The sequence below is a fragment of the Lissotriton helveticus genome, chromosome 4_1 (genome assembly GCF_964261635.1).
Source record: "Lissotriton helveticus chromosome 4_1, aLisHel1.1, whole genome shotgun sequence".
Classification (NCBI taxonomy): Eukaryota; Metazoa; Chordata; class Amphibia; order Caudata; family Salamandridae; genus Lissotriton; species Lissotriton helveticus.
This window is the reverse complement of record NC_136063.1, coordinates 1,620,116,174-1,620,252,428: the sequence shown is the minus strand read 5'-3', so window position 1 is coordinate 1,620,252,428 and position 136,255 is coordinate 1,620,116,174. Positions and strand designations below refer to the sequence as shown.

The following is a 136,255-nucleotide window of genomic DNA, read 5'->3' as shown; positions in this document are numbered from 1 at the left end:
CTTCCTCTAATGTCGTCTGCCTCTTCCGATCACCGATTCACCTATTAAGTAAAGACTTTGAACTTCTGACTAATTACAGGGAACTTTCAAGCCGTTGGTGGAAGAAAACTTTTAAAGCAAATGTATGCTTTTCCTTTCTACCTACGGGCACACGGGGAGGGGGGGCGGGTACGGACAGCGGGAGGGGGCGGGCGGGACGGCGCATGGACAGCGGGAGGGGGGGGCGGGAACGGACAGCGGGAGGGGGGGGGGGAGGAACGCACTCACCTGGACTTCTTCCGGCGGCCGTGGTCGGCATAATGACGGACACAAACACCCACAAAAAAAAACGAAACTCCGCCCACCGCATGATTGTTTTTAATTCATGTTCTGAAACTGTCACTTCTAACTATTGCTAATATATGCACTGATACAACCTAATATACTAAAGTTAAACGCGCTGACTTGTTAAAGGAATACACTTTTAAAGCTCTTTATCATTTTTTCCAGGGTTTTTGATGCAGTTTGTGCGCCAAATACGTTGATGGCTCGAGTTGTGTTCTGGCTCTTAAAGCCAAGTCCGAGCCCTGGCTCGGTTCGCCCTATGTGCTCTCATTATTAATCTGCGGACTTGTAGTAATAAGTACTGGTGCGTACACATGTACCGAACTGGTCTATGGGGCCCATAGCAGAGCAGGATGGATGATTCCACACTGGTGAATGCTGGGAGGGACTCTAGCTCTTATGGGGGGAGGGGGGGGGGACAAGCTGTAATCGCCGTTGGATGAGGAGCACACGAAATGTAGACATGAAGTAGCAGATCTCATTTGTGGTTAAATGTCGTCTGTCACAATCATAAAGAGCTTCCGGGTCAAGCTGTGCTGAGTGTGTACATGTGCAAAACTCGGAGGTGACTGAAATGTATTGGCTTCTCATGCATTATCGCCGAATGTAGCATCATTGGTGTGTTGTGATGTCACAACTATGGATAAAGGACTGTATCGCATGATGATATGATGGTATTGTGTCCGTGTGGCTGCGCCTTCTCTTTTGCTTCTAAGCGCCCGCTGATTGACAGAGAGGTCGCACAATCACTCAGCGAGCAGGATACCGGTGAAACGTACTCACCCCTCACTTCCTGCACAGCGGCAGTCTCGAGCTCACCATGACATGACTAGATGACGTATCAGGACTTCGTGCACCACACGAAACTATTCCCATAGAAGTTATTTCCTACAAACGCACACCTTGCAACCAAAGCTGCAACCGCCTGCAGTCACTCCTGACAGGGCCGCGTTGTACACGCCCTAAATAACATAACAAAGGCATAGCATAGCACCTACTCTGTAGGTACTAAGACACAATTCAATCAGTGTGGCGCACCTTACATAAATGACTGTGTAATATCATTATGGGGGTGCAGTGCTCCAGAAGCAGAGGGCTTGGGCGAGGTCACCCCGGCTTCAAGCAGCGATTATTCCATTAAGTCCAGACCGCAGGCCCATCTGCGCCATCAGGCCTGGGTGTGTGATTCCATGGCTGTCTGCGGGGGGGGGGGTTATCGGGGGGGAGGGGCTGCATTAGCACTCGGTGTGTGATTCCATGAGGGGAGCTTCCAGGTCACTTGTCTGCATTACAGTAATGGCTGCTGAGCCTGGCTGGGTGTGTTGGTAGCTGAGACCTCCTCCCCCAAACACAACTTACAATACAATATCAGGCCTGTGAGTTCTTTGGCCAGGGGTGTCTTCCCTGCACGGTACACTTGTGCCATTACTATGTCCCATTCTGTGTCTTATTTTGTATTTCCCGCTTCGTGTCTTTCATTCCGTACCGGTGTCTAGCAATCTAATGATCTCTTCTCTTTATCGCTCTCTCCCTCTTCCTCCCTATCTCTCCCTCGATATTTCTCAGTCACTTTCACTCTTATCCCGTCCAAACCCCGTGTCTGGCTCGGGCGCTCTAGTTATTGCTTCTTCTCTCTCTCTCTGCCTACCTTTCGCCCATCTCAGCCTCTTTGCATCTCTCTCTGGATCCCTCTCTTCCCCGTCTACTGCTTCCTTCTCCGTCTCTCTCTGTCACGGTCCCAAGCTAACTTGGTCTAGTTCCCTCCTCCGCCCTCCTTCTTTCATGCCTCTCCGGTCATCTCTGGCCTTCTACTCCCTGTATCTTGCTATTTGTTTCTCTCCTTTCCCATCTCGCTCTAATTACCACTCACTCTGTTTGTCTCTCTTACTCTGCCCCGTCTTATTACTCCGTTCTCCCCCTTTCTTTGCTGCTCTCCCGAGCTCCCCTTCATTTTTGTCTCCCTTGTCCCTCTCGCTGGTATTGTTCCCTCATTCTCTCCCGTTCTCTGCCTGTCTTGCTGTGTATCGTTTCCTTCCTGTTTGCTTGCATCCATCTCTCTGCCTTTCTGACTCTCTCGCAGTGCCTGTCGCCTCCCCTGCTCCCGTCTCTGTTTTCCTGTCTCTCGGAGCTGCCACCGAGTCCTCCCTCAGCCTTCATTCATTCACTCCGCTCTCTGCTTCTTTCAATTACATCATTCCCGTTTCTCTCTTTGTTTACCCCCCCAACCCTCGCCCATGGCCCCTCCCTCCCCGAGCAATGGACCTAGATGACTATGAGAGGGTTGAGCCCTGGGGGAGCCTCATCCTATTAGAGGGGGACGAGGGGGGGGGGAGTCTGGGTATGTGGTACAAGGCCTGGGGCAGTATGCAAGTCCCGCCTGCGGGTTTCAGAGGGCGGAATCACCGTCTGAAGAGCCGGTGGCAGAGAGAGCAGGAGGCGAAATAAACTGTATGAGGAGACAGAGCACGAGTTGCAGGTCCGGCTCTCTGAATGAGCCGGAAGGTGGGGAGCAGAAGGCAGGATCATTGCACGAGGGGTCAGCAGGAGTGGCCTTACTGTTGAGCACCTACGGGCACACGGGGAGGGGGGGGCGGGAACGGACAGCGGGAGGGGGGGGGGGCGGGAACGGACAGCCACAGAAGAGCAGCGAGGGCGCAGCACTCCACTTCGGCCAAAGGCTTTTCCAAAATGAGGAAAACATCACGGGACAAAAAAAAAAAAAAAAAAAGTACACGCCCACAGCCACATGACATCAGAAGTGGGTGGAGAGGGAAAAAAATGCAGGAACGCCCACGAATCTGGTCCGGCCATGACGGACAGATCTCTGTTCCAATGGCTAGCCTCCATTTATGGAGCTAGCCAATGGAAAAGAGGGCGTATTCAAGTGTCCCTTACTGTGAAGACTACAGATTTCTCTGGAGGCGGAGCTAAAAGCTCCGTGCTCCAGCGAAACCTAAAAAAGAACAGATAATGGAATGCTGAACAAATCAAACATTCACCAATGGTCACAGAACTGGGTTACATCCATCGTTCTTTTGTTCACCATGCCATTCCAGTTAGGACCCAGCCATATGCAAATCAGTCTTCACCCTGCTCCCCGTAGGAAAAGTCCAGCCTGAACTGCCAGGCCAGGTCCTCTCTGGACCAAAAACAAGCAACATTTGCCCAGATGTGGGTCCCTTGCTCACTGTGCCACTGGATTCAAGCTCGCCTGGCTGATATGGGGTGATACCCCGAAACCGGTTCAGTTTGCTTATTTCCAGTCTAGGAAGGCTACAATCACAGCCTGGGTGACACAGTGGAGGTAAAGCCCTTGGCTTTCTTTCACTGAAGTGAACATCTCTCCCCATGGACATGTCATATCCTGCCCTCCCAGAGACGCCGAAGCAAGAAGCTTGTACTGGCATACTCATGATTTCGGGGCTGTCCAACTATTATTTGCTGCTCTAGGTTCTGGAGACTGGATTCTCTCAGAACAAGTGAAACCCAGGTCACGTCCCCTTCCTCAAAAGGGTTAGATCCCCATTCTAGATTGAAAAACTGGACCAAAGGCTCTGCAAGACCTGCATATCTTCCTATAGTAGCCTGCTTTACAGGGAATCATTACTTCTTGTATCTATCTGATTTCTTAATCATACTATCAAGCTGATCCCCAAATAATTTCCGACCCCGAAAAGGCTCTTGGTAAGTAAGTTTTTCTGAGAGGCATCTGCCTTCCATAGTCTCATCCATAATTTGTGGTGACCATCCACTGTTGAACCTGGAGCAGAAAAAGCTGGAGTAAGAGCATCGTAGGGGGAAGTCTGACATAAATTTCACTTGCAGTTCAATGATTGCCAATGCAGGACATACTTCTGCACCTTGATCCAAATGTTTTGATAGCATCTGAAAGTGATTAATCAGAGTGTGTACTCTATAGCTAGCACATGCTGCCACCCTCATAGTACAATTTGAGGCAGCATAGGCACTCTTTATTGCCAAATCCACCCTTTTATCAACAGGATCCAACAGAGTAGCATGTTTAGAAATAATGGAACATTGTTTGGCAAGACCTGCATAAGCGAATCCACTCTTACCATGGAAGGGTATTTATTCATTTGAAAAATCCTGCAATAGGTAACTGACATATAAAATAAAAATAGGAAAACTGTTTACTCACCTCCTTCCACGCATATTCCAATACCGTTTCAAAAGCATTGTGAAAACAAGAGTCAGGTTCCTTCTTGTGATAGTGTGAAAAAAACTCTTAAGTCTCATCTGGCATCCGGAATGCCACATTACGTCTTATGTGTTTTAAAATCTCCTTCTGCTCTGCGCCTTTTATAAATCTGCTTCGGACATCCTCCTCAACATCAAAGTCATCAGGCTCCCCTCTTGTTTTTTCGGAGAAGGTGCAGTCACTCCAAATTTAAAAGCAGCAACTGCTTCTTGAATCATTACCTGCAAGCCAGGCATAGTATAAACAGCAAAAGCTAGTTCCTCTTATCCTGGGAAGTAAAATAGTGAAGTACGACTACATTCAACCAGTAGGTGCACTAAATCTGGAGAACTTAATGGACCCACCGCCATCCTGTATCCTGAAAAGCAATGCCAAAAGAAACAACCAACCAGCCTGTCTCCTTTTTTGATGATCCCATGCTTCCTGATTGTCTCCCCCAGTAACCAGGACAAACAATCACAGGGGCATATTATCAAGAACGGGCGTTACATTATCGCCGCTTTTATCGGCAGGAAACTGCCGATAAAGCGGCGATAATGTGCTTGATAATATGCTCTATGAATTCCAATTGAAGCCCATGTTAGATGTCTTCACATCTAACATGGGCTTCGATTGGAATTCATAGAGCATATTATCAAGCACATTATGGCCGCTTTATCGGCAGTTTCCTGCCGATAAAAGCAGCGATAATGTAACGGCCGTTCTTGATAATATGCCCCACAGTGCGAGACCATCAGCGTTCACCAGGACGAAAAGGCAGGTAAGCTGCCTCACAGTTTCACACAGTTCATAAAAAATCCGGGTGCTCCAATATGCCACTCTAAAGGGCATCAGCACAACAGACACCACAGTCTCAAGGTGTAATAAAGAACCACCAACCATTTATTTGGCTATGCTTACATGAAGTCTTGCTTGCACCAATTGGGAGTGCTCAGCAGAAACTCTTATTTATGTTTTTACTGTTTTATGTAGCACAAACTCGACCTAAAGCTATTGGAGGGCTTCACTTGAGCACCAGTTACATTACACAAGGACACATTCATTTTAAGTAGGCATGGGGAGATTAAGTTATTTACCCAGAATCACAGGTTGTTGAGCTGGCACAGATTCGAACCTGGTTCCCAGTTTTAAAGTATGTAGCTCTGGCCCTTACACTACATCCTCTGTCCTACTTTTGATGCCGCTAACCAGAACCTTCGAAATCTATATAAAAGAATATATATAATAATTCTTGCATGCACTTGGTGACTCCCCAGAGAAGAAACTAAACTGGATGCGAGGTTGGCTGTATTGCCTTTTAAGGTCGAACATCGACAGTGCTTGCGCTGTCTCTTCCAGACATGTTGGATATCCTTTGGGGGCTTACAGCCTGCCCATTGCTCTTCCTTTGTTTCTTTCAGTGTGCTTTAAAAATCCCTGCTTCCAAGTGGTTAATCTTTCATATTTGTCCCTCCGTTTCATTGGTTGTTCACGCCCATGGAGCAGTGTCTCATTACTTGGAGCCTTCCACTTGTATTATCTTAGTTACTGCCTCAGGAACTTTTTTTTCCCTTTGAAAGAACACTTCACACAAGCATTTGTGTTTTGAGCAGCGACAAACTTTTCTGTTAACAGGGCTGTTAATCTTGGTCTTAGCTCATTACATTTTCTGTTCATTTAAATACCGAAATTAAATATCAGAGGCTGTTTCCATGAGTGCACCTTTTTTCCTTCTGACTATCTTTTGACCATCTGCCCCAGCTAATTACAGCTTTTGATACCAAGAGTTTTTATTGCACCAAACTTTACGTAAGTTGTTAAAAGTTGTGTCTCATCTGGTGTGATATTGCATTGTCAATGTTTCGCCTGGGTCCTTTTTTTTATGTTAAAGATGTTACATGTTTTGAAAGTGTACCAACTGGTCGCGCTTGACTAAATGCACACCTGTGTGTAATATTAGCAGGTTTAGGTTTATGCATTACTTCTGAAAAGGATTTTAACATCCTAGCACTGGAATGAAAATATACTGTTTTGGGGATGTACCATTAAGCGAGGGCACACACTTATTAATTATTCTGCCCTCCCATTTACCACCCCCACCCAATTGCCGAAGACAATAGCTCAGGCAAGACTTACTGGCTTTGCCAATGCTCGTTATACCACACAACAGGAAATGTATTAGAGGCCATGTTGCAGGGATGGAAAACTAGTATATTAAATGCTTTGCAATTCTTCTGGTGAAGGGAGCTATTACACACTGTTAGGACTGTGATGAGGAAGAAGGATGAGGCAGTAACTAAGCAAATAAAATACATCATTTGAAGCTTAAAGGTGGCAGCCCAATGGGTTGTATAACACTGTAAGCCACTCACAGCTCTTTGGTCAAAAGAGTGCTCAAAGCCAAGATTTTAGTCACATATTCAAGAGGAGCAAAAAAAAGAAGGTCCACAAAGTGCAGTAATGTGGGTTGCGAATATGTAAAAAGAATCAACAGAACATGCGTTTGAGAACTACGCCTTTATGGTGTCAGGTAAGGCGCATTTTACATTTGCACACTTTTGACAAGCTCTCAGTATCTCATCATATTTACTACCTTCTCCACAACCTGTCCCATTAACATATATTAATGTACAGTCACAGAGCACCAGCTAGCACACCCAATATTTGTGAAGCAGCTCCGTTTAGTCTGTACCTTTACTTTCTTGGGAATTAGGAAGCCACATTTCTCTCTGGAGTTGCCTCTGTGACTAACAGAAAACAGTGTACAAGTTTCCAGCTTTTAAAAAAACAAACCACGGGGGACGGCAATTCTCGATGAATGCATTCCACAGCCCAAAAGGCTGCAGCGTCTATATGCATGTACACATTGCAAACTGTTCCTGTGCTGCCAATTGGCACATGGAGGGATATATCTTGAGCCAATCCTACACTGTTAGACGTTATAGAGCACAGAAAGTATTTATTTCTACATTATGCGGGCTTGCTGGGCTGCGGGGCTCTTGGCGTCTCTTGGGGGACAAATTACAGTTCACCCAGCTCAACACAGAGCCTTCAGCTAATCTCTTGCTGTTTCAACATGACCGGTAAGCCAGGCTGGCTAGCTTCACAGATGTTGCAAGTCAAATCACAGAGCCTAAAATGCAACCATTAAGTGGCATCCATGTACAGTAGTATGAAGAAATATGAAATTAAGAAAAAAACAAAGCTAAAGCAAGGCCCGGATTAACTATCCTTTAGCACAGGTGCTTGCATAATGCAAAGCAGTACAAACTGCAGCGTTGATCACTTATCTGCTGTTGAAGTAATTTAATGCTGCAAGGTGACGTAAGCACAGAGTCGAAATTGCTCTGTGCGGCACAGTGCTAACCCCTTGATATTTTCTGCAAAGGGGGCATTTCACAGGCAGGGCAGCACAACAAAACCACGCCCCAAAGAAGTTCATGCAAACTGGATAAATTAAACTAGTTTGACCAGACTTTTGCGTTAAATCCTAACATCAAATGAAACCATATGGAAGGAAACCAGGGGCAAGTAGATTATTGTGTGATATTCCTACATACACATGCAAATTCAGCAAATCACACATCTTATGTGGCTTACCCTTTTGCGTTTGTCCTTGCACTGAAATGTGTACTTTAAATGTGTACCAGGAGTACAAATTTCAAACTAGCTGCAGTTGGCTTGCTTTGCAGTATATTTACCATTCCATAAACGTTTTTTGTGTGCGAGCTGTTAAGACCATCAATGGTACAGAGAAACTTCCAAATAAAGGTTGACCCCTGCAATAAAAAATAAATAAAAAAAGAACAGTGCATAGTGTAACATCATCATACTACATGTGCAAGGACCCTAAAGGTTCTGGCCTGGACTTTAGAGAGGACATGTGTAATATGTTGGGAAGATGTTAGGGTGTGGTTAATAAAGAGTATAATATAATGTGGCAGTGTGTGCTGAAAAGAGGTGTTGGACTAAACTCTTGTGTGGTGTCATCTATCCACGTGCTCTCAGGCAGGGGGAGATGCTAAATCTGGTGTCAAGTAGAAGATAGGTGCCCCGAAGAAAAGACTGATCTCCCTGAGAATTTGCAACAGTACAGCAAACTGCTTGTGCATGCCAAGTGTGCTTCAAATTGAAACAAAACAGTCTGCGACTGTTACATGGGGAGTAAAAGCCCTGCTCCAGCCCATACCCGTCCAAAGAAGAAAGCGAAGGCCCTGCAAAGCAGCACATTCAAAACACCCACCATAACTGCCAGTGAAGCAGTCAATGGAGATGCTGCTTTATTCAACATGCAGTGATTACTCAAAGCAGAAAAATAACGCCAATGACAACCCGGTACGAAAAGCAGAGAATCTACTCATCATCACCAACATGAAAAACACTCTACAACCTTGGATCACACGTGGTGACCCAAGTCCAGGCACAAGCGTGGTGCTTGCAGAAGTTGCATATGCTGAAGAGTGCAGTGAAGATGCGTTATCAATGGCAGAAAAGGAGAGCAGTAAATACAATACAGCCGTGTTCCTGGAGCTGCCTCAACCTTTCGAGACATCTAAGAAACAGAACATTGGTGCCAGCTGTGCTGCCTGGATGGAAATAGTTGATTACTTTATTATAGATGCACTAGAAGAAGACCAAAAGAAAGTCATCAAATACTTAAAAAATCTTGCTGATGATGCTGTGACAGAAGTACTAAAGAAAATTGCACAAACTGATGCAAAATCATACCAAAAGGTAAAAGAAGCGTTGAAGGCCAAGTTCTGTACAATTCCAAATATAGACTATAAAAGATGTATCTTCAGCTAAGCACGATAGGTTGGTGAAACAATGGATGTGTTTGTTGAAAGACTGGATATGCTAATTAGGTACTGTAGGTTCTGCAATTTCACAAACGAATAAGCCATGCACCTCCGAATCGTCGATGGCTGCCTTTCCGATTCGTTTAGAAGGCGCATGTTGAGATAAACACAAAGTTCAGAGATACTATTAATAGCTGCGAGAGCAGAAGAAAGAGCAGACTGACCAGCTGCTAATATGGAAGCGGGGATGGCCCCACATTCAATTGTTCCTGACTGTGAAAAGCAAGCATAGGCAAAGACAGGATACAAGTAAGCCGACATCTTCAAATAAAGTCAAAACTATACTTTCGATGTGGATTTTCTTATCCCAGTGAAAGTCTAGCCATTGGCCAGATATGCAAAGGTTGTGGAAAAGAAAATGATTTCATAACTGTGTGCTGAGCTAAGAAAAAATCAAGTGCGTCATGATGAAAAGACAAGCTGGACACAAGAAAGTTCCAGATGCACCCTCACCACACCCACAAGGCCAAAAAGCAACTTCAGCTATGACAAGTGAAAACAAGGCTAAATAAATCGTCGACAAGCTTATCATACAAAGGCTCTTCAACATCACTATTAAGTACTGATGAAGAAGAACTAAAGTGCGCCGAGCGCATATAGGGTTACCTACTCATAAACAAGCACTGACAAAGTCAATAGGTCTCGCCTTTACAAGAGCTTTTGGCTTTGGCAATGTGTTTTTGTTTAGCATGTGGCTGCTATTTAGCATCGCTAAAAATTATAGGCATGGAGTGTCCTAGAGTGGAGGGTGGGGAGAGGAGTAGAGTGTCGTGGACTGGATTTGTTGGAATGGACTGTGAGAAGTTGGCCTGGTATATGCTGTCCACTAATTAAAGTGGGCACCTTGCACCAGTCCAAACAACCCTTATGATGTATGAGGTTAAAGATAACCTATAGAAAGCTATCCTAGTGGTAGCTGTGAAGAGCAGCCATCAGGCTTAATCTTGAAGGAATGTAAAGCAGCTTGTTTACCAGAATATCACCTCCTATATTGACTAAATGAAAGGAGAACCACACAGTAGTTAAAAAAAAAATATGTACTTGTTAATAGAACACTCTATTGTATCCTCTACACGAGGATAAAACACAAAGCACACAATACAAGATCAATAGAACAATTGCAAGTAGCACAATACACAGTGGGCTCCAGGAGACCAAACCATATACTAAAATAGTGGTATAACAATCACAACTTGGATCAAGACACAGTCAAGAGCACGTAGAATCACTGGGACCCCAAGGAACCACCCAAGATAAGTAGATAGGGACCCCACGGAGGACAGGTGCAGTGTGCTAACACGACTGTGGGCTCTGTACAATTCTATGGGGAAGTCGTGGTTACAGTTTTTAAGTTTAAGGATCTTTCTAGGAGGACTTCGAGCAAACCCTTTTGAACTTCAGAGGTTGGAGAGCCACCCCATCCGTGGATAACGTAGTACCTGAGTTACCTATCCCAGAGGAGCCGGGTGCATAGGTCTGCAGTGGTGTCGGTAACCACCGTCATTCTCAATGGAGGGCTGTGAAAAAGTACTGCTGCCATGAAGGTTAAAAGGGTCCGGGGGAATCCAAGCCTGGATTCTGGAAGGAAAGAACCTGAAAGCTGAGGGGACAGAGTCCGGGTCAATTCAGAATGAGCAGGGGCTCAGTAGACAAATGCCCACCGATGTCTGGTGCTTCAGGTGTGTAGAAGGGATGCTTGACTCTACAGCCACGAGGACCGGAGGTGACCTGCCCCACGAAGGATGTGGAGTGCTGAGGGGTCGGTGTCCGGCTGGAGCACCAACAAGCCTTGGCAAAAACAACCCATGCAAAAAGGTCAAGCAGGTTACGGTGTGGACCAGCAAAGTCCGGGAGACTCACCAAGCAATAGGCAGTCAGGGCACATCTGGAGCAACCAGGAGAGCCCAACAGAAATCAAGTTGACCCTCAGGGGGCCCACAGGCCGAAGGACCAGGAGTCGCAAGGGAACCTCGAGCAAGAATGCACAGTGCCAGCGCATGGAGCACTCGGTGCGAGGAGGCTGGAGTTCTTTGGTGTAAATACTGATCAGGATCAGGTCTACACTGAGTCCGATGCACAAGCTCGGGTATTGCCAACAAGCATATGCAACTGCAAATGGACGCGGTGCACAGGTTTTCGGGTTATGTAGTCCCCACGAGGGATACTGTCCTCAAGCTTGCTGTGATGGCAGATCGCCCTCAGGGACCTTTGAAAACCCACCTCCTATGTTGCTGAAATTTTCTGAGTCTGCAGGAGCTTAGGAGCAGCAGACCGGTCAGTTGCGTTACGGTGCCTGCAGTTGCAGGGGAGTGACTCCTTCACTCCAAGGGAGATTCTTCAGATGTCCTTAGTGCGCCATAGGTCCTGCATGGAGCCTCTATGGAGCAAGGGCACAGACCAAGCATTGGACGGAGAGGGAGATGAAGTCGGGCCCAGTCGAAGTCCAGAGTGTCCAGAAGGTCGAAGGTCAGTGGGTTCATCTTGTAGAATCTTGTCCACATAAAATCTAAAGTCTTACAGCCAGGTAAGCCCTTCTGTAATACCCACGGGAGAGGGTTGGAAAGATTCGGGGGACCCTCCTAGGTGAGGAGTAGGACAGAGGGGTGGTTACACCCATGTCCTTTGTCCAGTTTCACACCAGAGCAGGAGCCAATAGCTCCCAAAACTGTTTTGAGCTGGACTATGGACAGGGACACCAAATGTGCCCCCAGTGCAGACTTTTAGGCACTCTGAGTGCATCCAGCCAGCCCTAATACACTATCTCCTGTCTGGGAGGTGGTCACACCGCCCTGTGACAGGATGCCCGTTGTGCTGCCTTCCTCTGCTCAAGCTTGGCTCAGCAGCAGAAGATCCGAAATGTGTCTCTGGGTCAAGAAGCCTGGCACTGGATAGACCAGTGACCCCATAAAGCTTGCTTCTGAAGGGTGGATTCACACCTCCCACACCAGTTACCGGTGTGGAGGTATGATTCCATGGCGTTTGATACCAAACACGATATGTTTCTATGCAGCCGTTTTCGAGATAGCATTTAAGGCGAGGTTATAATGCACCTCTACCTATATTGTCCGGCTGAGTCACAGACAACCTGGGAGACTGGTCTCTGAAGGCTGCAGAGGGGCTCTGCTCATGCAGGGGCACCCTCTCACTGAAAACCCAGCATCCTGCCTTCACGATGGATAAGGCCTGCTATGGGGGTGACATACGTTTTAAGTGTAGTGACCTATAGATATAGTGAACCTATATTTAATGTATGTGGTGCAAGCACCATCTTACACAGGTTGCAGTAGCAGACCTGTAGTTCCATTTTGCATTGTCTCTCATGGGTGGCATAATACATGCTTCAGCCCATGGGAGGCCTCTGGGGGTACCTATGCCCTGGGTACATGGGTACCATATACTAGGGACTTATAAGGGTACCCCAGTACCCTATCTGGAGTGTACCAAATTACATGTGTAACAATTTAAAGGAGAAAGCAGATGGACTGGGGTCCTCATTAGAAGGATCCCAGTCAGACTAGTCAAAAACAGTGAAACATCAAGCAAAAAGTGGGGGGAACCATAAGAAGCAGATCCTGCTTTCCAACATGGAGTGTTATAAAATGGAGCAGGGGGAGTAGAGTGTTGTAGAGTTGAGCAGAGCTCGGTGGTAGAGAGTGGAACAGGAAGAAAACTGCAGGTCCATTACTACTTTTTCGACTCATGTTGGTTTATTTGAAATAAGAGACTGAGTTTTGGCATGTCCTCTGCTGCTGAAATATTTCAAGATGGTATTTGCTGAGTAAGTCAACCTGTTTCACATGCTTTCAATTACAGTGATGACATATTGGTCTTTGCAAAAACACAAGAAGAGCACAATAAAGCCCTTCACCAAGTATGTCAATAACTAACTAATGCGGTCTCACTCTGAATGCGACAAAATGTGAATTTCACAAAACCAAACTCAAATTATTAGGGCATATATTCCTTGATGGGGAAATGACTCCAGACCAAGACAAAGTGCAAGTACTGTCATCCACTTGTCCACCAAGTTGTTCCATGCTCCGATCCTTATTAGGCATTGCCAGTAATTGCTCAAGATACATTTGCAACTTTGCTACATTAAGTGCCCCATTAAGAGACTTGGCAAAAGAGAATGTACTGTTGCAATGGTCTCCAGATCGAGACCAGAGTTTCAGAGACATTAAGCATGCAACAGAGAGCACTTCTGAAATGGCCTATTTTTACCCCAACTTACGTATAGAAATAATAGTTGATGCGAGCCCGGGATGGTTAGGGGCCATTCTTGCTCAACACAATGGTTATCCAAATGCTCAGAGGCACATTGTGGCCTATGCCAGTCGGAGCTTGTCTGAGACAGAACGTTCTTACTCGCAGCCGGAGAAGGAGAGTATGGCTGTGGGTGGGCCAGCGAACACTCATCTATTCCTCTATGGAAAGTTATTTACTGTTGTCACAAAACACCATGTGTTAATCACAATTTTTAGAAACCCGAAGTCCAAGATGCCGCGTCGCATTGAGAGGTGGGGATTAAGATTTCAAGATTATGACTAAGATCGCACAGAAAATAACAAAATGTGGCAGATTACTTTTCACGAGCGCTGAGGAATTGTCTCAGTTCGACATCCCAGACAACTGAAGCATATCTCAACTTCTTTGTGAAATCCAGCACACCAGCGGCTCGGTCAGTGGAACAAAGCATTGCTGCCACCAATACGGATAAAGATATTATAGTCAAATAAACCATTGGCACGCAATCGTGGAGAAGAAATACCGGCCCCCATACCGATGATGTTAAATTAAAAAAATTAAAAAATGTACAAGACAAGCTATCAGTAAGCCAAGAAAAATTTATCTTAAGAGGCTCGAGAATCATCATACCTGAAAGCCTAAGACAGTGGGTCATCGAGCTCCATCATTAAGGACACAGAGGTATCGTAGCCACCAAGAGATCCCTGCTATGCAGAGTGTGGTTTCCTCTGCTAGATGAGTGAGTCGAGAAAGAGCTCACGGTGAGTCACATTTGCAATTGCTTGTCTCCTAAAGTAATACAGCACCAGCGAAAATATCTGACCTTCCAACCTGTGGTTGGGAGAGGGTTGAAGTCGACGTTTTTGGGCATTTAGGAAATAGACACCATCTCATGGTAGTCATTGAGGAATATTCAAGTTTTCCTTTGGTGGAAGACCTATCGTCAACAACTCATGACAAAGTCATACAACAACTTGATATCTTTCAAAGATATCCCCGAAATTCTCAAATCCGACAACGGCCTGATGTTCAATGGCAGAGTTCACCCTTAAACACCAAAAGAGTACACCCCCGTGGCCCCAAGCCAACGGTGTAGTTGAGAGATTCATGAGCACCGTCAAGGGATCATTTAACTAGCGCCCATGAAAGGGATAAACTAAACCAAGCTTTATGTCAGGCCGTCTGGGCCTATCGGTCAGCTCTCACTGGTGAGAGTCCATCCGCCTTGCTATTTGGGAGAGCCATCAGAATAAAACTATCTCAATGGACCTCGGATCAATGGACCTCGGAACGATACGTGAGCACCAACAAGGTTCGAGACACCGACGCAACTCAGAAGAGGAAAATGAAAACCGATGCTGACCAGCATCATTATATATTAGAAATAGTCTTTGATGAAGGAGACTGGGTACTGGTTAAACAGAGATGAAGATTGAAAACAGATACTCCTTTTGTCACTGATCCTTTACAGTCGTTGCATATAAGGGACATATGGTGACAGCATATAGTCATGGACAAACCATCACCCAGAACACATTATATTTTATACACCTACAGTGACGTTTGTGGAGTGTTGAAACATGTTGTGAGGTAACTTTGTCAGCAGTCCTGCCCAAGCGCCTGAATCTAAATTTCCGTTCTCTGATCAAGGTGGACCTCGAAAATCTCGGATCCCCGAGCCAGCAGACAAGTGTGAGTGCCTCGCCAACTAATTGAAGAGATGTGATCTTCAATGCTGTTTACTACTTTCTATTTAAAAAAGGGGGGATGTAGCATTGTGATACTATATGCACTAGGACCCTTGTGGTTCTGGGGCGGACTTTAGACAGGAAGTGTGTAACATGTGGGAAGGTGTTAGGGTGTGGTAAATAAAAAGTATGATGTAATGTGGCAGTGTATGCAGAGGAATAAAGATGTGTTGAACTACAGCTTCTGTGCGGTGTCCTTTATCCATGTGCTTCCGGGCTGGGGAAGACACTACAATAGGAAACAGATAAAGAGAAGACAAAATTAACCAAATCTGCCACTATAGACTAGTCCAATGTGGGCCTGGAGAGAGAACGCTTGAATTAGTAAATTCTGCATTACAATAAAACTTAAAAACTGGGATGGACATGGATGTGGGAGAGTCCCATGGAATTATAACATTTACCATACAGGACTATAGCCATATGAAAATATAAAGGATGGCATTAGTGTACAATCAGAGGGATAATTATTTCATTAAAAAAAAAGGTGCTCCAGTTGGCGCAATGCGAATCATAGATTCTCTTTTTTTATATTTTTACCCAACAGAGGGTCATTTCTTTACAACTAGAGATATTCACATTTTTTTTAATATGAATAAAGAACGATTATAAAAGTTTGTTTACAACCATGGCCAGCAACTGGCAAGTTATTCATTGAAGTAGCAAAAAATATTTGTCTTTTCTGCATCTTATTTTGGAGCATACATATTATGGACACCATACGCATGCAGCACTTGAATTGGGATCCACTCACTGTGCCTAGAGCCGACTTTGTCTGACAACTACACAAAGTCATTTCAGTTAAATCCATTTCTATTGGCACAGGTTCAAAGTCTAAACATATCTAAGATATGAAACAGGACCATGATCATCCGTTGACACCTTAAGTAAGTGTGCACACTCTAGGTTAGTTAGGAAGATATATTCAAAACAACAGGGAACAGAAGTGCAGAAACATCAATCGGGACACTTTCAGTTGTGTTTTCTTTCAAGCGCCACACGCTTCATTTAGGTGGTCGAAACGAACAGTTGGCACAAGCCCTTTCCCCTTCAATGCTACAGTACTGTACGGTACTAACACTTTCCACAGTTCATTACGTTCACTGTGCCGGTGAATGCTGCAGGCAGACCTAAAACAGCCTCATAACTGCTGCTTTTCAGTCTGAATCAGAGCTGCTGTTCGATTTGGCATATTTGTGCTTCCTTTTCTTTTTCTTCTTTTTACCCCTTTTCTTTTTATCTTTCTTTTTCTTCTTCTTTTTGTGTTTTTCCTTGGAGTCTGAGCTGCTGGAACTGCTGCTTTCATCGGAGGTAGAATCCTCCAGTAATTTCTTCAGCTGTTGTATCCTTCAAAGACAGACAATGTTACTTTGAGACATGCTACAATGAGAGCTTTTCGATGTCGAGAAGAATGTTATAGTAACACATCTTTTAACTAACATCCCTCCCAAATGTTTAAAGCTCTGATAAATAAACTTTTACTTACCTTTTACCATCCATATGTAGCTTCCCAATGTTCAAAAGAAACTGAAAGAGTCTGCGTTTCAGTGAATTGTGCTTTAGCGTAATGTAGGAAGAGCCAATCAAATCACGCTGGTAGCAGAGGATAGACAAAAAGATCTATATGGCAGGCATATGCCAAAATTTACACATGCTGGAAACCTGATGTTCCTACTCGCACTTGCAGGAAAACCCCTCCCAAATCTTAAAAGCATGAAAGGCAGAGTTGGCCCATCTGAGGTCTAAATATAAAACTAGCGGGCTGCACACTGTTTATGTATTAAAACGTCCATCGATGTTCATGTCGCTGGGCAGCATTCTACAATTTGAGGCATAAATAACCACCTTCCGAACAGTTAATCGGAAAAGTCATATTCTGATTAATTCATTACAAGCATCTACTATAATGACGAAAGAGCGATATATATATATATATCTATTAACATAAATAGACCAAATGCCACCATAGGCCCGAGTTAATTAGGAATCATTAAATGAATCAATGAACATAACTGAATGCCACAGCAAGATACAACAACTGTACAGCCAATTACTCGTGAATCGGAGTACTTGCTTTAAAGTTAATACATGGGTTCCACTAGTAAGTCACTCCCAGAATTTCAACAGATGAAGAAATGGGCATCAAGGGTTCAAAAGAATGAGTGCTCTCTTCCAAGAAGACAGAGGGGCTTGGGTGGCAGGGAGTGCTGGAGCGAATCGGAGCACTGCTGTAGAAGCTTGTGAAGCCTTAAGTCAGGAGACCATCGGGGCATGAAGGAGGACCAGCAATTGCTCTGCCACATTTGCTTTAGTTTACCTGTAAGAATAATGTAAGAACTGGAGTAGCTGTTGCCTACATAGCTCAGAGTAATTTTGCAGCTTGTGTGCAGCTTTAGCACATCCCACTTTGGAGTTCTGAGGGTACAGACACCCATCACAGCAAGAGAACCTGTACCATGTTCAGTGATTTCTGAATCATGTACATTTACAGTGTCAGCATTAATATAATTTACCTGCGTTGTGCGGTCAGGATTGGATTAGTCTATACGGCAATCAGGCAGTGCCTGACGAGCCGGTCTGACAGGTCAGTGTGTGGGACGGTTTTCTGTATGTTTCTGTGCCAGTTTGATGCTCTGCGCCATTTTTGGGCCGAAGCCTACCAGACAGTACACATTGGGAACAATCGGAAAGCTACCCTGGGAATGCATTCAGCTCATTGTTTACCATTTGCTTTGTGGTTTGAAACTTATATTTGTACGCTTTCTATTTATTGGCTCTATTTGTTTTAGGCTATCGAGCTCTATCTAGTTCGTCCCTTTCCTTTCACAAACCATAATTACTGTAGTCATCCACCACTGCCCGATTTCTGTAAACGGGCCTTTAAGTATTGCTCTTATCTTGTCACATCTGCTGTGCATTCAAAGACAGGGGTCAGGCTCCGTCTTCCAGGGAGCTTGGTGTTTACTTTTCTTTCCCGGCTTTCAAAGTGAGAGGATTTATGTGAACCATGCAGGCACCAAGAGAGTGCTTGAGGAAAACTGTACAATATTGTATTTTTCTATAACACAAAACAAAATGTAAATGTCTGTAAATGACCTGTGCAGGTATTGAAGGATTAGAAACGCCCAAATAAAACACATTTTTGGTAATTCTGGAGTATGGTAGAAACACATTTTAAAACAATCAAAACAAATCACTCTAGGTGATGACATTTCCACACATTGTTTGTGCGCTGTATACTTTTATCTGTGATACTGTCGGACTGTGCAAATGTAATGGTGATTTCAATTGAAGATGTGTTGTCTGTAATGGAAGTGTACTACCACATCATGCATATGCCACTCTACTCTGCACTTTACTTAAATACACTTAATTAATCTGTTATTATTTAATTTTCTAAGCTGTTGCAGAATATACTCTGCACCACTGTACTGTAAGCCATTCCATCACATTCCGCGCTACGACACAACAATCTATGACACTTCACTCTACTCCAAAAGACCCTACTCCACGCAACACTCTCTATGCCACACTATGCCACTTTACTCCATTCTATTTTGCGACACACCTCTCCACTCTATTATACCCCACTCTGACACTCTATGCCACTCAACTCTACAACACTCTACTCCACTCTATACCATCCCAATCTCCTACACTACTCCACTCTATGACAATCTACACCACTGTACTCAAAGAATCACCCTCTACGCCACTCCACTCGACACCACTCAATGACACTCCGTTCTGACACTCTAATCCACGCCACACCACTACCGAACACTCCACTTTACTCTACAACACTCCACTCCACTCTCCTTTAAACAACTAACTTTTAGCCACGCTGGTGTACAATATGGCTAAAACATATTGGCAAAGCCAATAGATCATGCATAGGTGAGACCTATCAGATTTGCCAATGCTCGTTATTGTTTATTTCCCTGCTTATTACCACAAACATTGCATGCAGCAAGCATGAATGCATACATTCTACCATACCCAGCGAAATACCTATACAGCGTGTCTTTAAAAGTTGAAAACTTTCCGATTTGCAAATGTGGCCACTTTTTAGATATCTGATTCGCTAAACGGGTCCACTTTCATTTTGATGCCAGGGCCTATATTCTGCAACAGCGCAACTCTGTAGGCGGTCCAAAAAGTATTCCCTATCACCTGGGCCTTTGTGTTACCACTGCCGTCTGGAATGTGCCCTGTGCCTGATGTGATTATTGAACGAGCTCACTTGTGACTGGGTCTCACACTTACGCTGCAAAATGTCTGGCAGATTATTGCTGGGAAATGGAACTACAAAGACTAGGATCATTTCCTGAGAGCTGCAAGGGAGAAAATTGATGCAATGATGGGCAAAGGGGGTACTAGTTTCTATTAAGTCGCAGAAACAGGTTCAAAATGGTGAAAGCTGTGCTAAGAACATATTCCAGGTCGTACTTGGTCAAGATAAAATCCTTGCAGAGAGGGTACATTTTTCTTCTGATAAGGGGACTGCATTGCAGGAGTGCACTGCAATGCCTTACGTTGAATCTAACACAAAACCATCTTGCAACTCCAGCTCCCGCCCACTCAAAGATCTTATAGGTATTTGAGACATGCTGTATTCACTCTGTGGGCTTTACGCTCGCCTATAGGCTTGTGATTAGCTGGTTCCATTGTCACTCTCGGAATGTGTCTCTATTTTTGCATTTTTTTTCTTTTGAGGCTGTGTTTTTTTAGTTTGTGTTAGTGCCTTTTTTTCCAAATCTACTTTCAGAAGCAACCTTTTCGGTGTGTTTATCTCAGAACCGGAGAGCTTTGTTTTGTATTTTTTATTACATTTATTTGAATGTAACATTGTTGTTTTTGTTCGATATTGCGGTTGTAGGTAAATGCATTTCTCAAAGCAACGCACACTGATGAGGGTGTAAAGGATCATTGATTACTAGCTTTAAACCAGAGGAAACCGACATCTCACAACCTTGCCGGAAGCTGCACAACCTCTGTGAAATTGAGAATGGAGTTAGAAATGGTGGCACTTTAGCAACAAAAAATTTAGTCTGTTGGAGCGCTCCAAAGGTATTTTACCTGTTGTGAATTATTAAATTAACATAACTAACAAATATCTCTTTGGACAACACGTGTGATTTTGTTTAATACAACAATGCCGTTTCTTTTTTCCCATGACTGTGAAAAACAATAACTTTAAGAAATACATCAGTGCACATGTTCGTATACTTTGATGCAATTTTCAGGGTTTTACAAGCCCTAGGCTCTTTCTGGTATAGCATGCAATCACAGGATTCTAAGAGAACTCATGCAATATAAGTCATGTTTTCCTTTTTGTGTGTTTCGTTTTTATTTACCTTCCACTGCAGCATCGGTTTGTTCCTGAGCCTCTGGTTCAGTTTTTAAAAAGCACACAAACGAAGACAAATGTTTTACATCTCAACTACAAGTTGTTTACTGCAGAGATGCTGATCTTACTTGTTGGCAACTTTTACAACTTAACATTGGATACAAAGAGCCATGAAAACCTGACACAGCCTTTAAATTCTCTAGCTCAGCACAGCAGACCAGTCTCTATCCTGTAGTAGTTCCATATTTGTAACAAAGCGGTGTGAGCGCTATACACTTGCTGTCTAAAAATGATATTTGCTTGTGTTTTAGCTCTTCGTTTCCATCAGAATTAAAACTATATTATAGGATTATGCCTCCAGGTCCTTTCTTTAAAAAAAAAAAAACACATACGCTCAATATTTTGAACTGTAGTAATGGGGACACAGGTACTACCAAACATAATATCTGTCTCATCTTAAAGGTAAGCCAGAACGAACACCCCGCAAACAATAGCAGCATAACTGCCATGTGACACTTTCAACACTCCATTGTCACCACATTCTTATCATCAAGCAGTAACAAGGGCCATACACACACAGACAGGACACCATAGGCTATCCTTAGACGTCAGCTTAAAATGGGGTCAAGATTGGAGCTATTGCGAAGATAAAGGTAATCTGATGGTTGAAATGCATTTTTCCTAAAGTAATTGGTTATAGAGGTTTCATTATTGAAATGTACATAATGTTACTTGAAATTTTGCTTAGAAGGGATTTAGGGAGTGGGTTTTTCTTAATGGTATTGTAGATTCGAACACAGATCTCAAATGACAACTTTAGTGATCAATATAATTATTCTAAGAAATACAACTGAAAGGTAAGCAGAATTGCTGGGATTCAGACTCTTCCAGTAACATAGACGTTCAGCTTAAATATTTGGATATATGGAATTCAGCAAAACGGAGCATGAAGCGCCACCTTTGGCTCCCAGCAAGTTCGAATGCAATTCTGACAGAGTTCGCTCTGGACAAAAAACTAACAACTGCTGGGCAGATATCTCAACAGTACCCAGATGTTTTAAGCAATGTACTAGGAGAGATGTCAATGGGACGATTCTGCAAGTGTTGACTTGAGTAACTAGAAGCCGAAAATTATACAGTAAATTCAAAGCTTCTTTCTCCCACAAACACTATTCAAGTTGAGATTTTGACCAGGATTTGGCTGGCCGGTGGCATTCATCTACTGAATGCAACAGAAACGCTGCTTTACCAGAGTTGAATTTACGGCCAAGGTAGGTCATTTGGACCTGAATAGACAATAGGCAGCAAGGTATTGTGCATGATTATTTTTTTGGAGGGCAATATTGGACGTAATCAATGTTAACATGAGAACACTCAAGTGGCTGCATACAGTGGGACGCAGTGACCAGGAAATCCTAGGGAGATCATATCGTACCACACTGCTACCAAAACCCATCATTTTATTAATTTATCTACTGGTGTTCCTATGTACAATAGCATCCCTGCTGCACAGAAATTTAACAATTAGAAAACGGACATCATAGTAATCCAGAAAGCAGACTGTGCCATGCAACATTGTGGAAGTGACACTCTCCCTGAGAAAGGTCAAAAAGAAGCACAGAATATGTAATTCTAACTTTACTAACTGAGCTTTCAAAAATCTTCCCTTAAACATTCACAGAAATGGAAATATTTGTGAAAGAAAACTTAGGGAACAAAACATTTTTTAGGTGATCACTAAACAGCTGAGAAACAATATCAGTTGCTTCTCATCAGTGTGAGGAAGACAGCGCAGTAGAGAGTAACGCTTGCATTTAATGCCTTTCCAGAAATGACTTTGCCAAGGTCCATTCTCAGGAATAATCACTAGCAGAGCAGAATAGCAGAGCAGATTTATTCTAGTGCACTATCACGATGTAGGCCCATCCCTATCGAGATCCAACTGACCAAAACCTTTTAAATGGCATCCATCCAATGACCTCAGGAAGCTCTAAATAATAAAGAAAACAGACCACACACCTCTCCCTCTTTACAATAGAAAAAAAGACAAGAAAAAAAAGCAAGAAGAATGCAGCAACTCTCTGGTTATGTAAAATAAGTAAAGATAGCTGTGCAGAATTGAATGCAACAACCTACTCAGGAGAAGTTCAAAAACAATACAGTTATAAAAGGAACAGGAAATAACATGAAGGTCAGCTCAATGCATATGAAAGAGCTGAACCTGAACAAGTTAATACATTTAATTTAATGAGACGATATAACTTAGCCCTTCACCTTAAAGGGAAGATAGAACATACTCCTTCACATAAATGATCAGGCTTCCCTCTGGGCCAGTGACCATAATTTCGTTCGTGCAAAGCGGGTCCAAGAGACCTATCAGCCTGTGTCCCGACCTCTTATTCTCTCTCTTTCACACAACGCCTATCATCAAACCATCTTTAATACTTCTTCTGGTAGTTCTTCCTCCTTTCTGAGTGGTCTCTTCCACCGATCACATCCATTCAGCCCCGATTCTTAAGCACAACAGATTAAGCTTAGTACCAGCCAAGTGCTTCATCAAGCAAAGGAAAGGAAATCCTTCATGACACTATTGAGTTTGTTACGCTGTGCTCACAATTACCTTGAGTAGGACTCCATTCCAGTACGGTCTGTCTACGCACACTTTCTTCATCTAATTATGCATCCTGCTGGCTTGGAGTGAAAAAAGCACCATCTTACAAAAAGCAATGGATAGGTTGCAAAGGAAATTTAATCTCCTGTGAGGCAAATTCAACACTATTGTCTGTAACAATTTCCTTAGTTATTCATTCACAAAGATACACATACCTTAAGAACACCAAAATACTCTTCATGTGACAGAACCCCTACAACTCAGAGTGGCTCATTTAAGCAGGGGTCAATAACTAAAATGGACTCAAAACATCCAGGCATAGCTTTGACCACAGTTCAAAAGGCACATCAACAGGTGACAAAGGAGCTGCCTTCACTACCTTGAAAATGTAATTTCCGGCACATTGGATACAATCCCCGATTAGGCCTTCCACCTGCCTTTACATTCTGGGCCACCAATATCACTTTCTCATGCTACCTTTAGTGTGAATTCTCGTCAAACATCCTTCGTGGGCCAGATTAATGATCTTTGCCCATGCTCTATTGGGGTACCAGCCAATCATCACAATATATTCTCTGCAATCTTCAGCTAATTTCTCACATTCCAATTGACTTCTAAAGTTTTAAATAAGTCAGCAAAATTCGACCAACTTCTTGCAACATACTTCATAACCTAAAGAGACCCCTTGTCTCCTTCCAAACCCAAAGCTATTTCTTCGATTCACCTTACTAGTGCTCAGCATCCAAAATTACAGATTTCTCCATGGGGACTGTAGCCCGAAAACAAGCTACCACATGTTTTATTCCAGGTACGTACTGCATACGGGGCAATGAATTGCAATATTCCCTTCACCCACCGGTTAAGCTGGTGCTGTGGAATTGTTGGGGTGAAATTACTTTCAGCACCTCTGCAGGTAAAAATCGGGGCTACAGGTCGGTACTCACATCAAACAGAAATCCTCACAAAAAAATCTGAATGGTGCAAAGAATTCCGTTCATCCGCTCCACTGAGTTAGAATGAAGCAAATGCAATCACCTTCTCTCCATGTACCATTTGGAACAAAACTGCTCCTATCCCTTTCAAGACGGCATCAGTGGTCACTATTGTTTTTATAGCCACATCAAAATATCTTAGGATAGGCATCTTGCTGATCTTTAGTTTTACAGCGCAAAATGCCTTGTCAAACTCACCAGACCAATAGAATCTAGCCCTCTTTTCAACAGCCTAAGGAGGTGTACCATACTGGGAAAAATGAAGATAAACTTGCATTAAACTCAATTTTTGCCAGGACTTTCTTCATCCTTTTATGAAAGCAAGCGGCAGCAGAGGCTTACGCTAATTAATTCTGAGGAATTGAATGGCATCTTGTTGCATGACAAACAATATCAAGGGGCCTAGAATCAGAAATACAAAGAGTATGCAGCTCCTACTCGCAAGAGGGAGAGGAAGAGCCAGGCTCGAGTGGTCTACACTAACGAGGGGAGCGGGAGTGCCCCCTGTTGGAATTTAGGGCCATCTCACACCTGGCTGGGTGTCATGCTTCATCATAGGGTGTGCTCCTCGTCAGGTCGGCGCTGCAATACCTGACGGGCTCCCTTTGAGGGCTCCTTGGCGGAGATCTTTTATTTCAAAACGCAATAAGGTGCTATGGGGGTGAGGGGTCTAAATAGTTTAGATGAGGCATAAATATTTGTCCAGCTCGTCTCTCAGTGGCTCTTTTTCTTTTTTTTAACAAATGTTTATTGGTGTACATGTGCACATAACATAAGGGGAACAAAGTACAGCGATACGTAGGAATAAGAAATACAAATAACCTGTCAGTCCCTGCCTGAAGTGGGCCATGATAAGTACCTATACATTTTAGGTATAAGGAAACAGTAAACGACCAACCGTCCTCCCCCATTTCTCTCAGTGGCTTAATCATGAGATTTGGCAATCTTCTACCTTTATGCCTAACAGGTTTTGGGTTGCTTTAAATAGACGTTTGTGCTTAAAGTATTTAAGAAATCTCAACTTCTCGCTCAAAAAAGTCTGCAAACTTCTTAACAATGTCATCAGCCTCACAGATCAAACCTGATCCGAGGTGATACGAGGATCCCTCTTATGCCTCTCTGCCTGCCCATGTACACTTTCCCAAAAGTCTCTTACTTTGAATATAATGGTCATGACAGTAAAATGTATCAAATAAATCCTACTTCTACCACATCCCCAGTATTGATAAAGTGGAAGCGATGCAGTCTTCTCTTCACAAATTATCTTTTCCCCACTGTCGCTGACAATAGAGTAAACAGCAAATCTAAGCCAGTCAAGACCGTCACAGATGTTCCTCCCACTCGGACACAATAAGCATTTACTATCCACTACCCTATCAACTTTGAGCCACAATTGTCTATGTTATGGCGACTAACTTGCTAAATCAGTTTCTGGATACCATCCGATGCATCCTTTAAATTCTGTCCTTTACCACATTTGAAAACTCACAAAATGTGCTTGTTTACTACATATACACCTGGCAATAGAGGCATAACAGATTACACTGTTGCATAGGGGTCCATGATTCCTACACTCACAACATGTGTTTAGATTTTCTACTGCCATTTGACTTTATGTACTTTACACCAACTTTCTATACTACATGTTTGCTAATCTCCCCCACACTCTTGGGCACATCGTTCCAAACACTATATTCGATGTCCCACTCCTCTTCTCCTTGACCCAATCCAAGGTGTGCTCCATCCCTTTCACAACATCAACAACCTACTTCTGATGGAGTTACTGATCAAACTTGCGCAGGCACAGGACACATTCAGGATTACCTTAAACTTGCTTTTACATTACTCCACATTAGCTAATTCTGCTAGGGAAATATGGACTGGAGTCCTCAAGGATCCAGACACATCAAGAACACTGCAGGCCATGAGGGACAGGCAGGGGTTGTAGATTAGTTTCAAGTCTATATTGGGCACTACAAACAGATATGGGGAAGACACCCTTTAAATGTCAAAACAGTGGCAGGATGACTCATGGGAGCCCCTCACTGACAAACACGGGAAGGTGGCATGCTCCCAGGTTTCAAAGTAATGCTCAATTTAAGATCATATATTTACATTTTTACATTGCACCTACATCACGCTCTAAAAGCTTAATAGTATATATATCCTGAAAGGTCCTCAGTGTGCCAGAAATTTGGGGAAGTATAAGCCTCCTTCCAACGCATGATTTGGTTGTTTAAAATAGTATGTGAATACAGGAAGAAAGTAGCAGACCTGCTACTATCAGTTATGCGTGATATAATACTAAAATCTGTCAAGCACAGCCTGAATGGTTTTATACGAAGGCAAGAAAGGGAAGATGAGGTTCAAAGTGCCATTTCTGGGGACTGTGCTGGCCAAGTGCCAACATTTTCAGTGACTGCACCTCAGACTGCACCTGAGGCATAATCGATGTGTTGGAATGAGCCATAGCAGAGTAATTATATATGAAGTTAAGAAGGGATGAAGGTGCAGCAGCTGATGTCCTAGAATGGGCAGAGTTGATAGGCAGACTAATGGAAAGGTAGGTTCTAGGAGATACCCACTTCCCATCATACAATTCATGCACAAACAAGAGAAGCACACAGGCCTGATCCCTGCAGACCTATGTTGGTGGAAGTTTTCTAGAGAAAAATACATGGAGATGGATGAAGGAAGGGTATAATGTAGGAAGATTAATTTGAGGGTGTGAATTAATGTGTGAAAGGTGCCCTTACATGCTGTTGGGACAGTAAAAACATGTGCCCCTGTACTGAGTGCCCAAATGTACTGTTGTCTGGATCCCTTTTTTTGTCATAGACAAACATGCATCATGCATGTGCACCATGACATAGACCTGTCTTAAGGAATGTTGTCTTCTTGGTCAGGGAGGGCGCTCAAAGCTCCACTCTCATTGTGGTGGAAGGCTGCCGCATTCTTCAGGGGTCAAGCAGGACAAACGCGATGATCGCAGCATACCGTGTAGTGATCAGTAGTAGTGAACAGGACCTTTTTACCCTGCGTGACTGGAGTGGGCATATAGGCTCACTCACTTCCTAAAGGTACCACTGCGGTGTGCTTAACTCACCCTTGGCCTACATCAGGTAGATGTGGAGTGCTGCACAGATCGGGAGGAGTGACTCTGCACAGGTTGTATGTGTGCATAGGAAGGGTACAGTACCAGGACAGAGCAGTACTGTAAAATGCATGCATGGTTATTGCATGTACTGGGTGTATGTTTGCTTGTGAGAAATATATGACATGACCGATATAATGCTGTGAAGCGTGTGCGCAAGGAAAGCATGTGCTGGGTGTATGTGTGCTTGCGTGAAGTACAAAACATGAAGGTTGGAGTGTTGTGCAGCGCGCAAATGATGAGTGTGTATGCTGGCAGTGTGTGTGTTAGTAAATAACACAGTCTGTGTGCACTGAATGCATGCATACATATAATGGTATAATGCTTGGAGGTACTAGCACTGGACAGCAAGTGCGCTGTGAATGTAAACTAAGTAAGTACGCCTGCAATGATACATTATATGGGGGACCCTAAGTTCCATTTTGGAAAGTCCGGGCCTCTGTATGCCAGGAGAGGGCCACTGTAGAGCGAATTGAGCACTGAGCACCGTGTGGGTCTCAATAAGCCCATATGGCCATTTTGAGGTGACCCTGGATGCCAGAGGGGGCCACCGGTAAACCTCCTACTTCAAGCAGTGCCAAGACCTGCAAGTGCCGGGGCGCTGGAAGAGCCCGAGCCTGCATTACCACTTACTGCAGCAACCCCATATTTCAGGAGGGGCTGCCAGTACAAATGCTGCCACATGATGAGGGTCGCAGCCAAAATGATAGACTGAAACAATGATTGGCGGGTTGGACCCGCACTGTGAAGGAATTGTCTCAGACTCACCACTAAAGACTGCCAGAGATGCTGTGGTGTACATCAAAACCTTTTTGGCTCCAGTCAGGAGCTGAAGAAAGGACCCACCCCTACCCCAAATAGGTTAAAATCTAATGTACTACATCTCCACAAGCTGGAAGGTGCTCCTAAAACTAAGACTTCAGCCTGCCCTGCTGGGTGCTGGTGTGTGGGCCAAGAGCAGCCAGCTTCTCCGAGCTGAGAAGAACTCACAGGTGCGTGTTGAAGATATCGCTGAACTCTTTCATGCTGCAAGAGCAAGTAAGACGTGAATTGGGCCAGTAGGCTGTGGGGGACTCGCTGCTAATGATGCTGTAGAGCTATAGGCACTTGACAAAAATCCTAAAAAAAAGGCACAGAGAAACTCTTGAGTAAATCCTAATAGTGAGCATTCCTTGGATGTGGCCATCGGTGAATGGGGAGTAACCCCACATGTTACATGTAGGAGGGTGGGACAGGGATTTGCCTAACAACTACTACAGCCACGACCTCAAGAGGATTGTGTTACTGCTTGTGAATGTTGTATTACTTTGCCTGCGTAGAAGTAGACCTAAAATACTATTATTTCTTATAAAATTGAGTATTTAGCTGGACACCAAGTTATTATTCAGAATGTTTGTGGCCCTCCGATAGGGATCTGGACATATGTATTTTTTATACAAGTGAATACGTATGAATGAGTAGACAGAATGACAACAGTGTTGTGAATTTCTTTCTTTATTTGGATGAAAACACATCCATTAAAGATAGAATAAAACAATCATGAGGTATAAAACTCAATATCAAAAAATAATATGGCACAGAATATTAAGACAGTACAAGTTACTGAAACCTCGAGGATCTAAGGCTATACTCCCCATCACACCGGCAATGACCTTGTAAATACAAATTAATGAGAGATCAATCAGTTCTTGATAACTAGATCTATAAGCCGTCTGCAAAAAACAAATCACAGCATAGAGGGTATAGGGATTTGGTAACAACTGCAAGTACAAAAGCGCCACTTTAGCCTGCATAAACCTCAAACTCTTTAGTAAAGGCTGGATAAATCGTTTTCTTGGCACTGAAAACCGTTTACACAGCCACAGGGGCCTCTATGGGATAGGGGAAAAAATCCAGCCGAAGATGCTAAAAGGTGGTGCAGTTGATTGAATCTAAAACGTGAAATTAAAAATCTGTTGTGGGCGATAAAAAGTGCAAAAAGATATGGCTCCATACCAGACACAGGCTTTACATTACATAATCCCTCACTGTAGTGGCAAATTCATGGTATAAGTCTTTTGTAGTGTTAACATCCCCTGGGGTTAAAGTGTTGTGTGCGACAAAAAGTCCTATGGCCAGGAAGGATTCCTTTATATAGCGTATACAAGGGATTTTGTTACCATGTTCCAAGGCCAGACAGGCGGCTAAGATAAAGCGGTTTAAACCAATGTATCCATATCTTTATCCAGCAAAGTAAGGGTTTAATTGCCACTTGGTCCACCAACTATTCAACGCTTAACTCTTCATGCATGGATCAGTCTGGCGTGCCTGGAGGGGCTAGCAGGATCTGGCGCAAAAACGTATTTTCCACAACCGGTAGCCTATGACAGGGGATGTGCTCTCAAACCTCACTGCCATATAACACTTTGGCAACAGCCTTAGATTTGAACAGTTTTAAAATGACCTCTGGAGCCCATGAACCCAATCTGCATGCAAAGCTGGTAATAGCCTCTGCAGATTTATTTAACTCGCTATACTTCCCATCTAAGAGGGCTCTCCACTGTCGTGGGTCTTCGAATAACATCCCTATGTAGGTGAAAACCAGAACCTTAGTGAGAATATGGGGGCCAGCTTTAAAACTTTTCGATCCGTGCACTGACGACCGACAACTAAAACATACCACTTAGCAAAATTAACAGAGAGGTCCAGCTTGTCCATAAAAGAAACAAAGCCATCTATTAAAATCTGCAGGCCCCGGGCCGTGTGGGCCATGAGCACTGCATCATCGGTGTAGAGTAAAACTGGCAAGACTCTTCTCCCCACTCTAGGGGAGTATGACTGGAGTGCCAATTGGCCGCCTCGAGACCATTAATGTAAAGCAAAAATAAAAATGGAGCCAAAATCCAGCCTTGGTGCACCACCCTCTCTCAGTTAAAATTAATTGTAGGTGCCCCCTCATGTGTGTATCTCACTGCTGCTGTCGTCTGAGCATGTAATGATGTGAGCAAGTGGACAATACTAGGGTCCATTCCCATGGAAATTAAAATGTGCCACAACTTAGTCCGGTTAACTTGATCAAACGCGTGAGTAAGGTCCATGAAGGCTAGATACAAAACACCTGGTTGTATCACTGTGTATTTGTGTTAGAAAGGCGGCCCCTGGGGAGGCAGAAGATGTCTGACTGACCACCCCGAGACCCACCTCTCCTCAAGGAGTTGGCCGAGCGCCGTCGAGAGGCCTCCTGAGCGAGGGCCCTCTCCAAGAATCGTCACAGCAGAGTAATCACACACTACAAAGGGACACCACACAAGAGAGTACTTCTTCGAATCTTTATCTGTATTAATGGTTCGGTTCCTTCAGCAATATATACAACGGATCGAGGGATCCTCAGAGTTTCGGTCACAAGGGGAGAAAGGGTAGCGGGACAGTCTTAAGATCAGTCTAGTACGGGGATACCCTACGCTCAGCTCTCAATCCTCGAGCTGGGGGGTTCCGCCAGGTTGGGCCGCGGCAGTGCCAGCAGGCTCCGAAGATGGTCTCAGCGAGGTGGGGCCGCGGCAGCGCCAGCAGGACTCCAAGATGGTTTCAGCGAGGTTGGGCCACGGCAGCGCCAGCAGGACTCCAAAGATGGTTTCAGCGAGGTTGGGCCGCGGCAGCGCCAGCAGGACTCCAAAGATGGTTTCAGCGAGGTTGGGCCGCGGCAGCGCCAGCAGGACTCCAAAGATGGTTTCAGCGAGGTTGGGCCGCGGCAGTGCCAGCAGGACTCCAAAGATGGTTTCAGCGAGGTTGGGCCGCGGCTGCGCCAGCAGGACTCCAAAGGTTCAGGGTTCCAAGTAGCGAGTTCTTCTCGGGGTCAGCCGCGACAGCGTCAGCAGGGCTCTCGACTCCAGGATACAACTGCTGACCCATCCCAGAGCGGCCCCCGATATAGGGCCGGAGTCCTTTGATGTCCAGACCCTCGCGACTGGGGGTCAGAGGGGCCGGGATGAGAGTGTTCAGACACCCAGCAGGGGGGTGGAGCCAGCGTCCAGGGAGGCCGGAGGGCGATCAAAACCAGGCGTCCGGGGACGGCTGGAGGACCATCGAAACTCCCCTCCTCCTGGATCTGCCAAGTGGCCGCTTTACCACCTGGTTGGATCTTGGTGCCTCGATGTCGGGGCTTCGCTGGGGCTGTGGCCGAGGTCGGGCCGAGGCCACGTGGTCCGGACGTGTAGGGTCCAAGATGGAGTCGGGCCTGAAATGGTGGGCCGGAATCGGGGCCGGATCCGTAGAGTGGGGCGAGCCGGGGTCACCGGGCTCCCGAGGGGGAGAGCCGGGGATCGCCAGGGGTGGCGGCCCTCGTGAAGCTTGGAGGGGATAGCTTTTCAGCCGGGGGATAAGGGTTGATATCGTCCAGGGCCCGCTCGGCGGGAGCAGTGGGACCACGCCACGAGGCCGGGTCCAACACACGTCCCCCCCAGCTGAAAGCGGGGAGAGTCACCCATCTTCTTGGGGGTTCTCCTCGTCGAGGTGGAAGAAGCGGGACAGGCCGTCGGCATTGGCGTGGTCGTTGCCGGGGCGATGTTCCACAGTGAAGTCCATCCCCTGGAGGGAGATGGACCATCGCAGCAATTTTGGGTTTTCCCCTTGCATTTGCATCAACCACCGCAAGGGCCGGTGGTCCGTTTGTACCCGGAAGTGGGAGCCGAAGAGATAGGGTCGGAGTTTCTTGAGGGCCCACACCACGGCGAAGGCCTCTCGTTCAATGGTGCTCCAGCGTTGTTCTCGGGCCAGCAGACACCGGCTGATGAAGGCCACCGGTTGATCAACTCCCTGGTCGTTGAGTTGGGAAAGGACCGCCCCGACACCGTGCTCTGAGGCATCCGTTTGGACCACGAATTCCCGGCTGTAGTCGGGGGCTTGGAGAGAGGGGCGGTACACATCGCTGTCTTCAGAGTTTCAAAGGCGGGTGTCCAGTGCACCTTTTGTGGCTGCTTCTTGGAAGCGAGTTCGGTGAGGGGGCCAACAATGCTCCCATAATCTTTCACAAAGCGCCTGTAATAACCAGTGAGCCCCAGGAAGGCTCGGACTGCTGTTTGGGTGACCGGGGGCTCCCAGGCCATGATGGCGTCGATCTTGGGTCGGAGGGGTGCCACCTGGCCGCTCCCCACTTGGTGTCCCAGATAGGTCACGGAACCTTGGCCTATCTGGCACTTGCTAGCTTTGATTGTCAGTCCGGCCCGTCGGAGGGCCGTCAGGACCTCCCAGAGGTGCTGGAGGTGCTCGGCCCAGTGGACGCTGTACACCGCAATATCGTCCAGGTATGCGGCACTGAACCCTTCTAGCCCCGCCAACACCTTATTCACCAGTCTCTGAAATGTTGCGGGGGCGTTCTTCACCCCGAAGGGCATCACTCTGAATTGGTAGTGGCCATCGGGGTTGAGAAAGCGGAGCGCTCTTGGGCGCCCGGAGTGAGTCCGATTTGCCAATAGCCGGAGGTGAGGTCGAAGGTGCTCAGGTAGCGGGCTGCCCCCAGGCGGTCGATCAGCTCATCGGCCCGGGGAATGGGGTGTGCATCGGTCCGGGTGACGGCGTTCAACCCCCGGTAGTCGACACAAAATCGTAGTTCGGGAGTGGCGCCAGGGGCGGCGGCTTTTGGGACCAGGACGACTGGACTGGCCCATGGACTGTCGGAGGGTTCGATTACCCCCAGGGCCAGCATCTTGGAGACCTCCGACTGGATGCAGTTCCGCACTCGGTCGGGAACTCGGTAGGCCCGGTGTCGCACAGGCGGGCTGTCCCCGGTATCGACGTCGTGGACACACCACTGGGTGACTCCGGGGGTGAGGGAAAACAAGTCTGCGAATTGACCCAACAATTTTCGGCAATCCTGGTGCTGTTCTGGGGTCAGGGCGGAGGAGAGGGTGACCTCCTCGACGGAGCCGTCTTTTTCGGAGGTGCTCAGAGGACTGGTAGGGGCTCGGAGTCGTCTTCGGCCCCGCCATCAGTAGCCATCAGCAGGCTGAGTTCTGTTCGGACAAAGTGCGGTTTGAGCCGGTTGGAGTGGAGGACCCGGAGGGGATTCCTGGGGGTCTCCATGTCCACCAGGTAAGTGACGGGGCTCTTGCGCTCCACCACCTTGAAGGGCCCCGTCCATTTGTCCTGGAGGGCACAAGGTTCGACCGGGGACATGACCCAAACTTGTTGACCCGGCTCGAACTCGATGGAAGAGGCGTTTGTCGTACCAGCGTTTCATTTCCTCCTGGCTGGCCTCGAGGTTGGCTTCTGCAAGTTCCCAGAACTTCCGAGTCCGATTTTGGAGGGTTAGGAGGTACCGGTAGACATCTGGAGGAGTACCTTGGGCGGCGACCTCCCAGCCTTCCTTGACTAGGCTGAGGGGACCCCAGACGGGGTGTCCGTACAATAGTTCGAAGGGACTGAATCCCAGGGACTTCTGAGGGACCTCCCGATAGGCGAAGAGGAGGCAGGGCAGCAGCACGTCCCATTGGCGACGCAAGGGCTCCTCCAGGCCCATGATCATCCCTTTGAGAGTTCTATTGAAACGTTCCACCAACCCATTCCCTTGGGGGTCGTAGGGGGTCGTGAACTTATACGTGACCCCGCACTGGTGCCACAGGGATTTCATGTATCGAGAAATGAAGTTCGTACCCCGGTCACTGACCACTTCTCGGGGGAAGCCTACCCGGGAGAAGATCCCCATTAGCGCCCGGCCCACCACGGGGGCCGTCACAGTCCGGAGAGGGATGGCTTCGGGATAGCGGGTGGCATGGTCCACCAGGACGAGAATAAACCGGTGTCCTTGGGAGGTGCGGGGATCCAGAGGCCCCACAATGTCTATTCCCACCCGCTCGAAGGGGGTGCTGACGACTGGGAAGGGTTGGAGAGAGCCTTGTGCTTCCCTCCACTCTTCCCGCTGGCTTGGCAGGTGGGGCAAGTCTGGCAGTGGTTGTTCACATCGTTTTTCATTTTGGGCCAGTAGAAATGGGTCACCAGGCGGCTGTATGTTTTGTCCTGCCCCATGTGCCCGGAGAGGGGCACGTCGTTTGCCAGGTTCAGAAGGAAGTCTCTGAATCGGAGGGGGACCACCAGCACCCGGCTGGCCCCCAGTTCGGCAATCTTCTGTTCACTGTAGAGGAGATCGTGGTCCCAATAGATCCAATGGGACCCCGAGGTGTCTCCGGCGGCTTGCGTGGCGGCTTGCTGTCGGATTCCTTCGAGGGAGGGACAGGTTTTCTGCTCTTGACGGAACTGTTCCCGCGTGGGGCCACCTTCATGGCGCCACTGGGCTAGTTCCGGGAGGTGGTCAAGTTCAGCAATTTCTTCAGTGGGGGGCCCCAGCGGGTCGGGTTCTGGGTCGCTGTCTTCGGATACGGCGGGTGGTGGAGGTGCGGGCCACTCGGGGTCTTCAGTCGGGGCGACTTCCGTCGGGGTGGCGACCCGGGCGGCCATGGATCGGGTGGTCGCGCAGGCCCACTCGGGGAGGCCTAGCATCCCCAGATGCTCTCTCCGTTCGACGCCGGCCCAGGGGGAACTTTCAAGGTCGTTCCCGAGGAGGCAGTCCACGGGGGCATCGTCCCAGACGGTCACTTTCAGCATGCCTGACACCCCCCCCCCCCATTCGAAGGGAATGCGGGCCATCTGGCACAGGCTTTCGGAATTGTCCGCCGACCGTACGGGGCACAGCACATTAGGCAGGATCTGATATGGGGTTACCAAGTGGCAACGGACAGCCGTCACGCTGGCTCCGGTGTCGCGGATGGCTTTGGTCCGGCGCCCATTAATGGTGACCCACTGGCGGTACTTTTGAGTGTTGCCCGGGATCGGGGCCCGGGGGATCATATCTCTTTCGCCCAGACACACCAGAGACATCGCGGCGGGCTCCCACTCGGCCTGTTCGTGGTCATAGTCCTCTTCCTCGCCCCTTTCTTCTCCTAGGGCGGCGGCGGCGATCTGGCGGTTTGGAGGACCGGTGGGGCCGGGTCGTTGGTTCATCGGGCAGAGGGGGTCATTGGCATAGTGACCGGGCCGCTGGCATCGGTGGCAGGTAACGTTCGGGCGGGGCCCGGTCGTTCTGGGGGGGGGGCCCCCTCTTCTGGCCGCGGGGGATTCGCGGCTCCTGTTCGGGCCTCTTCCGCCGCCTCACGGGCGGTGGTTCCCCGGGGAACCTCGGCCGTAGTCTCCCATCGGGCTCCCGGGGACCCGGGTGCTCACCCATCGATCGGCCTCGATGGCGAGTTTACGGGGCTCGGTCAGTTTGCTGTCGAGGAGATGCTGCCTCAATTCGATAAAACAGTTGTTGGAGAGGTGCTCCCAAACAATGAGGTTGAACAGTTGCTCGTAGGTGGTGACCTGGCTGCCTTTGATCCACCCCTCTAGGGCTCTACTATAGAAGTTCACGTACTCCACCCATGTAGTACCGGGGAGTTTGTTACAGTCACGGAATCGCTGCCGGTACATCTCGGGGGTGAGCCCAAAGCGAGTAAGGAGGGCGGCTTTCATGTGTTCGTAAGAGGTCATCTCTGTGTCGGGGAGCTCTAGCAGGGCGTCTCTCCCGGCACCCCAGTCTTTCTGGGGTATTCGATGAGAGGCCATGGCTACCTCGTAGGCCTTAAACCACTGCTGGATGTCGTCATTTTTGTAATATTCCTTGACGACGTCTTTGGGGATGTGGACCTTCGTGTCCGCAGGAGGAGGTGGGCTCCGGTTCCGGAAGGCGTTGGCCTCCCCAGTTTTGGCCTTGATATCAAGTTCTTTTAAGCCACGCTCGTGCTCGAACGTGAGCTTCTTCTCCTCTAAGTGTCTCTGCCTTCGTTTTTCCTCTAGGTCCCCTTGTAGCCGTAGTTGCTCAAGGGCTATCTTTTTCTCGGCCAGTTGCAGTTCTCCGTCCAGACGGAGTCGGGCGAGCTCCAATTCGTGGAGCCGGCTCCTCTATCGCTCGCGGGCGTCTTCGGGGGAGAGGCCCGTGTCTATGTTCGTAGGTCTTTCCCCTGCTGAGATTGCGTTGGTCTCGGGGTGTATGATCGGACCCGTGTCGTCTTCGCTTTGGGGTGGCGTTGCCCCTGCCTCCACCCATGTTTGTAGGGCTTGTTTGAAATCTTCCTTGGTGCTTAGTCCAGTGGTAGCGATGCCCAGGCCCTTGCAGAATTGTTTCAATTCTTTGTGATTATAATCGTCTAGTCGTTCTTTCTGGAACTCCGCCGTTGGTCCAGTTTCTTTGGTAGTCATTGTTGCGGTGTGTTTGTCAGTAGTGGGTGAGTCACTCTCTGTACGATTTGCGTCGGCTCGGATCGCACCGCTTGCCACCAATGTTAGAAAGGCGGCCCCTGGGGAGGCAGAAGATGTCTGACTGACCACCCCGAGACCCACCTCTCCTCAAGGAGTTGGCCGAGCGCCGTCGAGAGGCCTCCTGAGCGAGGGCCCTCTCCAAGAATCGTCACAGCAGAGTAATCACACACTACAAAGGGACACCACACAAGAGAGTCTTTCTTCGAATCTTTATCTGTATTAATGGTTTGGTTCCTTCAGCAATATATACAACGGATCGAGGGATCCTCAGAGTCTCGGTCACAAGGGGAGAAAGGGTAGCGGGACAGTCTTAAGATCAGTCTAGCACGGGGATACCCTACGCTCAGCTCTCAATCCTCGAGCTGGGGGGTTCCGGCAGGTTGGGCCGCGGCAGTGCCAGCAGGCTCCGAAGATGGTCTCAGCGAGATGGGGCCGCGGCAGCGCCAGCAGGACTCCAAGATGGTTTCAGCGAGGTTGGGCCGCGGCAGCGCCAGCAGGACTCCAAAGATGGTTTCAGCGAGGTTGGGCCGCTGCAGCGCCAGCAGGACTCCAAAGATTGTTTTAGCGAGGTTGGGCCGCGGCAGCGCCAGCAGGACTCCAAAGGTTCAGGGTTCCAAGTAGTGAGTTCTTCTCGGGGTCAGCCGCGACAGCGTCAGCAGGGCTCTCGACTCCAGGATACAACTGCTGACCCATCCCAGAGCGGCCCCAGATATAGGGCCGGAGTCCTTTGATGTCCGGACCCTCGCGCCTGGGGGTCAGAGGGGCCGGGATGAGAGTGTCCAGACACCCAGCAGGGGGGTGGAGCCAGTGTCCAGGGAGGCCGGAGGGCGATCGAAACCAGGCGCCCGGGGACGGCTGGAGGCCCATCGAAACTCCCCTCCTCCTGGATCTGCCAAGTAGCCGCTTTACCACCTGGTTGGATCTTGGTGCCTCGATGTCGGGGCTTCGCTGGGGCTGTGGCCGATGTCGGGCCGAGGCCACGTGGTCCGGACGTGTAGGGTCCAAGATGGAGTCGGGCCTGAAATGGTGGGCCGGAATCGGGGTCGGATCCGTAGAGTGGGGCGAGCAGGGGTCACCGGGCTCCCGAGGGGGAGAGCCGGGGATCGCCAGGGGTGGCGGCCCTCGTGAAGCTTGGAGGGGATAGCTTTTCAGCCGGGGGAGAAGGGTTGATATCGTCCAGGGCCCGCTCGGCGGGAGCAGTGGGACCACGCCACGATGCCGGGTCCAACAATTTGGCTGTCAAAAGATAAAGATTGAGGCATTGGTCAGCAGTAGACATGCCCTTACGGAAGCCAAATTGAAAATTTGATCTAATCTGATTGTCTATGGCTGTCAAGGACCATCTGGATAAAAGGACCTGACCCATAACCTTTCCTACAGCATCAATAAGTGATATCAGGCGGTGAGATTGTGGATTGTCCTGGTCCCCTTTTTTATAAATTGGGATTATTGCAGTGGTGGACCAGGAAGGCAACTTCCCCTTTCAGGCTGCCCGCATTTAGGACTTAGAAGGGGGGCCCAGAACTCAACATTATCACAAAGGGGATCTAGGGGTATTCCATTGTGATCTGGGGCCTTATTCAACAAAAGCAGCTCTATGCTTGAATATACCTCATCCAGAAAAAGCTAATGGGGATTAGATTTGGACTAGGGGGTATATCTACCAATGGCTCTACCAAGAAGCCTGCGGTATAAACATTTTCAAAATGGGAAACCCACTGGTCTGACGTAATATGATGGCACATGGTCGGTCTAGCTGGTTCCGCAAAGCAGGGTCTATTAATGATCTTCCAAAATAAAGCAGAATCCCTCAACGCCCCTGCTTTGGATAGATCCTCCCAGGTCTGCTTTTGTAACTGGCACCTGCGCACTTTCACTGATTCTTTATAAATTTGCCAGCATTGAGTCACTATCTTTCTCTCAGGGCACCTGCTTCAAGGCTGCCTTCAACCTCCTCAACCACGAATTAGTAGCCTGGACATCCCTCGGTGTCTGTTTAGTTAAAAGGCCAGAAACTACCTGGGCGATGAAGGTAAACAAACTTAATATGTCCTCGCTTGGGTACAAGGTTCCAGACAAAGGCCTATCTCAAGCTGACAAGAAGAGAAGAGACTATGATTAAAGGCCCTCCCATCTATACTTGTCAAACACAGGAGACTACCCTGATCCGTTAGAATTAGGGGTGCCTAGGATTTATGAGGGCCCGTTGAGTGGGTGCCCACCCACCTAATTATAAGTATCAGAGGATTATGATCGCTAAATGGGGTATGTTCTATGTTAAAGAAGCCCACACCCAAGGAGGCAGACAGGGTGTGTATAAGTTTATGAGTGAATATGAGATTATGTAGCCCATCTCCATCTATGCTATGCTCCATGTGCAAGTCCTCTAAAACGGGCAGGGCTGTGCGCTACAGGAGTTATAAACAAAAGACGAACACAGGTGACAATTAAAATCCCCCACTAAAATAAGATTCATGTGTCTAAGACCCTCACACTTTAGGGAGTGTAGGGCAGAATTTAGGCCATTAAAGTTGGAAGGGCGACCCTTACCCTTCTTCAGATTATAAAAGTTGATTATACTAAGTGGGGGTTCTTTTCCCATATGCAATTTTATACCCTGGAACACCAGAGAATACCACTTTATAGTCTGCAACTCCTTACATAGTTCCACAAAGGTGATAAGGCCCCCTCTAGCTCTCCCCATGTTTGAGTCTTGTGCTGGTCAAAAAAAAGTCTTATACCCTTCCAAGAAGAAGTTGTTCTTTGTCTCCCAGGTTTCCTGTAGACATATGATATTATATGATCTAATATGTGAAAGGCATCTGTCAACGGAAAACTTGGGAGGACAAACCAGCCACATTCTAGTAAATAAGCTTGAGTTCTCTTTCAGGATTGTGGGCGGTACCTCCTGAGCGGACTACGGGACAGGAAGGCGTATAAGGCCTAACCTGGGAGTTGGAGTTGGACACGGGATACACCTCAGGAGGAGGGTCTAATAAAATCCCAGTTGAGCTTGAGACAGGGAGGAGCATAACTAACTCAGGGCCCGGACACAGGGGGCCTAATTGACAGGGCGGCAAAACATGTTTTGACTCAGATTCACAAAGTCAATCCAGCTCATCCAAACACTCTAAGGGAGCAAACTAATTTCTGAGTTGCAGCTGCCGCCCCATGCCTCCTTCAATAAGCCTGCCTCCCCCCTGCCCCCCAAAAGTACCTCACCCTGATTACTAAGTCATGATCTGTAAAAATAAGCCCAACAGGAGTAATTTAATGCATGAGCTGCTGAGAATAATTTAGATACCCCAAAGAGGATCTTCTGATCTAACTTGGGGTGACGAGTGGAGACGATGAAGCAATCTCCATTGAACATTTCCCTTGATGGGCCTATCCCGGCCACCTTCCAAGCCATCAAAATATCATGAAAACCTAGCAGCAAACCTACAGTGCTGCCCTTGCCAATGCAAGGCTTTATTAATCAAATGAGTGGTAGTTTTTTCTTTGTGGGCGGCTAAACCTGGTACCCCCGCCAGGACCACTGTGTAAGGAGAGCAAGCTGCGGGGAGGTCAATCACTGGCAGCTATAAAACCATGGGAGAATGCCCCTCAGGATGGGGGGCATCTACCCTACCTCGCCTGTTCCTGTCGTGTAACCACAGAAGGTTCCTTTGCCCTCTTAGCCTTCCTCAGCAGTTTTGGAGGTGGAGGATTCGCCACATCAGGAGGAGTAAACTGGCGAGTGGGGTGCATGGGCCTAGAGGCTGCAGACTCATAGGAAGATAACTCAACTAAATACTGGTTTAGGGGCCAGGGGGATGAAGCTGGGGATGGAGCGGCAAAGGAAACCTTAATGAACAAAGGTGAAGTCGATGTAAAACACAGCCCTGAGCTTCCCCATATCAACAGAAAGCCGCCTCTCGGCCCGGTCGCTCTCCTTATTAATTGCTCCCACAGCCTTTGCCAGAAATGTATCAATAATGAGGCGTGGCTGCCCCGCAGGAGTCACAGGCTGTGACTTACTCTTTCCCATTACGCTATGTGAAGCAGCGGCCGAGGCAATAAAACCAGCTGCCCAAGGTGAAAGAGAGAAGGGCAACGGGGATTACCTCGGCTAGCGCACAGGGACCCAGATATCTCACAAACAAACCATTGCTGCTGGCCCATTGATCTGCTTCTCCCCCTCAGGCTGGCAGAATTAGTATGAACAGTACAGAGATCTAGAAACTGACCCGAAGGGTCAGCCAATGGAGAGTACAGGTGAAACCACTCTTGACCGGGCACATGCTGCGGGGGACAAATCGATGTTATGAATGCTCCCACAGTTTGTTAATTCACCCCTGTTATCAGCAACCGTTGTGTCAGTCTTGGAGGCTCCTCACCCCGCCCGGGCAGTAGACAAACAGGGCCTACGGGCAGCAAAGGGTTCCCCAAGGATGCCCACTCGCAGTCTCCAGAGCTCCATGAACCAGAATCCGGAGGAAAGAGGGATGACCCAGCTCGGCCTCCTCCGGTCTATGGCGGGTGCAGACGGGACCGCTCTTGTCCCAGGCATGCGCCCGGTCGCGTCCCATTTTGAGGGAGCCCTTCTGGATTTAAATGTACGCCTCCTGGATCGAGTAGCAAGGACGGCTTCCTGCGGCTTCTGGGCAGCATCATCAGCTGGGGCTTCGAGTCTACCCCTCCTTTACAGCAAACAATGGCTCCAATGTTGTGGGAGCCCTTCTGGACTTAAATGTGCACCTCCTTGTTTGAGCAGCACAGGCGGCTTCCGGACCGCGGCATCAGCTGGGGCTTGGAGTCTGTCCCTCTTTTGCAGCAAACAGTGCCCCATGCAACCCCTGGCTCCAAAATAAGCACTCTGCATGCAAGGCTCTTTAAACAAACCACATACTGTCCCACCTTTTCCTTAGTCAACCACTGTACTGTGCAATGCAAAATTTCCTTTCTGCAGTTTTACATGCATATCATACATATGTTAAATCTCACTCTTCTCATTCACTAGACTTAATTTGTCGAGGCTTTCATAAACATTCCCCCCTTCAATCCTAAGGCTATGTTATAGTACTCCTTTCGGAGAGATCTTTTGACCATCAATCGCAATCAGATGTGAATCACAGTTTTTTCCCTTTACTCCAAGGCAAAGGGGGTTCACTAGCCTCTGAGGACTGAAGAGGGAGACCTACTCATCAACACAACAAACTAAAAAAGGAAAAGATTAACACAATAAGTGAACAAAACAATAGTGGGATGATGCTGTTTTCAGAACACACCTGGTCTGTTTCATGTAATATTTCACTAGCCATCAATCAATCAATCAGGTGTTTGTTAAGCGTTACTACTCGCTCGTCAGGGTCTCAAGGCCCTGGGGGGTGGGGGCTGTCACAGGTTCTAGTTCCTCAAGGAGGGGGTCTGAGGTTTCTTGTGAAGATGGGGAGCGATGTCTGTCTGAGGTGGAGCGGAAGGTCGTTCCAGGCGCTGGCCGCACGGAAGGAGAAGGAGCGGCCTCCGGATCTGGTCTTTCTGGTGCGGGGACCACGGCGTAGGAGAGCTGAGCTGATCGTAGGGTTCTTTGGGGTGTGTGGAATTTGAGCCGGCTATTCAGGTATGCTGGTCTGGTATTGTGGAGGGCCTTGTGTGAGTGGGTTAGCATCTTGAAGGTGACTCTAGCTTCGATGGGGAGCCAGTGGAGTGTGCACAGGTGCTGGGAGATGTGGCAGTGTCTTGGTAGGTTGAGTACCAGTCTTGCAGCGGCGTTTTGAATGTTCTGTAGCTTGCGGATGAGGTTTTGGTGTATTCTGGCATAGAGTGTGTTGCCATAGTCGAGCCTGCTGGTGACCAGAGCATGAGTGACAGTCTTTCTGTGTTCGGGGGGGATCCATTTGAAGGTCTTACGTAGGAGGCGGATGGTGTGGAAGCAGGAGGACGAGACGGAGTTGATCTGGCGGTCCTTTTTTAGCTCCGAGTCAAGGATGATTCCCAGGTTGCGTGATTGGTCCGTGGGGGTGGGCGGGCTTCTGAGGGCCTCCAGTTGTCATTCCAGGCGTCGGGGTTTGGGCCCATGATGAGTACTTCCGTTTTGTTGGTGTTTAGTTGTAGGCAGCTGTTTTTCATCCATTTGGCTATGGCTTCCATGCCTTCTCAAAAGTTTTGTATGGCGGTGTTGGGTTCGTTGGATAGGGAGAGGATGAGTTGGGTGTCGCCTGCGTATGACACAATGTTGAGTCCATAGGTTCTGACGATGGGGGCGAGAGGAGCCAGTAGACGTTGAAGAGCGTAGAGCTGAGGGACGACCCCTGTGGAATTCCGCAGGTGTAGGGTCCGAGAGGAAAAGGAGGAGTCTGACCCGCTGTGTTCTGCCAGACATGATACTTCTTCAAAAGGACAGTTGCAATGCTGGTATATTCACCTACTCACAGCTTAAAGGTTCAGTTAATTGGTTCACATGCTCATATTGTGTAACCTCATAGCAATTAATTTAATAAAATAAACCATTTGTGAACTTGATTTGCCCCCCTTTGCCTGAGCCTGCTCGAAAAAGATCCTGTTGGCAAAATGGTGATTTTCATAGCAAAGTCAAAATCAATTAGCTCATTCAAGATTACACTTAAAGCGTGGCAGTGAAGTTTTCTTTCACTGCCGCCAGGCACTGTAGGCAGTACTTCCTTGATGCGCCTTAAGAAAAACACTACAGCATCTTCCTAGATGATGCACTACACAGCTAGGTATCATCAGGCATTCGGCGGTCATCACAGTGAGCACTGCGGGTTAAGGCACCGGTTGCCCAAAAGATGTGTCCCCTCTTAATGATGATATATGCTGATCTTTGTGTGCCAACGTTTGATATCGGATGCCTTTGATGGCTCTGCAATGTCTCTAGGAATGATGTGCGTTGAGGCAGTTCATGCGTCAGAGTTCCTGAATCTCCGCCAGCTGTCTTCTCTGGACGATGCATACACGCCAGTCATAATTTCAAAATCACTGCCGCTGTTGGGCCGATTTACACAACATAACACAAAATTCTATAGGATCTGATAATGGATGTGAAAAATAAGGTGGAAGTGCCCCCTACCGCGAATCCACACTACGTGGTTGGATTCCCAAATCCACCCACTGAACTATCATAACGCCCATAATTTTCCTAATATCGAGGTGGTTGTTCGGAGAGTTCGGCAGTGAAGTACCCAGTGCTTCCTCAGGCAGCTCAATGCCATTAAGATCCACTCAAAGGAATAATCATCAGCATAACAGAGTAGTTGAGCAGACTCTCTTCTAACACGCAAAGATGCAGGTACAGAAGTACCCGGCACCAACTGACCAGAACCTGTTCATACACTAGCTCCCCAATGACATCAAAACATTTAACTCTACATAACCACAAGAGATTATAAATATTAAAGACAGATGACAACATGTCTCATCATAGCTAAAATGTCAACACTTGTTAAATTCATGAGCAGTTGAACACAGTGGACACGTTTGACATGTCCACTGGAAACAACTAGTGAAGTGGGCAAGAACTGCAAGGCTTATGCCCATCCCAAAACGATAAAGAAAACAGAAGATGAAAACTGGAGGTGAAATAATGCAAGAAACCACAGGCTAATGCTCAACATACTGCAAACAAGCAAGCCAAAAATAAAAAAATAACCTCAAACAGAAAGTAACCTTATATGACAGCAAGAAAAAAGGGAAATCTGACACCATCACACAACTTGTTATTAACAATTGAAAAAATGAGCGAGGTGTGCCAAAATCACCCCCTTGACATCTGCAGAAATTATTTTCCTTAAATGAAATCTGCAAGTCCAGTAGACGAAAACACACCAATGAATTACTCGCTGACAAATACCTTCACATACAGCCAACATATCAATCATCTATAGCTAATGTTATGTGCGAAAAACAAAGTGTTGTAAATGCCTTCATTCAATATGAATCTGTTTTGGTTGATATTACAGAATGACAAAAAATGTAAGAATCGCTCTTTTATACTATTAGGAACTAGAAAAAATAGTGGTAAATGAAATGAGAACTTCAAATGTACAAATGCCTAGTTAACGACTGTCCAAATTATAAATGCAGCCTTTTACTAATCGCTGCACCCAATAAGCTTCTCACCTTCGTTCCTTTTCACGACGCTGGTTCTCCCTTATTAAATCATACATGGGGTCTTCATGTGCCTTAAAGATATCAAAAACAGAGAAAGCAAATTCAGATTATTCCATTAAAATAATAATTTTGACTTGCCTGGTGCTTATATTAACAGAGGAAATGGAGCCATAAGAAGTAAAATAAATAAAGTCAACAGAAGCATCCCAGAGTTTTTCCTGAAATGTACTTTATTGTAGTTGCATTTATACAGCACTTCACGCCCCTGAAAAGGCGCCAAAGCACATTTGCGGATGAGTAGAGAGGCACTCCAAAAGAGTGGTATGAAAGAGTGTATGCCTCTGAAAAGACCTGTGCTCTCATCATGTTTTGTCGCTGTAACTGTGTGTGAAGTTGAAGTGATATGAGATGGCTTTTCCACATTAGGTGTTAGTGTATGGGTGAAATGTGTGAGAGCAGTGTACACGTAAGCCAGAAACTAATCAAACCATTCTACAGCAAGTATGTATCAGTATGTGCATCAGTCAGTGTGTAAAGAAATGTGAAAATAAATGTGGATGTCACACATGCAAAGTTGTTTGTATCAGACAGTTTAAACCATATTGATTAAGGGGCACTGAAATATGTCGTGCTGTAAAGGGTCCAGAGACATGCAATTTTGCATCAACCACAGAATGTGTTCAGTAATTCATGAAGGAATGGCAGAAGAGCAAAACACAGGATTGAGGATTATACAACCAGCCATTGAATATGATCTGGGGAACCCACCCAGAAGCAGCACATAAAAAACATAACCATGAGTAATTATACAACTAGCCATGCAATATAGCATGAAGAGTCCACCCACAAGCTGTGAAGAAGCTCATGGGAATGGATGCATACAATAAGCGAAGGCAAGTTCTGTGGCGTCAGTCAAAGGGAGGCAGGACGTAAGCCACAGGAATGGCTATTATAGGGAAAGCCACAATATATGCCATGATGAGTACACCCTGGCAAGGCAGAGGAGCAACCCAGGGAAAATTACCACCTCCTCCATACTTGGATCGGAAGGGTCCACCCAGGAGCAGCTATAGCCGAATCCATTAGAGACGACATTTAGGAACTCACTGTAAAAAGGTGTCAATCAGCGATCCAGTGGCAACAATGCTTTTGGTTACTGAATAAGAGAGAGAGGGAGGCTGATGGTGTGCTTCAACATAGGATGCAAGAGAGTGAAAGAAGGCAGGGGTCCTCGCCCAAGGTTATATCTTGCCCAAAGAAGGAAGACATCTGTAACTTGGCCATGCTTTATCTGGACACCTGGGCTGAGCGCTCCGGGAGGAGAGATTAAGTAGGTCTGCAAATGTCAATGATAGACAGTGAGAAGTCTCTAGCTTATTTCATCCAGGCGTTGGTCACCAACTGTTTGGCCCAACTCAGTGACTGCGCAAATTGAGAAACAAGAGAAACCTGCTAGCTAGACATTACTCTATGATGTAAAATTACCAATAATTATGTGATTACTTCTGCTCACGCATTTAAGAGTAATTTGGAGTGAAATAAACCTATCATGACAGCACATTTAGTGAGGGGCCGCTGACTTCGTTTGTGTTCTGCTGCATTTAGCACAGTTTCTTAGAGTAAAATGCATCCGTGTGTCCATTTTGGATGCAAGGGGGCATTTTGCACTAAGAAAATAGCACTAAATGCTGGTAGGAAATTGGGGACTAATCGTATGCTAGGAGCACATTTAGTTTGTGTGAGCAGCTGCTCACGCTTGCGATTTGTGTTCTGTTGCATTTAGAGCCATTTTTTAAAGCAAAATGCATCCTTACGTCCATTTTGGATGCGAGGTGGCATTTATGTGCTAAGAAATATTCATAAGCGTAGAATTAATCTTCACGTTTAATTCACCCATCATTTCGTGGAACTCTACATAATTCCATGTGATTATGCTATAAAAAATATTAAATATCACAATACACTACACATCTAAACGTTTGATAAAATGATCGCAAAAGTATTTAGGGACAATAGTGACTGTTTATAATCATATTATATAAAATAATTATTTCGCCTATAGTGGCACAAGCAGCCAACAGTGGTTTAACGGAAGTTGAGCCAAATGCAGACAAGACCTTAGCCTGGGTCAAGATATTTTCAAATGCTTCCACCGGGCTTTGGCATAATCTACACAATCTGGTATCATATCGAAGTGCATGGCAAACTGCAATGATCGCGAGAAATGACAAATGGCTCAGTCAAATTCTTAATGTTAGTAGGACATATGGGTAAAAGTGACCAGCACCCATAACTATGGCATCCAAGAATTGCAAAAATTCAGACATCAGTAAACTATTTACGCAAATAGCTTAAGGTTTCCAGTGTTTTTCTTCTCATTTTCAATACTCGCGTCAGAGTCAATTTTCCAGAGGCTGTTCAACTGTTCTTCAGTTCCTTCTCCAATCTAATAATAAACAAACTCCAAACACTACAGAATGCCGCCGCACGCCTGATAACAGACACACCTAAGTTCGTATCTGTGGCTCAGGACCTGGCACTACTTCATTGGTTGCCAGTGCGGAAACGAATTACCTTTAAGGCACTCTGTGTTGTCTTTAAAGCAGTGCACGATCTGGGCCCGAGCTGCATGAAGGAACTATTCTGCTGGTACAAACCGGCAAGATCTCTCAGATCCGGTCAGCAGGCATTAGTGTCGGTCCCTAGAATCAAGAAAGCTAGATGGGGAGGTAGGAGCTTCTCTCTAGGAGCCGCAGTAGCCTGGAACAACCTTCCCCTCTACATTAGACAATCGCCTGATCTCCTATCCTTCAGAAAGACATTGAAGACATGGCTCTTCACACATTAAAGTACTGACCCACACACACCAGTTCATTCTGCTAGCGCCAGGACACCTCCGGGTAACAGAGCGCTCTAGAAATGTAAAAAATAAATAAAATAAATATTAAGAGGGTGTTCTCCCCATATCCCAATAATTTCCTTCAGACAGGTCCAGAGAGGGAACCAATCCACGGACTTGGTCGCTGAAGATATTCAAATGTGCCCTCCCTATTTTCTGCCTTTTTCTAATTAATTTATTATGCACACCACCACAGCTAGGTAGTATGTTGGTCATTGAAAAGTTTTACCAAAATAAGGGCGAGGAAGGCAGTCTAATAGATAGCTGTGACTTATACACTCTACTGTGCATGCTCAAGCCATCGCCGTTTTTACCGGCTAATAAAGTCAGCTCAGAAAAGGTTACGATATCTATTACCTTGATTTATAGAGCACAATAAAAAGGCAGAAATTAAGGTTTTTATACGCAAACTTAAGAATTTTATAATAGCCTACTTTCAATTCTATCATGTTAATGAGAACTCAGTCACCTCAAACTAAGAACAACTCGTGACACTAATAACTGGGGTACCTTTCTTCTCAGTCTTCACCAGTCTCATTATCAGGTTCGTTTCCTGAAATAAATGGGAACTACCATGTTCAGTTTGATAACACATATTTAGTTTCATAACCAATTCAACACACAGTCAAAACTGAGATTGACAGGGCTTGGGAGTCACGACTCATGGAGCATACCCTCACCACTGAAATAAAGGCACTGGATCGGCAAGACATACAAGCCACAACTAGGGCCTCCAGTAGTAAACTGGCCATCCTGCTTGGCCATCTTTAGTCTCATAGAAGAAGCCATGCTGAGAGCTCCCTGCTGAATAGGAAGAAGTGCTTTTACGATAAGGGGGACAAGGCGCAACTCTCCTGGCACGCGAACTGTGCCCCTAAAGAGCATAAAACACACACAGCAAAGCTTAAACTTCAGGACGGCACACAGGACATCAAGGAACCAGATAAACACAGGCCGTTTCACAGCTTCTATCAAGCACTTTACCGACAGGGCAAAGAATAACCCCTTTATAAAAGGCATAAATGCACACATGCGATTGGACTTCTATTTCCTCCACTCACAGGAACTCCTTGAGGCTCCAATTGCACCTGAAGAAATTCAGAAGGCACTCCAGATGATGCCCATTGGAAAATCCCCGGAGCCTAATGGCCTCCCTGTCACATTCTGTTCCAAATGCTTTTTCTGGACCAACTCACACAGTTATTTAACTCCTCCAGTCACACCACAGTTCTGAACCCCATCATGTGGGGGTTAAAATTGCACACGTCTCCAAGCACAGGAAATACCCCATCAACTGTGCTTCATACTGCCCCATCACTCTATTGAAAACGGATGCCAAGCTTTACACTAAAGAGCCCATTCTCCCAAGCCTCATCGACCTGGACCAAGGGGGCTTCATCCTCAACCCTCAAGGAGTAGACAATGTCAGGAGGCTAGTCCACCTTGATGAAAAGGTCCATATGCTCACACCCCCCACGCAGCTTCTCTCACTGGACACTGAGGCAGGAGGTACTGGCAAGCTTGTGATTGGACTGAGGATGATTGAGAGGATCATGGCGGCCTACACATCTCCCTCCACTTTAATGGACAAAGTACCCCCCGCCCCATAAAGAAAGGGGTACAAACAGTGCTGTACGTTATCCCTACTTCTCTTCACCCGAATGGTAGAGAAGTTGACCATCTAGTTAGAATATTGTTTCAAAGTTCACATTGACAAATCTAAAGTCCTCAATCTCACCATACTGGACTAACTAGTCCCTCCTTGCAGTCCCTGGCAACTTTCTGCTGGGCTCCGCGATCTATCCACTACCTTGGCCTTAATATCACGCCCCACCTCAATGGGGGGACGAAGGCCAACTAGCCTGCCTTTCTACACACTAGTATCAAGGACTCAAGACGATGGAGACCCCTGTACATAATGAATGTACTACCCAGGGTGAACGACTTGTTCCAAAAGCGGCCCACACCCATTCCGAAGGCGGAAATTAGAATCCTCCAAAACAAAGTGCATCTATTTGTCTTGTGTGGTGCAAGGCCTACATCTGCAACAAACCTCTGATGACCCTGCTGTCACTGGGAGGCTTATTGTAAAAGGACAAAGAGACCCAATTCGTAATTGGTCAGGGACCTTTGGGTATTTGAACTTTTTTCTAAAGACAGTGGTCCTCAGACAATAAATAGTTGAAAGACAATAAATATAGACCCAATCAGTACTATATTGTAGAAATCTGTCCCGCCAGACAGATATTTAATGTGCAATCAATTCAATATTTACAAAGAAAAAACAAGAAGCAGTTTTAAGTGGGACACAAGCCTGTATCCAACTTTAGCAAGAAAGACGTACAACAAAGTGAAGGGTTCAGGCAAGGGAAAATGTTTGTTTTCAACACATTTCTCATGGAAGAAACAGAATATACAGTAGACACCATAACACAAAAAGTAGGACATTTTAAACAAGCGTATATGGTGTACAAGGTGTCGACTGCATTTTGATCCCTTAAGAAAATACTGGGATCATCTTCAGGACATTTTAATAAGCATGCCTGTTTACATATGACTTAATTGCTAGAACCGTTGGAGAAATTGAAGGAAGAAAAAGAAAGGAAATTTGGAGTCAATTTACATACAAAGGGAATTTGGTGTACGTCAAGGTGCTCATGAGATTGCCTACAGTGGGATTTCCGGTTTTGATGCATGAGGCTCCTCTATTTAGAAACAAGCACGTGAAAATTAACATACAGTGAAAAATTCTAGAAAAGGTGATGCGAGGAGACAGATAAAAGGGAAAAGGAATGCTGACGATCAGGGTGGAAGCGAGATCTGGCAAGGGTGTTTGAAGGGGTGAAATTAACCTTATTAGTAGCTGTGTGGTATGTGGCAGTTACACGGAAATGAAAGAATTTCCAAAAGCTAGAGAAGCACATTAATGCTATCACATGGGGGACCTGAGAGGTAAGGTGGGATCGGCTTACCCTGGGTCAATGGCCAGTCTCTGTCTTTGGAGGCAAGATAGAGATTGTGGGACCATTTAAATAAAGGTCTGGGTGACGAGGAATGACGTACCGGAAGGCTGAGACCTACAATGGGTAGAATTTATATTAATAAAGGGAGGTATATAGGTTGGAAGTAACAGTGGCGTGCAGGGAGAGCGCGCTTACCGGATAGCGGGATTCCAAGGTGACGATAGTTCAAGTTGGAGCAAGTCGCTTGTGCGGACTAGAGTTAGATTATTGTGCCAGCGCTAAAGGGAAGGAGTAAGGGGGTGGTTAGAGATGAGAGACCAACAAGTGGGAAGAACCACGGTGTATGTGGGGACCAGGCTTACTGTTTAGGGAAGATCCAGAATGTATATTTAGCAATGTAAACCAAGCTGCAGATGCGGTCTCAAGTATGGTTCCGGAACCATGCTGTGGGAAGGAAGTGGAGGGATAGACAAGGATTGGAAGCGTAGCCTGTGATATGAGGGCGAGTAAATAAGGTGAGCGCGCTTACCGTCTCCAGTCTTCAGACTGTCACGGCATTGCCGGTCACAGCAATGACTGAGCTGAGAGTAGGCACTATTTAAGACACTTACAATTGGAAGAACTAATTAGGTGAGCAGGGATATGGAAATGGAGGAGAGGCTCCTGGTTGTCGAAGCAGTGGGCATCTTGGAGTGTGAAGTAATCAAGGTGCAAGGCTAGCCGTAGAAAAGAGACAGAATAAGGCAAGTAAGAGAAGTTTTGTCAGATCTAGTACAAAAAGGAGCAGGACGAACCTTAGTACATTCCAGTAGAGATAAAATCAGCAATACAATTAAAAAGCCCATTAAGACAAGGAAATGGAAAAGAGACTCCTAGTTGTCACAAACAAGGCCACCTTGGAGTGTGCAGGAATAAATAGGCATGGTTAATTGTAATAGAGAGGCAGAGTAAAACAAGCATTTGCAATGCAATACGTCTGGCATTAGGAAAGTTTGAGCTATTGGTATTGTAAATTACAATTTTTTTATTTATGTGTTGGTTTTGAAAATAGCGAAATTAATAGCTTTGTTATTTACAATGCCTATATTTTTAACTTTCGCAAATGTGACACCTCTAGCATTTGTAATGCAATATGAGTTGTATTTACGTGACTTGGATGTATTGATATTACAAATAACAATGGCTTTTAATTTTTTTTTTAATAATTAATACTTAAATAAAAGTTATTGTAATTTATAATGGCAATAGCTTAAACTTTTGTAAATAACTTTTGTGAAGATTATGTTCAGTGTATTTTATTGTGACGAAAATCCAAGAACAGAAGTGAAATATTAACATCTTTTTGTGACATTTGTAATAAAGATTGAAACATTGAGAGAACATATTTGAGCCAGTTGTTGTTGAATGGTTGCACAGATTGATGCTGTGGTGGCGCAGAGTGATGTTGCGGTGGCGAAGAGTGATGCTGTGGCGTTCAGTGATGCTGTGGTAGCGCATAGTGATGCTGTGGTAGCGCATAGTGATGTTGTGGTGCCCCTGAGTGATGCTGTGGTGGTGCTGAGTGATGCGATAGATATAGGGAGGGCGATAGATAGAGGGAGGGCGATAGATAGAGGGAGGGCGATAGATAGAGGGAGGGCGATAGATAGAGTGAGGGCGATAGAGTGTGGGCGATAGATAGAGTGAGGGCGATAGATAGAGTGAGGGCGATAAATAGAGTGAGGGAGATAGATAGAGTGAGAGCGCTATATAGATAGAGTGAGGGCGATAGATAGATAGATAGATAGATAGAGTGAGGGCGATGGATAGAGAGAGGGCGATAGATAGATAGATAGAGTGAGGGCGATGGATAGATAGATAGAGTGAGGGCGATGGATAGAGAGAGGGCGATAGATAGATAGATAGAGTGAGGGCGATCGATAGATAGATAGAGTGAGGGAACTCACTCCTGATGTACAAAGAAAGCGCGGAATAAAAATATTTCCTTGTGAATGCACTGGTCTCTACTTTTACACCAACCAAAGATAATTTGGTAAGGTATGTCGGAATCCTAAAAAGCCCCAGTGCTCTGGGCCGGACATCATTCCCACCAAGACATGAAAGCGAAACTGCTTTCACGTCAATTCTTGAGACAAATGAAATACCATGCTCTAGACAAAACAAGCCAGAAATCCCTCTTTGTAAGAAGATGCTAAGTGGATGAAGGTTTGCTATGGCAACCTCAAGTTCTCACAGATGTTCCAGGCTTCTACGAGCACGTGGGCATGGGCCTCTCATTTGTTTACCCTGACCGTACAACCTTGACAATGTCAACAGATAAAGGATGTCATTGCAGAACTTTTACTTCACTAGCCTGCTCCTCTAGCTTGGGGTGGGTGCGGGCTTGAACAGCATACAATATTCAGGCTGATTCATGAAATGAGGCGCTACCTCTGATGCTCTGTAAGGTGTTTATGAAAGTGTGAGACCTAACAACACGCATCTTTTCATCTTGTTGTGTTTCCATGTAAGGGAGCACGTGGCGCGATCTTACCTTTCTCATCTTTTGATGCTGGTTTTAAACGCCTCAGACTATGTTTTATTAACTTTTTCAAGTGTGGTTTACAGTCAAATATAGCGTGACGCTGCTTAAATGTTTACAGCAGATGTAGTTGGGTTCTCTGAGTTCACACCAGTTCATTTTATAACATATTTGTCGTGCACTAGACATCGAAGCAGACGGGGGTTGGGGCGCTTCGATTGGGGGTTCATGCTTTCTACGAGCTCCCTGTCAGCTCCTGGCTTGGGGTGCTTCGATTTTGGGGGGGGAGGGGGGGGGGTCATGCTTTCCACAGGCTACCTGTCAGCTCCCGGGGTCGAGGTGTCAAGGACCTCAACACCTGGGTCTTACAGTGACCCCAGCACTTGGAAGATCTGTCCCCTACCCGCCCCTTGAGAACCTCACGTGTGAGTAGTTGTGCTTGATTGGTTGGGGCGTCCCCTCCTTGCTGCTCCCCTCAGAGGGCCGGCTGCCTCCATGAAGCTCCCAAGACACATGTGCAGCTGTTCTTTGTTTTAGCTCCTGTGTGTCAGTGCACCATGTAAGCGCACAAGCATACCCTGCTCTCTCTGGAACATTCTCACTCAGCTCTCACTCTCACTCTGCTCTCATCAAAAACTGAGGTACTCCTGATTGGTAAGGAAACACACAAGTGATATGATCACTGGTGGCCCTCCACGTTAGGTCCACCTCCCATCCCTAAGAAGGAAGTAAAAAACTTGGGCGTGATTATGGACTACTCCCTTTCCCTAGAATCCCATGCAAAAAGAGTGGCTGGTGTGTGCTATGGTCGCTCAAACCAATTTTGAGCTTCTTTGAACCACCTGTACGCCAGACAATTGTCCAAGCCCTTGTTTTATCGCATATAGACTACTGCAATGTCTTAATGCTGGGCTCTGATCGAACAGCCATCAACAGACTCCAAAGGGCCCAAAATGCAGCCGCCCGCATTCTGTTCGCCCTACCAAAATACTGTCACACGTCCCATATTCTACGGCGTCTACACTGGCTTCCGGTAACACAACGTATTCAATTTAAGTCCCTTTGCCTACTTCATAAAATCCTTCACTGCTCTGGCCCCCGAGTTCTACGAGGTCTGTGTTCTTCCTATGTCCTTTCACGTGCCCTCCGCTCGGCGGACCTTCATCTTGCCTGCACCATCAAAATCCAAAGGAGCAGAGCTAGTGGCCGCTCCTTCAGGTATTTAGCACCAAAACTGTGGAATTCGATCCCCTCAGAGGTGCGTGCTACAAATAACTACCTGTCATTTAGAAAACTTATCAAAACCTGGTTGTTCCCTTCTACCTAGGGCTCCTAAGTGGCGTTACACGTTTCCCCCTTGGTTTAGAGTTCGCCTTACTTTCAAGCTGTCTGCAAGCACTGGGACACCCCGTCACTGGGGTAGCCATGCGCTCTATAAGCATTTTTAACATTAACATTAACTCGGATGTCACTCTTCACTCGGATGTCACTCTTCACTCGGATGTCACTCTTCACTCTCACTCTGCTGTCACTCTCACTCTGCTGTCACTCTCACTCTGCTGTCACTCTCACTCTGCTGTCACTCTCCCGGAGATATACAGCGATGTCTCACACTCACACAGTTATCTTTCCCTCGCACACACACACACTCTCTCAGGCATACACAGCTGCCTCTCTCCGTTACCCATACACAAACGGAGGCTGCTGTCTCTCTCCCTCACACACACTGTTCCTTTTGTGAAGCGCTCTGACACCTCTGGGTAAAGTCCGCTATAAAAACGCATAAAATAAATACATAAAATAAATAAACGCTGCTGTATCTCCCTCAGACAGACACACCTGCCTCACACACACTGCTGTCTCCCACGGTCTGTGGCTGCGCCGGGCACGGACTGCCAGTCATGTGACCTGCGGGATGGCGCTGAGTCACACAGGCAAACCCTCCAGGACGGCGGCCCTGGGGTCGGACTGGTAAAGTAAATAGACCCGGTACCTAAATAAACGAGGACCATGCAAGTGTTACAATACACGTTCCTAATGGAGAATTTAAAAGTAAAAAAAAATGCATATGAAATGCAATAACGGTAGCGAGTGGCCATGCAGCACTTTGCAGCTGCTTCCTACTTAAACTAGTGAGACCTAACAAGGCAGCGTGACAAAGCTTCAGAGAAGAAACTTCGTTACGACGGCCGTAATGCAGGCTACCATGTCCGGAGGGGCCGTTCCGAAAGCGAACAGGGCGGCAACGGAGAACCCTTCTTTCTAATGGGAAGCCAGCGTTTACCATGAAAGCTGACGCTACCCAATAGAAAGGAGGGGCGGGGCTTAGGCTCCTTTTTTGTTTAGAAGATCTCTCAGAGGGCGGGCCAGCCTTGCTGCCACACCCACGTGAGACCTAACCAGTAAGAGAAGTTACCAGAAATGGCAGAGCTCCTAATAAAAGAGCAAAACGAACCTCAATACATTGCAATAGCGGTAAAATCAGTAGTGGAGTTAAAAAAGCACCTTAGACATTAACAACAGGACAAAACAGGGCAGTTGAAATAATAAATGTCTGTGGTAAAAATCACAAACGCAGGAAACCTCAGAAAAAGTAACACTTAGATTAATGAAGTCCAATCGTCCAGAGTATTGAGGCCTGTGTGGATACTTCCAGTTCTCAATATCCATTTAAGTTCTTCCTAGTTAAGGAGCTGCGCAATGTCTGCGCCCCTTGGTGGTGGCTTTATCACACTAATTATTGTCCACTGTATGTCATCTTCAGTATGGCCTGCTGCTTGAAAATGTTTCACCAGCGGGGCATTTGGAGTGTTGCAGCATATTCTGCTACAGTGCTGGCAGATCCGTATTCTTGCCTTTTGTGTTTGACCAATGTAAATTTTGTTACAGGGACAAAGAATTGCATAAATTACATTGTTGGTATTGCAATTTGAAAAGGTCTCCAATTCAATCTTAATTTTGTAAAATACAAATTCTTTACCCTCAATTGTAAACTGGCAAACAATACAATCACCACATTTGGCATGACCTATTAGCGGCGGGAGGCCCCAGAGCTCATTGTGGGTTCCTGTGCTCTTGGTAGATGGTAGTGCAGTGCATACTATGTGATCTTTGATGTTTTTTGCTTTGGGGAATGCGAACAAGGGGCGTTCTAAGTTAAGTATTCCTGTGTTCAGAACTCCCCAGTGTTTGATGACGCTCTTCCTAGTGGAGTGTGATACCGGTGAGAAAGTGGTCACACAGACCCTGCGGTTTTGGGGAAGTTTTTCTTTGGGTTCCAAAAGTGTATCTCTGGGGCAGTACCAGGCTCTTTTGAGGGAGTTCCGGAATAGCCTCCGTGGGTACTCTAATCGAGCTAGTTTGCTGAGATGCTGCCAACACTTTATACCCTAAATCAGCAGCTAATCCCCTTTTCTCCCAAGGAAGATGAGTCTCCTGCAGACACAAAATATCCGGTTTCAAATAACGAATTTCAGAGGCAATCCTCTTCCTTTTATTTATATTGTTGAGGCCGAAACGTTGAAAGAACAAATTTTAATATTCCTAGCCTTCACAGTTGTTTCCCACCATCTTTGCCTTCTCCACTGACATAATTTATTATTACTTTGGTATAACCCATCCTACCCCCGACTAGTACTCTGATAATAAATCTGTGACTTTTTGTCAATTCTATATAGTCATTTGACCCCAACGTGGATTTTTTTCTCCACTTTAACCCCAGTGCCCCCCTCCACCAACAACCCCCTAACCCCCTAATCACCCTCCCCCCCCCTCCATTCCCTTCCCTTCTCCCTTTACACAGGCTTTAGAACTTATGGTCCTGTGATGCGAGCTTGCTCCCATCCCCCTGTCGTCCCCCTCGGAGTATCATCTATCAAATCTTACACCATGCTCAGTCCCACTGCTCCCCGGTGATAACCCAAGACAAAAAAAAAAAAAAAAGAAATATACAGATATTGCTGACTCTTTGCTATCTGCATTCTATTGACATTCACTATTTATAACTCTTGCAAATTACAATAACTCTCGCAAATTACAATGACGCCAAAAATTCTGGGGCAGCACCGGCAGTTGTGAAGAATCTCGTGCGTTCTTTATGAATAACCTTCAATTTAGCTGGGAACATCAAATACACCTGTACCCCTTTAACTTGAAATTGTGGTATTAGCTGCCGGAGCTGCCATCGTGTTTCAACAGTTTGTTTACACAGATCAGGTCTCACAAAAAATTCACAGTCTAAAGCACAACATTTTTTATCCGGTCGAGCCTTCATGAATATCTCCTCACGGGCTTGAAAACTGTTAAAAGCCGCTAGAATGGCTCTTGGCTTTTGATCACGCTGGTTAACTTTAAATGGGAATCTATGGGCCCGCTCCACCTCCCGATCCCAGTCCCATTTAATAGCATCTGGCATTGCTTTTTTTTAAAGCGTGACAATAAACCCTTGTGTATCAGACCCCTCTTTCCCTTCAGGGATCTGCAAAAATCTCAAATTGTTTCTGCGAGAGCGATTCTCTATGTCCACAAGTTTCCAATTGATGTCCTCCTTAGTGGCCATATGCAAGTCAATAGTCTTCTTTTGTTGAGCTACCTCATCTTCTAGAGACGAAATACGCGATTCTGCCTCCGTTGCCCTTGCTAAAAACTCAGAGTGTGACTTCACCAAGCGTCTTACAGAATTGTGTAACTTCTTACATGAGTTCTGTACTCTCAAACTATCCTCTCGTGTCTCATCTCTATGTTGCATCATCGTCTGATAAATCAGACCCAATGATATATCATCCCACTCTGAGTCAAGAGCAGCTGCTGCACCATTGGAGCCTTCAATTTCATCTTGAGCGCCGTTATCCTTATCTTTTGCACCCAATTGTAGCTTGCGTACAGTACCACTTTCTGGGCCCTCTATCTCCAATAAGTCAGTGTTCATGCTACTATGATCACTACCTTCATCCAGCCTGCCATCCTCCATACTCATACGATTAGCATATAATTCAGCTAAATCCTCAGAAGATTACATTGATCGGTCAGATAAAGAGTAAAAATCGGCTGAATCCGTATCGCCACTAACAGCTGGTGTTGTCCCATCATTGTTTGGCAAATTCACTATTGTAACCAAGTTACCTTCAGTTGGCAATTTGCCTTCCTCCAAGGTTGTCCATAAAGCGTCAGTATCTAACGCAGAAGGTGTCAAGACCTACGAAGGGGCGATGCTTGGATTACTCAGACTCTCCCCAGCGTTCACACTATCGCCATTCATTTCAAATACGGGCGCAGGGGGTGTTACAGCAGCGACAGCTGGGATAGAAACAGTCTTCTGCATGCCCTCCACCCCTACCTCCTGAGCTCCAGAAGTCATTGGAAGAGTCTCAGTCTGCCTAATATACTGCAGTTTATCAACTTCCTTAGTTTTAATAACAGAGAACATCTCAGGTATTTTCATCCTGACAGCCTCCCCCTCTTTGGACCGCACTGCAGCAGCCTTCTCTGTCCCGTGCTCGGTCGCCTTACTTGCCGAGGGTGTCTCCTTCGAGCCATCCAATCCTTCAGTTGTTTCGGCGGTGGCTCCCTACGCACGGCCTCTTCGCCCCTTCGGCACCATCCTCCAAAACGCCGTATTCTGTTGCCGCCGCGGTGGAGTGTCTCGTACGCCGCTGTGACTCTGCGCAGCGCGGGATAATGCGCTCCAGGTGTGTCGGATGACCTGCCTCCAGAGAAACGCCCACCGATCCTTCAACGTACTCCAAGCCTCCAGCGCCGCGGTTGCACGAATGGCGATCATACAGGTCAGTGAAAGAAACGGCGTTGGCTGCGGAGAACTATCCTTTCTCCTTCCAGCCCACGACTCAGCCTTAATTCGCCCTCGGTTCAGCCAGAAGTGGAGGTCACAAATAACAGTAGCCAGCAGTTCGCAACTAATCCGGTATTTTCACCGTGAGCAACCTCGGCCCCGGGAGGTCCGACAGGAGCGGCTTACTCACGCGTCCAGCATGGACGCCATCTTGCCTTCGCAACCTTGATCCTGGGGCTAAAACCTATAGCTCTAGAAGCCATGACACATGTAGACCGTGCATCGAATCGACACATAACTGGAGTAACCAAACCGCTTATATAACTGTCTGGAAGAAGCCCGAACCCCCGCCAGCGGCATCTTGGTTCCACAGACTATGGCAGATACTTACCATGGAACACATTACTCATAACCGCTCGTAATCAGAGTAAAGATTCACTTATCTGTGGTAACCACTGATTGATTACTTGTCCATACTTGAATTTCTATATTTTAACCCACCTAGCATTAGGGCGTTGCATTTCTTTGACTGAGACCTTATTCGTCGACCGTGACACGGGATGTCAGATAGTGAACCTGGACTCTTCCCACTCTTAACTCCTCGACTTGCAAGGCAAAGACATTGACCCTTCCTTCCACTCCCACGGGGTGTTGTGTTGTGTTTTAATGTTGATGTTCTTTCCTACAGCACATACACCACTCTGCCTGGCAAGAATGGGTTTTATTATCAGGTAATAACTTGTATGATTGGCTTGTCCACTTGGGTGTTAAATTTGGAAACTAAGGACAATATTTTTCTCACCACTCTGAATTGTTCAATTTTCTGATTGCCTTTAGTGAAAAAGGGGCATTCACGATCTCCTGTTCTGTGACCATACTGTTTACATCTCCAACCTATAAGAGAAAAAAGAGAAAATATTATAAACTAAAACAATAGAGCTTTAAATCACAGAACTGCAAACATGTAAACTGAGGTACTGATAGAACTTTCTTCTGAATTTGGAACTCAAAATTCTAAGCACAGAACTTTTTTCTAAGCAAACATTCTTGGATTAACCACACTAACAATACGATTTCATCAATTATAAATTTTAACCCTATTAGCAAAATTTGCACAATGTTCAAAGTCTGTTATATAAAATGTCTCAAAATTTAGTGCTACGCAATTTCATGTTATTTTTTTTTTAAACACCCGAGCGCATAACAAAAGGCTCATAAGATACATTGGAGACTGCTTTGCATATAAAATATTTCACCAAGAAACATTTTGTACATGAAACTGTTACTTGACTGTACCGCCTGACTTTTTACTTTAGGTGCGTGTACAGGTAAAAAACCAAGTGATGTAAGATACCAACATTCCACATTTTGCTACAAAAGTGCAATTTTGCAAAACTGTTATGGAATTTCACATAACTTTTCAAAAAAATATTACTCAACTTCACACACCCCTAGAAATTATAAATGTAATTCAACGCAGTCTCTTTGTCTAAATCCTTTAACTACATGGTAGATGTAGGAGAGTAGGGTCTGCTTTCCTATGGTCACCCCATTTTTTGCTTTTTGCTTCACTGGTTTTCGACTTAATGTGGCTGTGGGCCTGCTAATCAGACCCACAGCCCTGCTGTTCTCTCTCTAAATTTCACACCATGGACTTTAGGTACATCACCAATTGGGATTTGGGTCACTCTTATGAGTCCCTGTACAGTGTATCATAGGTACCCAGGGCATAGGTGCACCCAAGGCCTACCAGGGGCTGCAGCATATCTTTTGCCACCCCTAGCTAGCCATCCAAACTGACAACTGGCTGATCACTCAGCTGGGGCAAGGTCGTGTAATCACCCCTTGCTTAGGTATAGTATTCCTACTATACCTACCATTATATATAGACACATATGCACCTATAAGTCACTCCTATGGAAGGCCTTGACAATCCTGAAGGCAGAGTGCTTGGTTTTATGTGAGATGGTGCTCAAGCATGAGCTGAGCCTGTCTGCAGCTTTCGGAACCATGTCCTTATAGCTGTTCTATGATATTGCCATACCATATACTCTTAAGTGCATTATAATCCTCGCGGTTGAATGCTAACTTTGGTTTGGCTTTATCAAAACATGTCGTGTAAGGTGTCATAGGCTTTGGAATACTACCCCCTCGCCAGTTCTGGCGACGGGGGTAGCATTCCACCCTTCTAGAGGGAGAAGACATGTTGTTCCTACTAATCCCGGTTAAAGTTAACCAGAGCCTCAGCATCACAAAATGGATGCTGCTGCCACAGACACAAGTCTGACCTCCTGCTGCTGGGAGTCCTTCCAGCGAGGGAGGCTTGAACAATAGGTTTCCTGTCTTGGGAGGTGCTAGCACCATCCCAGACAGGCTATAGTGTATTGGGGCAGGGAGGGCTGAATGAAATGAGACACTGCCTGGGGCACACAAGGTGTCCCATGCATAGTCCAGTTCAAATTTGGACTGGTGCAAGGTGCTCACTAGAATAGTGAACATCATATACCAGGCCGACTTCTCACAGTAGATATTTTGCCACTAGGATAAGACGCATAACTAATATTTACCCATGGGACAATGACATAATTTGCTGTAATATAAGATGGGGTCTCAATAACGGTGGGCCATTATATATAATATGCATATGTGTGTACTTCCCACTCCAAATGTAATTAGCTCCATTGAGAAATAAAACAAACATCACAAAAGCCAAGACGGATCTTATCAAAACATCCAAAATTCCCAACTTCCATTTGAGATAGCCCATTTTCAAAGAAAACCAATTAATGTCCTCTCACATCCCAAAACGAATCCTTAAATCGCAATGAGCCTCTTCCTCTTTTTTGCCATTTCTCCAATGCGCTCGCGCTGCTCACGTTCATTCTTGCCCATGTCTGGATCTGTCAGGCATCCCACCTGTATGGCGGTAAGAGCTTTCTCCTCACTATCGCACTCACAAAGTAATTGCCTCCTCATCCCGCACCCCAGGCCTATGCCGTCCCCGCGTGCTACTACCTTTAAGGCCTCCCACTCAGTTGCCCTCCTGATGGCCCCACTCCCCAGTTTGTCTCCTGGTAGTCTGTTACCACCTTGGATAGGGCAGCCCTCCCTGCTTTATCCTCGAGCAAGTCCGGCAGAAATCTCCATCTCCTCTGACCTGGTATGGGAGATCCCCACCTCACCAAACAACGTACTGGTGCATGGTCAGACAAAAAACGTGCAACGTGGGTCACCTCAGCGCCCGGGAAAGTAGGTGTACCCGAGACCAGGACCCTATCTAGCCTGTTGTGCGTTCTGTATGCAAGTGAATGGCATGTAAAAAGTGGAAGCGTGGGGTGAGCATCCCTCCAAGCGGGCCCCCAGCTCATGCATAACTTCTGAAAGCTTCTGAGACTTTCTGGGTTTTGTTCCGGCCATGGGGGATATCTATCCAGTTCTGAGTCAAGGACACAGTTAAAGTCACCCACCCATCTAGTGAGCCTCCCAAGAGGACATACCTACCATTTACATCACATTCACTGTATATTTGGGTGAATGGTATGCCCGGGGCCACCCAGATCTTTGTGCCGCTAGCGTATCTAGAGAAAGAGGAGTGGTGTGTTAGGCCTCGCCACATTTTAGTTATTATAGATGCGCCACTATCATCCAGGTGCGATTCCTGGAGGCATGCTATTGAGATTTGATGGGGTTTGAGAAACGTAAACACCCTGTGCCGTTTGGTACAAGTGCCCAACCCTCGCACATAATAAAACTAATATTTAGTGATACCCTAAGGCAAAGGTTCTTAACCTTTTGACTTTTGTGAAACCCCACTTAATCATTATTGAAACCCCAGGAACCTCACTGAATCAGTGCAATCCACGGACCCCCACTGAATAATTAGTGGAAGCTGGGGATCCTGTTCTAAGCATTTGTGTTAATTTGAAACACATAACAATATAGAAAAAAATTCCAACATGCATTCGTGAAACAAATTTCAATGATTTAATATTTAATTTAATTCACAAACCTAAAGTAAAAAAAAAATGGGAAGGTTGGAGCTTTTCTAAATTAAATTGAGCCTAATAATCATCCACACTATATTCTTTCATGCACTTGCACTGCTTCCATGAATCAACCCGAGGATACTAACTTAATTTTTTGCCTCCAATTACAAACTGTCACATTCACAGAATGTTTTAAAATGTTTAATTGTACACTTGCTTCTTTATTTCTATACACTTTATTATTATGTTAATATTATTTCTAAGAAGGTGCGGCTTCCCTGAGCAGACTATGCTGACTCCCTGGAGTCCGTGGTCGACAAGTTAAAACCCACTGCACTTAGGAAAGAGAGAGAGGGAAAGATAGAGAGGGGAGATTTCAGTATGGACATATGAACAGATTTAGTCAGGGATGCAAAGATAGGAAAACTGATTTAAAAAGTAGAGCAGAAGATATGCCACTGCTACAGAGAATGATCTATCGGCTGCAGTTTTGTCAAAACTGTGAATACTTTACATAAGCATATCAATTAGAAAAATCAACATTTGCTCACATTGAGTGATTGCAGGGTGAAATTGCCAAAGGTCTACCTTTGAAATTTTACACAAAGATTAAAGCTTCTAAGACCAGCTGATATATATTTCAAGCATAAAAGGGATAACACTCCAGTCAATTTCTTTCTAACATCAAAATGTAGGCTGTTTAATTAGGAGTTGTTACAAAAGCATAATCTTTCCATGCCCTGTTTTCTGTCTATGGGGATCTTTTCCCAGGGTTAATTCCCAACCCCTCATTGCGGTCTGTCTCCATCTCACCTGAATGTACACTATACTAATATTCTGTACTTGAGCGTATTATTATTGATATTCTAGTTTTAAATGTTTCGCTGAAAAAGTTTCACCGTATTTAACAAACTGAAATTTTTTTTACGTCTTTTATGAGGCATCAATTTATGTATTTATTTTTACTACAACCCTCAAATTACTGCCCCACAAATATTTTTTCAGAATTTTTTTTTCTTAGCTATAGGTCTCTTGAGTATGAATAAAACTGACTGGAACCTATGAACTGTTTTATGTGAAGGGAACGTGATAAAGTCTCTTAAACAAGAGGAACCAGGAGCTTTTTAACTAGGTCCTGCACACATACTCCTAAGTCGTAAATATGAAAAGTAAGCCAGTATGCAGTTCCTAAGTGTGTGGGAGGAATATACCTTTAAATCCTGCATTCTTTTACCCTGCAGGGAATCACCACGCGGTTGTTAGAACGACCACGTTGTTATTCCGCATACCATTACTCCGCAAGTCGTAACAACGACTTGCGGGGGTGGGGGCTGGAAGTTGGAATATAATTTACTATTCCAACTCCAGTCTGTGCGGACACTAGAGAAGGTGTTGGATTTTAAATCCAAAACCCCTCCCCCTCCGCAAGTCGTTGTTCCGACTTGCGGAGTAATGGTATGTGGAATCACAACGCGGTCGTTATAACGACCGCGTTGCGATTCCCTGCGGGGTAAAAGATTTGTTGTAAACGCTTTTTACCGTGTGGGAGTGTTCAGGTCTGTTGCGAAGTGCCTCACAGGGAGGCGTGGCTTGGACGGCAATGTGGCAGCTTGGACGCTGCCCACCGAGGAAGTGAGCAGAAAAACACCGAAGCCCGCCCGAGGTTCCGAACTCCGCAACCCAAACATGGCGCCAGCCCACTGAATGCTGTGTCCGACAACTAACACGGCGAGAAGCAAAGAAACTGGGGCAAAGAAGGTCAGTGTGATAATCGTTACCCCCGCTGCCGCCCCCCATCCCATTACATCCTCGAAACCGAGGCGGGTAACCCGCACCGAAGAAAGGAAAGTGAAACCTTAACTAACATAGGGGGCCACCATCTTAGGAGAGGGGGAGCAGCACCAAACAAAGAAGAGCAGGTAAAGCGGCCGGTACCAAACAAACAGTCCCGCAGTCCGCTGCCGTATGCACAGTATAACCCGCGTAGCATCCCCCTGCACGCCTGAACTCCTGAGAGCCGCGAGTGGCAGCGCATCACGGACCGGCACAGAAACGAAACTAAACAAGCTTGCTGGGGGGCGCCATCTTAAGAGAAGGCGCGAGTCACAACAAAGAACAAAACAAAAAGGTGCGATTGTTTCAGTGCAGGGCGGGCGGACAAAGGCAAATAAGGAAGTGGAGTCAGGGTGCAAACTGAACCGCCACTCATGCTAATTACAGCGAAAGCCACCAACACCACCGCGTGGGTTGCGCGGTACCCGAGGGCGGTAACTGCTGCCAGATAGCATGTGGACCAGCAGAAAACAAAAGCAGAAGTGGGTTAACCTGAACATAGCCCATGGAAACACCAAGCGCTCCAGCACACCATGTACCACGAACAACAGAAAAAATAGGAATAAAGGGCAGTGATCATTAAACACCAGCGCTAAACCCAGAAGTAAACTTATGTGCGCAGAGCGAAGACCCTTGGGCGATCAGCAGTACCATAACCGAAAGCCGAAGAGCACAAGAGTCAGGCTCCACACAAATATGGGGTATTAAACCGTGCTCTAAACAAAAAGATGCCGAGTAAGAAAGGTGGCAACTACAAGAGCAACTAGGTCAGCACAGAGACATCGTGACCAGCAAGAAGGGCAAAAGAACCAGAAGGGGACCAGACATAAAAGAGAAGCAAACAATATATACAAAACACACTACCAAAGCTCCGTTTCGGGAGGACATGCTTGGGAGCAATAAAGAGGCACAAGTCACAACAACCCAGAGGCAAACAAATCGGCCCACTGCACAGGAAGACAGACGTTTTGTTCTAATTCAAACGCAAAGAGGCCTGCCAACCATGAAATGAAAGTGGTTTTTGTATAGCGCGATAGCTACCCTGAGGCGTCCTAGCGCTGCGGACTAGCGGGTGTGATTGAAAGGTGGGACTGAATTTATTTATTGAATCATAGGGTTTTTAGCTTTTTACGAAAGGATAGCAGGTTGGGCTCTGATCGGAGGTGGAGAGGGAGGGAGTTCCAGAGTCCTGCTGAATTAAAGGAGAACGTTCGGCCCCTGCACCTGACTCTCCGAATCTAGGGTACTGTGACACGGAAGGTATAGGCAGATCTAAGCTGCCTGCTAGGGTGGTAGGGGGAAATCAGGCAGTGATTAATAATGGCCCCCTTTTTCCAGAAGGCAGGGTGTGCAATACACATGCTCTTAAATTCGATTATTTTCCTGATTGGAAGCCAGTGGAGATCTCTTAGTTCTGAATTTACAGGGAGGCAAGAGGAATCTGGAAGAGGGTTCGTGCAGCACAGTTCTGGGTGACTTGAAGCTTGTTTAGGGTTGTTTTGGGGGCCCCTAAATAGAGGGCATTTCCAAAGTCCAAACAGGAAAGGATAAGGCCCTGAATCATGATCTGTCTTGCTTTGAACGGAAGGAGGGGGAGGATTTTACGAATGAGCCGTAGTATACCAAAGCAGGTAGCTGCAAGTTTGAAAGCTTTGAAGTGAAAGTTCAATGACTTGTCCAGCCAGATTCCCAGGCTCTTAATTGTATCCTTGGCAATAGGGGCAGGTCCAAGAAAAGGCGGCCACATGGAGTCAATAGAGTGGTGTGGGGAGTTGCCCAGAACCATCAGCTCGGACTTGTCTCCATTCAGTTTGAGACAAGACGAAGTCATCCATGAGGATCTGCTTCTAAACAGCTTCTCATGTCACTGGGCCTGGATTGGGGGAGGTTCAGAGCCACTACTAGCTGAGTATCATCCGCGTAAGAGATGATTTTTAACCCAAATGGGCGAACTATCTCAGCCAGGGGGCTCATGTACACATTGAAAAGTGTAGGGCTCAGGGAGGAGCCCTGTGGCACACCGCAGTTGAGCGGTTTGCTGAGGGAGGTGATTTTGCCTTCCAAGACTTGGAAGGAGCGACCCGACAGAAAGGACTCGAACCATGTAATAGCTTTTGTTGATATTCCTAGATTGATAAGCCTGCACAGCAGGAGGTTATGGTTTACGGTGTCGAAGGCAGCACTGAGGTCCTGGAGTATAATGGCAGTAGTGCCTCCTTGATCCGTAATCATCCTGGCGTCCTCTGTCACAGCGAGGAGAGCGGTCTCCGTCCTGTGCATGGGTCGGAACCCTGTCTGGGAGGAGTCTAGCAGGTGATTAGTTTCGAGAAACTCGGTCAAGGTGTTGTTAACGTGTTTCTCAGTGATTTTGCTTAGCCAGGGCAGTAGAGAGATGGGTCGGTAGTTTCCTGGCAGGGAACGAGGGGAAAATACAACAGCAGCAGAAGAAGAACCAAGGGGACTCCCTCACGGACTTATCCATCAAGCAAGGAACGGATATGAATGCCACACTTGATATGATCCTGAAAAAACTAGTCGATGTACACGACCTAGCCAAATCAACAAAACAAACCACGGACGCAATACAACTAGAACTTGCGGTGGTCAGGGCCGACATCCATGCGGCGAACAACAGACTGTCGGTGGTGGAGCAGAGAGTCAGCGACAGAGGATGGAGACCAACAAACTAACAAGGCCATAGAAGCCCTTACAAGGACCACTGCAACACTACTGAGGCAGACGGCGGAGCTGGATGATTGCAACAGAAGGGGTCGGGAGAAGAAGACAAAGCAGGTTCCTGCATGGCCCTCATAGAGAAGTTGATACCAGATACCCAAACTCACCAACATCAAACTGGACCAACCCTTCGAGCTAGACAAGGCATATAGAGTCCTAGCCTTCAAAGCGTCAAACAGGACGGGCTCGCGCCCAATCATCTGCAAACCACTGTGGTCACACCGTACAGAATCTATCTTTGGAGTAGCAAGGAAAAATCAAAACATGCAATGGGACGGCCACAAGATAATACTCACCCAGGACTTCTCAAAAACCTCAGTGGACATAAAAAAGGGGTTCCTAGCCCAGAGAGACAAACTAAGAAAAGAAAATATCTTGCTCTCATTTGTTGGCGCCACGAAATTCTAAATCACCAACAAGGGAAGAACGCACGTCTTCGAGGAACCTAGAGAGCTGGCCAGATACCTACAAGGTCCGACACAACAGGATAGGGATACTTCGCAACCTGGATCAAGCAAGAGAAGAGCATCGCTGGAGCCAAGAGTGGAGTGAGCAGGTGGGGAGCAGGAGACAAAGCCTCAACCAGGACTGCAACCGCATCTATCTCAGATCAAAAACCCACCTTAGCCCTAAACAAAAACAACGTAGCTACCTCAAGACATTGCGTCAGGACACACTATAAATTTTCCCGCCTGCAGTTCGTTGTAAAGTGGACATACAAGGACAAGCAGGAGACCAAAAGATGAGAGACTATACTCAGATTACATCTATATCCTTTTGCTTTCATTTGCAGTAGCGATAGAACCACGGGGGGCTTTTTAGGGTGGGGGGAGAAAAATGGGGGGGGAGCACTATGCAAGATAAGAAAAGTACAACAGGAAACACTAGTAAAACAAAAGGGCATGAGCAAAACCCCCCACAGGGGGAGAGGGAGAAGAAACTCGACACACACACTGTGGAAAAGTAAATTTTGCCATGTTCTGTGTCCCTACGTGTTCCCCATCTTATGTTATATGTGCATGATTAATATGCATATGTATTCCCTTATGATCGATTAAAGACGCAATTTTAGTTGTGTCCATCTCTAGTATGCCAGTTTTCAGTTCTCGTTAAAGCTACGAGTATTAGGCCTATGTAAAGTTATGTTGCCACGTTTTACAGTGTGCACGTTAATTCATTGAAAAGTCTCCGTTTCTAGGCCTCAAAAGGGCCCGGACACCAGATTCAGCTCCTGTCTCCTGAACCCTCGCTGAGGAGCGATACAGCCCCCACCTGTATCCCTGACCCTTCACTTACTTCCTGCCTCACAGTGCCCGGCTCGGCCTGGCTCTGCCTGCCAGTCTGCCAAGAGTATGTTATGATTCTAGTTATCAGTCCAGCTCTCCTTCTCTGCATTCCTAAGCTACTGAATCGCATCAATAGTTTCCGTCATGGTCTAGCCTTTACGTCTCCATGTAAGAGAAATACTGTATTAATGGTCATTTAATATTCCTCAACACGCACTACATATAGAATGATGCATGCACCAGTCTTAGAGTCTGTTAGCCTTTACCCTGATAACTTTTGGATTCTATCAAGATGTTCTCTAAACATCAGATACTAGATAGTGTTTAGGTACATGTCGCTCTGACACTCCAGACTTTCGTCTCCTCTTCTAGCGCAGAAGTCATAGCCCCCAGTTCCTCCTAGTAACACGTCATTGCCAGCTTGCGCGCACCACTAGGTCAGAGGTCCCGGCTCCTTAGGTAGCCCCCTCCATGTTTCCGCCCCGTTTATGACATATTCTGTTACGTTTACATCACATGTCTATGTATACGCCTCTTGTTCCACCCACTTTATGCCTTATCTTTCGCGCCTGCTATGAACTCCACCCACTGCTACGCCTACTATACTGAATGTAATGCAATTGTTTAACTATAAATATTGTGAACTGTTATTAAAAGTTACCCCTTATGCTCCCAGATCCTGCCCCCCGGCAGCTGCCATCCCATTCCCATGCAGGTTGTCCTGTTCCTGTCCTTTATGCCTGATTAAAACCTGCAAACTCCAGCTACCTCGAATCTTGACTCTTATTTATTGAGCTATCTGTTATTGTATATCTAGTCAAAAATAGAACAGGTATTTAATTATTTATTTACCACATAATGGCGCCCGAATAGGGACTTGCCCTTTCCCCACGCGCCGGAGAAGCCACGCCAGCCCCCTGACCCTCTGCAGCCGTGACGGAACCATACCGTGCACGTGCAGATATTTCTGCTTCAAGTATCCCTCAGGCCCACGGAGGAGACGGAGGTTGCGGTCCAGCATCCAGACGAGGCGGTGGAGGAACGCGGCGAGTCCCGACCAGAGCCCAAGCCGAGAGTCCAAGGTCTGAGGTATCCGGAGGCCCACCCGTAACTGAAGTCCGAAGTTCGTAGTCCGTCGTCGTAGCAGTCCAGTCCAGTCCGAGGCCTTCCGTTCTTGCTGCCCGGTGAGTACAGTTGCTGGGGTAGTATCTAGACAGGGTCAATTAATTTGTCTCTGGTCCGTGGGTTTGGGTACGCAAATCCAACACGAAGTATCCACCTAGGTGGACGCGGGTCCTGACGTGTCTCTTTATGAGACCGGTATGTTTCGTACTGTTTCAGCAGTGCATCTAGTAACTCTAGTAAGTTCTAGTCTCGAGAAATTCATGTGTTTCTGTTCTCAAGTATTCCAGGTAATGTTTCTGTTCGAACTGTTATTTTAAATGTCATTTCAATGTGTTTTTAATGTCGTGGTATGAGTGATCAGTCTCAAGTCATTATTGTGTTCATTGTGTATTGTATTGTGTCCAGATCCCAGTTCACGTCATGCCTCTGTTCTCAAAATTATGTCAGTTAAGAACTAGAAAAGGTCTGCTCGAGGAAGCAGTTCCTGTCCCACCTAGGGACAGTCCAGGTCATTTTATGTATCATAAGCATGGCATAAGTGCCATATTATATCTAGACTTATGGGTCGAGTACACTAAGGAATTAGAAGAGAAATATAGATGGCCTGTATCAGGCACATGGGATGCCGAGTGCATCATGCGAGTAGAAGAAGTATTATGGAAAAAGAAAGCCAGACAGTCACAGAAAGATGCCATCGAGTTATGGCGCAAAGAATCTCATAAAAAAACCGAAAAAGAAATCAGAAAGTCAGAATTAAGTAGAGAATCCTCAGAAAGAGCCCAAGAAAGGGAATTAATCGAAATAGGTGAACGAGTTAAAACCGAACAGTCAGACAGACAGAGGAATGCCCTTATTAAGGGTATGTACCCTCTTCTTGCCGAGGGCTTGCCAGAAGCAACCCCGGAGGCATCCAGTAATTTTCCGCCACCCTTAGTTCCGACCAAGCTACGTCACAAACCGACCGCAGCTGATATTTTTCTCTCGTCCTATTTGGACGACACAGTCCCAGAATATGCAAATCCTGTTCCGCCTGCTCCTGTAAATAATGGAAATCCTGCTCCTCCAGTCACCGGGGCACCTGTTACAGCACCTGTTACGGTACCCCCGGTCCAGCCTACATTACAAGTACCCGCTACACTGGTCACTCTGCCAGCACGAAGAGTATCAGTCGACGATTCCAGTTTAGGGGCCGCGGGAGGAGGTCCTCCGGGAACCCCGCCGCCACACAAACGTGTAACGTCAGTCGAGTTACATGAACGTGCGTTACAGCGCACGCCCAAACATCAGTCTGTTGCAGATATCAGACGAGCTCTTACCGAATGCCGTTATGATCCGGTCCCAGGTGATGATAGTATGGTTATATATTCATTACGTGTAAGACGGGTGACCGAGTATTTGGACACCCTACCGAATATGAAAGAAGATCTAGACAGAATATATCGTTTCATTCGTACAGGAACAGACCCAGAAAGTATTGGCGAAGTCATGTTTCTAAGAAAAGCTGAGATTCAGCTCATGCTATTAAAGTTTCTAATTAATTGTTTAATAAGGGAACAAGATTATCCGAGTAAAGATCCGACCGAAATGAAAGTCCTGACAAGGTGGAGTGATAATATAGCCGAGGGAAGACACAGGACGCTCAGTTGTATAGAGAGTATGTACAAGAAAATTCGTAAGGAAATAATAAGGTTACACGAGAAACGCAAAGCAGCACAAGTAAGCGAGAAGGAAAACGACTCTTCTACTGAAGAGGTAGACGACGAGAATACCGCCAGAATAGCGTATGTAGGTAAAGCTAGACTTCCCGACCGACATTCACGTCTAGAACCCAAGAAAACTGTTCCTCTTCCAGCACCAGAACAAGGTTCTCTAGAGCAAGTATTTCAAGCTACCGATCACATTCTGAAATCACGAATCGGTTATAGTGAACTTAGTACCATGCATGAACAAGAACTAGCCCGATCAGCAGTCCGATGGATTACTGATTCTACCACTTTTCCAGACGAAATAGTGGCACAAATGTTTCTGAAACTGCCCCCAGCCGAGCAGCGACTGGTGGGTATGTATATGATCCAGCACCTCATTACATTGTATGAGGGTCAGCATTCTGATCCAGGTCCGTTACATGATGTCCTGAACGAGTTACTACAGTATAAATGGAGAGGTCTAGGTACCGACTTAATTAGTATCATTCTAGAACAGCGCCACAAATATAGAACGTTTCTGAACCCGCATTTTGTTCACGTCTCACCCCCAGAAAGTAAACCCTTTTACATAGACAGACAGCATCCGTTACGAGAAGTACACCCAGTTAGGACAGCGGGTGGTGAAATGCAACGAGTATTTGTTTACACCCCGATTACAAAGATGGAACTCTTAGAGATGAAAAAGTTAATTCCCTGTCACGATAAAGATCCAGCAGGGTTCCACCGTGAATTAAAAGACATGCTCCGTATGGGAGAATACACGTATCCAGATATAATTAAAATGTTAAAGGTCCTGTTGCCCGCGGGCATATATGAAAAACTCAAGGAGAAAGAATGGGAGGTGGGAGAGAAAAAGATAGATTGGGCAGCTCTAGAAGCTGAAGAAAATACACGTGTACCAGGTACCGGTCAAGGAGATAAATGTAAAGAATTACCTGAACTGTTAATACAAGTTTTGCCAAGATTACTAGCCACGAAAAAGGAAGACTGGGATGCAATCTCAGCCTGTAAACAGAAACCAGACGAAGATACTAGTGATTTTTATTCTAGATTTGAGAAATGTTTTAGCATCAACAGTGGTTTGAAGACGAGTAGTGAGTCATACCCTCATCTTTTTGTTACTAAACTAGTCGAGAATTCAAGTCCACAAGTTAAAAATAGAGTTTTGAAAGTCGAGAGTACCTGGCAAGCTAATACTCCGTCCCAAATGCTCCAGATGCTCCAGTATCACCAGAATAGAATCAGGGAAGAGCAAGAACACGAAAGGAAACGTATGAAAGACACGAAAATGAAAGTATTAGTTGCACAATCTGTTCCACAGGACAGTCAGAAGAGGGGTCCAAATCAAGCCAGTCATCCTGCAGTTCCTGTTAAAGGGACCTGCAATTATTGTAAACAGCCAGGTCATTTTATAAACGAGTGTGCAGTTCTGAAACACAACATAGCCACTGGTAAGACTAAAGAAAGACCACGTCCGCCTAGACAAGAACAAGTTTCACAGACTTCCCAGTTACCACAGAATACACCACAGACAGTTACAGCACCGCAGCCTATAGCTGCAACACAGCATGTTACACAGCAGATGTACCAGTATGCACAGTCCGAGTATCCAGAGTACCAGCCGTATTCATGAAACAGCCTAGAGAGGGAGGTAGGCTTGCCTCTCATCGAGATTCCTGTAGATCAAGAGGGTCCCTATGTTCACAGTCAAGTATTAGGGAAAGACAGAAAGTTTCTGATTGATACAGGGGCAAGTAGGACTACTATCAGTCATGACGAGGTTCCAGGGGCTCCGCTCTCAAGCTCTAGAAATGTTTCCCTTGGATTTTCAGGAAAGCCAATTGTTAACGAGATTTCCAAACCAGTTACTCTAGAAGTAGGTCCATTGTCCCGAACTACTGACCTGCTACTCACGAAATCATGTCCAGAAAATTTGTTAGGCATTAAGACATTAAAAGAATTAGGTGCAGTTATTTGCTGCTCCCCAGAAGGAATACGTTTGTTTTTACGTGACTTTAAGGGTCACTATGTATTACGTGATTTTGATCCAAGATTATTGAATGTTCCGCAGCATCTATGGGCACGAGGTCCAACCGATGTTGGTTTTATGCAAATCACACCCCATCGTGTGACTCTCAAACCAGGTGTAGTGTTACCACGAATCCGACAGTACAGATTGCCACCTGAGGCTGTAGCAGCCTTATCCAAAATTATTGACGAACTTGTTGCTCAAGGAGTGGTTGTAGAAACTGACTCCAATGTATGTAATTCTCCTATCATTCCAGTCATGAAACGTACTGATCCAAATGCACCTCCAGTATATCGATTAGTGATTGACCTTCGAGAGCTTAATAAATGTATCATTCCCCAGTACCCAGTTGTTCCAGATATTTCTTCCCTATTGACAGCCATTGATTCTGAGGCTACATTTTTCACAGTCATAGACCTCAAAACCGCATTTTTCAGTGTCCCCATTCATCCAGACAGTCAGTTTCTTTTCGGATTCTGTTTAAATGGAAGGAGCTATAAATTCACACGAGCTCCTCAAGGTTTCACAGAAAGTCCTAGTATTTACAGTCAAGCACTTAAGAGACAACTAGACAATATTCACATGCCAACTGACACTGCCCTGCTCCAGTATGTCGATGATCTACTGATCACAGCCCGTTCTGAACGTGCCTGCGAGCGTGCGTCACTTACAGTCCTGTATTTCCTAGCCGAGATGGGGCACAAGGTGTCCCCTTCGAAGCTTCAATTCTGTGTCCAGCAAGTGATCTACTTAGGCCACTTACTGTCCAAGAGGGGTAGGCAGTTGACACCTGACCGTATCCAGTTAATAGCGAGTCTTCCTCAGCCCAAGACCCAGAAGGAGGTACGAGCTTTTATCGGCCTCACTTCTTATTGCCGACAATGGATTCCTCAGTATGCATTTCTAGCCAAGCCACTGATACAGTTAACGACACAGGAGGCAGCCGTATCGACTGTCCTCCCTTGGACCCAGGAACATACACTTGCTTTTAATGAGTTAAAGAAAGCTTTATGTCAAGCTCCTGTTCTAGCTACTCCGAACTACAGTAAGCCTTTTACACTTTTTGTCACAGAACGTGATGGTACAGCATTATCTGTTCTCACACAAGATCAAGCAGGACAATACAAGCCCTGTGCTTATTTTTCGAGCACATTAGATCCAGTAGCCCAGGCTCTGCCTGCGTGCCTCAAGTCAGTTGCAGCCACAGCACTAGCTATCAGACAAAGTGATTCCATAGTGTTAGGACATTCCCTGACAGTACAAGTTCCACACTCCGTGGAAGTTCTTTTAAACCGAACCCAGACTCAGCACTTGACCATTGCACGTTTAACAGGTTATGAATTGACACTGTTCCAGCCACACATAGAAATCAGACGCTGCAACGTTCTAAATCCTGCTACACTGTTACCGTCAGTTACTTCAAATCCTGCCACACATGACTGTGTGGAAGTAGTTAACACCATGACAAAGCCAAGACAAGACCTGACAGATATTCCATTACCAGATCCCGACCTGACACTTTATGTGGATGGTTCATGTATGAGAACAAGTACAGGAGAACTAGTAGCCGCGTATGCAGTGACTACTGAGACTGAAGTTATAGAGACACACCGTATTGACACTCTGTCCGCTCAAGCAGCAGAGCTAGTTGCTCTGACCCAAGCCTGCATACGTGCCAAAAACCTGAAAGTTAACATTTACACAGAGTCACGTTATGCATTCGGAGTCGTACACGACTTTGGAGTGCTCTGGCAAGAAAGAGGTTTTATGACTTCTCATGGAACCAAGATTCAGCATGGTCTCCTTATCCAAGCTCTGTTAGATGCAATACATTTACCAACAGCTATCGCTATCATGAAGTGCAAAGCACATACGAAAGTCACTGACATTATTTCCCAAGGTAACGATCTAGCAGATCGAACAGCCAAGTTTACAGCCCAGACTCCAGACATTCCAGTTAACGCAACACTGACACACACTCCAGATCCGACTACATGTATGACAGTTAAGGACCCCACTCAAGATGTCATAGATATCCAGTCACATGCTACTCCCGAGGAAATCAAGAAATGGTCCGAACAAGGAGGGGTCCAGACAGATCAGGGATGGTTGACGAAGGGAAAAGCCACATGGTTTCTCCCCGACTCTATGGTTCAAGTCATTATTAATACCGCACATAGTCCTGCACATTTAGGAGAAAAAGCCATGTTAGACAGTATCCAGAACATTTGGTTCAACAAGCATTTACGAGCTGCAGCCAAGCAGAAAGTCCGTACCTGTATGATATGTTGTCAGTTCAATCCAGGTAAAAGTGTCCCGGTGGAACAAGGGGGATTCCAGCCTCCTGACCACCCTTTTGAGGTCCTCCAAATGGATTACATTCAGATGGAGCGATGTCGAGGTTTTAAGTATGTCCTTGTAGTTGTATGCGCTTTGTCCAGGTGGACAGAGGCATATCCAGTCCCAGATTACACAGCCGCGACCACTGCCAAGCAGCTGGTTCGTGAATTCTTCCCCCGTTATGGACTCCCTAGGGTCGTGTACTCCGATAACGGCCAGCCATTCTCATCAGAATTGATGAAGTATGTTTCCCTTCTGTTAGGGTACCAGTGGAAGTTTCATTGTGTACGCCATCCTGAAGCAGCAGGTCTCGTAGAGAGACATAACCAGACATTAAAAATCCTTCTTGCCAAAGTCTGTAAAGAGAAAGGTGTAGACTGGCTAGTAGCTCTGCCAGTCGCCCTATTTTATATGCGCATGGTCGCACATTCCAGATCAGGTCTGTCCCCTTATGAGGTCGTATTCGGCCGCCCCCCGAACATGTGGGGTACACCTAGACCCCGAAGTATTACAGATGTTTCCAGTAATATGCTGACAGATTACCTAGCTTCCTTGATGTCTGCCCTACACTCTTGTCGTTCACAGGTTGCCGCCGCATTTCCAGACAATACCGAGGTGAAACCACATGAAATCGTTCCAGGATGTTTTGTCCTTGTGAGGAATTTTGATCGTTCGAGTCCGCTGGAGCCTCGCTGGAAGGAGCCGAAGTTAGTCCTTCTGACCACCCGCACGGCCGTGAAGTTGGAAGGCAGAAAAGGCTGGGTGCACCTGTCTCACGTCAAGAAATTTCATGGACTAAGAAACAAGACTTTAAATAACATTTCTGCAGACACTTCCGAGTCTAAAAACAGCCCTATTCTCAAGGACTGTCCCGCTATTGACTTTGATTCAAAGCCCTCCCTGTTAGAGAAAACTCCGCAGCAGGAGTATAAAAATAAGCTCCGGTCTAGTAAAATAAGTCAGCCAGTTTAATTGTCTAAGTCCCTCTCGGGTGAAACGGTTAGACAGGTTTCTGACATGTATGAGATAGACCCCCATAGTGAGAGAGTTAGTCAAAACTCCATCAGATGTATTGTTATTTTATGTTTTCTTCTATTTTTGAGTTTGATGGTTACCTGCACAAGTTATGCATTACATTTATGTTTTTCAATTTCTCATGTAAATAAGTTTTCTAATGCTACAGTAGAACACACATTTAGTGATCTGCCTCCTCACGAGCTATCCTATCGTCTTGCTATGCGCAATAACACATTTATCCGTATGTTACACTATTCACACCAGACCAGCAATGCCACTAATTGTTGGGTGTGTGGTCGACTCCCCCCTTTCCAGACACCGAAGGGAGTTCTGCCACTCTTTCCTTATCCGTTTTCACATAATGGTTCGTGTGGAATATGGTCCATGTTAACGTCATCTTCAAATGATATGTCCCTTCTGAATAGTACATGTTTTCCAGACAAGCAAGGTCTCACCCATAGAACCGGGTTAGACCTAGAAAATGAAGTTTATAATTTAAGTAATTATTCTTCGAATTTTATGGTCCTGAATGTTCAGTCTGATACTACTCCAGATTTACCTGCTATTTCAGTACTACCAGTCAAAGGCGAATTATGTGTCCGAAAAAATGGTTCCGCACATGTAGGACATAGTGATTGTACTACTATTGTCAAGTATAGTGACAGTGGGAAATCTATTTTCAAAGCCTCACGTCATTCTTATTTTGTTTGTGGTCAGACCGCATATGTTCGTCTGCCCCTCGATTGGGATGGAACATGTTACATTGCCTTCCTACTGCCACCAGTTTTCCTAGCCCCATCCGATTATCATAGAAACACACATCTAGTACACGTTAGACATAGAAGGGAGATTGAGTCCCCGATTGTCGATCAAACTGAAACTGCTCTAGAACAGTATACAGACTTCAATAGAGGTTTCTTCTTCTTTATAGGACCTATCCAGAATAGTAAGTTAATCCGTAGGTTAACCAGAACCCTTGAAGCAGTAGTGAATGAGACTACTTCTGCTCTAGGTAACTTAACCGAAGAGCAATCTGCTATGAGATTTGTCGTGCTCCAAAATCGTCTCGTTCTTGACGTCATACTGGCCGATAGAGGAGGAGCATGTAGAGTCATCGGATCTAGTTGCTGCATTTTCATTCCTAATAACGCGCCGTCTGTTTATTCAGCTATAACCAGACTACATAAGATTGCCCATCAGTTACACCAAAATCCAGGCACCTGGACATGGTCCGGTTGGTTCTGGAGTATCCTATCTGCCTGGGGATGGAAAGTATTGTCGTTTCTAGGTATTGCAGTAGCGATCATATTCAGTTGCTGCCTCTGTTTACAATGTGGCCCTGCGATTTGCGGCATTTGTGCTACATCCTGTATTCCAAGTCCTAGTCCTAAGTCCCGTTCCAAGACAATTCGAGACGAGCAAATGATACTGTATGAAATGATAGATGGTATCATGAATATTGATGTTTCCTGATGGAAACGTAGTGACAAGGAGGGAATGTGGAAAAGTAAATTTTGCCATGTTCTGTGTCCCTACGTGTTCCCCATCTTATGTTATATGTGCATGATTAATATGCATATGTATTCCCTTATGATCGATTAAAGACGCAATTTTAGTTGTGTCCATCTCTAGTATGCCAGTTTTCAGTTCTCGTTAAAGCTACGAGTATTAGGCCTATGTAAAGTTATGTTGCCACGTTTTACAGTGTGCACGTTAATTCATTGAAAAGTCTCCGTTTCTAGGCCTCAAAAGGGCCCGGACACCAGATTCAGCTCCTGTCTCCTGAACCCTCGCTGAGGAGCGATACAGCCCCCACCTGTATCCCTGACCCTTCACTTACTTCCTGCCTCACAGTGCCCGGCTCGGCCTGGCTCTGCCTGCCAGTCTGCCAAGAGTATATTATGATTCTAGTTATCAGTCCAGCTCTCCTTCTCTGCATTCCTAAGCTACTGAATCGCATCAATAGTTTCCGTCATGGTCTAGCCTTTACGTCTCCATGTAAGAGAAATACTGTATTAATGGTCATTTAATATTCCTCAACACGCACTACATATAGAATGATGCATGCACCAGTCTTAGAGTCTGTTAGCCTTTACCCTGATAACTTTTGGATTCTATCAAGATGTTCTCTAAACATCAGATACTAGATAGTGTTTAGGTACATGTCGCTCTGACACTCCAGACTTTCGTCTCCTCTTCTAGCACAGAAGTCATAGCCCCCAGTTCCTCCTAGTAACACGTCATTGCCAGCTTGCGCGCACCACTAGGTCAGAGGTCCCGGCTCCTTAGGTAGCCCCCTCCATGTTTCCGCCCCGTTTATGACATATTCTGTTACGTTTACATCACATGTCTATGTATACGCCTCTTGTTCCACCCACTTTATGCCTTATCTTTCGCGACTGCTATGAACTCCACCCACTGCTACGCCTACTATACTGAATGTAATGCAATTGTTTAACTATAAATATTGTGAACTGTTATTAAAAGTTACCCCTTATGCTCCCAGATCCTGCCCCCCGGCAGCTGCCATCCCATTCCCATGCAGGTTGTCCTGTTCCTGTCCTTTATGCCTGATTAAAACCTGCAAACTCCAGCTACCTCGAATCTTGACTCTTATTTATTGAGCTATCTGTTATTGTATATCTAGTCAAAAATAGAACAGGTATTTAATTATTTATTTACACACACACACTATAAGCTATGTCACAGAACAACAGTTCCTCCTTGCTAGCAAACCTGAAGATAGTCTCCCTCAATGTGAAGGGCCTCAACCACCCGGTCAAGAAGTAAAAGATCCTAGACTACCTAGCTAAGACCAAAGGGGACATTATACTGTTACAAGAAACCAAGCTCTCCCTAGAGGACGCAGCAAGAGTCAGGGCAAGATGGATAGGACAGGTAGCCTGTTCACCGGCGAAAGGGAAGAAACGATGAGTGATCACTCTGATAAATAAAAGCTCAAAGATAACCATTGAAGATCAGCAACATGATGAGGCAGGGAGACTACTAATAACACAACTGAAAAGAGGGAACAAAACCATCCAAGCAGTGAACACATACGCCCCAAATATAGATGACACCGCATACTGGGAGGGAGTCTCGAGGAGACTGGAAGCAAGCCCCCAAAACAACATGACGGTGCTGGCAAGTGACTTTAACTTAGCACTAGACTACACCCTGGACAGACAATCGCAGGCCCACGCCCTCCCGCTAGCCTCACACAGCATTCTAAAGAACATATGCAACAGATTTAACCTGAAGGACCCATGGCGACTTCAACACCCTGACACCAGAGACTACACCTTTTACTCCAATCCGCACAACTCCTATAGTAGAATAGACAACATCCTAATCTCGGGCTCACATACCCACTTAATAGAACATTCGGAAATAGCGGCTAGAACAATCTCAGATCCCTCATGCATCAGCCTACAACAGGCGGGGCGACAACGAGAACCTCACCCGCAGGTGGAGGTTTAACAATGAAGTCACAGCAAATCAAGAAGACAAGATCAGAATAGAGCAAGCCCTCAATGACTACATTAGAGATAACAACATGCCAGGCATGGACCCCAAGATTCTGTGGGAAGTGCTTAAAGCGACAGTCAGAAGGATACTAATAGATATCACAGCCAAACGGAATAATAAAACTAAGACACGTAGTCCAACTAGAAAATACATCAAAAGCCTAGAAACAACCCACATCAATGACACCAGGAATTACAACACCTTAAGAGAGTTGCCCCAAAAAAATACGAATACAACAAAATCCAGAGTGAATGGGCTGGTTTGTGGATAAACAAATACAAACAGATTAACCTATGCGAGGCAAACAAAGCAGGGAAAATCTTAGCGTCATACCTGAAGCACAAACAAAGACAACACACCATCTCTTCCATCACTGACTCACACAACAACACGCACACTCAGCACAAGGACATCCTACGTACGTTTGGTGAGTTCTATCAGGAGCTCTACAAAAGGGACAAAACACTAGACCAGGATGGTTGCACCGAATACCTGGACAGACTAAACCTTCCCAAGATAACGAACGAGGAAGCACTGACACTAGTACAGGAGATAAGCGCAGCCGAAATTGAGATGGTAATTAAGTCTCTTAAAGACAATAAGGCGCCGGGTCCAGATGGATACACGGCCTCCTTCTATAAAAGCTTACGAACACACCTACTCCCAACTATGAAAAAAGTCTTCAACCATTGCGAGGGGGAGGGAGTGGTGTCAAAATCCATGACGGAAGCAAACATAATAGTTATCCCCAAAGAAGGCAAGGACACGCAACGGCCCCAAAACTACAGGCCCATCTCACTTATCAACATAGCCTGCAAAATCTATGCCAAAATCCTAGCCTAGGCTCAACATGGTACTCCCTCAACTGATAAGCAACTCACAAGTAGGCTTCCTGAAGACATGTATGTCTCATGATAACACAAGACTCCTGTGCCATGTTCTCTAACAGTCCTCCTAGTCTGATAAGCCGGCGGTGGCAATCACACTAGACGCAGAGAAAGCGTTCCACAGAGTGTTCTGGCACTTCCTATAACAGTGCATGCGGGCGTACAACATGGGAGACAAGTATACGAGGAAGGTGATGGCACTGTACGCAAACCCCAGTGCGCAGATAGCTATAAATGGGGCAGTCTCAGATCAATTCACCCTTCAATGGGGAACAAGACAGGGGTGCCCCGTCCCCCGCGCTGTTTTTACTGGCGCTGGAACCCCTGATCAGAAATATTGTAGCCAATAGAGAAATGTTGGGAGTCACCATCAACAAGGCCATAGAAAAACTTGCAACTTATGCGGATGACATCCTCATAATCACAGAGAATCCCAAATCCTCTATCACTGCCCTCATGAACACCATTGGTAAATACTCAGCCTACTCCGGCGACAAACTAAACAGAGACAAATCGGAATGCATGCCACTTAACGTCCACACCACCAGATAAGTACTAGACAACTCAGGATTAGTCTGGCAACCCGGGTTCATCAAGTATCTAGAGATCCAATTCGGCAAAAACCTCCAAACCACACTAGTCCAAAACGAGAAACAAACCTTAGAAAAGATAAAAAGGCTCCTGGAAACCTGGTCGCCCAAATTCATAACATGGTGGGGGGAGGATAGACACAATAAAGATGATGATCACTCCGGTGATCAACTACCTGGCGGGAATGCTCCCTTGTACACTCACAGGCGAATTCCAGCGGTAAAATGGACAAAATGATAAACAAGTTCCTATGGCAAGACAAACAAGCATTTGCAATGCAATAGGTCTCGCATTTGCGAGAGTTTGAGCTATTGGCATTGTAAACTGCACTGCCTTTTATTTATGTGTTTAGAAAAGCTGCAAGTGGTGCGTAAACACACACTTTGTACTTATAGTTCTTGCTTACAAGAAGCAAGGCTGGCAGTAAAAGAGGTGTAGTTATTGCCAGCAATTCTTGTAAGCAACGCCTGCAAATACAAAGTGTGTGTTTATGCACCGCTTGCGGGTTTTAAAAATACATAAATAAAAAGCATTGGTATTTACAATGCAAATAACTCAAACGCTCGCCAATGCTGTATCTATTGCATTGCAAATGCTTGTTTTCATGTTGCACAACAGCACGGAATGCAGTGCAATAGTGTTTAAAGGAAAACAATTTCTATGACACAGTCAAGACTGGCTGTGTCATAGCGCTTAAAAAAAAAAAAACTCATGTTGCACCGCAGCCTGCTTTGCTGTGCAAAATGTAAAAAAGAATGACAAAGCCAATACCAGGGTTGGTAGGCCAGGGTGCACAACGGGCCGTAACTACCCCAGTGTTGCTCAACAATCCCCGCCGCTATTGTTATAAACACAGTACTCTTCCCCATGCTTGGGCCATCAGGCGCTCACACATTAGCAAAACATTCCTTTGAAATGTTCAACATGCAATACACAGAACTTTTAAATGCATTACTGTGAAGAGCAATCATCCCACCCAATAACCGAGCAAACCCAGAAGCCAGGGGGTAACAACCAACACAAATATTCTTCGTAGACAGATTTACACAGATGCATTCATAAACCCAAAATTAAACCTTCCAACAATAGTTATTCTAAGAACTGAAAGGGGCGGGTCTATGGGCAGCACAGAACGTATTGCTTAGCAAGCTGCTGTGCAGGCAGACACGGACAGGAGATGGCGTCGAGGACACCGAGGAAGACTGGGAGACAAGGACATAAGCACACAATCACAAGGAGACAGACACTTGCATGGGGAAACAACAAGAGAACAAATCCGTACACTGGGCCAGAAAGACCAACAGGGGAAGGGATGGAGGTGAGGGGGACGGTGTTAGGGGGAAACAGACATGGGGATAGAGACATGGGGATAGAGACAAGGGGCAGAGATGCCACGAAAAGGAAAAGGGGAACTGAGGCAGCGACAGACGACCAGACAGGGAGACACTGACACCTGCTACAAAACAAGGCGAGGCCCGGTATGAAAAATAAATTAGTAAACTAGCAAGCTGCGAGGAGATGTACCGGAAGTTCGGGAACGTCACGCCTGTTGTGGGGCGGGACTTCCGTCTTCTGAAGCCCGCGCCCACCGAGTGGCTGGCCCAGAGGAGCACTGGTTACGCGAGGCTCCCATGCCTGAGGGAGAGCCCCACGGAGGCTGCAGAAGTACGGAGTGGCGCCGATGCGGTGAGTGGGGCTTAGTTATACCGGGAAGGCGGAGGCGGGTGTGTCTCTGTATGTGTGCGTGTATGTGCGAACGTGTGTGTGTGCGTGTCTCCGTGTGTGTGCGTGCATGGTGTGTCTCTCTGTGTGCGCTTGGCGATGCGTTGCAGGTGCGAGACCTAAAAAGCGAGGATAAGCCAGAAAAACTAAGACTAGATAAGAAACTAGGAGGTCTAAAACTGGCAGATTTCAGAACATTTCAGACTGCATTTATAACGAGACAGGGAATGTACTGGATCCTGCCTATCCAGGGTTACACGCCGGTCTGGCTCAGGATTGAGAAAGCCATACTAAACAATATCAACCCAATAACACTTCTCACCGCGAATAAACAGACACAAAAGAATAGCCCTATACTTAAAAACACTAGATACGCCCTCCTTAAGGTAGATCAAAAACTGGAAGACAGCGTTAAAAATTCTAACTGGGAATCGCTGTGGGCAACCTCCAGGATAAAATATAGGGGGAAACCCCTAGCCTGAGACTCTTGGAAAAGACTAGGTTTCTCATACCCAGCCTAGTTGGAGGAAGGAGGCAGCCCCTACACCTTCAACATGCTAAAAAAAACGACATAACTTACCAGATATAGAACTCTACAACTTCCTCAAAATCAGAACAGCCCCAACCAAATCAAAAATAGCAAGACACAAACCCTCAATCATCCAGTATATGGAGAATCTGAACAAAGTGTGCCACCAGGTGTCCCACATATACAAACTACTCCGCCCCAGCTCCTCTAAGCTTAACGATAAGTCAACCAACTACTGGGGATCACATCTAGACACCGCACTTAGTGAGCAGGAGAGACACACCCTCTGGTTGTCCCCATCGAAAAACACGATATCCCCAGTGTTAGCTCAGACAAAATTCTGGCTTCTGCACAAGACCTACTGGACCCCAGTGCGCTTAGCGGCTTTGGGGCTGAGGGAAAATGACCGCTGATGGAACTGTGACAGAGAACAGGGGGACCTGGCACACCTCATTTTCCACAGCACAAAGGTAAAAGAAATTTGGAAAAAAATATTTACCTTCATAAATAAAGCCTTAGGCTGCACACTTAAAGAAGAATTTGCCTCACTCACCACCGCATTTATAACATCTGATATTGACACGCAACATGACAGAAACCTCCTAGATCTCTTGCTAACGGCAGCAGTCAAGATAGTATTCACCAAGTGGAAAGACACCTCCAAAGCCACCGTCAGGGGGTGGCTCAACTGGGTGACATACGTGAGAGGAGCCGACATCACAGCCTTATGAAACACACCATGGAGAAAACCCAACAGGGGTATGGGGGCATCCTTGGACAAGTTTCTAGTCCCTTACGAACCCCCATGAAAGTGCTAGCCAGAAACAAGTAAAGGGCCCACCTCCACACCAACCACTAGAGCAGGACACCCCTCCCTCCCCCCCTAAACTCTTCTCTCTTTCCCCCCTTTTTTCTTTCAGAGTAGACAGTTGGACAGGGGGCCAGTCATGCATATATTTTCTTTCACTTCGACCAGCCTGATGGTTATCCCTAGCACAAAGCGCCAATGAATATATGTTATATGTGGGATTGAAGAGATGCAGGGACGTTCAAGCTTATGTGCTCTACGAGTAAACTGTATAACCAGCAGCTAAGCCACATGGGCTGTCACCCCTGTATGAACAAATGCGATGACGATTACATGTTACTTGTCATATGTTATAAGTGTAAAAAAACAATAAAAATATTTTCAAAAAGAAGTCACGCACCGGATTCCTTCGCGTTTCCTACTGCTAGTCCATGTTTTTTTTTTTTTTTACTTTAGGCAATGTTACTTGTTTCTTCTGTGGTATCCCAGCACACACAATAGACCAGTCTCACTGTGTTCCTGTTGGGGGCTTTGTTGTTCTGTAAGTACATTGAGTGATCGTGCTCTTTAAAGACGATCAGCAATTTTGTAGCTGCTTGAAGAGCACCTGGAATGGCTCGCCTGCCCACGCACGGTGAGCAGGCAGCAGCAGGGGCCTGGGACTGTGAGAAGGAAAGAGCCTACCCTCCCTACTACAAGTGCTTAGATGTATCTGCTAGAGGCTGCCAAGCACGCTAGCAAAGGCTTAGAGTATGATGGATGATGTCTGTCCAAATCAATGTATACTTAATGTCAACATTTGCTATTAGGTCAACGGGTGTTTGCAAATCACAGCGTTCACCATTTGCCCCCTTGGCGATGCATACAGACGACATTTAATATATTGTGTAATACTTTATCCTGGTGTGGAGCCATAGGTTCACATTGTGTCATGTCCAGCTGGAGTTCTTGGTTTAGTTTGATTTATTTTAACCATCTGATGGCATGCCGAAATAGCTCACTGACGAGCCGAGCGCTTTGCAGATTGTTTTTATTGTAACAACCATATATTAAACATAAGGTGCTGTACAAAGAAAAAAAGAGAAGTGCCCTCACACACCCCAGAGAATGCTATGTTTCATCAATGGGCCTGCTCACCGTCGGGCCGGCGCTGCAATGCCTGACGGGCACCCGCAAAGGGGCTCTTTGGCGGAGATCTTTTATTGATAAAGCCATTGGGTGTTTGTGGACAGGGTAGTGTCGTGAGTGTGGCGTGTAATTTAAAGGTCTAGGGCTGCCATTTTCAATAGTTCTATTCCTAGGGTGCACTAGCCTAACTAACAAGCATTTGCATAGCAATAGGTCTCGCATTATTAAAGTTTGAGCTATTGCCATTGCTAAATAATGGAACACCAATAGCTCAAACTTTACTAATGTGATACCTATTGCATTGCAAATGCTTGTTTTTAATGGGAGGTAGCAGCCAGATCTGGACTAAACGTGGGTTCTACTAGGTTTGCTTTGAAAGGTTTGTGAATGTTTGTAGATTTTAGAGATTTCTTTTTTTTATAGGTATATCTTAGTATACTTGGCTAGGATATGCCGAGGACAGCTTTAGTCAGGGCTAGACGGATCATTAGGCAAATTAAAGATTTCTGGGAAGCAAAGTTTCTTTACACGTTTCAGTGTGCTTTAGCCCCTAAAATGACACGGCTGCAGTGGGCTAAGCATGCCATTTATTCTCGTTCTTAATAGCACTATTCATCAGCACCACAGCAAGACAGTTTCCTTTCACTCAGTCTTAACTCACTTCCTGACTTTTACCTGTGTTCCTCTGCCATATTAGTCTCCTAGATTCTCAAAAACCAATATATAACCCCCTCCTCTAGCAGCAGGCACAGATTTGGCAGAGAGGGAAAGGACTGACTTGCGCAAATAGATCCCAAAAGTCTCAGCTCTGGACTACGATGAGCCCATACCTAGTGAGCACTCCAACTGAACTTCGACCTCAGAGTGTGCCCCAAGACCTGTACAGCTCACTTACATACCAAAGTTAGCCATTTGTGGCCTTTTAGGGAGTCAGTGGGAGGGAGTCAGTGACCACCACAGACAAAGTAGCTTCTCTTAGTCTTTACCGTAGGAAGTAGAAAGCTCACTAGGCTAACTGCCACTGTGCGAAGGCTGCATTTTTGTGGCATTTCTGCATGCTTAAAAGTAACTCAGAGCTCTGACCAAGCAGTCCTCAGGCATCCTGTTACTACTATATTTGACACCCTAACACTATGGACCACTTTAGTGGCAGGAGAAATGGGTCAGTGATACAAGAGGCGTATTTTACAAACAAACAAAGGGCATTATTAGGTCATCTGGGACATAGGGCATGACTTGGTCCCCGTGAGTTGAATCTTTCCTACTTAAGAGGCCAATAAAAGGAGTATAAATGAGCTGGACAATACCTATACCTTTCTTTGCAGCATTACACCACTACGTGATCATGTATGTATGGCTGCAAGTGTCATATAATAATATTACTGAGTACATGTTCAATGTAAGCGTTGCCATGTGCACAGCTAGAATATTGCACAGGACGGTATGCTGTCATTCCTGCCTTTTGTTAATTCATGATTTTGTAAGCGATGTGATGTCATCATTTGTGTTTAGAATGAATGACAATCAGAACCCGGGGTATATTAGGCTGATAGAATAAATTGTTTTTCACCAAATTCCATTTGTACCTTCTCTGCAGATGACAAAGGCATATTGCAAAAGGTCAAAGGGATCGTTTCTTGTAGAATGTCAGTATAATAACCTGATTATGCTTTTCCATATCCCGAACAGCTCCAGATTTTTCTATTAAGGTAACTGAACAGCGGTAATCATCAATTGTAATGAAATTTCCTGTCTCCAATAATAATACGTGCAAATGTGACCCTTCTTGGGCTGGATTTAAACGAATGATTGCAGTGCCTTTTGGCTCAAATATCACAGCATCTTAAAATGCACCTGAAATACACCATCTGACCATGTTCAAGCGTCCTTTAACTGTCTTGAGAAGTAAAACAGCATTTGGCAAAGGTTCCTTTTGATGTTGCTGTACAGCATCCAAAATATCCGGCGCAGCATGGCAAAAGAAAAAAAAAGTTTTTAAAACTAGGTGTAATGACGCAGTCATGTGATTTTGTAGGCATGTGCATGCGTGCGGACGTGTGCACATGCACCATTACGCATGTTCACAATTTTTTCATTTACTGATCCAAGAAGGATCATTACATTTTAAACAAGGAATAATACCAGCACGCACTTGGAGGATGCGGGCCTGTGTTCCCACTGAGGGCCCGTTCAATGCTAGTTCTTTCCCCACAGGCTTCTCGAGCTCTCCTGCCTAGCCATTTGTCACACCCCTGCTCAATCAGATGTTGCTATTTCTGGGCAGTGTCGTGATCTGTAGGACTCCTGTCCTATTTCTGCTGCTCCTTGTCCATGGAAGGCTGACAACCCGACCCCTGGGGGCAGGAGGGCGGGTATCCCACAGTAATCTCGTTCGAGCGACGGGGGGGCTGCTCATCACTGACAAATGGCGCAGTTAGAATAGGGGTGTGAGGAGGGGGTGTCTCTGTCCCAGGGAGAGAGACAGCATGGGCCTGTTAATTAATTGACGCTGCCAGGATGTCAAGTCATTGGCAACCTTTTCCAACCTAATGAGAGGCAGCCCTGGGAGGGTGGGGGTCGGGGGTCATTGAGAGGAAGGGCCACCCGTTCAAACCTGTTGACAGAGGAGTCAAATGCTTCATCCTGCCACCGCCAATATTTCAGTCTGACAGCACCGAAGACTTCACTGAGTGAGTGATAAACACTGCTCTCTGACAGTAGCAAATACTCTCTTTGAACAGCACGTAATACTATTTTATGGCAGTGCTGCATTCTTCATGATGGCAGTTACAACAAGTAGTTCAGTAGTAGTTTCAAATACTGCTCTAAAACAGCGCCGAATACTTCATCCTATCAGCCGCAAATTACCCTTCCCGCCAATGCCAAAAATCCATTCTGTATGTGACCAATACCTCACCTCCTCGGTGCCAGATAGCCCACCTTGTAGCGAAAAATACCCTCGCCACTACCACTGTCGGTGGTAAATACGTCTTCCTGCCAGTGCCATTCACTTCATCAAATACCCATTCACGAGCGGGCCAGCCCTCTCTGCCAGCACCAAGTACCCCAGAGCGAATTCAGCGCTCCATCCTAACAACAGCGGATCCTCCTCCACAACAGTGCCAGACATCTGTCCCCGAAACTGCTGAATTCACCCACAACTGGACTGCAACCCAAAAATCAGTCCAGGAAAAAACAAGACGTCAGCGCTTCTTTCCTTCCGTTGCTTCCCTGAGAAATGGACCCACAAATGAACAATCCCGCGGGTGGTGCGCGCGCGCCACAGCAAGGCGTGCTTTCAATTATCGCGCCCGTGTCTGGGCACGATAATTGAAACCACATGGCCTGTTGGTGTCTATTACGCGCACCAAGCGTGTAATAGACACTAATAGGCCGTGGGCGGAGCAACGCGCCCGCCTTTGGCCAATTGTGTGCAGTCTTTTATAAAAAGACGCACGCAAAGGCCAATGGGGTAGCACAAAAGGCATCGCACACGCACGAGCGTGTGCGATTCCTAGGTCCGTGCAAAATCCCCGTTTTTCACCTACTAAATGTCTCGCGCTGCACAGTGCAACGCTAGGCGCGAGACCTAAAAACCAAAAGCCCTGTCTGGTAATAATGGTCCTACAGGGTCTGTGTGGTGCATGAGGTCGACGTATTTCTTGCCTACTGGAGCCCCCAACGGGTCTGGTGGCAATTCATCAGGAACGTGATATGTAGGAGAAGTTAATCTCAACTCTTGCACTACCGCCTGTGGAAACTGCAGAAATTATCGATAGCATAAGCTGAAGCCATTTTGTTTGTTGTATCCATTTTAGTTATCCATGTGTTAGCCATGTGCTTCTCCCGTCTTCGCTGTTGCCTGCCCTTGTATTTCGTGTGAGTCATCAACTATAATTAACTCCTTCAGTACAGGACCAGAGCACTGCACATGCTCAGAAAGGCCTGTAGCTGCTAGAATGCACCTGTCTTAGACTGTAACGGTCAGGCTGTTTTAACTGATGTAAGCAGAAATGTCTCCCCTCCCACTTTGCTGACCAAGACATATTTGTATGCCCATGTTAGTCAATAACGATTCTTGTATGTGCCAGTACTTCCCCTAGGTCCCATGCGGACTATGCAACAAATGTATATAAAAGACCCCTGGTTTCTGTACTCCTTGTACTGCCTCATACAGTGCCTGAGGGTGTTGTATCGATGTAGTCCCACTCATGAGTGATTAATAAACTCTTTGTTTTGATATTCCAGCTTCCGTGCCAATCTCTTCTTTGTAGGTTTAAGAACCGGTGCATCAGCGAGTCCCTAAAAAGGCTTTTTATTCCACATACCAGGCTGGTTCTTGACATTGTATGGCTCATTTTTGAATGTATGCATATTCTAAAAACAAACAAATTAATTAAAAAAAGAAGGAAGGAAATGAAAAATAGGAGAAAATCAAAGAAGGGGCCAGTCAGCCCTGACACTGAAGCACAATTATTTACAGACAGATGTGCAAGGTGATCTGGCAAAAAGCAGTCACTCGGAGGGCAATGAAGACAATGGTTAAAGGAAGCTGATCCACACTGCCCTATGCTGTAGGCAGTTACATATGGAAGCAGAATGTAAATGACACTTAAAAAGAAAAATGGCAGAAGAGGACTGACCCCAAACCTCTGACATTCCCTGTAACAATATACCAGTCACCAGGCTTTAACATGTTTTAATAACAATCCACGTTTAACAGGCCTATTGAATTTAACATGCACTTTTCATAATAAACATCAGTCCTACTGCCTTTTTGTTGTAATGTTTCATAATAGACAAATCGGACATATGGCATCTGGCATAACTTTCCCAAATAAACCAACCAGCCTTCACAAGTGTGACCATGACCAACTTGAGCCTGCTACATTGAACATGAGTTTACCAACAGGCATTTGCAATGCAATAGGTCTCGTATTTAGGCGAGTTTAAGCTATTGGCATTGTAAATGACAATGCCTTTTATTTATGTTTTTAAAACAAAAATAAAATGGCATTGTCATTTGCAATGTCTATAGCTGAAACTCGCGCCAATGTGAGACCTATTGCATTGCAATTGCTTGTTTAGGTAAAAGTGCCTGCCTTTCATCACAAAAGAACCAAGCCTGGTGTGACATGCCTGGCTCTAGCCCTACCTGTGCCCCTCATTTGAACTTTGAGGCTGGGGGGTTCGGTGGGGTTTGGGCTGTGGAACCTGCCAGGGCGGAGCCTGTGCAGTGTTGATGTTTTGGACACCGAGTAATCTTAATTCATGCACATACAGTCACTGCCCTCTCTCCAGACCACAGAGCGATGGTCACTTGTGGGGGTTGTATTTAGGATTTTATAGGAGTATGTGTTTTTGAGGCAGAGAGCGAGTAAGGCAGAAAAACAGAAAAGAGGCCATTTGTAAGTGAAGGAGTCAAAATAAAGCACACGCAGAAGAAAACAGCAAATTAATTAACTAAACAAGCGTGGCCGCTGAAGTGAGGGGCCGCGCAGCAAACTTTAAGACACGCAGGAGACATTGACGATAGATGGTACACAACAGAAACCCGCCCCTTCCCAGCAGGAGCCGACTAACCCTAATTAGCTGCTTCTGATTTCTAGAGAGCCTACTCCTCAGGAATGCTCGAATGCCATTATCAAATAACGCTAGCATATGATTTTCAGCTCCATTATATTTTTAGCTTTACCTCATTTGAGGAACCCTGTCGGTAAAAGCTTAAATATGTACACAGTAAATACACAAACACTTACACTGCATGACTTTGACTTCTCTCCCTAAAGGCATCCACAATCCTTTGGTAGGAGCATGGGCCAGAAAATCCCTGGCATGCTCATTGCCCGGTGCATCTGGTATGCAATCTTCTGGCTTCGTCTCATCCTCCTATGGTAAAACAAAGAACAAACAAGCATTTACAATGCAACGGTTTCGCCTTTACAAAAGTTAGAGCTATTGGCATTGTAAATGACAGCATTTGTATTTATGTGTTGGTTTTGAAAACAGATAAATAAATGGCATTGTCATTTACATTGCCAATAGCTTAATCTCTCGCAAATGCAACACACACACACCCACAGAGAGGCCCCCCACACAGAGCCCCCCCACACACACCCACAATATTTACAGTGGAGTTCATCTGTTTTTCTCTACCGCCATGTGACATAGGCTCCTCACCGGGACACCGTGTGATGCGAGTCGCTATGTGCGTCGCACAGTGGCACCCTGCGAGTTGACAGGCATGGTAATGAATTAACAGCACAAGGTGTCCATTTCAATATAGCTACTGGCACGAGAGCCTGGGGTGAGAGTCTGGGCAAAGGATGAGAGGCGGCAAGAAGGCACACTAGCAGAGCCTGCCAGTAACCACAGGCACAGACAAAGAAGGATGATGGGGGCGCTAAAATAAACCACCACACCACGCACTCCGAGGCAGAGTCTGCTAAGTACCACAGACATGAGGTGCCCAGGGAGAGATTGTGAACACTAGAGCGCGCATGCAGCGAGAACAGAGCATGTAGTGTGCAATGGTCGTGTCACTGTGTGATATCATTTGATGGAAGCTTCACTTCATCCACCTTCAAATTTAATCATTTCTTATCTCCACTGGATAAGTATTTTTAGGATAAAACCCTTCTCTACTCCCTCAGCAAATACTAGGGTGCTGCGTCCCCCTTCTCCCTCTTAGAAAAGCACTTACTCCACAGTCACAAATGTATGTTCAGTCGCAGCGGTGAGTAACTATCTGTACGAGGTATTTGAATACACAAAAACGCCCGAGTTTGTAGATGTTCCTTTCTGCAAGAGGCCAGTTTTAAAATGCTAGCGAGCTCACCTCTAAACCTAAATTTGCAGATGCAGCATTTGCACTATATTGGCGCATATTTCAAATTCAAAGAGCACCTTTTACATGAGCAATTGCACCACACCTGATTCTGTAACACTAAACTGTTCCAAGTGGGCTGTTTTACCATACTTAGGATCTGCCCACAGAGAGCCCCAGCCCATGATTACAGCGCATCCGTGTGCCCTGCTCCCCACAGAGAGTCCCAGTCCATAATTACAGCGCGTCTGTGTGCCCTGCCCCCCACACAGAGTCCCCAGTCCATGGTTACAGCGCGGATGTGTGCCCGTTTGTCTCCTCGAATGCCTATCTGGGATTACAGAGCCCTGCCCTGCTCCCCACACAGAGACCCAGACCATGATTGCAGCGCATCTGTGGGCCTTGCTCCCCACAGAGTCACAATTAATGATTACAGCACATCTGTTTGCCCTGCTCACCACACAGAGTCCCAGTCCATGGTTACAGCATAGCTGTGTGCCCGCTTCTCTCCTCGAATGTCTAACCGGGATTACAGGCATAACCCCTGCCCTGCTCGGCGTCCCTAGACCGGATTACAGGGGGGGAGGGGGCATGTGAACTGATCACTTCACCGGAGCCCCCTCCCCGGGTCCTGCGTCGGATTACGGTTAGGAAAAGTGCCCTGATCCCTAACCCGAATTCATCATTACAGCGGGGACACGTTCCCTGTTTGCTTCATCGAACCCCCCCCCCCCTCCAAGAGATTACAGGGGGGATATGTTCCCTGCTCCCTAACCAGTTTCCCTGCATTACATGTGTTCCCTGTTCCCGACCTCGGGCCGCTGTTCTGGCTCGTACGCAGCGGCCTTGAGGGCGGGGGTGGTCTGTGACCAGCAGATGGTCCGGCTGGAAGTGACATGTAATCCCTCAGGCTGCACTGCAGACCGGGCGAGCCGGCCTCTCAGCAGTGACAGCTCGCCGGATCCTCTCCCGGTACCCGAGAGGTGCCGCGGTGTAATCACTCATGAGGCGGGGTCAGCCGCTGGGATTTAATGTCTTATTTTTATTACAGATACAGCCCCACCTTTCCTCCGCCTCACCTAATGCCTGCTAGAGCGAAGTTTGGGAATTTGCATACATTGAAAAAGCAGCAACCGGGGCTAATAACAGACTGCCAGCAGATTTGTGGCAGATTAAATCACATTTCAAGAGCAGAAAGTGGATTCTGACGTCTCGAATGCAATTTATAAAGGACGCTTATTGCTTGTTTATCATATTGTCGATGAATGTTAGGAGGTGTAGTTGACACCTCTTAAGACCTAATGGCGCGCTTTAGTCTCTTGCCGCCCTTTGCTCGAGGCTGGATGGAGCGTCACTGGGGAATATTCCAAACTAAAGCTTTTGTGGGTGAGACGACAGATGAGGGGATGGGCGGGGGAGCCTTTGGGGAGGAGGGTGCAGCGAGCGGAGCAAGGAAAGAACCCGAGGGGGCGATGAGAGAACGTCAGAGAGTAGTTGAGAGAGAGGGGGGGAGTGTAGGAGGGGCTGGGAGAGGGACAGAGACTCAGAGCGATGTGTTCAGCCAGGGATACATTGAGAGACAGACAGGGGAGTAATGCAGGTCCCTGCGGCGCAGGATGGCCCTCAGCCCTTCAGAGGGAACCCATCAGCCCAAGACCATAGCATATCCGTGAGAGACCCGGGGGCCCTCCTTGTCCTTCCGCGAGGGAGCGCGCCAATGTGTGCTGCGCCACCTCAGGGCCAGCTTTAGGCATGTGCAAGCTGTGCACCTGCACAGGGCCACCAAACCCCAATGGCCACCACGCCAATATATATCCTTAATATATTAATCCTCTGAGGATGGATACATATTTGCGGGGTGGCCCCTGGCAGGGATTTTGCGGCCCCCGGCTCTGTTCCACTTCTAAACACCCTGACCCCCTCCCCTCTTTACTGGACTGCGCGCTCCGCCCCGCCCGGACCCCCTCTTCCGGGCCCCCTACCTACGCTCCCTGCCCAGGGCCACCATGAGCCTAGAGCCGGCCCTGGCCACCTGAGAGAGGTGACGGGGGCTCCGAGGGTGGCGGGAGAGACACTGCGTGATAGATGTGGCCTACTCCGCCTGTGTCACCTTGCCTCTGTGCAGAGTGCATCGTCACGTACCCACTAAAGGCACCATTTGACGTACCAACGATCTTCTGCGATGCCCTCTCGTTTAGGCATTGTGAAAAAATAACTACTCCCCCCCCCGAGAAAACCCATAAACGAATCTTACTGATGGACCTAGCCCCAACCTCATCCTATCACGCTATGTGCTCAGCGCCGTTGCTTCCCCCTCGCATTCAACCCCCCCCCCCCCCGACACGCACAATGCCCCCCACCCCTACGCTCCAGGGGCTAATATTCCCTTCCCGGGTTTACCAGCACAGCCCTATAGACGGGTGGAGGTAGGTGTGTGCAGCACACTGGTAACTGGAAAGGGCTGTCACTGTGCCACAGCTACCTTTAGAAACGCTGTCACACAGCTGTATTTTTAGCAAGACCGGTTTTAGAGAGAGAATAGATTAATAATCAGCCTTGGCAGTAACCGAATTAAAGTTCGTGTCAGCCATCAGAATTATCACAGCAACTTCAGAGACATCTAGGGCGCTACTGTCAGGGAGAGGCTTCCTTTAAATTAAGAACAGTGACACCGATTCAGTGCCTTCAAATCAATGAAAGAGATGTGTTGAGTTCTGGATCTTCAAATAAGCCAGTTGAGTTCCTGCGAAATAATGCGCCCATTCAGCGAGTTTTATCCAGTGAGGCAGATTCAGTGAGATACGAGGAGGCATACCGAGTTTCATACAGTGGAATAGGCGTCTGCGTTTATTGCAGTGAAAATGAGGAAGTCAGTTCCTGGCAATTAGGAAGAGTTAGTGACACTGAGTCACTGAGGCTGACAAGCGACAGTCTGACAGTGAACACGATTGCTTGAAATTCAAGCCGCACCTTACACTCAGTGGGTTCAAAGAGCTGAATCGCGCAGTGTGTCACCCTGCGGCCCACTCGGCCGACAGTCTGACAGTGAACACGATTGCTTGAAATTCAAGCCGCACCTTACACCCAGTGGGTTCAAAGAGCTGAATCGCGCAGTGTCACACCCTGCGCTCCACTCGGCGGCTAGATTCAGTGAGTTTGTGTGAAGGGAATAGTCTCTGTTTTATGCAGTGAGCAGGCTCACTGAATCACAGGCAGTAAGGAAGACCCAGTTTGTGTCAGTTAAATAAAGATTCACTAGGTGCGAGGCAGTGTCATGCACGGTGGCATTGAGCAGCTGCAGGGAGTTATTTTAGGGAAGTAGCCCCCAGTGGTTTCCGGCACACAGGGCTACCCACTGGGTTGGGACATGCCTGGCGAGTTTTCAGTAGTGAAAAGGCGCAGTGAGCCCGTGAGCGGTAGTAGACAGTGAAAGGTGCTGCCTGGTTTCCAGGCACACAGGAATATACCCTGGGTGTGAGGCAACGGGCAGGTTGGGCGAGCTGTACACACAGAGTTTTTTTTTTCTTCTATGAATTCATAACTATTCCCTGGGTTGGACGCAGTGACCGGCTCAGTGAGCTAGTGAACACACCCATCGAGATTTAGGCAGGCACACAGAGGCGTTTGGTTTCGGCTTTATAAAACATGTTTTTATTACTGTTATATATGCTTGCAGTTCTATATAGCATGAACATGGTCCAATTTAGGCAAGCACAAAGTATCCCTTTTTAAGATATGAGAAGATGAATTGATTTGCACAGAATCACAGGAGGGTGAACCGGTGCCGGAACTCTAATGTCCTTTCCCCACTTTTAAAGTCGGCAGCTGTGGCCATTAGTCCCCATCCCTCCCCAAAACAGTCCCTTTTTGGAGAATGAACAGCCTAAGTGATCCTGGAGCAATGAAATAGGTTCGTTCGGCTCCAGGCACGGTGCACGCAAGAGTTGTCAGTATAACACGTACCTGTACGGATCTGGAGTCCTTGTTTGCAGCGCAGGTCACAACACAATCCTCACTCTTATCTTCCAACAAAAAACAACAAGTCAGGTCCCGGGCCGGCAGCCAATCACAGCGCGACCCGGGGAATGACGTCACGGGGGTGTCCCGGCCGGCAGATTCGGGGGCGTGTTTTTCGTGCTCTCCCCTTCCCATTGGCTGGAAGGTAAAATTCCAGCCAATGGGAAGAGGAGAGGGCGGGACTTAAAAAACCACACGGAAACGCTCCCGAATCGCGTTTTCACGGGGAAAGCGTGATTGACAGCCAATCTCTGCCAATGGCTAGCCTCCATTTATGGAGCTAGCCAATGGGAGACAGAGGCGGGACCAAAGCCCCATATCTAGGACATAAGATTTCGCCCTGGGCGGAGCAACTGCTACGCAGTTGCCAGGGCGAAACCTAAAAAGGTGTGCAAAAGAAGTACACTAGGCAATTTACGGAAAGAACTGGAAACAGTGGTAATTCTAAAGACATATAGTACCTCTATTTTTCTTCAACACCCTATAAGGAAAGCTCAAACTTTAAAACCAACATCGGCGAAGTAAACATGTTTGGCCTTGACAAGCTAATATTAAGCTTAACGCCTGAATATTGATTTAATTTCTTTTACTGCAAGCATAGGGCACAAAAATAACAAGCAACAGCACAGCCAATTGGTCTCGGCAATCTGAGAGCTTTTGGTATTGTCAATGATAATGTCTTTACGCCATGTGTTATGGAGTGAAAAGGATGTATGTGGTGTGTAGTGGAATTTTGTTTTGGAATTATATGTTTTTGTAGAATTATGGGGCGTGGAATGGAAATGTGTGGTGATTATTAGTTCCAATTTTAAGAGCAAGGCCGAAACCTCCTGAGGCAATGCTGCATGATGGATCGCCAGAAGAGCTGTGACATGAGCCAATTCTCAGTTTTAAGCAGGCGCGGTGCATCCATTGGGGCGTGGGGGCATAGCCCCCCCGCCCGCAGCTCCCTCGGCGTCTTTGAACTTAAGTAAACTGATTCAGTTTACTTAAGTTCAAAGACCCGAGGGAGAACTGACAATCATGTCAGTCAGCATGACGTCGGACCGCCCGGTTCTGCGGGCGAAGAATAACTGTGCCTTAAGCCTAGCCTGGTGCTGCTGGCAGGGCCAGGATTGGCTGAGGGGGGCTTTAGGCGGCAAAGGACCCGGCGGCGGCCCGGACGGGCCCGGGACCTCACCTCAAGTAGGATTTTGATTTTTTAAAATGTATTTTAATAACAGCACCCCCCTCCCCCCCCCCGCACACCCCACACGACACCCACGCGAGCCGCATCTGTCTTATTTCTGGAGCGGGCGAGGATAACAAAAAGCAGCAAGAAGTGGTGCTGGGTCAAGGAAAAGAAACAAAAGAGACATATTCCTCAGGCCCACTCCTACCCACTCCCTGGAATTTAATTATCAGGGCATTCTTTAAAAAAAAGTCTCCTCACGTCCTCAAAGAAGACAGTCTCGGAGCAAGCCAGTTGAAAGGAACGCGAAGCAATTATTGTTTCCTGTTGTGACCCTAGCACGTGCCCGAGCGGTTGGCAAAAGCGCTCTTGTTACCTGGCCCTCAAGCCGCTGGATAAAGGCAGGTTTTTGTTTTGAACACGGCATTAGACTTAGGGTCCGACCGAAACCAAGAGAAGACTCTCTCTGGGCTGCAGGCAAGGCAGTATATATTTATTTGTACCCAGCGTATTGATGTTCTGGTAGCGATGTACTGCGATGGGGGTGTCCGGGAACAGCAGTGGAGTCGTAAGACAATGGTTGTCGGTGAGACGAAAAGCACACCTGGCAAACGTTTAATACATGGTGAGCTATCAGTGTGCCGTTCTGCGCCACATGCCTTTTAAATGATTTTCTGTCATTTATGTAATTATGTAGCTTGCAGCGGGAACAGTGCGGACAAGCCAGTAAACAACTGGGTACTTATTTGTAGCTTATCGGGTGACATCCAATTTTGGCGCAAGGCTCAGATTATTATTATTATTAATATTTTTTTACCTTACTATGAAAATATTTTACTTTTCAGTAAAGGTAAAGTGAACGAGTATTTGGATATTTAAAACATTAATGATGATATTACATGTGTTCTGGTTTGTTGCACCCTTCTTTCAGATGTGATTGTGAAAGCGTCTTGCCGGCTGATGGAGACATACTTCATGAGGTAAATGTTTGTGACTTGTATAATATAATGAATCGTAGGTCACAAGTGTGCGTCCTGGCATCTCACAAATTGAGAAGTTTATATTGGGTCATGGCAACACCTACAATCTTCCCCCTGCATTAAAAGTACCTCTGATTGTCGACAGAAGCTCCTGGCCGCAATGAAGCAGACTGACACATAGTGTTAGTACAAGTCTGAGACTTGTGATGTCAACAAATAACTCATCACCAACTTTCACGCCTCACCACTTCCAAAAGTCACCAGCCACCACTGGTTTTAAGTTGATCAAGTAAAGGATTTGCTGCAATTCTGAGGTCGACATAGTTTAAAGCATTCCAGACTGAAGTGGAATGAATGACGCTAATGATCTGGCATGAGTGTTAAAAAAATGTACACTGTTGCAAATGTCTCAATTTGTTCTGCAAAGAAGGTAACAGAGCTACACTGAATGCCATCTAAAAAAAATGAAAAGGTGTTGGAAGGCAATGGATAGATTTCCAATAGAATAATTCAAAGAAAGCATTACAGTTCTTGGTCAAATTGATAAGAGTTGTGAAAAGATCTACCAGGCTGACATGTTTTAGTAATCTTTTGAAAACTTCTGTAGGGCATAACCTGGCCACATCTTGAGCGTGGTAAATGCGAATCTGGGAAGGGAATATCAAAGTTATTGGGACCAGTCAGCTGAATGGAGCGTATTGGCTGTAGTCGTACACGCTTTTGATAATATCAATAACGTTCTCTAGTTTGGAAGTTGATAAGAGCATTTGTTAGTTTAGCTCATGGGTGGATCAATACTTTAATACGGAGGAATAGTTCTTTGGGTGGTTCCATTTAAGATACAAGTCCACAAGAACCAAGTTGAGACAGTCATTGCAACAATTTTTGGAATCGCATCTGTATCAGTTTTTAGATGTTGCCAAGCTTCAGCGATGACAAGAAGATCTAGAGTAAAGGAGTAAATTCATGCCTTTGGCTGCAAGGGTATGAGCTGAATATGCATTGAAGAGCGTGCTTTGCAGATATGTGATTGCAATGAGTTTGGATGTGTGGAATTTTGCGAGGAAACAAATGAAGCACTAGAGGGAGCACCTAACTGATTTTGGTTGCAAGGGGTTAGTTCATAGGTTTTCTAGATATGTGTGATTGAAACTACTGGGACACAGAATTATTTGATCTCCGAGTTATAGAGTATCAACAGAATAAAACCTGCAGACAGGATGAAGTGGGATCGAGTTGGTGTGTGGTAAAGAAATAGAGCGGAGGCACACATGATCAACCAGCATTGGTTCTTAAGTACAGGCATTATAAATCGGTTTGTGTAATACAAATCACATACAAGGATTCATAATACTTGTAGAGCTAAAAAAACGGAATTGTATTGAAATGTCACATTAGAGAACATTCTTCAGGAGCACAGCAACTCTATGAACCCGATATTCTAATGGTTGCTATGTGGTCACATTTTAGAGCGGAACAGGCAGAAACACTTTGGGAAATTTTACTAGCTGCTTCTGTTACATTGCCACCGCATATGATTTAAATTGCAATTCCGATCTTCAGATAAGCAATTACTACAATATCCAAAATGCAAGATGTGCAAAGTTTATGGTTCATCTGTACAACCCTGACTACTGAAGTTTTTAAAAGTGGTGAGATTACCCAAGAGTGCAATCTTTTACACACCCCTGTTCTGCTCAGTTATGGACATCCCATCATCTAACAAACCCCACATACGCTAAACATGATGAAATTAAATACGAGTGAATGGGTGGGGTAAAAGGGAGCACTGCTATGACTGTGTGGGTATAAGCTTTAGCATAGGCAGCAGGAAAGCATCACAACTGTAGACTAGGCATCCTACTGACAGATGTCTCAATGTTTGTTTGTATATCTTCCTCGGGCTATGGGCTAGGTTGGCTCTAGACGGTTCTATCTGGGTCACCCTAGACCTGCCCCCAGTGGCTCTTGCGGCCTGTGACAGCACATGACGTCAGATGGTGTAATGTAGGCCCAGACAATCAAAGCAAAGCACTATAAATAGCCGGAGGAGGAGGCTGCCCGTTTTCCTAGCAACAGTGGGACACAAAATGGGAAGGGTAGTGCTATTGCGTGACAAGAACGATTAACACTCCAGTGCACAGAAAATTTGGAACACAGCACCACACTAGAGTAATGCAGCAACCAACTCCCACATGCACACTAAAACTGAGAAAATGCAACATCGCATCACCCAATCACACAGTTACCACATCACACCTCACTGCGGCGCACAAGTACCTGCTATTTAGGCTCACGGAGGCGTTATCTGAGCGAAGAAAAAGTTGAGAAATGCCTTTGGTGATACACGCTAAGATCCATCGCTACTGCGCTGTGTGACACACTCCTATGGCAAAACCACGCTACCTCCGTGACCTGTTGCCCCGCCCTTCCCCATGCGCAGCCAATAATAGAACGAGCGATAGAAAAGTGTGACAGGTTAATTAAAAAACAAACAAAAAAAACGGTGACCAAAGCAAATTAAAAACACCAGCGCTTCTGAGGAGGGCTGGTAAACAAAGATAAACAAAGTCCTTAAATTGGTAATAAAGTGAGGGATAGTGGAAGGATTGAATAGATACCCAAGATATACTATCCTGGCGGTGGGCTGCGGACAAATTAGAAGACTAAAACGTCCTGCAGGACCGAACAGGCGAAATAACCATCCCTGTGGCCCTGAATGTCCAGGCAGAAGTGTTTAGCAAATGTATGCAGGGAAGCCCACGTTGCTGCCTGACATATCTCGGAATGGCACTCCACAAGCTAAATCCATGGATGCAGCCCACTCTCCAGTGGAATGTGCACTTATGCCCTCAGGAGGTTTCTTTTTAGCCAGGATATAGCAGATCTTTATACAGAGAACGCCCCAGCACGAAATGGATTGCTTCTGTACTGCCCAATATCTTTTTTTAGCTCCCACACAGCCAACGAAGAGTTGATCGTCCACCTGAAATGCTATTGTGTGGACAAGGTAGAACGACAGCACTCTTTTTGGGTCCAGACGATCGAGTTTCTACACTTCTGTAGAGGGATAGGTGGGCAGTGTGACCAAATGACCAAAATAGAATGGGGTCACCATTTTAGGTGGGAAAGAGGCCTAGTTGCGAAGCATCACCTTATCTGGAAATATCATAAGATAGGGAAGCTTACATGATAAAGCCTGCAGCTCACTCTGCAGATATTGCCACGAGAAATGCTGTCTTGATGGCAAGCAACCGGAGAGGACAATTATGCAGCGGCTCAAAGAGCGCAGATATGAGGTAAGTGAGAACCAGGTTCAGATCCACTGAGGGGTAACGAAGGGCGTTGGGCGAAACATATGTACAAGCCCTTTCAGGAATCTATTTTAAATAGCAGACTTGAAAAAAGAGGGTTTGTCAGGTAGCGGCAGGAAAGCGGACAGAGCAGAAAGATAACCCATGACAGTGCCCAGACCAGAGCCCTGCTGGGCAAGGTTAAGAATAAAGAGAAGAATAATAAAGAGAAGCACAAAGAGGGTTGATAGACTTTTCTGTATAATATTTATTACATTTTTGCCAATGGCAGGCGTATACAGTTTCGGTGGAGGGTGCGACTGGCTGCCAGAATACCTGTGCAAACTTTGGGAGGGAGGTCAAAAGCTATCAACTGTCGCCACTCAATCTCCACGCAAGGAGGCGGAGAGTTGACAAGTTTGGGTGGAGAACCCTGCCCTGCTGTTGCGACAGAAGATCTTCCTGAAGGGGCAGCCTGCTCGAAGGATCAATGCTCATTTTCAGAAACTCTGAAGAAGTCAATTTTAACCAGATTTTCCAATTCATCACTCATCACCTTTACCATTCATGTATTAATGCATTCCTTCAGTTGCCTGTGCAGTGTACAACCTTGTCAGTGCCTAACAGCGAGGACAAGACAAAGCTAGGAAGTGCTGGTAAACAAAGATAGAAAAAAGTCCTTAAATTGCTAACAAAAAAAAGGATTGTAGCGAGATTGTGCACTCAGTCCCTGCTCTCAGGGAGGACAGAGGAAGAGGCAGGACAAATGTATATCATGGACAAATGGGGAGAAACATTGGGAGAGCGACGATTGAGTCAGTCAATAGCAAACCTATGGGTGGGCTGAAGCCCCTAACGTACATACAACAGGGCACTTTTCTAGAAGGCGCACCATCTAGAGCAGAGACCTAAAAAGGAGAAAAACATGAAGCTAGCTACCTGAATGAGGTGAGACATATGTTTGGTTCCTTGCAGACAAGTGTGTTTAGAACAGTTGCAGAAAGCTTTCTTCAGTTTTAATGCACATCAAGGAAATATAATTTTTATTGCCACAATGAAAATGTACTGTTTTTAGTTACTATAACTTTCGAGATACAGCCTGTGCGCCCTGCCTGCAGAAACTTTATGAAATATAAGTAAGTCACCCCTATAGCAGGCAGTAACGCCCTAAGACAGGGTGCACTCTATTACATGTGAGGGCAAAACTACATGAGCAGATATGACCCAGGACAGTACAGCATGTGCTGGACACTGGTGAAAACAAAGTCTCCAGCTACACAATGGTTTCATTGAAAATAGGGATGTTTGGTATCAAACATCTCGTATTAATAAACCTATACTGATGCCTGTGTTGGATTTATTAATACATGCACCCAGAGGGCATCTTAGAGGTGGCCCCTGAAAACCGACCAGCTGGTGTGCTTACTGACTAGTTTTCACCAGCCTGCCACCAGAGATGGGTTTCTGACCCAAAGGGGTGAAGGCCTTTGCTCTCTGGGGGCCATAAACCAAGCCTGCTTGAGAAGGGCACCCCCACCCACGGGATGACCTGCGGATTAGCATTCTAAGGCAGTCGAGCTTCAAAAAGGCCCACAAGGTATGTGAATCTGGCTGCTCTCACAAGAGAGGAAACCGACCTGCTTTGTCCAGAGTCCTTTGGCACCTGGACAGGCAAGAAAATTAGCTAGGCAAGTCAAGCATGTCAATCCTCAGGCAAGCACCACTCCTGAACTGGGCTACCTGAAGTGGATGCGATTTTTCAGAAGTCCCCATCTTGGCAATGGCAAACGTAAGATTTTTGGGACAGTGTTCTGCTCACTTCCCACAAGAAGTGGTCATATAGAGGGCATAGTGACCCCAGGGGTAAGTAGCCCATAAGCTACTACTCTACACTCCACTGACGCCCCTGAATTCGGTATTTAGGAAAGTACTGGCACCGGGAAATCAGATCCTGACGACCAAAAGAAGAAGGGTCGGGGTGCCACAAAAGCGAGGACTGCAGAAGAAGCATCTGCCGGCCTGGTCTTATCTTCTTGACAATTGCACCAAAGTAGTCTAGTCTTACAAGCTGCGGATTGTACAAACCATGAGATAACTGCCAGAACTTCTCCAAAGACTCAGAAACTCCTGTGGAGCAGTACAGCTGCTTCCCTGCATTCTGCAGACACCACAAAGAAGACTACGAGACTCCTGAACTGCAAACACCGGGTGCCGCAAAGCACTACTGCATCCACGCTTCCTAGCCTGAGCTGAAGTGGGCCAACGGTGCCAGCGTGGCCCCCTCGACCTCCAGAGACAAATCTCACCTTGGACTTGCCCAGTATGGACTTCCAGAACACAGCCTGCAGCCTCTGTGTGCAGGTCCTCTCTACTGTGACTGCTCCTGGAGAGGTAAATCCGCTGCCTAAGGACATCACTGCACCCGTCACCGATTGCCAGTGAAGAAGAGGACCAACGGTGTCCCCGTATCCCCTAGTATCGTGAGGCCTGAGCCCCCTTGTTGCTTCAGTCCGACTGGCCCCCCAGTTCGAGCCTGCAGCCTCTTTTCCGATGGACTGATCTCCATAGACTTGAATGTGGCACCCAACACTGTAAGGCACCCCTATACCCGGCCGCCCCAGTGCTGCCTGCAGTGAACTGTTGGTGCTACCTTGGACCTTGCCCCATACTCTCCCAAAGTCCAGAGATGGATCCCGTAAGTTGATGCTGAGTTCCCAAATGCAATACATTTTCCTCCAGTGGTTTATATTACCAGGAAGTGCTGCAAATACAATTTAAAGTATCAAAATCACCCGATGCTGAAAAACACACCTCTGCACCCGGACGTCCTGGTGCCTCCCGAGGTAACCTGTTGGTGTTGCCTGTGACAGAATGCAGCGAGTTTTCTTCCTAAGTTAACATTGTCGCAGAGTGCTTCAATTAGGATTTAAAATATCAACCTGCTACTTTAAACAAGCATTGGCATAGCCAATAGGTCTCGCCTTTGGGACCTTATAAGTATTTAGTTATGCAGCACAACATCCTCGGTGCAACAACATCAACTGTTGCATGGCTAAACACTTATAAGGGCCCAAAGGCAAGACCTATGAGCTCAAAGCAGCACATATGTTAGCCATTATTTGAGCTGGTGGTTTTCGGTGGTTGGCACCAGCACTTAATTGTCAACAGCCCAGGTATGACAGTATGCCACAAGGTGGCGCTGTTCATCTAATTTAGAGATGAGCAGAACAACTGTTGTTAATAAATACAATAGATATTAAAAATGACTAATACCTACCTCCCCAGCCATTCCTTGAGCAATGGGAACCTCAAATAATCTGAACTGTTGCACTTGTAGGCAAGAGAGTTGTTTTGGTATCGTCATTGGCTGCAATGACAGTGTCAATGGAGAGTGCAAGTTGCAGAGGCCTCCTGGCCAGGGCCCTGGCACTTATTATTTTACAAATTAAGCACTGTTTTAGGCTTGCTTCCACTCCCTCGACTCTTTGAATGGCCTCCACAAGAGAGCTCAGGCTGTCGTGGTATTTGGCCTACCCCTAGGCTCTAGCTGTGGCTCAGAATGAGCGCAGGCACACAACAAAACAAAGCCATTTTTACAGCACACCAAACCCAACCGTGACTGCATGGAGGCACCCCGAAGGAATAAACAGCACCTGCCAGGAGACTATCAGTACTGACTGGCTGATTACTGAACTACTAGAGAAAATGAAACGTGGATGAACAACTAAGTTAAGAACAAACAAAACTACATCTACCATAACGCATTGCGGGTGATTCATGCAACTTGTTATAGTGAAAACCACAGATGTGCTATGTGGACGGCGCACTGATCTCTAGAGAAGGTGTGTGTTAACCTGCTCAGCTATCTTACTGCTGTTACATAACATGGAGCTGCACAGATAAGTCTGCCTATTTCCAGGCCTAGTCTTGACACAAGGGGGCGACACTGTGTCCAGCTTTGTGACTGATTGATCCCCTATAGATCAAGGCGCTCAACATTTGCCACTATTGTAGCCCGTCTAGGTCCTCGCGGCCGCCTCCGGCTCTTACCACATAGGTTATGCGGCAACCGCACAGGTTCACCTATTATCGATCAAACCAGTTGGAATGCCTCGATGCCGCACTAGAGGCGGCCCGCGCTATGCCACTACGTCAGAGTAGACCGGTTGCATCTCCCCGTTTCTTTGAGGGGGGTTGGGAGGGCGCCTGCACCTCTTTTTAAGGGGAGGTGGGCACACCGCCCACACTATTCAGCAGAGCCCTGCAGCCCCACTCCAGAGTGTGTGCCCTTTGCAAACACTCCAAGAGGCAGGCGATGGGAACGGTGACCCCGGTGCCCCCACCAACCAACTCCCCCCACCCCTACTGTTTTAATACAACCACAGAAATAAGCAAAATATACACTTCAATTAGAGTTCATAAATCAGCGGCCGATGGAACCGGAAAAGACGCCAGGCGGGCCGGGAAAGGTATATGTTAGCCAGTTCCCACGGAGGAGCCGTGGCGAATGCGGCTTGGCCGACAGATGCTGGTGTGGGCGCAGGGAGAGGACCCCCAGAGCATCAAACGTGATAGAGGTATTTTGTGCCATGGCGAGACCAACAGACTCTAGGGAACCTTGCTGGGATGAGGGGGGTCTGCCTAGCGCCCAGAAATTCGTGGACAGCGCCGTATAACTAAAACCTCAACAATCAAACAGCAGGTTTAACGTGCCCAGGAGTAAGAGGCTGGGTGTCTTTCTTATTCAACCTAATAGACCCACGGACAAGCAGCTTGGTTGCATGAGCGCCCGATGGATATAGCGCCCAATGCATGTAGCGCCCAAATATATGAGCAGTCTCGTTCATACGATAGGATAGACTGCGTTATGAAGCTTGACTGGCGAGCGCCCAGTCATGAGGATTGTTTCTTAGAGCGCTATATAGTAAAGAAAGCCACACAGATAAATGAACCATTAAAGGGACAAGGGCTGTGAGAGCAACGTGCTCAAATATAAGAGCAGGCCTCTGGCATATCCAGGTAACTTGGAACCTAAGGCGCACCCACGTCACGCCCGGCATATAACGCAATATAACGTACATTGATTAATAAATACATTTATGATATATTAAATAGGGGTGAAATTACCATGCCCACATGTACTGCCCCACCCTTCATCTCCCTAAGCAGCAAGGCCAAAGGAACCCTGATGTGTGCGCCCACCAACAACACTACTGGCACGTAACGCTAGCTAGAATAAAAATATCAAATTCACACTTCCATAGCCAAATATGTTCAGCAGACCCCGGGTCTCTTTCATATCACTGGCTGGCCTGCAGTATGACGCAGAGATGAGGGAAGCAAGGCTGGGGCGCACGCATGAACTGCGAAGCCGTGTCACACCCGCGGCTCTGAGCGCCAGATAAAAATACGCGTGCGCGCCACAGCAGGGGGGAGTGGAGGGGGGCCTGCGCAGCTTTCCTTAGCGGGAGCGAGCAGCCGCACACAAAATTGCTAACATAATGTGCCGCTCCTGCTCCCACAAGGGAATCGCCAAACGTGCACGCGTTTCCATTGGAAGCAATGCAAAGCGTGCACGTTTTTGCCTACAAAAGTGTTGCGATGGGTAAAGGTCTTTTTCCTATGCAGCGCATGCGCTGCATAGGCAAGACCTAAACAGTACTTAACTTATTTTGATAATCTTGGTGCCTAAAGGTATATAAAAATAACTGTTATTTTTATAAATTGGTGTGGATCTCCTTATTGAGTAGTGAGTATAATTTATAGGCTGTGTGTGTGCAGCCGATGTTTAACACTTCTATCTGGTGAGCCTAAGGCTGCTCAGCCACATTACCCCAAGAAGAGCACCATGGGATTGCAAGAGCAAAGCCCTGTCCACTACTAAGGGAATACCTGGACTCTTTGCACGTATACCCTTTTTTGGCATACCATATAACAAGCCAGATTCCTACAGTAACCATTCTAAAGTGCTGCATCTCTAAATAGAATTCCAAGACCAACAAATCTTTATTATTGTTAGGGTCTTAATCCCAAGAGAAAAAGCAAACCAAGCTCCCTGAAACAAAGTCTTCTGAATGGCTTTCAGGGAAAGTTGGATTAGGCATCCAATATTCTGTAAGAACGACGAGATATTGGTTAAAAGATTATTGATCAGTGCAGAAGCCCAGAGTGACAACTGCCTGATAGTCAACACCACAAACAGTCTCTCATGCAATTTTCTAAGGCAAATAGACCCGCTGGTGATCCAACTTTATATGGGAGACTAAGTTCACAAAACAAAGCCACGTATAATGCTCCCCTTCGACTACTGAATCGGAAGTAACAATCACAACCTTACATCAAGGGCTGGTAACAAAAGGGAAATAAACAGTGAATGTTCAATTTAAGTAAAGAACAATAAGGAAGAAAAGAACACAGCAGAGTGCAACACACAGGGCCAAACTCATACCAATTATGAGGTAGTACAAGCAGCCTAACAAGAAAAATGATAAAAAATAAAACTGAAGTACTAATCTTGCCAGCAGATTAAAACAATAACTACAAATTTGTAATAAAAAAGTTTGCTGCGAAAGACTCACAACTGATTGAAGAAGAAATCAAACCCTAAATGAAAGAACCCAGGGATGGTCTAGAGGCACAATCATTGGAAATCCTCAAAGAACAAGCAAAGATTGTACTAAAGATGTAGAATGTCACTGGGGCTGATGGGAAACCAAGAAATAACCCGGAGAGCCTTGCTATTCAGATGGGATAGGATTTGCTTACAAGAAATATGGACACGGGAAACCTGGCACTTACAAGGGTCTATGTCAGCAGTAAATCCAGCATGAATCTGGAATTTCCTGAATCATGGCTTAAATGTGCTATTGTGTCAACCACAAAAAGGAGATATTGATGACCCAAAATCATACAGCCCAATTAACCTCTGATTTTGAGGCAAATATTTACTCAAAAGTAACCTTGAAGAACACACCAGTCTCGGTGGAAGAAGAGCAGATAATAACTCGGTTCTAAGGAGGTTTTGGGCAAGATTGTCCTCAATGGGCCAATCATTGACGGCTTTCCCAGGCTGCGCAGCCCCCTCATCCCTCTAATAGGGTTGGGATACATTTCCACGCATCAGCCAGGTGGTCCCTCTACGAGTTACATATCTCCTCCTTAGAAATCCGCTTTGACCCCCAGCAGCTTTCCTCTTCTCAGGCACGCTTTTAATATCTTGTAGGCACACCAAGCGCATGAAACACATTACTGTGCATGTTCCACACCTGTAGGGGCGTGCTTCCACTTATAAATATGTGCCCTCTAGTGCTGTTGTGTTTTCCTAGTCCTTTCCCCCCTCAGGGGCCTCAGGATCAGGGGGAACACCACAACGAGTGAGAGCCGGCCTGAAGCTGCTGGGTCTGTGATCTTTCGCTCTGCCGCGACGGTCCTGAGTGGCTGGGACTGTAAACGGATGGGCCTCTGCGGCTGGGGCTCTCTCGCAGGAGCCACTGAACTCTCAGGGAACATCTTGGGATTTGTGCTTCACATTGATTCTTCCTATTGGTGCGGTCTGGCAGCTCTTCGTGCTTCCTCTAGTCGGTGTCCAACATCAGGATTCTTGGACTGCTGCGGTTCCTGCATCACCTCAGAAAAAGTCCCTGCACCCGTTTGGTACAGAACGTCTTTGTTTGTGGCTCTCTCTTTTGGGCATCAGTACTTTGACTTACAAAGCTACTATCTTTGTACTAGACATATTTGCCTTTCTTTGCTACTCGTCTTGCGTTTAGGCATACCTACGGTCTATGTACGGAATGGCTTATTCATTCTCCAAAACTTTATCGAAGCTGAACTTATTATTATTTGTACCTGCATTATGATTTATGTTTTGTAATTTTACGTTTTGTGACTTTAGGCTCAACAGGAAGAGGTCTTGGTAACTCTCCCAAGCCTTAGTTGAGCAGGTTTCCTGTTGTGAATGTTCATATCCTGGTGTGTGGAAATTCTGTGTGATCTTTGAGACCGTGTGTGAGTGGGCCATTAATATTGTACAATTACTTTCCAAAGTTTATGTATTCCTGTCACCTTGACTTCTTCGGACAGAATAAAGATGTTCATGCATGCCTGTCTTTCTTGTTGAATAATTGTGTGCTTCCAACATAATATTCCTAGGATCTGGTCTCCCTCTTTTAGGTGTCAATTATCAGATTTCTCTTACCTATAGCCAGGAATTGTCTTGAGCAAATCATTATCAAGTACCATGAGTTGAATTTCCAAGGTGATATTTGACCCTTCATTTGCCTTCACCACCACGAGTGTGCACCAGTTGTTTCCTTTCTTATTTTAACTTTTGGTTGACGTACTTAATTTCATGTGTGTTCCCAAACCCTCTTCCCTCGATGTCATTGAATGGGCACTGGTAGCTATGGTTCAGTGTACGTTGGATGGTTTCAGAGGATTATTGGGTTCCAGTTGCCTCTGCGATCCAGCAGAGAGAAGAACGCGTTCCAACGTTCATCATCCCAGCATTTGTTTTATTAGCTTCCTGGTAATCATTCATTTTTCCAGTAAATCAGAATTAAGAATGCAATCCTAAAGAAATCAAGCATCTATGTGTCCTTCTTAGATCACGCCTCTGCCTTCGACCTGATAAACATGGAGAGGCTATTGTATGATCTGAAGAATACATCCATGAATCCATACGCAGTGTCAACAATTTGCAACCTTTAACTAACATCAGAACATGCGAATTCAATGGACGCTATCCAGGGAAATCCTTAACAGGAGAGGAGTGAAGCAGTGTTAACACGTGGATTCATTTCTGATCAATCTATACGTGTATGACCTACTGTTCTACCTGTAAGACATTACAGACAACGGACCAAAACTCCAATTCTATTTTATGCCAATAACTTTGTCCTTGTGGCAAAAAAAAAACATGCACCTTTACAGAAATTACAAAAAAAGTGGAGTACTGTTAAAAAAAAGACATTCAAATATATTACAGAAATTCAAAAGACATGACTTAGAATAACAAGACTAAGAAATCAAAATACACTTCTACTTAGGAAAGGATCACCTAGAAAAAGTAAGATCCTGTAAATATTTAGGGAATATGGTCTCTTCAAGCGCAATTTGAAAAATCCACTATATACAGACTGCAAAACGGCAGAACTTACAGCTCGGCGTTCTACCAGTAATCTAAAAATCTGAACGGATTCAATCTGTCTACAGAGGTGAACTAATGGCACCTGCGAGGGCAAATTAGAATGCCATCAGGAAAATTGCTCTGAGTACCCTACATGCTTCTCCAGCACAATTTTAGAAGATGACTGTGCTTACTCAGATACCAAATAAAAGGCTTAAGATGATTCTTGAAAGTTTAGAGCCAATGGAAGAGAATCAGCTATTGGAATACTTACTGGTCGACCAACAATAGAGCTAACACTCAGGGTAGCACACTTGCCATGTACAAACTAGAAGGCCTAAGCTGAGTGAGGGCATCCATATTAGCAGCGTTGCTCTACCAAGGTGAAGAGTACATCCATGTAACACCACTAATTAAGCGACCCACATCTGGAATGTGTGACCCTCTGGCTGTTCGTCTGACTCAATCTCTTTTGTGTTTAAAAACAACAGAAGAGACAAAAGAGGAAACCTGGGTGACCAAGAAAGAGGACAAACAAAAAGCCTTTCAAGATTTCTTTCAAGACCAATAAAAACCAGGATTAGAGGAAGAGGGGAAAATGCTAGACTTCGTAAATTGGATTAACCTTGCTTCCACTCCACGGAGTTGAAAAACTGGATAAGCCTGTAGAAGTTGCATAAGATTGCATGGCATTTATAGAAATTGAATACAGGAAATCTCCTGGACTTGATGGTTTAGGGGACAATTCTATAACTTATTTCTAACTCTGATGGAAAGCACTTTTGCGGCTCTGTTTAACTCTTTCACACAGGAGACAGGAATTAACTCAAACAAAGAGGATGGACGAAATCAGGGGAAATTCATGGGGACTGTGCCTCATTGTCCAGTAGCATTGCTAAATCTTCACTAAACTTATGGCCAAGAGAATATCAAATCTGATACCATACGTTACACACGCCAACGAGGTAGGCAAAACTAAGGAGATACAGCACTGTGAATCTTAGACGGCTGGCATACATAGTGAATAGTGTCAAACCAAAACAGATACCAGCCAGCCTGATCAGTCTAGATAATGATAAATCATCTGACCATGTGAGCTACAAATTAATTAAACCTATCCTGGAGAGATTGGTCTAGGGACTAGAGATGAAGGGATGAATCTTAACCTGAAATAAAGAACCAGAGGCTAAGATTTGGGTAACTGGCCTAATACTATAGAGATTTGCCCTGCACAAGGAATGGATGTCACCTATCCCCCTTATTATTTGCTTTAGTGGTATAACCATTAGCAGTCAAAATACACAATCATACTAACACTATAAAGATACCTTTGGAGGGAGAACATCATAACATACGTTTTTTTGCAGATGATGTTCTGCTAACATTACTCAGACATGGATCACTTCTACCAGAGGTATTACTAGAAACATCATGTTTTAGGGTACATAAACAGAAATCTGAGATGTTGAATCTGGAACTGTCACAAGAAATAGTGTTAACTATACAAAACAAGGGTCCCCATTCAGATGGGCGTCACCATCCATTAATTATTTGGGAATACAAGTAAGGAGCAGATTAGAGGGAGAGAGAGAACATAATTGGCCAAAACTAAGTCGCCAAAAAAAACAGAGTTAAATAAATGGAAACCGCTCCACATTTCTTGGTTAGGGTGTATTAATATAATTAAAATGAAAATCTCTACCTCATCTCTTACCTTTTCCAGGCCCCAGCTAGAATACCACAAAAAGAGCTTATAGCAAATGGGATGCCTAATTAGTCTGACGTATTACAGGGCATGACACCTTTGGTTAATAACTTAATAGACCACTACAGAAATAGAGACAAAAATACAAATTACCAGACAGCAGTGCAACGACCACTGATGGATACAGCATGGCTAAAAAAAAGTGCAACGACCCCAAAATCCTGTTTGATGTTAGATGTATGGCGCATAATGACACAGAGAGGAAGCCGGACTAGCTTTGCATCCCCAAATTTACTTCTAGAATACTATTTGCTTACTAAGATTAAGTAATCAACAAACTGAAACTGTTAATGCAACAAACAAAAAAATATGTGCTCACCTTTATCAGACCTGGAGGTGGTTTTTCGTAACTGTAAAACAAAAATAAACAGGCATGTTAAAAACATTCACCTATACAGATCAGTAATTGTCACAAGTTCATATCTGGTGGAATTTGCATTTTAAAACCCATCAAGTAAATACATATTCTAAATAAGAACAGACCAATGATTAGACGCTGAAAAGGCATTTGTTTCACTTGAATGGCCCTATACGATGACAACGCAGAGATAATGAGGCGCAAGAGCACCAAATTTCTCTCCTGTGCAAAAGTTCAGCATATGGGACCAGAAGCGAGGGTGAAGGTCAAAATACTGCCTCCCCCTTTCCACCTGGAGGATGGGGAGAGGCAAGGATTCTTGCTGTCTTTGCTGTCGTTCACTTTGGTTCCGAAGCCATTGGCATATTGGGTTAGAGGGGATGCTAGGATTAAGGGACTGAAATGTAATTGTGAACGACAGCACTAAAAACCTCTTTATGGGGTTGGTATGCTGCATTAAGGTGTAGATTTTGAGCCATCAGTTTCAAAGATATTGCATATTTGCAAGATCTGTGTGAAATACTCTGGAATGAATATAAACTGATGAAAGTCCTACCTTCTTCCATTCACAAATTGGGTTCCGCTCATTGTATGGAATGCTCATTTCAGATTCAGAAATTACAGCCATTGGGTGCGGTAATCTTTAATAGCCACTAGAGAGTGCACAAATGTTGTGGAAGGCTGCACGACTCGTGCGTCTGCTCTTCTGCTGCAATTCGTTCAGTGGTCTGGGCGTTTTGACTGCAAGTGTGGGACTTCCGTCTGTTCCTTCAATCATCTTATTCTGACTAAGGGTGGGAGTATTTCGCGAAGTAGCGCTACGCGAAGTGCACTTCGCACTACGCGAACTTCACGTAGCACTACGCGAACTGCGTAGTAGCATGTTCGCACTGTGCAAGATGCGTTTTCAATGATTGCACAGCGCGGACAAGCATCTGGCACTGTGCAATCATTGAAAACGGCATCTTGCACAGTGCGAGCTGTAGTTTTCTGCTGCTCGAGTAGATTTTTACTCGAGCGGCAGCTTTCTCAACGCGGACTGGTAGTTTCTCATCGCGAGCATGCGCGACCACTCACAATGAGAAATCTGACCTCTCCGCGTTGAGAATCTCGCCGGGATGTCATTTTGCTTGCTCGCGGTCGCGAACATGACGTTGAGGACCGCAAGCAAAAAATGACCGCTGCGCTACGCGTGTTCGCACTGTGCTACGTGCAGCTCGCGTAGTGCGAAGTTGCGCAAACTATGTGAGCGTAGCGTAGTGCTTCGCCCAGGGTTAATTCTGACTCCAGTTGCCGACACTGTGATTGCGTAGTTCCCAACTGCAGGATTTCCCCGTTGACACGTTTCTTGCTTTGAGTTAACTGATGTCAATTATCGGCAAATCTACCCAGATTATTACTGCTTGCACAGACTAATTACAGCCAGAATAACTATTTACTTTAATATGGCAGATCCCAAAGAGCAGGCCATTCAAGCAGTGGAGGAGGAACAGATATTGTTGCTCCTTAATGAAGGGATTTTTGATGTCCTAGATACTTTCCTCAAAGGGGCCACTTCTTCTGCATAAGAGCCTATTAGTACGCAATACCTGCTGCTGGGTCGCAAAAACTAGTGTATTCCCATTACGGAAAGGCCCAAAAGTACCCCAGAGTTCAGCCAGTGACAAACAGGTAGCCCTAAGGGACAGCAAAACCCTCTACCATTCGACGCTTTCGAGAGGCTTTATCTAGTCTTCTTGGAGAGACTGGCGGTGGACCAAGATAGTCGGGAAACGGACACTTCTGGAATTATCAACGATGAAGATTCTTTCCTCCCCTCGGGAGATGATGCCGAGGAAGGTTCTGACAAAGCTCAATCTAGGGATGAACCAGGTCCCAGCACACCATGGAGACCGGAAGGCGACCCAAACGTATCAGGACTACCTCTACTGATAATGCGACCATACAGAGTTTGGCCGACTCATTGGACAGGTTTAACCCGGACTATATTTTCCACCCTCATTCCTCGGACTGGACCCCGCGGCGAAGGTGGCTCAGTAGGTTAGCAGCCGCATTAGAAAAAATTTGGATAAGGTGGTTCGTGGAGGGGCGTGGCCAGCAGCATGGCCAGCTAGGACCTGTCTCCGTGTAGCTCTGGGCGAGCTGCTAATGATCCGACAAAAAAACTGATGCCACATAGCCCAAAACAGACTCCTGAAACACACCGAGCCCCTGGGGCCCGCAATCCGCCTGCTCCGAGATACACTTAGCCGGAAAACGGCGAAACCGGAAACAGAAGCGGACTCATCCGCAGGACCCAAGATGGCGGCGCGCTAGCTTTCTGGACTCTGCCCGGAGAGAGAGGGCGCTGGAGGCTCCGGAGCACCGGCTGAACGCCTCCGGTCACACACGCGACACTCGCGGATGGAGGGAAGTGGCCGACGCCCAGAATAGGTGCCGGAGGTACTTAGCGGCGGGTCTCGGCCGAGGCGAGCCCCTCCCCCTCCATCTGCGAGGCTACGGGGACGCGGGCAGAAGACGGAGCCCGCCTGCGGTGCAGACGCGAGAGGTGTGGAGGCGACACCTGACAGGAGGAGCTGGCTGCGCCCGCAGCGGCTGGTGCGACGCCTGCGGACCCCCTGCGGTGCCGTCGGCTGCGGGGAGCTGCGGTGCCGCCCTGGCCCTTCAACATCGTGGGTGCCTGGCTCAAGGGCCTACGCTTGGCAGGTGAGGACTCCCATGAGTCCCTGGCAGGCTGAATAAGTATTGGCAAATTTGGCGGGCCAGCCACACGTCCTCCTGCGACACGGGGCTGGTTCTCCCCCCCCCCCCTCCCGCCCCCTTGACCACTACAGCTGAGATCTGGTGGCGGTCTGAAGAGGATTATTTGACCTGGGCCTCACTGCGACCACGACCTGTATTCTGGAGGTGAGCCGACATACTTGGGAAGAAAGTCAGGCCTGTGAGGCTCTGGGGGTGGCACCAACTACATGGCACTAGATTGCTGGTCTGGAACCGCAGCTGGGCACCACGAGACCGGCAAGAAAGGCTAAGACAGACAAGGGAGAGGCACGGTATAACGAGGCCTATCGCACACGCCCGGCGCTTCATCTGGGGGAGGGTGTGCCGTGTGACCCGATCTTTCTGTGGGCAGCAAGGAGATTGTGGGCTGCAGGCGGCGGCCGGGACCTGGAACGGGGTACAGACAGGACCGGAGGACGCGAGTCACGGAATACAGCCTGCAGGCCCGCAGACACGCGGCATCAGTGGGGGACGACACTGCCCCCCCACGTAGAAGGCAATAATTAGCATCATCAGACATGGGGAAGAAAGATACTATCCCCAAAACTGCCAAACAGGGCCCAATGGATAACTTTGCTGCACCGCGACCAACGGCCCGAGATCCGACACAGACCTCCTGATGGCCGCTATCCAAGCATCCAGGGCCGACATCCAGGAGTCCAGGGCGGCATTGGAGGTTAAAATTGGCGAAGTGGGGTCGGAGGTGACGCTACTGCGACAAGACTTCCGGAAGTTGTCAGACGAGGTAACCACGGCGGAGACGCGCATTGGGGAAGCGGAAGACTCGATATCTACGTTAAGAAAGGACATGGCAGAACTTCAGGCCTCGCACCGCCAGCTACTTTGGAAAGTCGACGATGCAGAAAATAGGGCGCGACGCAATAACCTGCGCTTTGTTGGATTTCGAGAAGGGATTGAGGGGACGGACATGGCGGCCTTTCTCCACTCCTGGCTAACGACCACCTTCCCGGCGGTGCGGTTTTCAACCTGTTTCATCATTGAAAGGGCGCATAGAGCCCTATTGGCCCGACCACCTGAGGGAGCGAGACCCAGACCTGTCATTGCACGCTTCCTCAACTTCGCAGACCGGGATCTGATACTAAGGGAATCCAGAAAGATGGGGGGAAATCCGTGTGGAGAACACAACTATTATGATCTTCCCTGATCACAGCCAGGAAGTGCAAAAGCAACGTCAATCCTTTGACGCGCTCAAAGCAAAGTTAAGAGACATGAACGTTACCTATATGTTACTATTCCCGGCGAAACTGAAGGTGATCTATAAAGACAGAGCACACTTTTTTAATCATCCGGAGGATGCCTGGCAGTGGCTGGAGGAACGTCCCATATTCCACAGACAAGAAAACAACAGAAGGGGCGGGCCAGACGGGCCGACTCCGCGCAGGCCACAATGGAGCGGCCGAGGACCCAGCGACAAAAGACACAGCGGAACAGGAGACAAACGCAGACTAAACCTTATCCGGGACGCACCCAGGTGAACAGACGGAAAGGGCAATCGGCATCGCCCGGTAGGAGAGGCGACGTAGGACCTGAACTCAATCGTCTAAGCAGAGCCTCCCGCTCGGAAGGAGAAGAGAGAGAGAAGACTCTGAAGTCCACTCGTCGGGGGAGGAGGAGGGGGGGCGCGCTCCGTCCATCCACTGGAGAAAGCGATTCGTGAACTGGAACAGGACTCCTCAGGGCAAGCGACGGACCCCCGTCTGGACACACAGGACTCACACTCTTGATCAAGGGCAGATTGGGCAAACGAGATTGCAGCTCGCCGCTGAGAAGACACGCAAGTTGTTATACCCCCTCTTATACCTATTGGTTTTCTACTAATTGCAGACTTCTTTGTATGCATTTCTAGTTTCTGTCTCTTAAGAATACCTATTGAGGAATGCAATATATGTTTTACACTGAGTCTGTTGGACTAGGTTGAAAGGGAGGGGTTCTTTGGGAGGGCGATAGACCTTCTCCTACTGACAGTTCTGCCTTGCAGAGGGATGGGACTGAAAGGGGAGGGAGGTGGGGTGGGGGAGAGTTGGGGGGAATTCAGTTATGTTGAAGCAGCAAGTTGGGGAACGTGCAATGGGGAGGGCGGGGGAGTTGGGGGGGGAATAGGGAGGGAGGCACACCATCTGAGTATCCCTACAGTATCTCGGGCGGGCACCCACGAGAGGCGACACATCCCGTCACAGAATGTCAGAAACTACCCACCACTAATTGGCACATTAGGTAGCCTGTTGGCCTTTGTCACACGCCAGACGCCGACGCAGGCACTACAGGGCTTGCCCATTATTCACTACCAGCATGATTATGGGGGATCAGGAGAGGGGAGCTGATTACGGGGAGGGCATTAAGGTAATGACCTGGAATGTCAACGGCCTCGGCTGCAAGATTAAACAAGGCCTGGTAAACAATTACATCAAGAGGTCTGGGGCAGATGTTGTGCTCCTCCAGGAAACACACCTACAAGGCAATAGATGCGCCTTCTTGGCAAGGGGTCAATACAAGGTGTTGGCGCCCGCAGGGTTTTCCTCGGGGTCTAGAGGGACTGCCATTCTCATTAAAAAGAACCCACCAATGAGAGTCTCACAAATCTGGACTGATAGACAGGGCACCTATGTAGGGGTACGGGGGCCATGGAGGAGTCGGGAGTACACTCTCATATCGGCCTATGCACCGCCCAAATTACAGACAGACACTATGAAGGGAATATCGGACATAATTCTCAACACGTCAGATACGATCCAAATCCTTGGGGGAGACTTTAATGATGTGATGAGCTCCTCCGCAGACCGGACAGGTGAGCGAGATAGATCCCACAACATGACCCCTCTAGCGAGATATATGGAGATACTGGGCCTCATGGATGTGTGGCGCTGGCTACACCTGGATGCACGGGCGTTCTCCTTCTTCTCTGGGGCACACATGGTCTACTCGCGCCTGGACTATATCTTCATGGCGCGCCAGGCATTGCAAGTATCGGACTCTGCGGAATACTGTGCTCGAGGGGTGTCTGACCACTCCCCTCTAGTGATTCAGATAGGTGGACGAAGAAGGAGGGGTCCTGCGACTTTGCGACTCTCAGAATGGGATTTACAAAACCCAGACATTAGGAAGGGGCTCGGGGCTCAGGGCTGACGTGAAGGTGTTCTTGAGAGAGAACGAGGGATCGGTGGACTCCCGTGTAGTCCTGTGGGAGGCACTCAAGGTAGTGCTTCGTGATAGGGCCCACTGTAGACTGGCCGAAATTAGAAGGAAGAACCAGACTGAGGTACAGACACTAGAAGCGCAAATACTACAGTTAGAGCAGGAACATCTACCCACGAGAGACATAGGGACACAAAGACGCCTTGCTGATGCTCAGGCACAATATAAGCAGCTGGTGACGGGAGAGGCCAGGACGCAAGCATTGGCAACCCTGCACCGCGTATATGATGTGGGCGATAAATCTGGGAGACTATTGGCCTGGCTCAGTAGGAAGGAGAGAGACGAACGCTGGGTGGAGAAAATTAAGGTTGGTTCAAACTCGTGGGTCTGCACGGACGAAAAGATAGCGGAAGCGTTTGCCGACTGTTATGAAACCTTATATAAGGCACGAGATCTGGGTTCCACAGAAGAGGCGCTGCAATATGAGGCGCTGCAATATATGGCGCCAATCACCCTCCCAGCACTTGAGGAAATTGACTGTACGGACCTAGAGTCCGACGTCACAGAAGGTGAGGTCCGAGAGGCGCTGACCAAACTCCGCACGGGGAAGGCCGCAGGTCCTAACGGCTTTCCTGCGGAACTCTTTAAGAGCATGGCTGACCTCTTGCCATGACATTCATTGGGTATGTTCCAGGATGCAGAAGAGGAAGGACAGTTCCCTCTTGATCTTAGACAGGCCACGATTGTCCCGATCCACAAACCTGGGAAGCCCCCTGAGGACTGCACCTCCTACCGCCCCATTTCCCTACTAATTGTGGAGGCCAAGATATATGCAACCATACTGGCTTCGCGCATGAGGAGAGTCGTCCCAGGCCTGATACATATGGATCAGACTGGATTCATTCCAGAAAGGGCCACCAGATATAATTTAAGGAGGACACATAATTGGCTGCAAGTAGTAAAGGATAGAGCTGAACCACATTGGTTCCTCTCCCTAGACGCCGAAAAGGCGTTTGACGCTGTTCATTGGCCCTTCCTAGAGGGAGTGCTAGAAAGACTGGGTTTTGGACCCAAATACAGGAAGAAAATCGGTCTACTATATGCAGGCCCTGAGGCCCGGGTGCGGGTTAATGGGGTGATGTCGAGGACTTTCTCCATACAACGAGGCACCCGGCAGGGATGCCCCCTATCACCCCTGCTATTCGCCCTGACAATTGAGGTGATGGCCTCTGTGGTAAGACAGAATGAGAAGATCACGGGGTTCTATAGCAGTCAACAGACACACGAGAAGAGAAACTATCCCTCTACGCCGACGATGTCCTCCTTTATGTCACGCGGCCCGAAAGTACAATACCGGCACTGTTTGAGGAACTAGCAAAATATGGCGCGAGGTCAGGTTACCAGATTAACTGGCACATATCGACACTCTATGACCCTCAAGGGCATGAGGAATGGCCTCAACTACCGCAGAATCTACAGACAACCGGGGAAGGCTTCCGGTATTTGGGGGTATTCATCACGGCTGACAGAACCGCCTCATACGATCATAATATCGCTCGGATCATACATGATTTCAAAGCCGACGCAGATAGGTGGCGATCCCTTCCCCTGACAATACTTGGTAGAGCAGCGATATTCAAAATGATATCTCTCCCAAAATTCCTATATGCCTTCCAAAATGAATACTTCCAGATACCGCCCAGGACTTTCCGAGACATCCACACGGACCTCCGGTCACTCTTATGGTTGGGGAAACACCCCAGAGTCGCACTGACAACGCTACAGAGGCACCAATATGATGGGGAGGAGGATCTCCCTTCCCGACCTGGAGACCTACTATTTGGCAGAACACCTAGCCCCCATTAATGACTGGCTTCACACACCTGCCAAACACTCCACATATGCCCTAGAACGATACCAAATGGGTATACACTCATGTATCTACTACATTTATGAGGGGAGGGGACATGCCGGACTACTGACGGCCACAAAGGTTACACTGGGGGCGTGGAATAGAGCCACGAAGGTCACCGGATGGGCACGCAGGGCTACGAGGCAAACGCCACTGTGGGAATGCTCCTGGCTCAAAGAGCTACGCAAATTAAAAGGTTTCCAGGGATGGGACGATGTTGGCATCTCTACACTAGGGGACGTCATCAAAAACGGAGCACTGAAGCCCTCGCTTCCCTACAGGCCGAATTTGGGTTGCAGCGCTCTCAACTCTTTAAATACATACAATTGAGACATGCTTACCTGGCGGAAGGAACACTGCGAGAGCCACTCCCTGAATACGCACCACTAGAGGGCCGACTGCTGCAAGAAAAGATCACAGGGAAAGCGGTCTCCCTAACCTACAAAACAATTATGAATAACAGACCAAATACACTGGCGGGTCTCCGAGACACGTGGGAACAGGAAGTGGGAGAGATGGACGAGGTAGACTGGGGGGGGGGGGGGGATGCAGATGCATCCTAGAGAAGTAGCAATCAAATCACGTCTGCGCCTAATCCAGTTCAAGATCCTACACAGGGTGTATTATGACAGAGTGAGGCTATGTAAAATGGGGCGGGTGTCGGACCCCATATGCTTAAGATGCAGGCACGAACACGGGACTTTCCTGCACATACTATGGTCATGCCCACACATACAAGCCTACTGGAGCGCGATCACCACTGAACTGAGCAACATACTGGAGATAGACATACCAGTGGAACCGAAACTGGCCCTGTTGGGAATGACCAATGATATAGACCTGGCCCGCCCACTGCTAATATTTCTGGTGCTGGCCTTGGTGGTGGCCAAGAGAGACATAGCCCGGAAATGGGGCGCGGCTGACACGCCTCAGATAGAGGAATGGAGGAGGGGACTAGACATCTATATGGCGGCAGAAAGAGTCACATATAAAGCAAGAGGCTGTCCGAGGAAATTTCGGAAAGTGTGGGGTAAATGGAGACAATACCATGGCCTGGACGGGGTTCTCTGAAGGGACCAAAACAATTATGTGATAGACGGCTAGGGTGGGGGAAGTCGTGGGATTCAAGAGGATGGGTGGGGAAACAGAAAGAATTTAGCTGAACAAGCATTTAGACTGTGCTACTGACGCTGTACACTTTGACGGGAGAGGACAGGCTGTGGGGTTGGGGAAGCGGGGTTGCTGCCTGCTGACGACACGCATGTCCTAGCTACTGCATGGTGGAAAAATAATATAACTGTTATACAAAGATTGTACTGCCAATTCCCTATTGCTTTTTGGGGTTGTAATAGTTTATATGTTGGGGCATGGGTGGAGGGGGGGGGGGACAAAAAAAAAAAGCAGATGCAAAAACTTCCTGCCGAACAGTTACAATTGTCCTGTGTTATTATGCTGTTATCGCTATTCCAATTAACGCCCCCCGACCTCTGGGATGTGGGTCCCCTGGCTGTTTACTGTTGTGTTTAATGACCTGCACATAGATACTGTCGGAAGCAGGACTGTCGGAAAGAAAGATTATGTGCCACACAAATCTGCAATAAATTTTTTTTTTTTTTTTTAAAAGGTGGTTCGTGGAAGGCCTCAGGGCTGAATGTCCCAGAACATCTCTGGCAGGTAAGGTGAAGAAAACTCCTGAAACTGATCCCAAAATGGCCACGTTTGTAACAAAATGTATCATGGGCCTTGATCGCTCTTGGAAGAGCTGTTAGGACAAACTTTTAGATCTCATTGGCTCTCTGAGCTAACAACAAAAAGGAGAAATGCATAATCAAAACCTCTTGCCCTGACATAGAATCAGTTGGTTCTATCCTCTAGGGGCCCTTCTCTAACTATAAATCTGCATGGGAAATGGTTGACAATGGACTTGAGGTTCTGAGCCTCGCTCCATCTTTCACTTTTGGGGAGATTGGCTACATTCAAGATAGTGGCTTTTCTCCGCTTCCTCTGCCAATGTCAAAACTTCCTGCTCCTTGTCCCCACATCCCTCTTCACATGCATTAGCTAACTTTTGCTGGGTTTCCTATGGTCTGATGAGCTGTGGAAGGTTCGGTGTTGGGACCTTATTGGCATGTTTCGACTGGGTGATCTATTCCAATATAATTCACTTAAGACCTTTACTGATCTCCAAGAGGAGTTTGTACCCACCGGTCCCAATTCATCAAATATTTACAACTCCGCTATGCTGGGGAGTAACCCTGCATCACGCATTTGGTCGATGTCTCAGAGTTCAGTCCTTTGAAGGTCAAGCTGCTTCGGACGGACACTGCATAACATAAAATTTCCAACATCTACAGGTCGCCATTCCCCCAGATACCTTTGGGATCCTGCGGGAGGCCTGGAATTGGGATGTGGGCTCCTTTACAGATGAAGACTGGAGGAAGGCACGTGCCTCTCTGCAAGAGAAGGCCATCGCCTGCCAAAATCACCTGATACAGCTACATCATCTACATTGGGTCTATTTTACGAGGGAGGGACTGTGCAGGAGGGGACTTACTGACTGAGTCTGCCAACTGTTTACGCTGCCAGGCTGAGACAGGAGATTTCCTGCATACAGTTCGAAGCTGCAACATTTTAGCTCCTTTCAGGGAGGGGGTGCTTAGCTGCATGGAAAGTGTGTTGGGACTGACCTGCCGAGTACCCCACGGTACTCTTTGCTGCACATCGCAGAGGAGGGTAGACAATAATAGATACAAATGGGCCTTGCTGTGGCTGGGCCTTACCATCGCCAAGAGGGACATTGCGAGGGCATGAAAAGATGTCCAGGCCCTCTCCCTAGAGGTTTGGAAGAGGGGCATTTATCGCAGTATGGAGATGGACAGCCCGATTTATATAGCCATGGGATGCCCCAAGAAATATTACAAAATATGGGAAGGTTGGGCAGCCTTTCATGGGATTCACTTGGGCCATGTCCCCAGCAGGGGTGGTCCCTGGAGGCCGAAATTAGGGCGTTTGGTACATCATCATGTGATGATGGGGAGGGGCAGGTGAGACGGGCGACACGGCGCAAGACTTATTCTGTCTGATCAATGTGGGTTGTGGAGCTGCTGGAGAGTGTGTTATTTTATTGCATTGTGTATTATTATTGTGGTTTGTACGACAGGGTTTGGGGGACCCTTTGGTCTAATGGTCAGCTGGCTTGTGTGATAATGGTGCCCAGCAGCTGTCTGCTTTATTATCCTGTACTGCTGTCAAAAATTCTAAAAAAAAACAAAAATTAGATAAAGAATATGATTTTAGGGCAAAAAAAAAAAACAAGAAGAAATTTGCATACAATTGATACAACCAGTCCAGTTTTTAACCTAACCCAGAGGACCCTCTAATAAATATATTGGGGTACCAATGGGTTATTTTATTTTCACTCTCACTCACAACCTTCACTTGGCCCACACACCCACATGCACAACTGCGGCAACTCCATGTAATCTTATACACAACAGCTTGATAGAACGCGGTTTTAAATGCTCAATGACCATTTTCAATTTAGATGGAAGCAGATAATATTAAAATATCTAATTCTCATCAGAAATTGGTTTCTTCCTATGAAGACTTGTGTCTTATTTCAATTGTTGCTTAGCTATTTCAGTATGGAAAAAATGTCATTTTATCAACTTCATGTTTATCTAAGGGCGCATAAGATACAATACTGGGATACATACTGTGTCTGTGAAGATAATGGGAAAGGGGAACTTCAGATGCGAGACACGTGGTTTAGAGAGTACACGTTCTAGTCGCACATAATGTAGACAGTGAGCACAGAGTTCACATGCTGCTTACAAGGACTCGACGTGTTTGATGTGCTGGAGCTTGAGCACCTCTTCCTTCTTCCTCCGCTTCTCCCTGCGGTCTTGCTTCCGTCTGGGGGAGCTGGAGCACAGCTCATCCTGCTGCTGGGAGGAGGAGGATCGGCGTCGCCGACGACTGCTGGACTCAGCTTCTACTCCATGCTTCTCCCTTAGAGACATGACCAGCTCCTCCAACGTCCACCCAGGCACGGAGACGATAACGTTAAATTAGCTGGACGGCTACTTCTTTGCCTGCTAACCAGGCACACAGAGAGCGCAGCCTGTACTGTAGCACTATGGAAACAGAAGACGGCATAGAATTTTCTTAGCATATCTTTCGTCGCACCTAAAAGTGGTGGCCATCTTGAAATGGTTTTATTTGTAATAAAATGCTAGAAATATTTCCCCCACCAGATTATTTTAGCAATATCTTAATAAAATGCATTTATTACGACGAGCGTTAAAAAAATGTATTGAGTGACTATGTTTAAAAGAATATTAAAATACCATCAGGTCAAGACAATTTCCTAAAAGCTGATCTTCTCAAAACATCTCTAGGAACTTTGTGTCCTATGGGGGAAATAAACAATAAAAGAAAAGCTTGATTCTCTGGTAAGAATAGAGGCACGACAACAGCTTCAGGTGCATTTTCAACAATTGGCTGTCCACTGTTTTTTACACCAGTGTAGTGAGAGAGCAGACATTCTATCATGCTTGGGATAGTGTTAGGAGTGCAACATAAACACTTGTATGCACTCTCATATTATTTAGTGATGACATTAGGTGGTAGAATGTGAAGTAATTAACGTACCTTTGTAATATTAACATGATTCAATTTGAGTTTAACAAATGATTTATAGAATTGTAGTAATTACATATAAGTGATGTAACATATTTACATAGCGTTAATTAGTGATGTGGCAGACTGACACATTAAAAACCTTTTGAATGTTTATTATGCTAATGATGTAGTTGGGATAATCAAATTAATGTACTTTAGTAAAAGTGCCTATTGAAAATGCTAATGAATTTATGAAAATGTTTACTGTGAATCATAACTAACATGGTGCATTTATTATTTTAGCTTAAGTGGCAGGACTGATTTCGGAACACATTTATTGGATGTTCACGTTTCTGAAATGAAGCTTAGATTCCCATGCATGTTCTGTAGGAATGCTGCATGTTTTTGTGCTTTATACTACAGGTGGACAAACGCTTCGCTAGATAGTTTCATTAGATAGTTGAGGTATGAAGAAGTTACAGTTGACATAGTGTGGCGAAGATAAGGTGGAAGGAGGTGCGTTTGCATGGGAGAAAGAGAGGAGACCACGGACGAACTGTTGAACATGGTGTACATGGAGAAAGCAGTGGAAGGAACCAACATCATGGAAAAAAAACATGGTTGAGCCAATTGTGGAAAATGTCTGAGAAAAGCATTATGGTGAATCTGTTAAATGAGATTTGGGTTATGATGTGTTTGTAGCGAGGGATAAGCAACCCAGTCCATTTTGCCTTTCAGATTGAAAGCATCTGAGTACTAAATTGTTTTTTCTCTCCTGTTAGTGACTTTATGCTGCTTGACCCATCTGATGGTGAAGGAACTTCTTAGGGAGGCTCTAACCACTCATACCTTTTCTTAACCTTGTGATCTACATTCTAAAATAGGGATGCCACATTAGAGTAAGACTAGGATTAGAAAGTACTAAATGCTTTTCTCCAAGAAACTACAGATGCAGGGAAATCTCAGTTTTTGCTTTCTGATTGCCTATGTAGTATCTATAGAACTTGTTGTCCTTTTCTTGCTCTATAGAGTAAATTGTTTCCAAAGATTTTGATTCCTTCTGTTTCTTCTGTATTTTTATACCCTTATGCTGAGATTCGTGTATGTCCACTTATTTTTGAATTTGTAATACAGTTTGACTAACCTTCATTTGGGTGTCAACCTGGGTTATTGTTTAGCCACACTGGTTACACTGTACATTACATTTGAATTGTGGATTTGTTTTGTTTCCCTTTACGCTTTCATGCTGCAAAAAAGGACCATCGAGTGTTCATCATCAGGGAATTCCTGAGTGTATGGGCCCAGGCCCTTTCAGTTGGTAGCTGTGACGAATGGTTTGCACATGCAGTAAGCAAATAATCTGAAACCCAGTCTAGAATAGTCTGGAGCCCTGACCCAAAGTCCCAGATACAGCTCCAAAGATCCAAAATTGGAGAGAAGGGAGTTTGCTGGTGTGCGGCTAAGGAGGAGTGAGTATCAATAGGGTATGTGTGTGTGTATTATTTTAGATTGTGGTGATGGTTTGATTGTGTGATGTCTTGCAGAGTTGTTGTGAGAGTCTCATGAATGTAGTTATCCGGTCCGTCATGGCCCAAGGACTTGTGAAGTTATTGGGTCCGTCGTAGCCTAAGATCCTGGGATGATATATTAAAGTGCAGAAGACACCATGTTGTATTTGTCTGCTATGATTTGTTGGAATTTGTCGTGAGACGTGGACAGCAGCCCAATTGAGCCAGGAAACTTTGCGTGAATGGGACAACTGTGAATGTGAATCGTGTTGTAGACCTTTTTGTGCAGAGAGTAAAGTATACTGATTTGTGTGAGTCCCCACTGGTCGAAATTTCGCTGTAAATCTGTATTCTTGAATGAGTGTGTCTTTGTTTCTTTTAGAAAAGCAGACTATTGTTGATAATCAAGGTGAATGTGTGAGCGACTGTGTACTGAGAAATTATGAAGGAGGCTGAGTTGCTGTGAGGAGTGACAATGATGTCAGATCATACCACTCATGGATAGGCTGGTTGGTGTAACACCGCGCTGGGATTGGTTGAAGATTGTCTATTGCATTCCATAGTTGCTGTAGGTCGCCTTGCCGTACTATTTGAAATTTTAATTCTATTTGGATTGTTAGCACAATAATGGAATGTTTTAGAAATTCTTCGATATAGACTTTGAGGGGATGAGGGTGTATCTACTAGGGTGGGCGAAGAGGCACCGCCAGAGAAAACACCAGCTCATTATATGGTGACAAACGTAGGGCTCCGTACTATTGTTTAGGTTAAAAATTGGCACACTAGGAAAGGGGGCGCATTGTCATTTCCACGCTATGGCACTTTTAGGTTGGAAATACTTAACCAGTTGAGGGGAGGGTTATTTACAATGAGACCTTTATCTGGACCCACACAGATTGAGGCGCTGGATGCATGGGCGCGTGCATCATGTGCTAAACAGAGATACAAACATTATGAGAAGATGAAGAAAATGATGCATGCTTATCAGGAGGCACAATGGGATGCCAAGCTAAAGAAATGGATGGTAGACATGATTGAGGAAGAGAGACTATACCCTGCACTGATGAGAGAGGAGGATGTGCAAGATAGGGACATGAAAAGGAAGCAGATGGCAATGGTGGCAGTGACACTGACAACAGTTTGTTGGATGGATTGTTGGTTGCTCGTCCAACTCCTTAGAGTCAATCACATGGTGGAAGCAGGAGAAGTTATAATAACACCCTTAACACTGAGGGTGTTTAAGCACTAATAGCCCCAGATGCTGGTGTTGTGGGAATGATATCGATGGGAGCGAGACTAGTGGAAAGGAGGAAAGAAGTGGTAGCATGCATGACAGGTGGTTTAAATCACTGTAATCCTAATGCTGCTTCAAGGATCCTGGAAGTTCTTACAGTACCAGTCACAATTGGGCCTATTGTTGCTACATATGAACCGAACTTGACAGGGCATAAAAATCAGCGGCAACACATGTGTGCTGGGGGGACATTATAAGGCAGGTTAAGGAACATTAACAGGGTTTTTGTTCCACTGACTTCTGTGAAAACAAGTACTCCTTATGTCACGACAACAGACCCTTCTGTGATCCAGAATGGCTCTGAAGCTGCGCGATCTCTACCTGCTAAAAGCACTGATTCGGACCTAACATTGTGGAAGACACTTCCCTGGGTACAAAGTAGCACACCTTGGAAGGCAGGGGAGACACAGGGAACACCCAAAAACCTGCACATTTTTGATTTCTCAGATTTAGAGTTTTGGCTTAGAGTAATACTAAGAAGAACCAGAATACGGGATTGAGTCAGGGTACCATAAAATCTGCAGTGAATGTGAAACTGGTGGATGTGGTGAAGCTGAGAGCTGGCCTAGCTATTGATCGGATAAAGGTGCATGAATCTGATAAATTGCTGTTCATGGCTAAAGATGTCACCAGGAGAGCAAGACAGGCACATGAGAAGTTAACACAACTGGCTCAATAGAACAGTGTAAAACTGACTTGGAATAAGATATTGCAAGGGAATCATAGACTTGCCTACAGTGAACAGGAAATAGATAACAAGAGGGTACTTGGACTTAAAACAGGCATTCAAGAATTGTTAATAGGTATGAGGGCATGGAGTATGTTAGACAAATGGGAAGAAAGGTGGTCAAAGAAGAAGAGTGCAAAAAAGGTGATGAGAGCCACCTCCTCCGGGGGAGGAAAGAGCAGGAGTACAGGCATATTCGTTACGCGAAATGCCTAGTGGGGCTTATGTGCCTTGTAGTCGAGGTGATCTTCCTGCATTCACAAATGATTTTACGAGGTTGAGAGAAAAACTTGCTGAATGGTACAAAGAGGTCAATCGATTTGTGAAACTTTCGAAGGTATTGTGGCTTGGATTTGAACACATTGTTTGAAATTGTGGTCCCTAGTGATTTGTGGTCTGTATGTAAGATAACTGTAGAATGGCCTGACGAGGAACCGGAGAGAGATCCACTGACTCATGAGCTGTCGCCAATGTTAATGAAATAATATGATCAGGTGATTACATGGCTGAAATCTAAAATGGCCCCACAGGATATTGATTGTGTCACAATTGAAGATGGCCGACGGTTAGGAGCTCCCTGGCTAGGGATTGCCTTTTGGCATTAATCCCTGGGAACCCCCCCCCTTCTTTCTGACCACCTCCACCCCTGGGGATCTGAGGACTGTGTTCCCGCGATTGTCCAGGGCCGCTCTGCAGTGTCACTCGTTTGAGTGAGGCCAGCTACAGCAACAAACGAGTTGCCAGGAAAGACTGCAGCCAGCGGAGCCCATGCAACATGGCCGAAGCACGGTTGAGCTGCGTATGCAGCTAAGAGGACATGGGCTAGAGATCACCCCTCTGGTGTTGTCCTCGGCCGTCACCTACCTTCCGGGCACAGTTGGTCGGTATTCCGCCACGTCTTCCTTTTTCTACACTTCCTGTGGCTGCTGCTTTAACAACGAGTCGCTTTCCCCTGACGAAGCAGTGAGTGTACGCACCTATGCTGCCACCCTTGTGTCCCGAGCAATTCCTTGAGGAACCTGGAGAGAGCAGCAAGTTCCTGTCTTCCACCCTCTCATCCCCGTGACAGCCCCCCCATTGTGTCCTGCACCCAGGGGTCGGCTTCCTCCCCGATTTTTGATTGGGGTCCGGAGGATCTGCAATTCCTCCATTTTGTGTTGGAGGTCTAAGGGACTGAGACCGGAGTGCACCATCTTGGCGATGTTGATCGGATGTAGAGATCGCCGCTTGTGGCCGGTCTTTGTCTTGGTTCGCCAGCCTGTCTTTCACCTTCACAATGACCCCCCCCAACTTGGGATGTCTACAATCTATTGGCTAGGATGGTCCGTGTGAGACATCCATTTCGCCCCCTTCTTCTGGCCCTCCCTACAGCCAGGGTTTTCCGGCGCGGAGTGCGTGACTGCCGCCGGATGCTGTGGATTCCACAACCCCGAACGGACGAGGGGTTCGTTGACATTTACTTTGGAGGGATCCCTGGTGTTTAACCTCCTTCATTGAGGGTATGCCTGACTTGGACTGATTTTCAGCTTCTAGCTCAATTCCCCTCCCCCACCACCCTCTATGTTTCTTGTGACTTGTTTTTGTGTTTTTTATTCTCTTGTAACCTATGTAACTAGTGCAACTGTTTATGTACTCCACATCTATGTAAAGCGCTCTGATACATCCGGGTCGAGTTAGCGCTATATAAAACTCTACGAATAAATAAATAAACAAATAAATTGACTGAATGACCCAAGAGTCAAAACAAACAATTCATGCCTACTATGAAAGACTGTTGCAGGCTTTTAAACAGTACAGTGGATTATACACCCTCGACTCCAAAGACATTGGACAGTTTGTGTCCAAGTATGTAACAGGATTAAGACCCAAGATTAGTATCATGATACAACAGTACTTGATTTGTTGGCAGAACAAGTCTGTTGACGAAATTCTGCATTATGCAATGGACTGTAGTGACGAAGTTGAAATGAGACACAAGAGAATGAAGGAAAAACACATTAAGGCTTTTCAAAGAGGAGGACAGATACAGGTACCTGTTAGAAATGTTGCTCTTGGTGAACATCCTTTACAACGCAACTTTTACCACGCAGTGCCTTTACGACGCAACTTTTACAACGCAAACCATTACAACGCATTGCGATGGGGGGCGCTCTAGGATAGAGAATAGGTTTAATGTACTATCCAACACCTTCCCTACTATCCACGGGGACTGGAGTTGGAATAGTAAATTAAACTATTCACTATCCAGTGCTTAAAAGCACTATGCGTTGTAATGGTATGCGTTGTAAAACTTGCGATGTAAAGGTAGGCGTTGTAAAAGTATGCGTTGTAACGTCATACATCCGTTGCTCTTACACAAAGAACTCACCCCGGGGGGGTTCAAATGCAGCACAATGGAGGATTACAAGGACAAGTTAGGGGTAGAGGTACCCCAATAGATACAAAGACAAGGGTAGATGTTGCTACGCTAAAGAAATCTGCCCTATGCCACTTCTGTAATATGTTGGGGCATGGAAAGCCAGAACATCGGCTCACCCTGTAAACCAAGAACAAGATGAAGGACCAAGTCAGATTCAGAATAACGTAGGGCAGATGAAAACTATGTCTAGACCTAGATCACAGAATATGGGCGGGTCTCAAAGTCATGTGAGGCAAATACCACAACCCCCAATGCTACCACATGCTGGATCAAACTTAGGTCAGGGATATCATGTGTATCAGCAAATGCCTCCGATTGAACCTTTTGATGACCTTAATAGTGTAAATCCTCAGGCAACTATTGTCTTTAAGTATGCAACACAATTATTCATTATGTACAGAGCTCATGACCACATGGATATAGAAAAATTGCAAAAATGTATTTTATTCTCAATAATTAAGTAAAAATATCAAAATATATACATACATATAAATAGATTATAATACATAGTATGGAGTAACACAAGTAATCCAATAACATGAATTCATTCAAAGTTGATGAATATCCGATGACTAGAGTGTGAAGAGTACTCAAATTCTCTCTTCTTTGGTTCAAATAATGCCTAGCATATATCTCCAAAGAGTAGCTCATGAGCTACCAATAGCTCTCCAGCCAGCTGTGAGTAGCTCTCCTGTGTACAGCCTAGCCTACGACTATCGAAGGTTTTGTTTGGTTTAATTATTGTATGTAAAATGTCTCTATTTTCACAACTTATAAGCTGATGTCTGTAGAAATATAGTCGTATTTTCAAAATGTGCTTAAAGCTATTATTTGAGTTGGAGAGATGTATTACTCATATTTATACCTTGGTGCCAGGGAATTGCAGCTATGGTTTGTATGTACTACCCATGTAATATTTCAGTTCAAATTGTTAAAGCCTTTATTACATTACTGCTGGAAAACTGCCTAATTCACCAATGTGAACACTGCTGACACTCTTGGATGGGTTTTTTTTTTTTTTTTTTTTTTTTTTTTTGTCCTCATTTAACCACAATATGCTCTAAGTTCAAGAAGGGGGTGATCTAACCATCTCAAGTATCCAAAGGGGATTTTATTTTAAGGGCCCGGTCACTCTGCAAGGGAGAGAAGGATCTTCGGGACCACGCCTTCGGTTTCTTGTATGGCGTCCAATCCCTAATCTTGATTCGTCTGTTATACCAATACTTTCCTTCTTTTCAAAGGTAGGGATGGCCCTACCAAAAGGGCTCTATCTAGAGCATATTCTTAATCATTGGACCAAGAAATCAAGTGTCAAAAAGTGAGAAACAATAAAAATACTAAAAACCTACAGAGGGAAAAAACAGTAAACCTGCCAAAACCAGTGTCTAAATTTTTCTGTATAATCCTAAGGAGAGCCTGCCTCCACCCACTTATCCCAGATTTCCCAGTATTTTGTTTTTTTATTATGTTTATTATGTTTAGCAGATTGATGCAAAGACGATACCCTCTGAATGGAGTGAGTCCATTCTTCTTCCGTATGGGGACAGGGCAAAATCCATTTAATACAATGCTCCCTACGAGCTAACAACATTAGGGTGAAGAAGAGAGCATTGTGTCTTTTTGTTAAAAGACGACCATCTAAGTCCCTTGGTAGTATCCCAAAAATTACAAAGTCGGTAATTTTATCTCAAGCCCCATGGTATCTGAAATGGTGGGGTGTTCACTTTTACATCACTAGTATTAGTAGCTAGGGATGATTTTCATTGAACATAAGTAGCTCTTGTTACAGAAAAGGTTGGGGACCTTTGGCCCAGAGATATACAATTGATAATATAAGAGCCCTGTAACATCAACATGATGGATGATATATTGTCTGTAACCAATTACTACAATCCTAGATTCTAACCAAAACAAGAATTTTCATAGCCAATAGGTCTCGCCTTTGGTACTTTATAAGTGTTTAGCTAGAGCGATTGCCTTTGCCAATGTCTTTAAGCTATGTTGTAGAGCATTGTGGCCGCTGTGCAGCATGTGGAAATGTTCTAATAAAAAAGAGTTATAAGCATTTGTGTCACTTTATATATAACCAAGAAGCCATTATGTAAAGCTGAACAGCCCTATTAAAAATAGAATCAACTCAAAACATGTGTTCTAGTTTTTGTTCTTGCAATGCTGGCAACTTTTCCATGCTTGTTCTAATGTTTGTTTGTTATAATTTTTTGTTTGTTATGGGGGTGGGGGTGGGACATAAACAATGGGACGGTCGAGATTGAGAAACAGTACAACACTGGCAATGGAGGGACACCAGGGGAAAATTAACAGATGCCAAATTTCTAGGACAGACTGAGGTGGTGCTGAGTGATGCTGAGGTGGTGGCCCTGCACTGATGTTCAGGTGGTACTGAGTGATGCTCAGTTGCATCTGGCTGAGGGGACGCTGTGCTGCTGCTGAGGTGATGCTGCCCTGATGCTGCGCTGATGCCAAGAGGGTGTTACACTGATGCTGAAGTGGTGCAGCGTTGGTGCTGGACGTCTGCTGAGGTGGGGCTGCATTGGTGCCGAGGTGATGCTGCACTGGTGTTGCACTGATGTTTAAGTGGTGCTGCGTTGGTGCAGAGTTGATGCTGCACTGGGGCTGCACAGGTGCTGCGCTGGTAGTGATGCGTAGGTGGTGCTGTGCTGATGCTGAAGTGGTGCTGTTGTGGTACTGAGTAATGCTGGGGAGATGCTGCGCTGGTGACGAGGTGGCGCTGAGTGATGCTGTCCTGGTGCTGGGTGATGCTGAGGTGGTCGTGCGGAGCTGGAGCTCAGGTGGGTGGTGCTGAGTGATGCTGAGTTGGTGCTGGCCGAGGTGATGCTGAGGTGGTGTTGTGCTGATGATTAAGTGGTGCTGTGTTGGTGCTGAATTGTTGCGCAGGGGGGCTGCGCTGGTGGTGAGGTGGGGCTGTGCTGGTGGTGAGGTGGGGCTGTGCAGATGGTGCTGTGCTGATGCAGAGATGGTGCTGTACTGATGTTTAGGTGGTACTGTACAGGTGCTAAGGTGGTGCTGAGTTGGTGCTGCACTGGTGGTGGTGCACCGGTGGTGGTGCACCGATGAGCAGGTGGTGCTGTGCTGATGCTGTGTTGATGCTGAGATGGTGCTTTGGTGGTGCTGAGGTAGTGCTGTGCAGAGGTGATGCTGTGATGGTGTTGAGTGATACTGTGGTGGTGCTGAGTGATGCTTTGGTGGTGCTGAACCAAACTTAATGACACTGCCAATTTTGTGATGAAATGAATTAAATAATAAACAGTCTGAACTCTCTAAACCTGCTCTGAAGTCCCTCCCTCGCTATGACAAACTTACATCTTTTTCTTTGCTACAAAGACAATGGTAATGGCCTGTGAGATGGTCTTAATGCTGTGGTGGGGAGACGAATGTGGCTAGGAAGGCAATTCTAATGCAGCACTGCTGGGTTGGTTTCCTCTCTATAAATCAGGCAATTACTTACAATAAACAGGCTTTGTCAAAGCCAATAGGTCTGGCACTAGCAAACCTGTATATTTTATTTATAGAATACATTATTTCTACAAACATGCAATCACCACTAATCTTTCAAAGACACATCACATACAAATGAAATGAATAAGACTCTAGGGTTTGCACGTTGTCATACTCCATGATTCCAGTCGGGCTGTGCTACTATACAATTGGTCAAACCAAAACTACAACACCCAGAATACATCATGTTATCAAATAAACCACTAGGATTAGAAACTATATGCACAGATGACATAGTGGGAGGTGGGCCTACTATATCCTACGTCTTCCATGTAATATTCGTCCACCTTTTTTCTGGTACTCTTCCAGCTTCCCACAACAACGTACTTTGCGACAAACATGCAAATTACAGAAACAAAACACAAAGTAGTTTGCCACCACATTACTACATCTCCCCTCGTAGTTTCTCGACGACATTGTGTGTTACTGTAAAAAGTTAAACAGTCAGACTGCCAATTCGTGGAGTATGAAACGTAAAATACAAC

The 136,255-nt window shown here is 46.3% G+C and overlaps 1 protein-coding gene across 1 annotated transcript; it reads right to left on the bottom strand.

Annotated features, from left to right (window-relative positions):
• Positions 1-16,284: 16,284 nt before the first annotated feature.
• Positions 16,285-125,795, bottom strand: RP9 (RP9 pre-mRNA splicing factor). Its single transcript, XM_078688244.1, has 6 exons — positions 125,497-125,795; positions 113,778-113,808; positions 92,039-92,168; positions 59,831-59,922; positions 44,867-44,928; positions 16,285-16,724 (listed from the first exon to the last, which is right to left on the bottom strand). The coding sequence occupies exons 1-6, from the start codon at positions 125,682-125,684 to the stop codon at positions 16,535-16,537; spliced, it is 693 nt and encodes a 230-aa protein (XP_078544370.1). The 5' UTR covers positions 125,685-125,795; the 3' UTR covers positions 16,285-16,534.
• Between the last annotated feature and the right edge of the window lie 10,460 nt (positions 125,796-136,255).

Excerpts from the sequence above, each read along its gene's own strand:
- RP9 (XM_078688244.1), bottom strand. The coding sequence starts at position 125,684 with ATGTCTCTAAGGGAGAAGCATGGAGTAGAAGCTGAGTCCAGCAGTCGT. Across the intron at positions 59,923-92,038 it reads AGAAGTCAAAGTCATGCAGT|GTTGGAGATGTAAACAGTAT; the intron begins GTAAGTGTTTGT and ends TTTCTCTTATAG. Across the intron at positions 44,929-59,830 it reads AAATTGAACAATTCAGAGTG|GCACATGAAGACCCCATGTA; the intron begins GTGAGAAAAATA and ends GATATCTTTAAG.